The sequence below is a fragment of the Ictidomys tridecemlineatus genome, chromosome 5 (assembly GCF_052094955.1).
Source record: "Ictidomys tridecemlineatus isolate mIctTri1 chromosome 5, mIctTri1.hap1, whole genome shotgun sequence".
NCBI classification, from domain to species: Eukaryota; Metazoa; Chordata; class Mammalia; order Rodentia; family Sciuridae; genus Ictidomys; species Ictidomys tridecemlineatus.
This window is the reverse complement of record NC_135481.1, coordinates 136,840,039-136,982,840: the sequence shown is the minus strand read 5'-3', so window position 1 is coordinate 136,982,840 and position 142,802 is coordinate 136,840,039. Positions and strand designations below refer to the sequence as shown.

General features: G+C 47.0%; 3 protein-coding genes and 1 pseudogene across 9 annotated transcripts; 1 reads left to right on the top strand and 3 right to left on the bottom strand.

The window, feature by feature from the left end:
- Positions 1-7,948: 7,948 nt before the first annotated feature.
- Positions 7,949-8,057, bottom strand: LOC120887091 (small nucleolar RNA U13; annotated as a pseudogene).
- A 22,646-nt stretch (positions 8,058-30,703) lies between these two features.
- Acan (aggrecan) lies at positions 30,704-97,033 on the top strand. 3 transcript variants are annotated; one of them, XM_005320124.4, is made up of 18 exons: positions 30,704-31,093; positions 61,471-61,547; positions 63,733-64,116; positions 65,155-65,329; positions 66,557-66,684; positions 68,243-68,536; positions 70,050-70,454; positions 71,414-71,588; positions 72,283-72,410; positions 73,694-73,987; positions 76,291-76,506; positions 78,840-82,328; positions 90,638-90,751; positions 93,675-93,833; positions 94,338-94,420; positions 95,013-95,157; positions 95,963-96,145; positions 96,589-97,033. In XM_005320124.4, exons 2-18 carry the CDS (start codon positions 61,478-61,480, stop codon positions 96,663-96,665), a joined length of 6,519 nt encoding a protein of 2,172 aa, XP_005320181.1. In that variant the 5' UTR covers positions 30,704-31,093; positions 61,471-61,477; the 3' UTR covers positions 96,666-97,033. The 3 variants fall into 3 exon arrangements, with proteins under 3 accessions (XP_005320181.1, XP_040131793.1, XP_040131794.1); XM_040275859.2 differs by lacking the exon at positions 90,638-90,751 and adding an exon at positions 83,174-83,287; XM_040275860.2 differs by lacking the exon at positions 90,638-90,751.
- A 2,507-nt stretch (positions 97,034-99,540) lies between these two features.
- On the bottom strand, positions 99,541-118,292 carry Hapln3 (hyaluronan and proteoglycan link protein 3). Of its 2 annotated transcripts, XM_078051187.1 has the most exons (6): positions 115,302-118,292; positions 109,394-109,489; positions 107,488-107,673; positions 106,029-106,397; positions 102,323-102,625; positions 99,541-101,662 (listed from the first exon to the last, which is right to left on the bottom strand). In XM_078051187.1, exons 2-6 carry the CDS (start codon positions 109,464-109,466, stop codon positions 101,376-101,378), a joined length of 1,218 nt encoding a protein of 405 aa, XP_077907313.1. In that variant the 5' UTR covers positions 109,467-109,489; positions 115,302-118,292; the 3' UTR covers positions 99,541-101,375. The 2 variants fall into 2 exon arrangements, with proteins under 2 accessions (XP_077907313.1, XP_005320283.1); XM_005320226.4 differs by lacking the exon at positions 109,394-109,489.
- Positions 118,293-118,437: 145 nt separating this feature from the next.
- On the bottom strand, positions 118,438-130,808 carry Mfge8 (milk fat globule EGF and factor V/VIII domain containing). 4 transcript variants are annotated; one of them, XM_005320125.5, is made up of 9 exons: positions 130,633-130,806; positions 127,625-127,750; positions 127,173-127,304; positions 124,610-124,791; positions 124,031-124,186; positions 122,998-123,142; positions 120,306-120,490; positions 119,367-119,522; positions 118,438-119,270 (listed from the first exon to the last, which is right to left on the bottom strand). In XM_005320125.5, exons 1-9 carry the CDS (start codon positions 130,703-130,705, stop codon positions 119,100-119,102), a joined length of 1,326 nt encoding a protein of 441 aa, XP_005320182.2. In that variant the 5' UTR covers positions 130,706-130,806; the 3' UTR covers positions 118,438-119,099. The 4 variants fall into 4 exon arrangements, with proteins under 4 accessions (XP_005320182.2, XP_077907312.1, XP_040130453.2 ...); XM_078051186.1 differs by lacking the exon at positions 130,633-130,806 and adding an exon at positions 130,475-130,582; XM_040274519.2 differs by lacking the exon at positions 130,633-130,806 and adding an exon at positions 129,881-129,947.
- Positions 130,809-142,802: the final 11,994 nt, after the last annotated feature.

Below are 142,802 nucleotides of genomic sequence, written 5' to 3'. Positions count from 1 at the left end.
TGCTTCTCTGCCTGTTCCTTCAATCTCTCCTGTGGTGGGGCCTCTCTCTCTGCTTCCCTCATCTCCTTTACCTGCTCCCTCACCTCTTCCCTCTTTAAGGCTGTCCTCCTCAGGCAGCTGGACAGACAGGAAAGGGGAGGGAAGGAGAGGCAGGAGTGGGTAACACCCCCCACCCCCCGACACACCACAAGCACGCACCAGGTACACCACACGTACACACACGGTGCACACAGACACCTCACACACACGCTGCCACCTCCAGGGTTGACCTCCACCCCTCACAGCTGGGTCTGCCTCCGGGAAAGCTGCTTCCCCACCTTGAACGCTGCCTGTTGTCCCATCCTCCCAAGCAGCTCGCTCCTCCTCCTCCTCCCCTGGCCCTGGCTGGAAGAGGAACACAGCCCTCCCTTGTCCCTCCTCCTGATATTTCCAGTAAAAGCACCTCGAACACAATCTCGCTGCCACAGCCCTAATTATGTGTGAAATCATTTTTTTTTTTTTAAAGCTTGAAACCAAAGCAAACAAGGGCACACAGAGAAGCCCATTCTCCACAGCCCAGGAGGAGCAGGCCTGACTGCTGCTGGGTTACCTCAGGCCTGCACAGGGGCCCGCCTGGGTTTCGCAAGCTGCCTGCCCACCCAGCCAAGGTGCCTCCCAGGCCTGACCAGGAAAGCTGTCCACCCCTCAGAGGAAAGAGTGGGTGTCAGTTGGTCCCGCATCTTCTGCCCAGGATTACAGGAGCTTCACCCATGCCTGGCATACTGTGTGGCTGCAGGAAGTTGCCACCTTGAAAAAAACGAGGGTTCTCAGGAATAACCATGACCAGGAGCTTTCCCTAGGAGACAAAGGACATTCTCCGTCAGATCATTTTCCACCTCTGGGTTATTTTTTTTTTAAAATTAATCATAATGTATTATTTTATTGTATTTTAGAGTTTCGAGTACAGGGAAGTTGACTCCCATCAAGTTTCATCAAGTTTCCTGCTCTCTCATTTCCATCTCTTCCCCTTCCCACATCTTCACTCCCTCTCCACTGACACTGCTTTGGAATATGTTTAACAGGCATTCTTTATAGCTCTGTGCCTTTGAAGAGATAGTGTTCTGGGGGGTACAAGTGATTTTTTTTTCATTGCTAGAGAGTCACTCTATTTACGACTTTTCATCTTGGCACTGTTTGGAAGATGCATCAGTTGTATCTGTGTTCTATATAGACTACCTCATAATAGTCTAGCAAGTTCCACCAATGCATTGATCTATTTGCATAGTGATGAGTACCTGAGTTGTCTCCAATTCCTTGCTACCACGAGTACTATAATAACAAAAACATCTATGTGTGTGTCCTTTGATGAATCTTTGCTTGAAAGTCTTGGGCTTATATGCCCCGATTTGGTTTGCTGACTAGTCAGATGCTCACTTGGCCTCACAGGTGGATTGGTTTCCAGAATGCCTGAAACCCTCGTGGTTCATGAGGGTCTTACGCACTCTATATTATCCAACTTTCTAATGATTGCCAATCTTTGAAGTATAAAATGGTGGCTTTTGTTGTTCATTTAAATGTTTTCTTTTATGTATTGAGATAAAGTGTCTCTTCAAACAGTTCCTATTCATTCAGGTTTCACTTTCTGTAAATTTCCCCATTATACTGGCTCTTGGTTTTTCCAAGTTTAAACGCACACCTGCTGGAATTGTGATGGGGAATTGCGTTAGCTATAGAGTAAAGGACAACTGACATCATTAAAGTAAATCATTCATCCAGAATCATAATTTTGTACTGAAACACAGTGCAAGCCACATATGATTTTAAAAAATTCTCAATAGACACATTTGGCTACTTGCTATGGATAGATAGTACAGGTCTATTTTTTCATTTATTCTCATACTCACTTAAGAACTTAATTTTATTTATGGAAATCTCAATAAATCATTTTGGTTAAAATTTTTGTTACTTGCAAATAAATGCTTTCTTATTTTCTGGTTAGTTTTCCTGTACTGTAGAAATGTTATTGATTTTTTCAAGTTAAATCTGGCAAATTAGCTAAACTCTCTCATTAGTACCAGTTTTGTAGGTACTCTTGAGTTTTTACCTAATTGCTCTTTTTATCTATAAGTAATAACAATTTATTTCTTCCCTTATTCAATTATTTATTTTTCTTGTCTTATTGCATTGGTGACACTCCAAATGTTGTGTTACATAAAAGGTATCTTTGACTTATTTCTAACTTTAGAAGAAATGCTGCTAAAGTTTCTCTTTCACTGTAATATTTTTGGTAGATAACTTTTATCAAGACAGTTCTCATATATTCTTAATTTCCTAAGAATTAAAAATATCATGGAGCTGGGGCTGTAGCTCAGCGGTAGAGCACTTGTCTCTCATGTGTGAGGTACAGGGTTCGATCCTCAGCACCATATAAAATAAATAAGTAATATTGTGTCCACCTACAACTACAAAGATGTTTTTTAAAATAAAATAAAATATCATAAATAAATGTTCACTTTATCTAAAACCACTTCTATATTTATTGAGTGGATTAGAATTGCCTCTACCTTTGGTGTGCTTTTTCTCTTTTTGTCTATTGATATGGTTAATTGCATAGACCTTTTTTTTTCTTTTTCTGATATTAAACTTTTCTTGTATTCCTTGGATAAACCTGACTTGATCATCATGTTTTATTTTTTTTAAATAAACATTTCAATTAGTTCAAGTGCTCTCTTATTTTGGATTTTCACATTTATATTCATATATATTTTTAAAAGACTATAATTTCCTTTCCATGTGGTATCCTTTATCAATTTTGGACTCAAGGTTATGCTGATCTCAAAATCATTCTATTTATTTCATTCCTACTTCTTGAAAAAATTGTATAATATGATTATCTTTCTTTTAAAACTGTGATATAATCATCTTGTCCTAGGGACTTTTGAGGGAAGAAAGTCTTTGATTACTATTTTAATTTTTTATGTTTATTGATCTATGCAAGCTTTCTATATAGTTTTTCAGTAGCAATGTATCCAGGAAACTTCCACTTGTGTCTCATGGATCAGAACCATGGGTCCTACAGTCACTCCCCTTGTAATGGAGATTAAGAAAGTAACAATGTACTATTTCAATCTCTATAGAGAAAAGCAACAAGGAAGAAAGAAGTGAAAATAATATTGGCATCTACCACAGTCTCTAGACAACATATTATTTGATCTTGTTCTGTCTTTGTTTTGTTTATAATCCGATCAATGAGTTTAACTCATTTACATTTATTTAATTTCTAGTATATTAGGACAATTTCAACCATCTTATTTTGTGTTGACTGTATTTATGATATACATTTTTCTCTCTCTTTTCTACTTTCCACGCATGAATCAGATTGTCTTCTATCGGATTGAAAGTGTATGTTCTCTTTTTATTCTTCTATTCTTCTACCATTGCTTCCCCTAACTTTTTGAGAACCATACTTAACTTTCATGATTAATGTCTTTCCATTAGCACTCACTCCCTTCTTGCTGGTCTCTACATCTCCTCCACATCACCCGCTCCCTGTCATGCTGGTATCACTTAGAATTGACTCATGATGGTTATAAGCCTTTTTTTTAGAATTTAGTATTTCTCTTAGAGGATAATAAATCTTTCTAACTTATTTACAAATCATTTCTCATTCCTCTTTGCTTCTTCTTATTGAGCAACCTGATGTCAATGTAATCCTTGTATTTGTACATGATCTGCTTTTTCTTTCTGTAAACTTTCAGAATTTCCCCCTGTGTTGAGTGTTCTGAGAACTCTATGTTATGTGTCCTGCTTGAGTGTTTGTTTTGAGTCCATCTGTCCCATCTTGTATTCTGTCAACTTTTCAAATCCAAGTTCTTTCCTCTCTTTCTTAATTCTATGAAATTCTCAGTAACTGTTTCTTCTTGTTCATATGCTTTTTTTCTATCTGGCATTCTTATTTATAAATAAGCTCTACTAAGAGTCAAGCATTTTTCCAGGGGACAGGATTACAGCATGAAGCAAAACAAAACCATCATGGAAAACTAACACCAATACTCCTCAAATTATTCCATGAAATAGAAAAGGTGAGAACCTTTCCAAACTCATTCTATGAGGCCAATATCACCCTAAACATTGGATATGAAATGGGAAAGGAAGACAGGAGTTAATGAAAATTCAAGGTCATGAGGTGGCTACAACCATTTCAGGCATTGTTATAATCTCTTATATTTCTCTCTTAAGGGGTATTAAAGTTTCCCAGAAACTACCCAGCAGGGTCCTCTTCCTGTTCCACTGGCCAGAATTGTGCCACATGACTGCCTACATCAATCAATCACTGGCAACAGGACTAACTGATCTTAGACCAGTAGTTTTCAAAGAATAACCCAGAGACTCCTGTTAGCAGGTGTGAGATAAAAATTAATTTAATAACAGCAAGACATTATTTGCCTTTTTCATGCTCATTTTCTCACGAGTTGACAATGGAGTTTTCCAGAGGCTGCATGATATTGATTATGTCATTGCTTGGACAGCACATCATAGACTTGTGTATTGTTGTACTTTCTGTAATTCTGTAAGGAAAGTAAGTTTAGAGATTAACTCAGTTTGTTCTCAGTACTTCTACTGTGCTCTTAATAGCTAAAGTTAGACTTATATATGGATAGCAAGTTAGATGTTAGACTAACTTCTAACTTAGAAGCTAGACTCTGTGTGTGTGTGTGTGTGTGTGTGTGTGTGTGTGTGTGCTTGCGCGCGCGCGCTGAGAATTGAACCCAGGGGTGTTTTACCACTGAGTTACATCCCCAATCCTTTTTATTTTTTATTTTGAGACTCACTTGCTAAGTTGCCCAGGCTGGCCTCAAACTATCCAACTGTCTCAGCCTCGCAAGTAGCTGGGATTTCAGGTGTGTAACACCATGCCCAGCTTAGACTCGTTAACAATTTATAACCTCATTATCATTCAATAAATCCCAGATTGTTCCTTGCACTTATAGAAACACAAGAAGCACAACTTGTAATCTTGTTTTGAAATATTATTTATTTTTTAGAAAATTTTTATTTTTTAGTTGTAGTTGAACACAATATCTTTATTTTATTTATTTATTTTTATGTGGTGCTGAGGATCAAACCCAGGGCCTCTCATATGGTAAGTGAGCACTCTACCACCGAGCCACAACCCCAGCACCCGAAATATTATTTCTTAAATGTTTAAAAGCTTTTCTGGATTTTTAAATTATATCTATACCCCCAAATTTTAATATTTTATTCTGAAATTTTATATTTAACATATATTTATTTATTCATTTACTTATTTATTATAAATTGTTAACTTAAAAACAATGATTAGAAGACATTTTCTCGATCTATCACCAAACCACCTAAATCCAAAGATACTGGAAAAGTGAAAACGATATATCACAGAGTTTTCTGACTTATGGAAAAGATGAAGCTACTCTGAATAAATTGGGACAAACTGAAAAAAAGTAAAAATATAATGCAAGCAATCCACCCTCAACTTAATAAGTATCACCTTGTTTTGTCTTATGCATTAGAATATTTCTGAAGAGCACCATGGTGCCAAGGGCCCAGCCTAGGGAGGCAGCTACAGCAGTAGGGCACAAAATTTAATGGGAAATCATTCTAAGCTTTGTGTAAATGCATGGTCAGCAGAGTGAGTGCTTCCTTAAATCTTGTACCCTAAGCACCTTACTTTATGCACCACACCTAATGGGCCATTTAAGTTAGAGGATCATTTTCAGACCGATTTAAAGAAAAAGGAATTAAATGTTTTAACCATAAATGTTATAAGCTTTTAAAAAGTCAAAAATAGTTTCTTTTTAATTTTTATTTCTTTTCAAGCTAGAAATAAAAAGTCACAGAGCATTTTACAGAGTAAGTAATCAAACTGCAGTAGCAGAGAGACTAATAAAATCTTATATTGTTGATACTGCTGAATGCCAGCTGAACCAAAACTCAGTAAAAAAATAATAATAATAATAACAGCACTGTCACTTCACAATGTTAAATTTGTCAAATTAAAGCAATTTGTCAAATTAAAGATTGAGCTGCAGGAGCTGGGGTTGTGGTTCAGCGGTACAGCGCTCGCCTCACACGTGTATAGCCCTGGGTTCGAACCTCAGCACCACATAAAAATAAATAAATAAAATGAAAGTATTCAATGAAGGTCCAACTACAACTAAAAAAATAAATATTTTTTTTTTAAAGATTGAGCTGCAAACATGAAGACTGAGATAATCTCTCACTGGAAGAATAGTACTTTTCCTTATAAATGGATGGATGTCTCTGGATCAGCTGCTTTGCTTGTACTTGTCCCTATGTTAGCCAACTTTCTGTTACATTAACAAAATACCTGAAATAAATACTTTCTAAAGAGCAATGGTTTATTTTGGCTTACAGTTCTGGAGCTCCCAGTCCAAGATCTGGTGGATCCACTGCTTTCCTGGGAGTTGGGGCAAGCACATCATGGCAAGACATGTGATTGAGCAAAGCTGCTCATATCATGGCCAGGAAATGAAAGAGAGAAGAGTAAGGGTGTGGGTCCCCCTATTCCCTTCAATGATGTGTTTCCAGTTCCCTGCAGACCTCCCACTAGGTTCCACCTCTTACAGGTTCCACCATCTCCTAACAGTCGCACATACTGGGGACCAAGCCTTTGGCACATGGACCTTTGGGGAAACATCCTAGATACAAACTAGAGCAGTCCCATATCAGCACTAACTAATCATCAAAAAAGCTCTTCTTTTCTGTGAGCACTTAACTATAAACACAAGTGATGCTGAATTATGTAAAGTGTTGAAGACTTTTTGGAATCTTATGGTTTATCTGGAATAATGATGTTTGATGGTGCAAAAGCAATCAATGGAGGTTAAACTGCTTAGGGCTTAGCATTCAGACAATGGCAGATTGCACTCCTTATTGTGTGTGACATTGCCACACATAAGCAAAAGCTAAAGAAGATGATCCTGTGTGAGGAAATGAAAAGCATGCATAAAGCTTGAGATCACAAAGTGCATCTGCTGCATAAAGTTTAATGGTTAGCTAAAAACAAAGCACTTCTACAGTTTGAATTGCAAGCTAAACTAGCTGCTTTTACCAGAGAGCATCATTTTACACACACACACACACACACACACACACACAATTGACCAAAAGTTGTTATCCACATTTGGATATTTAATAGAAATTTTCTTAAACAATAAACAAAGTGAACCTATCATTTCAAGGGAAAAAACTGACAGTGTTTGTGGCCAATAAGAAAATTAAAGCTTTTGAACAAAAATTTGAATTTTGGAAAACTTACATGTGATAGCTTCTTGTACCTTCACAGCTTCCCAATAAAGGTTTTTGGTGGTGACATTAATAAACATGATCCTTTGTGTGTTGTATAATAAAATGGATCAGCATTTGAAAGATGTGCATGCTTATCGAATCAATATTTTTCAAATGATCACAATGGATAGTAAATCCATTCAAAGTGCAATAGAAAATCCATCCACATCAACGGATTTTAATGTCTCAGGTTATAGAAAAGATATCATTTCAGACATCAAATTGCAACTAACTTTGAAGAAACTCCAGGGCTGGGAATGTAGCTTAGTGATCGAGCACTTGTACAGCATGCATAAGCCTTCCATGACCAGCACTGCCAAAAAAGAAAAAGGAAAAAAAGAAGCTACCACTGGTTGAGTTTTATCATATCGACAATTTTCTGAAGAGGTTGTTAAAAGGGCTATCCTCTCCTTTACAACTGGATATTCTCACAAGATTTTTTGTGTTAGAAAATCTCTTATAAAAATAAGTTCTTTAATTTAGCATATAATGGGGCTGGTCTTATTTTTCAATTAACTAATAAATTTTTTAATACTTAGATTTAATTTCTGATATAGTAATATTGGTTAATGTGATACAAAACAAGCAAAGGCCTTTTGGGGAGAGTTCAATTTTTTCTTCACATCAGGTGGATAATATGCCCACATTGTAACAAGGTTTGAGAGAGGCACATCTCACAGGATGGTGTAAAAAAAAAAAAACATGATCATATTTATGAACCACAAAAGGATCAAGGGGACTTCAATATTTGTTTGTATGTTTGTTTGTTTTGCAGTACTTGGAATGGCACCCAGAACCTTGCTCATGCTAGGCAAGCACTCTACCACTTCCCCAACCTGGGACTTTGGTTTTTAAGAGTGTCCTGAGAACAAAGGATTTGAGAACCACTGGTTTATGTCCAGGCAGGATTCGCCCTCTGAGACCAGAGATGGGTCAACTTTCCCATGAAGCCCATGGCTGCCTCAATGTAAAGGAGGCTTGAAAAATCTCCAGATTCTCCAAGGAATGAGTATGGGTAAGTAGTGAGCACTCTATTACACAGCACAGTGAATTCTGGCCTGGACCAGGGACTCTTGGGACACTTCTAATCAGCAGCCAGCACATTAAGCCCAGTCAGTACACATTGTGGTAGATGGTTAGAGTAGGGCACAAGGGACCTTTCTCTTGAAGAATAGGGAGACTTTGTGAGGCATGAGCCATCTGCTCTGCAGTGCTTCATGGCCTTTTCTGCAAATGGGCAGCCCACTGGCTGTGCAGACCTTCTGGATGAAGTGAACCATTCTGACTCTCCTTAAAACCCACCCCTAGCTCATTTTTCTACCATATTTACAAAATAAAAAGTGACAACTGACAATTTAATTCCCCAGCCTAAACATACTAACATCCCCTATCTGTTCAAAACACTGAAAATTCCAGTTCATACAGAATAGATGTCTACATTATGGCCCCAACTTGTCTTCCCAGACTTCCTGAATAAGTTAACTGAGTCATTAAGAGAATGCACTCTGGAGCCAGGCTGTCCAGCTTCAAGACCCAGTTCTACCAACCACCTATCAACTGAATGACCAGAACAGTGGTTTGCTGGTGAATGTTTAACACCTGGCTCTCTGGGTGGGTTTTCAGTCCTTATTCATAGCATTTGCCAATTTCCACAGTGTAAATATTTCCACTATGGCCAGTTTTGAGCCACCAGTGTGATATCTCTAAATTCAGAGTTGACAATTGGCTCTCAAGGACCAATGCAACCTGTCTCCAGTACCCATTGGACTTTGAGCAAGTTACCTATTCACCTGGCATGGCCTCCTCATCCCTAAAGTGGGGATAATGAGTGTCTTGCTATGACATAGTTATAAGGATCTAGTTGCATGAGGTAGTGGTTCTCAAGCTTGTGTGTGCATCAGATTCATCCGGAGGGCTTGTTAAAACACTGCATGGTGGGCCCCTCTCCCAGAGATTTTGATGGATTGAATCTGGGTGGGAACCAAAGATTTGTATTTTTAACAAGTTCCCAAACAATGATATATTGAGAATCACTAGTGGAGCAGCTATAAAAGGCTTAGCTCTGTGCCTAGCACAGAGATGCCCAATATATGTTGGCCCTTATTTATATGATGCTTCTAGACCCATCCCCCATGGGCTGTGCTGAGCCTCTTGATATTCCCTAACCTGCACTGTACCTCTCTATCTCCACACATTTGCTCCACTCTTCTCTCTGCACCTCCAATCCTCCTACTGAATTTTCTACTGAAATTCTAAATCAGCTTAAATTCCGTCTTCTCCCTGGGGAATGAAATAGAGCAGATTATACTAGATGTATAAATGAATATACCATAATGTCTTCCAATTGTATATGTAACTGTAATGCATCAATTAAAATTAAATAGAAGACCATTAGAGTAAAGAAAGTGAATGGGGGAGGGAGGAGGGAAGGGAAAGGAATAGTTCTGGGAATTGAAATGGAAAAAAAGTGTTACATGCATTTAAATATATGTCAGAATGAATCCCACTATCATATATAATGCACTAAAAACTAAATTTAAAAATGACAAAATAATGGGGCTGGGGATGTGGCTCAAGCGGTGGCGCGATCGCCTGGCATGCGTGCGGCCCGGGTTCGATCCTCAGCACCACATACCAACAAAGATGTTGTATCTGCCAAATACTAAAAAAAAAAAAATAAATATTAAAAATTCTTTCTCTCTCTCCCTCTCTCTCACTGTCTCTCACTCTCTCTTTAAAAAAAAAATGACAAAATAAAACCCGTCTCCTTCTAAAAGAACCTTCTTGAATCTTATAATTACAGTGAATTATTCCTAATCTGTTCTTTCTTAAATTTGCAGTCACTCTAATTATCATCAAAGTTTACTGCACATCGGAATGATTGCCTCCATGTCTGCCGCGTTAATGTAAGTTCTTGGTATACACAATAATGTCACATCCATCCCTGTCACCCTAGCCTAGCACCTTCTGTGTAGAAGGAGCTTCATTAGCAATGATTATTTTCAGTCATCTCGCAGGGATATATGGGGCAAGAATATATGACCCATTCCCAAACTGCAGGCCTCCTCATGTCTTGTTGGACCAAGGGAGCTCAGCAGTCATCCTCTGGGGCTAAATTTATGACACATGCATAGAAAACAAATTAAGTTGATGGTAAACAAAACTTTCAGCAAGAAAATGAAATATTGTCCCAGCTATGGAGCACATTCACATAGTCATAGTGGGGCTGGATGTTGACTCATTCAGACACAACTCTATGGGGAAGAGGAAAGGAATAGAAAGTGTGAGCACATTGGGAGGCTTTGGGGAATGAGAACTAAGTCTTCATTCTAGCACAGTGAGACGTCAGAGACAAAGCCTAAAACATCAAAACCAAGATGTATCACTATGTGCAAGTCATTTAAGGTTATGGAGATAAATTCCAAGCAAAAAAGAGAAGAGTTGAAGAGGTTGCTTTTGGAGGGCAACAAATGAAGAAGGACAGGGTCTTATTTTAAAGGAAAGATATTAAATCTTATAGAATAACTGATTCTTAAAATTCCATCCACATACACATACCTGTGAAAAAAAGACAAAATTTAAATGTTTTTGAAAAAAATGAAGAGGAGGTATTTATTACAAAACTATAGTAATGAGAACAGCATGGTACTGGCATAAAGATAGATAGACATATAGACCAATGGAATAAAATAGAAATCCCAGGAAATAAACCCTCAAATATATGGTAAATTATTTTTCAACAAGGGTGCCAAGGTCAATCAGTGGGGAAAGAACAGTCTCTTAACAGATGGTGCTGGGAAAAATCTACAGACAATAGAATGAAGTTAGACCTCACAAAATAGACAATGGACCTAAATCTAACACCCAAAACTACAAAACTCTTAGAAGATAAAATAGAGAGAACCTTTCAAGATACTGGATTGAACAAGGATTTCCTGAATATGACACCAAAAGTATTGGCATCAAAAGTATAAAAACAGACAAATTAGAATACATCAAAAGTTAGCACTTCTGGCATCAAAGGATACAATCAACAGAGTGAAAAGGCGACCTAGAGAATGGGATAAAATATTTGCAAATCATATATCTGATAAGGGACTATTATCCAGAGTATATAAAGAACTTCCACAACTCAACAACAAAAAGAACCCATTTTTTTTTAATGGGCAAAAGACTGGAATAGATATTTCTTAAAAAAATTATACACAAACAACAAACCCCATCACTATGTATATCTATAATGCACCAATAAAACAGTAAGGCAAAAAGTGGCCAACAGGCTTATGAGACAACAGATGCTCAAATCACTAATCACTAGGGAAGTGCAAATCAAAACAATGAGGTATTACCTCACACTCATTAGGGTGGTTACTATTGAAAGAAGGAGGAGGAGGGAGAAAAAGAAGTAGAAGAAGGAGAAGCAGCAGGACGAGGAGGAGACAAACAGTATTAACCAGGTGTGGTAGTGCACACCTGTAATCTCAACTACTCTAAAGGCTGAGGCAGGAGGATTGCAAATTCAAGGGTAGTCTAGGCGATTTAGTGATTCCCTGCCTCAAAATAAAAAAAATCTAAAAAGGGATAAGTGGTAGAGTGCTTTCCTGGCATGTATGAGCCCTGGTTTCAATCCCTGGCACTGGAAAAAAAGTATAAACAAGGAAAAAGGAAATAGTTAAGTGTTGGCAAAGATGTATAGAAATTGGAAGCCTGGTGCAAGGTTGGTGAGAATGTAAAATGTTGCAACTGCTATAAAAAACAATGTAACGGGGGCTGAAGTTGCGGCTCAATGGTAAAGCCTGGCATGTGTGAGACCCTGGGTTTGATCCTCAGCACCACATAAAAATAAATAAATAAAATAAAAGATCCATTTACAACTAAAAAAATATTTTTTAAAAATAAAATAAAAATATAATTACCATATGGTTCATCAGCTCCATTTCTAGTCATGTATCCAAATGAATCAAAAGCAGAATCTCAAAGACATGGTCATGTCCACAACAGCACTATTCATATTAGTCAAGGCATGGAAGCAACTCAAGCGTCTATTGACAGAACAATAGATGAACACAATGTGGTACATACATATGATGAAATATTATTCAGTCTTAAAAGGGAAGGAAATTCTGACACAGGTTACAACATGGATCAACCTTGAGGACATTGTGCTAAGTGAAATAAGCCAGTCATAGAAAGACAAATGTGTCTGTTTCTACTTAGATGAGGTACCTAAAAGAGGTCAAATCATAGAGACAGACAGTAGAGTGATGAGGGCCTGGGGGAGAGAGAATGGGGAGATGGTGCTTATGGGTACAGAATTTCGTTTGTGCAAGATGTTCTGGAGATGGATGATGGAGATTGTTACACAATGATGTGAATGTGCTTAATGCTACTAACCTATACATTCAGAAATGGTTAAGATGACACAAATGTTACGTTAGTGTTTCTCACCGCATTTTAAAAAAAGAAAAGGACAAAGAGGCAGTCAGATATCTATACTTAAGCTCAAAAGAAAATTCTAGACTAGAGATGAACTATGTGTAATACCTAGGACTCAGTAGTCATTTTTAGGACCCCAGATGTAAATACTTTTGAACGGAAAGATAAAGGCACCTACAACTCAACTTGGGGAATGTTTCTATTCAATGGCTTGTGAGTGGCAAGTGAGTCTACAAAGAGCCTAAGGAAGGCAGGTAGAGAGGAGGAAACCAAAAGGGAGTCAAGGGAGGGGAGCATTTGAGCAAGAGCATGGCCAGCTGTGCCCCCTTGCAGTTGAGAGGTCAAGAGGCAAACAAAATCCATCAGATTTCACAATTCAGAAAGTTACAGGTAACATCCACCAAAGCTGTTCCAATGGATTGAAGGATGTGAAAGCCAGTAGTGGCTGAATATACAGAAGAAAATCATCCATCCCTGTGAGGTTCTGAGAGGATGTGGAGGGAAGGCACCCTCATCCTGTGAGGTGGAGGAGCAGCCTCGGGGTGGGGGCAAGAGGAGGGGGCTGCATTGTGGTGGCAGGGAGGTCAAGGAGAGAATGAGCAAGGATGAGGGTGGATTTGGATGTTGCAGAATTTTATTCCATAGCTTCAATTTTCTCTATGAATATGGAAGAAATGTAGGAGTCTAGGGGGCAGGATAAGAGAGAAAGAGAGGGCTGAAGGCTAGAAAAGACCAGTTTCCAATAGGGAATAGAAGGATAAGGGCCAAAGTGGGCAAGGAAGAGGGACCATGGGCAGAAAACAGGATGTTGAAGTCGGGGACTTGTGGGGTGGTACCAACTCAGAGGAATGACCAGCCCAAGGCTAGAATCAGGCCATGAGGAGAGCACAGGTGAGGCCCCCAGAGTGGTATCACCAGAGGAATAGCTCTCCTGAGACATAGATCAATGTTCCTCCCTACTGTGTCAGGTGTCACCAATGCCAAAATATCTTGATAGTGTGCAGATAAAACAGAGCCAAACAAACTTATTACTCTTTGTATCCTGTTCTCCAGCCTGAAAAAGTGTATTTTGCACCCAAAGATGATGCTAGGGTCTAAAGCTGGACTAACATCAGCCAGGGCTAGAATACAAATTTAAAGAAAGAAGAAAAGGCAATGATATTCCTATAATTTTAATCAGAGAGGGAAAGAGAAGGAAGGGAAGGAGGTGGGGCCTGGAGGGGAGGATGGGGGAGGAGCTGGGCCCAGGAAGGCAAATCTACTAAGATTGATTTCAGACCCTCCCACTCTGCCTCAACCTCTCATTGGTGTTGGTCTCTTTAGAACAGTTTTTCTCCAGCTTAGTCATGTGTAGGAATCATCTAGAGAACTTTGAATAAACTGTGGCCTGGGTCCTGCCTCTTGAGATTCTGATTGAATTGGTCTGGGATGCAGCCTGGGCATCAAGAGCTTCAGAAGCTCTCCAGGTGAAACCAATAAGCAGAGAGGGCTGAAAACCACTACTTCGGGGGCAATTTCAGAGCTGGAGCAGCTGCCCCTCCCACATCCAGGCTACATCCATGTCCTAGGGCAACTACCTGTTGCAGGTGTCCTTGGGCCATTCTGGAGAACAGTCGACAGGTTCTCCTCTCCTTATAAAATTGCAAACCTCTAGCCAAGACCAGGAAAATGCCATAGGAAGCTGAGCTTGGTTAACACCCCTCGGCCTGGGTGCCTTGGCTCTTTAGCTGGATTTGTATATTTTGAGTAATGGGGTTGGACAATGTTTCCAGAAGCATGGATCAAGTAGAAGAAGGATGAGAAGAAAGGCCAAATGGTTTCAGGTGTGGTGTGTAACTGGGCAGGTGGGGCAGTTGATTCAATGAGGAGAAGCAACCCAGACAGTAAACAAACAAGGCAGAGTGGACAGGGACCAAGTTTTGTGGGTAGCTCAGCAGTCATGGAACTCCAGCAGAGCCAACAGCTCCTCTCTCCCCACCTCCAGAAACCAAAACTTTCCACTAGAGATGGAGCATTTAGAGACAGCATGGCATGACCATCCCAAGACAAAGCCAGAAAGTTCATGACTGTAGGAGTTTGACGTACAGTCTTAACCTTAGGATGTGGCCTTGTGCCTGGAGCTTAACCAGCATGGGAGGGTAGCCAGGCTTCGTGGGGACTCTTGCAGGACAAACAGAGGCCACTCCAGATGCCCAAACTGCAGCAACCACAACAGCACCCAGGACCACAAAATTCACCCATTCTGACAAAAGCTCTACCAACCCCCATGTACACCCCCCACACGGGCAGCAATACCTGTTTGTGTCTCTGTATGCCTCTTCAATCCCTCTTCCCTGTGTGCCTCAGAGTACAGCAGAAGTCTTATGAACACGTGAATGAAAAGGAGGATGTGTCCACTGCTCTCAAGCAACAAATCAACAGCTTTTAGTTGGGGAAGATTTCCCCCCAAAAATAACAAGTCTGGGGGCTTCATCCAGATTAAGGATAAAGCTCTGGCACTGGGTGATTGTTATTCATATCTTGATTAAGAATCATTGTTGAGAGAGGAAATGTTGGGGATTGAAAATAAGCAATCTATGTTACATGAATTGGTTATTATTTCAAAATGAATCCCACTATTATATGTAACTATAATGCACTAATACAAACATAAAAAAGAATCACTGACTTGCAATTAAATATTCTCATGCTTCAGCAGGTAGAAGAATCAACAGAGGTACTTGATTTTTTAAAAATTCAGATCTGAGCAATAAATCATTTGGAAAAATAAATCTAAAAAGTAATGCATCTGAGGGCTGGGGATGTGGCTCAAGCGGTAGCGTGCTGGCCTGGCATGCGTGCGGCCCGAGTTTGATCCTCAGCACCACATACAAAACAAAGATGTTGTGTCTGCCGATAACTTAAAAAAAAAAAAAAAGTAATGCATCTGAAAAGATCAAAAAATATGATCCATTGAAAGATGAGTGAATAAAAGAACTTAGTAATATATACAATAGAGTATTATTCAGCCTTTAAAAAGAGAGGAGATTCTGACATATGCTATAATGTGGATGCACCTTAAGGACATTTTGCAAATTTATTCAGTCACTAAAGACAAATACTATTTGATCCCAGTTACATGAGACACTTAGAGTAATCAAATTCATAATTATAGAAAGGATGGTTGCCAAGGCCTGGATGAATGAAATTATATATATATATATATATAATTAATATTAATTAGTTAATATTATTAATATCATTAACATTAATATTATAATAATTAACATTATAACTATATATTTTTCTATATATTACATATGTTTATATATAATTATTTATTATATTATATATTATATGTATGGTATAGTTTCAATTTTGCAAGATTAAAAGAGTTCTAGAGGTGGATGGTGGTGATAGTTGCACAACAACGTGAAGGTACTGTCACTGAGCTATGCAATTAAAAATAGTTAAAATGGTGAATTTTATATTGTTTTACCACAACTTTAAAAAAATAATATTATTTAGAGATGTATTTAACAAAATATTGTCAAGGCCTGTTCTTCTCACCAGCTCCTATTCACCCTGTTGGTGAGGGAAGGATTCTCACTCCCCCCATGCTCTCCTGAAGAGTATGAGATGGTCAAATACCCAACACTTGGCAGATGAGAAGACAGCAGCCTATTTGTCACATGATCTCACAACCTAGGGAGAGAAGGATGCCAAATGCCATAGGGCCACACAGGTGCTGCAATTAGGAACACAGAGAACATAATGATTGTGGAGGCAGGCTTTGTAGTGCCTATAGGGTGAAATATCCCTTGGTTCCCACAGGAGATGTGGTTTTCTTGAATAATTCCATATCTGGTTGGGAACTGAAACGGGTTAGGTCAAGGACCTGGTGGAGTGTAGCTGATCTGGCTAATGAGGGAACCTCCCAGATGGGAGTCTTTCTTGCTTGGTGGGGAGTGTATCTAGAGAGAGCAGGAGAACTCATGTTAGGACTCTGAGGTCCTGAGAGATGCAAAGATGTCAGGGCATAATTTGAAATTTCAACTCTTGCAATAAATGTCTACTATATAAACTGAAAAACACTGCTAGGAAAAAAATTTTAAACCTAAATAAATTGAAGATATACCATATTCATGGATGGGAATACATAACATTGTCAAAATGTCAATTCATTCCAAATATATCCAACTCAATCCCCATCAAAATTCCAGAAGGTATTTTATTGAGACTATTAAATTGACATTCAAATTTATATGGAAAGGCAAATGATCTTAAGTAAACCAAACTATTTTTGAAAAATATATGTTTACATTATTTCAAGTCAAGCTATAGAATTACAATAATCAAGAGAGTGTGGTATTGGTATGAGGATAGACATTAATAGAATAGAAAAGAAAGTACAAAAATAGGCCTATGTGCTGATTTTCAACAAAGGTGCTAAGGCAATTCAATGGGAGAGAAATTAATCTTTTCAACAAATAGTGCTGGAAAACTGAATATCTATAAGGAAAAAAAATTAATTCTTACCTCACATCACACACAAGAAGTAACTCAAAATGAATCATAAACATAAACATAAAAGGTAAAAACTATAAAACTTCTCAAAGAAAATCTTTGTGACCATAATCTTTCTCTCTCTCTCTCTCTCTCTCTCTCTCTCTCTCTCTCTCTCTCTCTCTCTCTCTTTCTCCCCCTCTCTCTCCCTCTCCCTCTCTCTCTTTGTCTCTCTCTCATACACACACCCTTTGTGACCCTGATTTTCTAGGTAGAACAAAGAAAAAAGTACTAACTATAAAGGAAAAGAATTGAAAATCTGGGCTTCATCAAAATTAAAGACTTCTGCTCTTATAATTTACTGGAAACAAAAGGGAAAGTTCACAGTCTGGCAGAAAATATTGGCAACACTTATATTGAACAAAAAGCTTGAATCCAAAGTACATAAAGAACCTAGAAGGTCAATAAGAAAATGATCAACCTCCACAGCCACACACAAACACAACGAGTAAAAGATTTGCAAAGACATTTCAAAAAAATGTCCAATTATCAGACTAGACAATGTTCAACATCATGAGTCATCAGAAAAATGTAAATTAAAACCACAAGTTTTAGCCAGGCACAGTGACACATGCCTGTAATCCCAGAAATTTGGAAGGCTGAGACAGGAGGATTGTGAGTTCAAAGTCAGCTTCAGCAATAGTGAGGTACTAAGCAACTCAGTGAGACCCTGTCTCTAAATAAAATACAAAATATGGCTGGGGATGTGGCTCAGCGATCAAGTGCCCTTGAATTCAACCCCTGATACAAAAAAATAAAATTAAATTTAAAAACCCACAAAAACACAAATTGCTTTTGTTTAAACAACTAAACTTTAAAAGATTGATGAGGTCCTGGGAGATGCAAAGATGTCAGGGTATAATTAGAAATTATGTGCCCACATGTTGGCAAGAGCGTGAAGGAACTGGAGTGCTCACACGTTGCTTATGGGAATACAAAATGGTACAATTGCTTTGGAAAACTATTTCATAGTTTCTTATTAAATTAAAGTGTCATATAACCCAACCATAACACTCCTTGATATTTATCCAAAAAAATAATAATTAATGTATGCACATACAAACCTGTTGATAACAACTTTACTCATAATAGCCTGAATCTAAACATAACTCCAAACATCTACCAATAGGTGAAATTAAAAAACAAATTGTGATTTATTTGTATAATGAAATGGAAGAATATGAAAATCAAGCTGAGCAAAAGAAGTTAGGACACATAAAAATGCATACCACATGCATTAGTTTCCTAGGGCTGCTGTTAAAGCATTACTTACCACAAATCTGCTGGCTTAAAACAACAGAATTTTATTCTCTCATGGATCTGGAAGTCCAAAATGAAGGTGTCAGCAGGGCCACACTCCCTCTGGAATCTCTGAGAGAGAGTCCATTCTTCATCTCTCCTGACTTCTGGTGGCTCCTGGAATTTCTTGGCATTCTTTCATTCCAATCTCTACCACCATCTTTACATAGCCTTGTCGTGTGTGTGTGTGTGTGTGTGTGTGTGTGTGTGTGTGTGTGTGTGTGTGTGAGAGAGAGAGAGAGAGAGAGAGAGAGAGAGAGAGAGAGAGAGAGAGAGACTTTACCTCTACCTCCCTTCTAAAGTACACCTATTATGGTGTTCAGAGAACCAACTAGAGAATCCAGAATCATCTCATCTCAAAAATCCTTAATTCCATCTACAAAGATACTTTCCCTTCATTCTTTACCTGATATTTAGGTTCCAGAACCACCTGCCTCCCAGAAACCTGGGTTGTTTGCTTAAATCATACACCAGACTTGCTGAATCAGATTTTCCAAGATTTGTTCCTTTCCCAAATCTACACTTTTCTTTTTTAAAAAAAAAATTTACTTATGTATAACATGTGCCCAATTGTAAGAGTACACTTTAGTGAATTACGATAAGTTGACATAGTCACGTAGTCATTACCACTATCACAACATACAGCATTTCTTTTCCACCAGAAAGTTCTCCCTTGCCCCTTTGTGTCAGTCATGTCCTCTTCCTTGCCCCAATAACCATTGCTTTTGGTCAATGTATATTAGTTTTATTCGTTCCAGAATTTCATGTAAATGGAACCATATGATATAATGAGTTGAAAGTGAACCCCAAAGATTTCATGTTCCTTATTCTGGGAACCTGTAAATGTTACTTTATTTGGGGACGGTATCTTTGTACCCTTGTCATAGGTGCTTTGTGCTGGAGTGAGTTCCAGGTGTGTTCCCTAAAAGCCTGACCTGACTGTGGTCAGGCTTTTAGCACAAGGACTGACAAGCATAGAATCTAAGATGAAGGTAAATTTTGGCCCCAGAGATTGGAAAAAGCTCTCAGGATGGCTTAGCATCCTGGGCCTGATGATGTGATGGAGCAGAATTTTGACACCAGTTGCCTCCTGTTCATGTCCCTTGGTGTTCTCTAGGCCCTCTGTACCTCCCTATCCATCAAAGTCGAGTCCCCTCAGGATGAGCTTTCCAGGTATTCTTTCCTGCCTCTTGTCCTCCTGTCTTTTGCCCAAGCGTGCGTGCCAGGTCAATCCCTCCCTTAGATCTTCATCAATAAAGTCCTAAAAGTGAGACTTGGCTTTCAATAAGGCATTCTGGGGACATTCTCCACTCTGTAGAGAACCAACCTGACTGTCCCCTTCTCTTGAGTACTCCAAACTCAAGCCCCAATCCACAGCTCTCATCAGAACTTCATGTTCTGAAGGCTTAACCCTCCCTGTGTCTATTCTTACTCTGGTTTTTCATGAAACTTCTACCTGCTTTCAAGTAGCCCTTGACAAGTCTCAAGATGGGAAGTCTGCAGCAGGTGGTAGAGCCACAACCAAGTCTTATTGATGCTTCCATATTTTGGAGAGCTGAAAGCAAGTAGGCCTGCCCTTCACAGAAGATGCATGCCACAGATGGTTAGGTCTTCTCCTATGACCTGGCTCCTGGTCCCCATCTCTGGCTCTTCTTAGGTTTCCATTACTCAGCTCCTAAGCTTGCAGGGATGGATCCAGGCTAAGAACCCCAATGACTCTCTGGAGCAAGACCAGAGCAATTTGAAGTTTCTCAGATCCTGGTCTCAGCACAACTTCCTGGATTTGATCCTATGTACTTTGCATTAGGGAGACATCTTAGAATCTCTTAGACTTGATCCTTCTACCTCCTACTGAACCAGTAAGCTCCTCCCTATAACTCCTCCTTTGCTGAGTAAGGAAGGGCAGGCCTCCTGGATCCAGTTTTAAGCCATCCAGGAAAGCCAAACCTGGCATGCACCAGGTATGCCTCCTGGCTTTTTGCTTTCACCACATAAGATGCTCCATCCTTTGCCTGTATCCATCCTATGGAATGAGCAGAGCTCCCCATTGGTTAGCTGAGCGGTTAAGCCCTTGACAAGTCCCAAGATGGGAAGTCTGCAGCAGCTGGTAGAGCCGCAACCAACTCTTATTGATTCTTCCACATTTTGGAGAGCTCAGTGGCCAGGAAGACTGGTCCCAGGAGACAAGGAATAAAGCCACAGGGAAGGAACAGGGGAGCCAGAGGAGCTAACAATCTTAGGGCTAAGATTAGGCCTGCCTAGTACCCTGGCCTATCACATTGTCTCAAAGATTCAGACTCAGGAGATGTCTTAAGTGGGGCCTCTGGGTGGGTCCTAAGGACATCTGTGGCTGTAGAAGATCAGTCACGAGGACAAGGTTGCTTTCGTGCCTTTGTGCCTTTTTCAAGAGTGGCCTAGAATGTGGGCAAACTGGACACTAAATGAGTCTCCACCAAATTTCCAAGCGCCCTATCAGGGCAATTCTGGCACAGATACGCAGTGATGGGGTCAGAGAGGTCCCCAGGGCATCCGTATAATGCTTACCTGCACTGGGTGATTCCAGCAGAGGGTCAAGGTGACAGTGAGATGGCTACAAATGGCAAAGCCAAGCCAGCAACCAAATCCCAGAGCTGAGCTGTGACCTATCAACTGACACCTGATGCCAGAATCCAAAGCTCCAAAGCTTCTTGCCTGATATGACTAAAAACAAATTGAGCTTGCTGCTTTTTTTTTTTTTGAGGTGGGGGGGTGCCAGGTATTGAACTCAGAGGCACTCGACCACTGAGCCACATCCCCAGCCCTATTTTGTATTTTGTTCAGAGACAACAACTGAGTTGCTTAGGGCCTCACCATTGCTGAGACTGGCTTTGAACTTGTGATCCTCTGGCCTCAGCCTCCCCAGCTGCTGGGATTACAGGCGTGCACCACAGCACTTGGCTAAGCTTGCCTCTTTGGGGCTTCTCTTTGGCCACAGAGAACTCTACCTGAGAGACCTGAGCTAAAACTTCAACCAGGCCCCATCTTCAGCCTCACATCCCCATGAATCTAGCGTGACTCAGTTCTCCGTCAGCACTCTAACTTGTTATCTCATGGGCATCATGGAGCTTCTGGAATTCTTCCTTGGTTCCCAACTCTGCTCAGCTCAAGCCCCTGGCCATGACCTTTACCTGTTAAGCCAACCTTCCCTCCCATCATTTAAACAGTTCCTACCACCGCCATCCCTGGTGTGAATCTCAGCTCTGCCGTTCATTCGTTGTGCAATCTTGAGCAAGGGTCTTGCTGTTTGGGGGCCTTTGTCTCCTGTTTCTGGTAAAACAGGAGTAATGTATGATGGATATGTACAAATCGTCAGGTCACTATGGTTACCGAATGAGTTACTAAACATAAAGTGCAGAGAACAACCCCTAGCACATAGTGCTCAATGCATGTGAGTAATGATGATTCATTTTCAGAGCATCAAAATGTGCCAGACACGGGGGATACAAAATAGACCTATTCATTCACTTTACAAATATTTATCAAGGGACTTCATGTGTCACCACTGATGGGAGTTGGGAACATGTGCCCTGCCCTCGTGAAGCTCACAATCCGATGGGGGGGGGGATACTAAATGAAGAACTGGCAACGTGAGGCCTGAGCTGGGAAGAAAAGGAACAAGGAGCTGTAACAGAGGTTGACGGAAAAGGAGAAGTGGAAGTAGTGGGGGGCAGAGTGATCAGGGGAGGTCTCCCTGATATTTATAACACTAAGATGTGGTAGTCAACTCCATAAGAGCAAGCACTCAGGTGACCTGCGGCGGGGCTGGGGGATGAAGGAGATGCGGTGAGGGAGGTGGATAAGACCAGAACATTATGCAAAGGCACCCTCAAGTTCAACCTAAAGCCTCTGGGTGATTATAGCAGAGAAGCAACAGGATCCCTTCTTCAATGGTATGTTGCAATTCCCCTTTTACTGAGGAAGAAATTGAGGCCTTACGTCAAATCCCTGCAAAGTGGGATAGTTAGCACCAGAACAGCTCTCCCGAGCCCTAGCCCACCAAACTTGCAGTTGCCTGTTTCTCACTCCCCTCTGCCCCTTACAGCAGAAGCTAACTGCCCAAGTAGCACCTGGTTACCCCCCCCCCCTGAAAGCCCTCACCTGCTCTCAGGGTCATGACGCCCATCTTGACTTAAACTCACACCACACCCAAGACTCCGTCATGGGTAACTAGGTGCCAAGCAAAGATTCCCCTGCCGATAGTTTATGCAAACATGGCTCTGGCCCTCCTTCTCACCACTGTCTCCATCCCCACAGCTACCAGGATTCACACCCAAGCCAGTAACCACAGGTAAACGTGTCTCTCCCTGGGACACAAAGTTAAACACACAATCACAGAGATGTGTCTTTGGTCCAGAATGGAAGGTGCCGAGGTGCCCTGGGATGACAAATCCTCCAAGAATCCACCTTGAAGCTCCTCCCTAGAGACACCCCTCCCCAAAATAGGCAAAGAGGGTCAGAAACACCCGTACAAACAGCTGATCCACAAAACGCCCACTGTGCCCAGGCTCCCTCCACCTCAGCCCTTTCTATTTTTATCAAGAGAGTGAGAAGGGTGGCCAGGCAGGGCCAGGCTGCTGTTTATGTCTGAAATTTGAAAAGATGCACAGTGTACTTGGGAGAAGGCGTTGCAGTTAAAGGAATTTCAGAGGAGAATTTCAAACCTGGCAGGGTGAATAGGTGCCTTGTGTTCTGGCTTTTGACTCTGGAAAAGCCGAGTTTCCAACCAAGGCATGAGGAGGGGCTAGAAATGGGGACAAAATGCATGTATGTGAGATTTGAACAGGGAGTGAGACCCAGCTCACCTGGTGCAGGGAAGCACTGATTTTTCAGACAGGGTCCTTTGGAAGGAAGTGTTTTCTGCTGCTCCAGGGTAGTTTCTATCTACTTCTCTCCCAATTAATTCACAGAATTTTCTCAATTTTTCTGATTGCCCCACAGAGTTCTGACCATTCTCTACTCCACATCAGTCATCTCTCTCCTTTTGATCAGTGAGTTTTGCTAGACACTGATTTTCTCATATATACGTATTGGCTTGTTAAGGTTTGAAGTCACTCTGTTGATTTTCTTGTGCCTGCTAATTACATCGTAAGTGTTCCTTTGATAGCTGGATGTCTACCATTTCTTCAACGCACACAAAACTTAGGGCCTGACTGAGGGTTTCACTCTGTAGGCATTACATTGGGACTAACTGATGTTCTTCTTTCAATTGTGGAAAATAAGAGGTAAGAAAGAGAAGCAGAGCCAGGCTTGGTTGTACGTGTCTATAATCCCAGAGGCTGAGGAGGCTGAGGCAGGAGGATTTTAAGTTCAAAGCCAGCCTCAGCAACCCAGTGAGGCCCTAAGCAACTCAGTGAGACCCTGTCTCTAAATGAAACGTTAAAAGGGCTGGGAATGGGCTGGAGTTGTAGCTCAGTGGTAGAGTGTTCACAGGTGAAGCATTGGGTTCAATTATCAGTACCACATAAAAATAAAACAAAGGTATTGCACCCATCTATGACTAAAAATCTTTTTAAAAAATCAAAATTATCAAAAAGAAAGGGCTGGGGTTGTGACTTAGTAGTTAAGTGCCCTGGGTTCAATCACTGGTACCAATAAATAAATAAACTAACCAACAAAAGAGCAGCAATATTGTGACCTCCTACCAGCCAAATGCATGCCATGGCTCTTTCTTTTTCTATGCTCTCTCTTAATGACAGTGTGGTTAATGTGGTTCTGACACCAATCTGTAGACCAGAAATCCAGATCCCTTATTAAGCCAGGGATGGTCAGGAAGTCCGAGGTGACTTGTGAGATTTAAGGTACACATGATCCCTAAGATCATGGCTGTATTTAATCTCATTTCTTTGGGCCTGGGGATAAATGCTAAGAAGCTCTACCTTCATCAATATCTCTAGCTGAAAAAAAATGCAACAGTTCAAAAATATTCCTGAGCCACAAAATCCTAATAGCCACAAGTGGCTGTTGTCATGCAATTAGCAACTCTCACTATACGTCCAGTGAAGATTCATAAGCAAAAATAACTAAAATGTAAGATAACTAAGTTTTGTGAGGAAAAGCTGCTTCTAGGTCTTAGCAAATTATTTTTAAGCTATGAAGGTGCTTCCTGTACCTCTTCCATTCCATTTCTAGCCAGTATGTGTGTGTGTGGTGGGGGGGAGGTGGTTGTACTGGTTTTGCCCATCTTATAAGCATGCATTCTATATCTACATTATGGTGTGTGAAACTCTGGGACAAATTTGTCAAAATAGTCCAATGTTATTTCTGAAAGAAAAGAAATGTATCAAACGTAGCTGATCAGCCTTCCCAAAAGACTCTGGTGGCTGGAATAAAGGAAAGACCAGAGAATAGCCAGCTCAGGTCTGGGGTGTGGGAAGCAATCCCTTGGGATCCAGGGAGGGAGACAGAAGGTGAAAAGGCTCCCAGGAACCTGGGGAGGTACACAATTCCAGGACTGCAAAACCTAAATGCTCCTATCCCAGATCTGCTTGGAAAATGTTGTTGCTGATGATGGTGATGGTGATGATGATGGTAATGATCTTATAACCCAACAGAGGAACACCACACTCAGCTCACTCACTAACTGGTAAATACCGTAGTAAACGATGAGTAAAATGCTTGCCATAATTTCCTCCTTTATAAATGGCAGGGTTTTACTGAAAATAGGAATCTGCTACAAATTCAGGAACTCAATGTTTTTGAACTGAAGCTTCAAGAAATGAGAATTTCCTTAAATGTGCCTTCAATGTGAATGTATTAGGTGACACAGCACTTTCCTGTCACTGTACATCATGATTCCACACAGACCTGTGGGGCTTGCAAGTGTTTCATTAACTTATCTCGTGTTTTTTATTATTAGAACATTTCTCTCTTAGTTTGTCACTTGTACAGCGTTACAGTAATAAAATGGCACTTTTCAAACAGTTCACTGGTTCTCAGTGGGCTCGCTCCCTGGCTCAGTTCTGCCATAGGAAGGCTGCTCTACATTGTATTTCTACAGCCCTCTGCTTCCAGAAAGGATTGCAATGTTCTGTACAAACATAACATATAGTATTTATCATTGCCACACTCCTATGAGGTGGGTATTTTTAGCTGCTTTTACAAATCCAGAAAGTAGCACACAGAAGAGAATATGCTAACTCAGGGACACCAGAATTCAAGGGGTAGAGGAAAGAAGAAAATTCCTCATCCTTGCACCTCAAGCCAGACCGTTTGCTAGGCGCATTCCATGTCTTGTTTTAATTCTCACAATTCCATGAGATAGCTCCATTTATAAGTATAAAAGTCAAGATCCCGAATAGTTAAGAAACTTGCCTGAGGTTCCTGTGCCAGAACTGGGATTCACATCCAAGACTATCACACACCATTCCTTAACTATTTTATAGCTAGAGTCAGATAGGCAACCCTTTCACGGTGGCCAGCATAAAAACAGTCTGATGCTTTTAATTGTCCACAAGTTTCAATAGGATATGACATAGCTCTGAAAAGCAACCATCTTTGCCACACCAGTCGGAGATGAATGTCCAAGGAAAGTGAATGTTGAATGTCCATGATGAGAAGGAAGAGTTGTCCTGGCCCGGCTCCCCGCCCCAAGCCACAACTGGGCTTGCTGGGGAATGCAGGGCTGGAAAGCGCATTTTGAATGGACTTCCATGACCAAGCATTTCCAGAGATCAAGAAATTCAGAAGAAGATTTCCTTGGGAAACATTTGAAGAGCCTGGGGCCTCCTGCTCTAAAGGGAGTCACGGAAAATCCCACTCATTGTATCAGGATAACCCTGTGGACTAACTGGAGGCTGTCTGACCTGTAGACATTGAGACAGATAATGTGGCTTGGGAGAGCAGAACCAAGCCACTCACTCATACAGGAGTATGAGACGGATGCTTTGAAGAAATTCTGCAAATACCTTATACTCAAACTTTGCAAGGTACTTATATGATGTCCCCCTATAAGGGACAGAAACAAGTACTCCGTGGTGGTACAGTTAGGTGGGCTGGAAGATTGCCCATCCTCTAAGAGTCAGTTTAGACAGCCACCGGTATGCCCCTGTAATTCTCATCCCCCACTATTTACATCCCCATCCACACTAACCCAGGGCTATGTGACCACTGGAATTCAGGATTGGTGTATGACCTTCAGATCTAGACAGAGAAGCACTGCAGCTTCTTCCCTGCCTCCATGTCACTCAGTGTGGTGGAAGCCAGCCACCCTGTCATGGGAACACTTAAGTAGCTTCACTGGGAGGCCCCCATGGAGAATTACGGAAGCCACTGGCTTTCATTGGCACGACCTGCCAATCACATGGGTATGCCACCTTAGACATGGTCCTTGAGCCCTCTACAAGCCTTCAGCTGACAGCAGCTACACTGACATCTGACTCTAAGCCATAACTGCCTGGCTGAGCATCTCTCAAATTCCTGACCCACAGAAACCATGGGAGATATTAAATGACTATGCTTGTTTCAAGTCATTAAGTTGTGGGGTGGTTTGTTACGCAGCCATAGTAACTGGAATACAGAGCCATGCCATCCTTGGAGGGCTGCCTCTGGTCCTGCCCTAGAGTTCATCCCTAGGTTCAGTCCAGTGCAAACCTGAACACAGACAGAATGATAGAATCATAACCCCAAGATGACCTGGAGTGGTGAACTGAATTTATTAGGGTAATTTTAAATAGAGAAAAGATGAAGTCCCAGTCTTCGATTAGGAAAATCCCACTCATTGTATCAGGATAAGCCAGAGGAGACATCATAGTAGAAGTGAAAAGAAGGTCTGAGTTGGTTGCAGGCTCAGAATGATCTTGATGAGGCTGTTAGAAAACCACGTGAATGTAGGCTGCAATCACAGAAGCATAGGACTCAAACGAAGGAGGCAAGTTCTCCCCTGGGCTGAGCACACTAATGGGAGTACTGTGCCAGTTCTGAGTTACTCTTTGCATGGGACACAGGTGATTTAGGCCTGCTTAAAGAAGATTAATAGAGGTGGGTCTATTGATGGAGACAGATGAGAAAGAGTAGAAAGGAGTGAAGATGCCTCATCCAAAAGGAGAAGATGGTGAGGGTGAGGGCAAAAGAATCACTAACTTTAAATACTGGAATATCAGTCCCATGGCAGGAGGCCAAAGACCTGGGGACAGCGGGTAGAAATGGGCCTGATTTGTTCATTGCTGAATCCACAGTGTGGGGAAGGAGTAGGAGCTTCCACAGCAACTGAGACCTGCCTAAATACTAGAACCATGTGAAAATAGGGCATGCCCTCGGAAGATCCAACCCCTGGGTATGTCCATGCAAAAGTGAACCTGGGGGAAAGCACTGGCATACCCTAGAAGGGCCATCTTCCAAATTCTCTAAGAGCCCTTCCCAGCTCTCCATTTCTCTTCTGTGCTTTGAAGATTGCCTGGGTAGAATCTGCTAAATAACATCATCACAGTACCTCTATTGCTTCAGCAGATACAAAATGCAGATTCTGAGTTAGCAGGTCTGGGTTGGCCTGACATTCTGCATTTCCAGCAAGCTCCCAGCCCACACACTGGTCTGTAGAAGACACTTTGTAGCCAGAGGTTAGAAAGCACAGCAACAGCACATGGGATCAGGCAGCCTGGCAAGACACTAGGAAATGGGAAGTGTTCTAACGGAGAAGGGACTGCCAGCAACATCAGACATATACGACACCAGGACCAGGACTCCTGAATTGGACAGGAGAAGCATCATCATGCCACCAAGAGCTTTCTGACACTAATGTCCTTTAAGTGCTCTGTAATGTAGAGACCTGACCCAGATACTCAGGTGAAAAGGGGGGAATCAAGAACAGCCAACTAATGGAGCACCTTAGCCACAGCTCCAAGAGACAGGTGGGTGGAGTGTGCACAGCTGTCTGCCCAGGAACCTCACAAAACACAGTCTTTAAAGTATCAAAATCCTTTACCATCACCCTGGGCTGATCCTTCAGGGATAGGCAGTTTGGAGTCATGACAACCTACACTTGAATGCCCTTCATACTTTGGTGGCCTTGGAGTCTTATTTCCCAGTGTTTAAGTGGGAATCATACCCACTAGTGAGGCTGCTATACCACACAGCACCTGGCATGGAATAAGTGCCTAATATTATTTCTTAGCCTCATTACAAAACTAGATGATCAATAAACATTTGGTCCCTTCATTACAAAGATGAATTACCTAATTAATATTTGTCCCCGACTTAAATTGTCCTTCACCCCCCCCAGAAGGATTAGGATGTGTGACATTTTACAGACAAGAATAGTCTTTTCCCACCTGAAGCATTAGGCAAACACTGGCATGAGAATTCATGCCCCTTCTAGTTGGAACTTTAAGGATTGGTTTTTCTTGAAGGGTCATTTCATCAAGGCCAGTAATTTGTAAGATTTCCTACCATTTGTCTGAGAGGGACGACAGCTATGTGCTGTGCCTTTTCTTTTGTCCTTCTTTCCCCCTCCCCCTTTCCCTCCATATGGGGATTGAACCTAAGCAGGTTCTACTGCTGAGCTACATCACCAACACCACCCCACCTTTTTTTTTTTTTTTTGAGACAGGGTCACTAAATTGCCCAGGCTGGCCTCAAACTTGCCATCCTCCTACCTCTACCTCATGAATCATTGAAATTACAGGTAGGCACCACCACACTCAGCTCCACTGTGCTTTAAGTGCTCTGTAATGTAGAGACCTGACCCAGATAACTGAGGTGAAAAGGGGGGAATCAAGAACAGCCAACTAATGGAGCACCTTAGCCACAGCTCCAAGAGACAGGTGGGTGGAGTGTGCACAGCTGTCTGCCCAGGAACCTCACTTCTCTGAACAGAGGAGAGAAAAGGGGGTTTACAGAGAACACTATGGGCCAGACAGTCCCAGCTCAAGCAGAGGTGGCCAGAAGGATACCCACACAATTCTGGGGAAAACTGAGGCACTATGTTCCTGGCAATCAAAGAAGAGCTTGATTTATCTCTTCTGTAATGTGCAGTCCACAAAGAATCCACTTTGCGCTTCAGTCCTTGCCCAATGAGGGGCATGAGGCTTTTGCCATGTTAACTGAGTCCATCAAATCTTAGTGGGAAGCACACCAGTTCCTCCATAAGGACCCTTAAGGCCACCAGCCAGTTTAGATCCCCCAAAAAAGTTGCTGCAGCTTTAACCAGCAGCTCTTGTAGCACAGAGAGTTTGACCTTGGGTTTGAATTCAGACCCCCACCTTGAGTAGGTAACTCCACCACTTCCTAAACCTCAGTTTCACATCATCTGGGGGAGAGGGCTTGAGAATTTTAATGTTTACTGGTCTCTTTAGAGAAATTAAATAACATTAATGTAGGTGGATTCATAGAAGACACTCAAAACTGTTAGTCTTTTTATTCATTTTCCCAGGAAAAAAAAAATGCTTTAGAGGTTCTGGAGTTAACAGCGATACAGATGAATTCTGCTTTTCATTTGAGATGTCCTTGGTTTCTCCTGGATTTAAAAGACTCATTCAGCGTTCTGCCCTGGTACACCTCCGTGCTGCTTCCTTAACGCCTGTCTCTGCCCCCACTGCCATCCCTGTGTACCTCAACCCCAAAACTTTCAGCCAGCTCCTCTGTGGAGGGTCTTTTAAATTGCAGCCCGAAAGCAGGGGGCCGCTCCCTCCCTGCCCATGTTTGCTGGGGAAACCCAGCCGGCAGCTCTAGCCATCACACCCGGGCGCTTGGGGCTGCTCTGCGGGTGCAGCCTTTCGGGGCCCCTCCGACTGCGGAGCTGCCGACCGCAATGCAGACTCGGCCCTTCAGCCCTTCGAGCGCTGTCTCCCTTCCGCGGGCCTCAGAGATGCCGGGTCCACGCCGCCGCGGGCAGCGCTCCTCTCGCGCCCTGCGCGCCGAGCGGCTTCCCCAGTGGCGCGCCGGTCTGGAGCCGGGGTCCAGCGCGCTCCAGACGTCTCTGCTTTCGCCTCCCCTGGTGGCCGCCCCTCGGTACCCCGGGGGGTGGGGCTTCCCTTTGCGCTCTCCCCCTCCCGCCCCTCACCCCTGGAGTGCCCTCCCCTCCCCCGCCCGCCCCTATGTATGTGTCACCGCGCGCCATGCCCGCCTGCCCGCCCGCCCACCTACCTCCCCGCGGTTCTAGAGGGGGCTCACAGAGCTGAGGACGCGCACGGCACCGCTCAAGGTCTCTCTCTCTCTCTCTCCGTACCCTCGCCTGCCGGCATCTGACGCGGGCACCAAGGGGCTCCGGGCACCTTTCTGAGTATACCTTCTCTGGTTCAGTCGGGACTCTGCAACCCAGCCGCTGCCGCTGCGGCCACCGCCCGAGGGGACCTGCGGACAGCACGCCAGCAGGAGGAGGGGTGCGCAAGCGCCCGCGCCGAGTGTCTCCTCCGCTGCGCAGCGAGACCCAGGCCTCCTGGCCTCAGGAGTCCCCGGCTGCCTCTCCAGGTGTACTGGACTGAAGTTCTTTGAGGAGGGAGTCCAACTCTTCAAGGTAACTGTCTCCTTCCCTCCAGAGAAAGGTTCTCTCTGGGCGTCCCAAATCAATTCTGAGGTTGTGCGCCTTTGCCTTGGGGATGTGCTGCCTCGGTCTCCCCTGTGTGTGTGTGTGTGTGTGTGTGTGTGTGTGTGTGTGTGTGTGTACCCGAGGCTCCCGGCATCACCAACTGCATCCTCAGTAGAGTTGAGCAAACTTTCTCACTCTTGCCCACTCAGAGTGAATGGGGCTAAGGAACATGTGAGAAGGGGCTCCTGTCTCCAAGTGTCCAGAATTAAGTAAAGGAACAAGGGAGAGTGTGCTGCCAATTCCCTGTTCGTTTTCAAGTCCTAGAATCTGAGAGGATATATTGATGTGTAGTTGACAGAGTAGCAGCTTTAAAATCAAGAAGACATGGGTTCAAATCCCTGCTGTGCCTCTTTGGAGCTGTTAGAGGGGTGCATCTTCTGAGCCTTGGCCTGCGCTCTGTCAGCTGGGGAAGAGGAGGCCTCCTTGGTCCCATAGCCAGGGAATCCACCAAATGATGTGGGCAGCTTGTCAGGTATGCAGAGGTGCCAGAGCAGAGGCTGAGAGAACTCATCAGCTTCATTTCCTTAACCACTTAGCTTACTGCAGGGACCACAAGGCATCTGAGAAGTGAAGAAAAGGCTGGGAAGAGATTGGCAGAATCTGAAACAGGGCTACTGAGCTGCCCATAAGGGAGAGGAGAGCGGTGCTCTGAACATGCATTTGTCCACCAAGAAGGGACATTTTTCAATGCAGAAAGAGGAGGAGACCAGGGACAGCTTTTTCATCCTGGGATACTCTGCAAATAAAGTCAACAATAGTGGAGCAGGAGCCCTTTCCAATACTAGGGTTGGGTAGGAGGCTGTCAATTATGTTAATTGAACCCACATTCTAGGCCAGTACACGCTGGAGAGGTGGAGGGTTATCTCCGGGTGGGAGATAGGATTCAACCCCAACTTTTCCATCATTATCTCTGCAATCAGGAGCTGGCTTCTGACAGGAGGGATTCCACTAGGGTTTCACCATCAAGCAGCTCAGGTCCCTGTATTTTGATTGATGTGTAAATTCCAGTTCTGTGGGGGTGGCTGCCAGGAGGAAAAGAGGGAAACACAAAGCTGAATTGGGTTAATGTGCTGTTTCTGGTCCTGAGTGTCGCAGTGGGAAGGTGTCTGACAGTTTGGGAGAACTCTTGGCCTTGGAAACACACCCACCTTATCTCATGATAAGGGAAAGGGAACCCAGAAAGGTGCAATGACTTTCCAAAGGTCACACTGTGTCATAGGGGAAGAGACAGGACCACAGTCTAAGTTTTCTGAGGCCATAGCCAGTCACTCCTTCTGATTTAAGGGTCTAAAAGTCTGAATGCTAATCCTTATTTCTCTTTCTTGCCTTCTGAGTGCCCATGAACAAGGAGCAGTTAGGTTGCCCCATGTGCCCTAGGCAAGGCAGTTCAGCTGGCACTGTGAAGATGAAGATAGATGCAGAGTGTTGACCTGTCAATCACTGAACCCAGGAAGTTACAACCCAGAATCTGCAGGGCAATGGGGAAGAAGCAATGGCCAAGGCTTGATAGGGACAGAAGCAAAGGGTGGGGCAGGGGGTATTTCTAACCTATAAGAAAAAAAATATAGAACACAAGATCTCCCTAGTTTAAAAAGTTTTAGATGAAGGAATGGCCCAAAGGAAGAAGATATCTTTCACAGATGCTGGAATTCCTCACATTATGTTTAATTTAGGAAGGTTTGTGTGTGGTTTCTAGTGCCAGGATGTTATGTTCATTCATTCCCTAACATCTTATGAGTGCCACCCAGAAGCCAGACTCTGTGCTCAGTGCTGGCTCACAGTAGATACTGAATAAATAGTAGCTGAGATGACTCAAGCAAAGGGCTTAGCAAAGTGCCCACCACAAGACAAGCACTCAGTAGCCACTCAATGTTATTATTAATTTTAATATTAAGTAATTTGTCTTTCCCTAAATTTTTCCATGGAAAATCTTAATTAATTATACTTGCATTAGGATTCTTACTGTTTGGAAGCCCCACTTACCCTCGGGCACACATCCTGTCCGTGCACACGTTCCCAACCCAGGCAATCCCCACCCCTGCATGCCGCGGTGGTGTGTTCTCCATCCTCATGTGCCCATTCCCCAGCTAAAGGGAAGCTTCAAGATAGAGCTCCCCTTCTAAGATGGTGGGGAAGAGCCATGTGTGTGGCATGCAAGACAGACCTGGGTTCGAATCCCAGCACAGCCACTTACCCGCTACATGACTTTGGTGAGGTTCCCGAGTCTCCCTGAGGCTCAGTTTCCTTTTCTCTCAAAAGGGGGAAAATACCTCCAGAAGTGGATATTTGTGAAGATTAAAAGACATACTGTGGGTGCCTTGTCCATGCCTCAGTAGGTACCATACCCCCAATTCCTCCTCTCTGCCAGCTCCTTGGCCCCCTTGAGGTTACAAGCCGTAAAGTCAGGATGGTACCAAGTTCTGCCTATTCTGTCTGAGTCAGAGAATGCATGTCCCAACTTTTAGTGTGGGTTCATTTTAAATGATGGCCTTCTAGAAAAAGATCCCCCAAGACCCTTCTGTTCAGGCACTAGGGGACCTCAGCTGAGCCAGGGGAGACCCACAGGAGTCTGCTTAGAGTCTCACTTTTAGTGTGTCTGTAGGAACAGCTAGCACAGGATTAGTCCAACCGCAGACTGTGACACCAATTTAGTGGGGGCTTTAATGAAATAAGAAAGAAAAATTTTAGAGTGCTTCCTATGTAGTTAAGGGTAAGTATTGTTTCCAAAAAGTTTTATTTCTGTTAAATATTCTTCAGTTCTCTATGAGGGTACAAATATTCACCATGTATGCGTATGTGTGCAAATATATACAAATGTGATGTTTGCGTAATGTGTTTATTACTCCGAGTTGTGGTGGAAAAAGTTTGAAAGACATCAGTGGCAATGATGTTTCTGTCTCTGAGAAATCCCTGCCTTGTGCTCCTGGTAGCAGGCGCTGGGGTGTCCCTGCTGCAGCTATACCAGTGCCCAGCCTGACACCTAGGTGTCCAGGAATGAAGGCAGCTAGAGGTGGAGGCAGGTTGAGGGTGTTAGACAAGCTCAAGAAAGAAGACCCAGAGTCAGAAAGGAAGCAAGGTATGGGGGACAGCTCTGCTTACCAATGGAACAGGGGAGGGGACAGAGCAATGGCTGTCCTGAGGGTGTCACCTGAAAGAGGAAGCAATTGTTGGAGACAGTAGTGTTCCTCTCCTGCTGTCCCAAACCCATGCTCTAGGTCCAGAAGGAAGCCAGATTGCTGCCTCCTTCCACAAGAAAGCCCTGTTCCTTGGGGCACAGGGAGCTGTCTCAATGGCATCTCCTTTGGGGGTGGCTGCTCCCTTCCCCCAGATCCCAACAAGATACCCCATCCTTGTGAAGGGGTATGGACCCCTGGACAGGTTAAAAAGATGTCTGCAGAGGAGGGATTCTGGAGGAGGCAGCGTAGGGCTGGAGTATAGGCAGGAGGAGGACCAGAGACAGGGGAATTTGTAGGGGAACCGGTAAAACGGTTCCTTTTTTTCAAAAGTTGAATCCAGGGCAAGAACGGAAATGGTTGAGTTTACTTTTAAAAACTCAGAGCCTCCTTGTAAGCAGCTGTGTGTGTGTGTGTGTGTGTGTGTGTGTGTGTGTGTGTGTGGGCGGGCCCTGTGGGCTGGCTGGGGTGTGTGAGAGGCAACTTCACTCCCTCTCAATAGCCTTACAGTGTATCCTAAAGAAGCTTTTTGTTAAACTCATGAATAGGTGGATTCGGGTGTGTGATGCTGGGCATCACGATTTGGATATTTGGTTACCTTTGAGGTTACATGTTTTTCCTTTTAAGACATTCACCCAAAAAAAGGGGCCATGTCTCCTGAATAGGGTCAATATTGCAGGTAGGGGTTTGCCTGTCTCTATAATGGATTTGGCTTGAGGGGGTGAGCATAAGAAAGAGAAAGACAGAAGTAGGCAGTTTTGCACTGTCTGGACGGGGGGGGGGGCAGTCCCTCTTCAGCCCCCTGGTCTCTGGTTGTCCCCAGACCATGGCCAGGGCCTTTGGGGCCTGTGATGATTCTCACTAAAGAGATCACAAAAGGAACCTGAGCTCCAGAGAGGGAAAGGACTATACCCCATGCCAAAGCAAATTGGTGAGGATCTGTACAGGACGAACCCAGACCTTCAGTCCCAGAATGTGCCAAATCCACAGAAACCAATCATCCATCCATCCATCCATCCATCCATCCATCCATCCACTCATTCATTCATTCTCCTCTCAGCAGTACTTGCTGTGTACCCAGCACTAGGTATGAATAACACAGCTGTGAATAAATCAATCCTCTCTTCTTGCCCCCTGCCTCCTGGAAGTCTAACGGGGGGAGAGGCTGTTATCAATTTGACCTTGATCCCTTATTTCTATAAAGCAGTGGTTTTTAATTGAGGGCACTTTTGCTCCCTGAGAACATTAGGCCATGGTCTGGAGACATTTTTTTTAATCACCAAAGAAAAAGAGGATGCTACTACTTGCTATGGAGAAAAGCCAGGGATGCTGCTAAGCATCTTACAATGTTTTGTAACACAAAATGTAAAGCTACATGTGCATGTGTATATATATATATATATCACACATACACACACAGCAGAGAACGATTCAGGCCAAAATGTTAGCAGTGTCAAGACTGAGAAACTACTCCAGAACTCCCTTCTGTCATTAGGCCAGGCCACGCCCTACTGTGTGCCTAAAGACTTGGGGTTAGAGAGCAAAAGGGCTGATTTGACAGGGAGACAGACAACAGGCGGAAAGTGGGGAAAGAAGACAGGGCCATAGAGATAAAGTAGAAAAAAATTTGGCAGTCCAGATGTAGGCTGAAATCCTGGCTGTGTGCCCTTGGGTAATGCACTTATCTTCTCTGAACCTGTTTCTGCATCTGTGAAATGGACTTGTAGGGAAATCATGGGGGTTCAAGATAAAGTGAATAGTGAACCTGGCACAAAGTAGACAGACAGTTTTTAAAAAGCAGCTGTTATTATTACCTTTGAGGCTTTTCAAGGTCCTGCTATGGAAAATTACAGCATCAGCAATTGGGGACATGTGATCTCGAAGCCAAAGAAGGTTGCTGTTTGGGGCAGGGTTGCCATAGTGATGCCTTCTGCTGTGGGAGTGGGGGAAGGGAGTGGGTGCTGTCAGCACCTCCCCTACACACAGCTCCCAGCAAGGAGTGAAGAGCTGGATGTGTTCAATGTGTGCACTGGAGTTGGAGTCATGGGAACTGGTCACAGGGTATCTGCATGCTAGTCAGGAAATGGCTTTGCCTCTCTGAGCTTCTTGTTCAGTATCTGCAAAATGGAGACACTGAGGACCACTCTTCCAGATCAAGATCCATTGGAAACTCACTGTCCATGATGGTTCCTGGTGGGGATGCATGGAAACCAAGGCAAGGACCTTTTGTATCTGCTGTGTGCTGTAGCTAACCCAATGCCAGGCACACAAAATAGAATAGTTGAATGAGTGAATGAACGAACTAACAGACCATTGCACTCCAAATTCCTTTCAGTTCTTGACAAGGAGAAAACTGACAATACCCCTCAGGCAATCAATCCTTAGCCAGGCCACTACTCCATTCCATACAGACCCAAAGAAACACGAACAGTGGTTTCCATCAAGTGCTGGGTCTTCCTACAGCTCTGAGCAGCGGCGCCCTCTAGAGGACACTGAAGATATAGCAAATTGTGTGACAGTCCCAAAGCTTGGTCCTCATGGGAAGTGGGAGGTGGAAGGAAGCGGGAATATAAAGCCCTAGAAAGTCCAGTTACTACTAAAAAGAGGATTAAACGTATCAGGAGCCAAAAGACCATCTCACTTCAGGCACATCACTGAGTACCTCCATTTTCCCATCTGTGAAATGGAGTTACAATAAGCTAAGCCCTAACTAAAAGCCACTAGCCATAGGGGTGGAGTTTGGTAGGTCACAAAGATCCCCGAGCCTCTGTCTGTGTTTTTGTAGGTCACCAAGCTTCCCTGGGCTTCCATCTTACATTATCATAAAACATTAGAGCAGAAAGGGACTCTGGGTCACCACATTGCCTTCTCCATTATTCACCCAGGGAGAGGGCACCCCAGAGAGGGAAAGGGCTTGGACCAGGGGCACAGACCGCTCTTGCCAGAGCTGTGGCTTCAACTCAAGTTTCTGGGGCCATTTCCTTCTCATGGCAGGTCACATGCAGGCCAGTGAAGGAAGTGGCAGATCACAGAAACACAGTACCATCCCATCTGAACCCAACCATGCACAGATTCAGTCCTGAGGCCACCCATTGCCACCCTTGGGCCACCTTCTGGCTCTGCCCTTTAGGTCCACACCAGTTCCAGGGCCACTTTTGAGAAGAAAGCCTTTCATAAGAGAAGTGTCCAAGCAAGTGGAAACCCAGCCTCTCTCTCCCTTAGAGAACCCAACCTCCTTGTCCCAGCTGCCACCCTGGGCCTGGGGGGGGGGATTTTTCCCAGTAAAGTCTGGCCCCTTAACCTGACTTCCCCCACTCAACCTCTACCCCATCAACCTCTCACTTCTACCTGCACATCCAGATGGCTCCAGGGAACAGCTGGATTTTAGGATGACTCAGGGACCAAGGGGATGTTATAAGAAATGAAAGCCTGGTAACCATCACAGGAGGTAGGTTTCATCCTAGAATTAGGAGTGTCTGAGGTGTCTGAGGCTGCTAGGTGCCTGAATCCCAAAGTCCTCTTGAGAGCATCTGTGTCAGTGGGATTGGGATTGGGGATGATTGTGGGGAATCTGTGTTTTTCAAAATCACCCCCAGGTGATTCCAGGACGATCTGATTTGTGGACAACCCCCCCCCCAGTTTAAAGTCCAAAACAGTTCCTTCTGGGTTCTAAGCCATTCCTTCCAGCCCTGTGTCTTAGGGTCCCTTGCCCTTTCCTCCCTACTGGCAGGACTACAGCCTTTGACTCCAGTTAGGGGAGTGAGAAAGTCAAGATTTGCTTTCCTGTCTTCTCTCTCATGCCTGAGATAGGGGCCCTGCTTCCATAACACAGCTGTTTTTGACCTTAGATTAAAATGCATTTGTCCTAAGAGTTAGGCCAGGGTTCCCCAAAGTGACTTCTACAGAACACACCTTCCAAAGGACAACAAATAGGCATTGCACATATAAAAGGGTCTCAACCCCCAAGGAAATGCAGAGTTAGACAAAAATCAAATGAGTCCCTTCCATATGCTGATTGGCTGGAAATCTCCATCAAGTTTCCCAAACAGAATGTGACCAGGGAGCTCTTTTTTTCTATAGCAGATTGAGGGACTCAGTCTAGAGAGATGCTGATCTAGGCAATCAGCCAGGTCTGATCCTGCGGCAGGAATGAGGCAGCTGCACCAGAGCCCAAGGGGCAACCCCAGAGAAGGGGGAGACCCACCAGGGGGGCTTAAAATCCTCCATCTCAAATGCAGCGACCCAGCGAGTCCTCTCTACCTCTTTTCACACCAGCAGCCTTCTATTTAAAGGCTGGCTGTGTTGGATGCTCATTTTAGTTCCTTTCTCCACCCCCATTGGATTTAAACGATGGAGCATCCAGTGTAGTATTCTGGGATGGGGACTGTTCCCCTTAGCAGAGTCCTGCCACAGGACAGTTTCCATCCAAGCCTGGCCACCCCTTTCCCTGCATGTGAGCCGAGGGCTCAACCAGGCTTGCTCTACTTGGGTGACTCTAGGGGTCACCAGTCTCCAGAAAGTCTCTGGGAACAGCACTCCAAGGGTGAGTGGTGGCCCCTGGAGTTGAGCAGGTGCCCTGTCTATTACTGGTCTCTGTCTCCTGTCCTAACACCCCATCCATGGGCTTCGTTCCCATCCCCAGGCCTCTAGGACCCAGCAGGGTCTTTGCCCCTTCCTCAGGCCTTCTGCCAATCCCTTAGCAATGTTCTCAGCTTCCCTTTTGCAGTTAAATGACTCCAACAACCCTGGAACAGCCTGGTTCTGGGATTCCCACTAGTTTCTTAACTACCCCACACAGGCTTCCACTGGGACTTGTTTTGTTGATAATTTAGCAGAGGGTCCTCCAAACACAGAGGGCCTGATTACTTGGAGAGTCGCATACCTGTTCCTGAGGACAGGCTGGGGTGGGGATGGGGTGGGTTAGAGCTTTGGCTTTCCAGAACCCTCCAGGCCTCACATCTGCCCTCCTCTTGGGAGCTCCACCTGCCATCCCAGGAGCTTAGGGTCTCCAGGTTCAGCAGGACTCTTTCTTATATCCACCAGATAAGCCTCTGGCAATGTTTAATGGTTGGAATGGTACAAGTACTGTGTGGAAAAACTCACCCTTAGATGCAGGCAGCGATCAATCAAGGTTATTTGCATATCCCTCTTCAGCACCGGGGAGATTGCAGAAACCCTCAGAGGTCCTCAGAGATGACCCTGGCATGTTTACAATCCAGCCAATCCCCTCCTCGCCCCACAGGATCTGGTGTGCTTACCAGCCCCATCGGCTCCTGTGACTCCGTCTCCGGGCCTTCCACTCCCCTCCTGCTTCCTTCCAACCTCAGGATCTTTGCCCCCTCCCCTGTCTGGATGTTCGTCCTGATTGGCTTTGCATGACTCATTCTGGTCATTCAAGTTCAAATATCCCTTGCTTCACGAAGCCTTTTTCTGACCACCCCATTTAAAGAAGGCAAACCCCCCTCTGAGCACCTATTATTGAATTTTTCACAGCTCATCACTACCTGGAAGTTTCTAGTTGGTTTCTTTGGTAGCTGTAAGCCCCCATCCCAGCCCTAGTCATTTGTGGATTAAACAAATAACTTCCACCCATTGCTTTTCAAACTGTGCCCCACAGAGTCCAGAGTAGGGGAAGGGGGCCACAGAGGTGGGTGGAAAGAGTCAGAGCCAGTGATTCTGGGGGTCCCTGTACCAGATTCTATCAGAACAACCCAGTTTTCTGTTTCTTAAAAACCAGTGACATGGTACATGCTGTCCTTGTCATAGATGAGAAAACTGAGACCCAGAGAAGAATAGGTCCCACCCCAGCCTCGGCTCAGGGAATACGCAGTCAGAATGGCCACCCCCTGGGCCATTTCATGTTCTGCCCTCAGTGGGAAGCGCAGGGATCCAGCTGAGAAGGACAGTCATCTCCACATGCCAATCCCTTAGCCGTGTTCCCAGCTTCCCTTTGCAGTTAAATGACTCCAACATCACGGGAGCAGCTGCTTTCAGAACCAGTTATTATTTTTAGGTTGTTACCCCTAACAAATTCTACCACTGGGTTACCCAGCATGCACCATCTCTCGTCTCATGGCCTTCCCATCTTCTGGGCCGCAAGGTCCTCTGTGCTGTGGTAGGAGGCAGGCTAGGAATAGGATGGAGAGTGACATGGTTTCCCCGGCTGCATGTAGCTCAGAGTCTCCATGACGACATGGACCTCAAAAGGCAGCACTTCTCACTGTCCATATGGAGTGACATTGCACCCCTAATCTCATCGGCGTCCTTCCTTAGGGTCCACCTCCCAGGGGGTCCTCCCAGAACCTCAGGTTCATCTTGTATTTTTTTCAACTGTGATGGAGACTCTTCATTTTCATTCCCAGCTACCTCCCCTGAGAGAAGTTCACAAAAGAATTCATGAGGCCATTGTCTTCCAGGAGTAGGTTCTGAGCCCAGTTTGGCCGCTTGTCCAGGAGTGTGGCTGAGCTGATGAGTACTGCTCTACTTCAGTTTCGGGCTCTGTGCATTAAGTATAATGACACTCACTCCACAAGTTTTTTGGCAGGGTGAACGAGATAATGTAGCTAAGCCACAGTACTTCACATGGGGCATCTGTTCCCAAAACAGCAGTGCTATTAATCACAAATAGCCCCAGTCTGATTCCTGGTATTGCAGAACCTAACATTTTGTCGAATGATCATATCGTAACTGTGACTTCCTCCTTTGGTCCAAACCAAAACTCCTCAGCTGCTTCTGGCCTATTTATGCTCTTATTATAGCCTTACCATCTTAAGAAGGCAGGGACCTCCAGACTGATAAGCCTAGAAACTGCAGCAGGACTTGTTTACCCAGGGCCTCCATATTACATAACTCCAGGGGCTTCTGTTCCATCACAGTCATGTGAATAGTGACCCCTGAAATTATTCAGCGCACAACCTTTGCAACTTTACCAGTCCACCCTGATTTTACCTCACTCCTTGGTAAAATTCTCTTGGGACTGCACTACAGATGTTGCACTACAAAGGATGAGTTGGCAAGAATTTTTCACTGCTAGCTGTGTGGTTGCACTATCAGGAGTCACACGGGAGTGAGGAGCTGATGCAGAATTGGGATCTGCCTCTAGTTCTACCCATCTTCCCCTCTGCCCACCATCCTCCTCTCTGGGGAATGGAGAATTCTAAACGTCCCAGAGGAAACTTTAATGATTCTGAACCGGTTACAGACCAAAAGAGACACCGAGCCCCAAAGGTCTATCTTAAGGAAACTGTCACTTCTGAGGTTTTCCTTAATAAAAGGCAGAATCCAATTAGGATCTGCGATATGTTCCTCTCGTCCTCTGGTTGGGCATTAGGGAACAGCAGGGAAGCCAAGGTCCCATGATAGCCTGAAGGTCAAGGAGTCAGACCAAGGAAGTCCCAAAGAGGTGTCTTCCAGTAGAAGAGCACATGAGAAAGGTGTAGAAAGATCATCAAGAATGATCTCAGGGCATGAAAGGTCTGTCTCTACTGAGAAAAGACAGGCAGCAGAGACATTTAGGTTAAACATTATTATGTAACGTATTAGTAACTTGGGCTGGGGTATAGCTCAGTGGTAGAGCACTTGCCTAGCACATGTGAAGCCCTGGGTTTGATCTCCAACACTGGAGAAAAGGAAGGGAGGGAGGGACGGAGGGAGGAAGGAAGGGGCTTCCCAGAGAATTTTAAGTGATCCTGAGGTTGACTATCAAGTGAGATTGGGGCATCTCTTTTTTTAATATGTTAACTTCCTAGTGAGCCTAGGTGGCTTAAAACATCAGAAATTGATTGTCCTGCTGTTCTGGGAGCTGGAAGATCAAAATCAAGGTGTCAGCTGGACCATGTTCCCTCTGAACCTACAAAGAGAATCCTTCCTGTCCCCTTCCTAGCTTGCTGTTGGTGACCATTCATCCTTGGTGCTTCTTGGCTCCCAGCTACATCACTCCAGTCTTTATCTCTCTGTCACTTGGGGTTCATCCCTCTGTTTTCCTGTGGCCATCTTCCCCTCTTAAATGGACATCAGAGCTGGGTGTTGCACACTTATAATCCCAGTGAGTTAGGGAGGCTGAGGCAGAAGGATCGCAAGTTTGAGGCCAGCCCTGGCAATTTAGCAAGGCCTTGTCTCAAAAAGGGGGGGGGGCTGGGGATGTAGCTCATTGGTAAAGCACTCCTGGATTCAATCCTCAGCACCCAAAATTAAAAAATATAAAAGGACATTGAACATATTGGGTTAAGGATCTATCCTAAGGACCTCTTGATTACATTTGCCTAGACCCTATTTCCAAATAGGTCTCCATTCATAGTGCCAGATGGATAGGACCTCCATGTATCTTTTTTGGAGAAGACACAATTCAACATATGTTTACTGAGTTGCTACTGGGTTTTAGACCTGGGCTTCATCCAAGAGACTGAAAGAAAGTTCATCCAGAGAGACAGATTAAACCATTGATGTACTCCCCATCCAACAGTGCATTAATGCTAATGGGAGACTGAACAAAGAAGGAAGGAAACGCCCCTGTATGGTCAGAGCTGAGCTCCCGTGTGCACACACTTCTCACTGAGGTTTGGAGAGTTCTAGAAGTAGATCTAACTATTCCCAGTTGATGATGAAGCTGAAGCATAGCTGATAAATGGTGTAGTCAGGACATGAACTGGTGACCGACTGATTCCCAGGTTCATGGTTCCTGTGTATTCCAAGCACTACACTCAGAGACAGGTGAATTTTCCCATCTTATGTAAAAGAAAAAGAAAAATAAGCAAAGAGGTCTTTTTCCCTCTCTGGTCCACTGCTCAGGTGTGTGCAGAAAGCCCTGTTTATTCTTACATACAGAGTGCAAGAACTTCAGGTACATTCTTTAGCTCAGGGTCAAGGTCATCTTCAGGAGACATAGCCATGAACTGGAAAGATCTTGGGCCCAGAATCAGTTGAACATTGTGACAAGAAATTTCTTTTCCCAGCAGATTCCCAATAGTTTCAACACATAGTGAATTTGCTCCCTCCCACACTGAGGCCCTCTTTCTCCCTCTATGCCACACTCCCTGTGGCTGCCACCTTAGTCACTGGGGAGTCCAATGGCTTTGACACACCAACCCCAGTTCTCCAGATAACCTGCCAGGGCTAGAATATATTTTCTCCTGTGACTGTCTTGAATGTAGATTTTTTTTAAAAAGAATATAAAATCTTTATTTTTAGAAACATTTTTCCTTTAAAAAATAATAAAGGACATGGTAGAAAGTTCAGGAACTAAAAAACACTCAGATGGAAAAGTTAAAATTGACTCTAAATACAGTTAAATTTCTATTTTTGTTTTCCATGAATAGATATATACAAAAATAAAATGGAATTGCATTCTACATCTTATTTTGCAACTTGCTTTTGGTGCTTAGTGACATAGCATGAACATGTTTTGGAGTCAGTACACAGCTTTCCATGCTTGAATATCTATGCGTCAGGCTCTTTTTAGGATGGAATGAAGAATACAAAAGGAAGAATAAGTTTTTTCTCTGCAGTGAAAACACCTCATCGGTGTGGTACAGAGAGCCCTAGCTCTTTGCCCCAGTCCTGCTGCTGATAATGCAGCTCTGACTGAATTTTTCCATCAAGGAAAATCAGCACAGCTGCTACCGCCAAGTTCAAATGTGTCTGAGGCTCAGCTACTATGCAGTGTGGTGTTATGGAGACAGAACATTTTAGTGAGAAACTTGCAGGTGCTCCTCCTGTTGGGCACATGTCCCCTGTAAGCCAGAGACAAGAATCCCAAATCTGCTATTCAGAGGCAGCCCCAGTTTCCTCCTTCTTTTCACAGTGTGAGAAGCACCAAGCCACGCCTGTATTTGATGCCATGTATTTCTTAGACAATGTATGGCCCTCAAAACCACCCAGATAATTCATCTGCTGCTTAGATAAAGAAATAATAGTCCAGCGCAGCAATGGAAGGGGATGGCTGTGTTGGATTCATTGGGAGATAGCATGGGGGCCTCCAACATGGAATCTTCCTAGAGGTTTTCAAGGGGAATTTCTATCATACTTGGTTTCTGCCTTGTGTGGGCTTTCAAACCAAACCCCAAGAAGACATAGCTTCTCTGTGGAGCATGCAAAACATCCTCTGTGGAGGCGGATGCTAACAGCAACATGGCCTCTAGGAGAACTGCATGTCTGGGAGGGCTTCCTTGAATATATAAAGCACTCCAGAGGGAAGAAAATCTGGAAGCTGTCCAGTTGGAATCTCACATAAATATATCTAGCTACTGTGTCAGAGAATGCTATTGATTTCCCTCCTCAGAGGAAATGTTAGTCAGATTCATGGAGACAGAAAGCAGAAGGGTGGTTATCAGGAGCTGGGAAGAGTGAGTTGGGATGATTGTTTAAGGGATATAGACTTCCAGCTTTGCAAGACGAAGAGTTCTGGAGATGGATAGTGGTGACGGTGGCTCAACCGTGTACTATTTAAGGCCATTAAACTGTACACTCAAAAATGATTAAGATGGTAAATTTTATGTTATGTGTATTTAACCACCACTTCAGCGAGGGGGATGATCAATCTTTTTTAAAAGTCAGGGAAGGTAGCTCTTATGTGATGTCAGTGTGGTTGAAGATCCCTGACTGGGAGGAAGTGGGAGGCAGTACCAGCCTGAGTCCCTTGAAGGCATCTTCTGAAGGCAGCAGCTTGGGTGACCTGTTGGGAGGCTATTGGGCACTGTAATCCTGACAGCCTTGTAGGAGACAGTCACACAGCCAGAAAAGGCTGGCAAAGACACTGGGGACATTCTGGAGATCACTGGAAATGGAGGAAACAGGAAGGGGCAACTTGTCAGGGTCTGCTGCTAACTATTCCAGGACAAGTGTGTGTGTGGGGGGGGTCTATAAGGGGCTCAAAGAGTAATTCTCTGCCTTTCTTGGGGTTTTAGGCCTTATTCTGCAGCCTGAGGTATTTTGACCCTTTGCATCAAATTTTGAAGCTGAACCCAATTCAAGAAACCTTCAGTATCAGGCACTCATCAAAAATATCTGTTAATCCATGATTTTGAGGGGATGCTTGGAACCAAATCCAGGATTGTAGGCAAGCACTCTACCACTGAGCGACATGCCCAGCCCTTTAATCCATGACTTAAATAAAGCTGGGGTGACAGATTGTCAAGAGCTTTTTCATGACTGGAACAAATGTCCAAAGGATGCCATCTTCAGCACCTAATGCCATTCCTTGTACATACGTGGGAAACAGGGAACTGGTTAGTGTAGTAGAGTAGCTTTTGACATCATTTTGGGTTTGCATTCTGGCTCTGCCACTCTCTGGCTATGAGATTTGGTCCTCTGTCCTCTCAGTTCAGAAATAGAGCCAGTGAGAATGTGTTCTCCCAAGACTGTATGAGCACTGAACAGGATGCCGCATATGTTTAAAATGCTTGGTGCATGCCTGCAATCCCAGCAACTCTGGAGAATGAGGCAGGAGGATCACAAGTTCAAGGCCAACCTGGGCAACTCAGAGAGATCCTCAGCAATTTGGCAAGACCCTACCACAAAATAAAAAATAAAAATATCTATGCATTTATTTCAGTAGTAAAGAAGTGTCCCCTGGGTTCACTCTCCAGTACCAGAAAAAAAAAGAATCCTGGTGTACTCCTGTAATCCCAGCAATTTGGGAGGCTGAGGCAGGAGGATCACAAACTTGAGGCCAGCCTTGGTAACTTACTGAGATCCTATATGTAAATAAATAAAGGGGACTAGAGATGTGGCTCAGTGGTAAAGTGCCCCTGAGTACAATCCCCAGTACCAATTAAATAAAATATTGCTAGCACCATGCCTTACATGGACTTAAGCCTCAATATATGGCAATCTATTTTTTTACATAATATATATTTCTTCTTTCCCACATTTTCTAATGATGCATTATAGTCATGCATAATGGCAGGATTTGTTGTTACGTATTTGTACATGTACACAATATAATTATAATTTGGTTAATATCATTCTCCAGTATTTCCCCTTTCCCTTCCCCCTCCCTTCCCCTGATCCCTTTCCTGTATTCTATTGATCTCCCTTTGCTTTTCATGAGACCCTCCCAACACCTTTCCCTCTCTAGCTTCCAAATATGAGAGAAAACATAACAACCCTTGACCTGAGTTTGCTTATTTCACTTAACATAATATTCTCAAGTTCTATCCATTTTCCTGATATAATTTCATTTTTCTTTATGGCTGAATAAAACTCTATTGTGTATATAAATCACACTTTTTCCATCCATTCATCCATAGATAGACACATAGGCTGCTTCCATAGTTTGGCTATTGTGAATTGTGCTGCTATAAACAGGAGTATGTATGTGTCGCTATAGTAAGATGACTTTAATTCTTTAGGATGAATGCTGAGGAATGATATAACAGGTCACATGGTGATTCCATTTCTAGTGTTTTGAGGAACCTCCGTACTGATTTCCAAAGTGGTTGTACTAATTTATAAACCCACCAACAGTGTAAAAGTGTTCCTTTTCCTCCACTTCCTTGCCAGCATTTATTATTGTTTGTATTCTTGATGACTAACACAAGGTAATCCTTACAGGGAGTAATTGGGATAGGTCCTGAGGAGCAGGGATGACTAAGGATGAGTAAGATCCAATGCACATTCCCCCATGAGCACAGACTCCCTGCAGAGGCACACAAAGGCTCAGGGCAGCATGTGCTGTGATCCAGGAGGATGAACTCAATCATGATGGGGGGCTTTAGTCATTCTCTAAAGCCTTAAGTGCCTCCCCATTAATTAGAAAATGAAGCCAAACTCATCAGTCCAATCATGGAGGCCCTTCAGGATCTGGCTCAACTGCATTTCTAACTTTATTTGATCTTACTATGTAGACCTACTCCTTTGTCCACACCTTTGTGTACGCAATTCTTCTTTCTTGGAAGGCACTTTCCCATCTCTACATGTCCATACTGCACCTGTCTGTCAAGGCTCAGATCAAATGCCATCTCTTCTTCGGATCTCTGAATCATGCACTCCCTCAACTCCTGGAGCCAAATCTCAGCTTCTCGCTGAGAGGTTCTCTTGGTATTGTAGGATTTATCCTCACAGCTCCACCCTTGCCTGGGCTAGATCCACAGCTGATCCAGCTGTAGAGCCCCTTGGGCACTCATCACAGAGGCTTCTGCATGGTGGGCATTCTGCAGAGGAAAGTGGGAGAGAGGGCAACCAAGAAGTGCTGGGACTTTTCTAGATACATGATAATTGTTCCTGCCTCATAAAAGCCAGAAAGAACGCTCTACTGAAAAGGCATCACTGGAGGGTGGCCGTAGGATGCAGAGGTCTTGTCTACTCAGTTAGTACTGACCCATTCTGGGCAGCACATGCTAACAGACAGGGATTTGGGGAGGACCCCAAGTCCACCTCTGGCTCACTGGTTTGCTGGAGGGACTCACAGAACTCAGCAAAGCTGATATACTGACAGTTTCAGTTGATCACAGCAAAAAGATAATGACATCATTCAGCAAAAAGAACAAAAAGAATAGGCATATAGAGCAGGCCTCCAAATGGATATGGAGCCCAGGCAGGAACTTCCAGGTGTCCTCTCCCAGTGGAGTCCTGGGAAAGCACTTACTTCTCCAGCAACAACGTGTGGGACACAGTTTCACTAACCCAGGAAGCTCATGGAGCTTTCAGTTCGGGGTTTTTATTTCAGGTTGCTTGTGTAGACATGGTTGACCATCACATAGCTGATCTTAGTCTGCAGTCCCTCCAGAAGTCAGATTGATACCTTATGGCCCAAGATCCCCACCATGTATCACACTGTTAGTCTAGACTGTCTGGTATGGCCCAAGGCCCCCAGGTAAGTATTTGGATCAGGCAGATTATTCCAGGTGTTTAGAGTTCACCTCCTGGGAGCTTATGGCCAGGGCTCAGTCTCGCTGGACAAGGTTAATCCTTGACTGCACAGAAGGGCAGTTCCATGAATACTCTGAAATGATACACAGAATCCTGTGGGTGCAGGTAACATTTCCTAAGAATTATGTTCAGGGCTCTTGTTGGGTGTCAAAGAAAAGTTTGACCCAAAAGGAACTAAGAGGATGTTTCCTGTAAGGTCCTTCTCAGTCCCTGGACCTGGGGGATACAAATTAGGTTCGAAAGATTGAGGTTTGATTCCAAATAACCCATCCCTTCATGGAATCTTAGGACTAATCAAGAACCTGAGTATCTGTCCCCAAAGTTAAGGAGTCGGGATAATTGCCCCCTCTTTTCTTTCTGCTGATACCCAGACACCTGGCCTCTGCTTCCCCAGGAGTTCAGTTATAGCCCACACACCTATGGCCATTTCTTGCAAGGTGGTATTACCACCAGGACCCTCCGTTTCCAAAATCCTTCGTGGAAAAAAAATTTTTTTCATACTGAGAACTGAACCCAGAGGCATTTCATTACTAAGAAACATCTCAGCCCTTTTTATTTTTAATACAAGGACTCACTAAGTTGCTCAGGGCCTCGCTAAGTTCCTGAGGCTGGCTTTGAACTTGCCATCCTTCTACCTCAGCCTCCCAACTGCTGGGATTACAGGCATGTATCATTAAGCCCAGCTAGAAGATCTTTCTTTCTTTTTTAAACTTTTTTGTAGTTGTAGATGGACAGAATGCCTTTATTTTATTTGTATATTTTTATGTGGTGCTGTGGATAGAACCCAGTGCCTCACACATGCTAGGCAAGTGCTCTACCACTGAGTTACAGCCCCAGCCCCACAAAGATCACTTTTTAAACCTGGGCTCAATTCCCTGTCAGGAAGGCCACCAAGGAGTCACACTGGGTCTCCTAGCCCATCCCCAAGCTCCTACAGGAGGGACCTCCCTGTCCCGCCAGGTTGGCAGTCAGCACAGCATAGAGGGAGCTCAGCTCTTGGCCCATGATCCCTGACCCAGGAAAGGTGCCTGTGCCCAGTGGAAAGTTTGGACTGAGAGATACCCTTTTCCAAAGACCTAGGTCTAATATTTACACAAAGTCTGAAATTTATGCAGAACAAAACTTCCAAGTTCCCTGGGCTGAAGTTGAAGGCTGAGCACAGGAAAAGGCAGGTCCTGACTATGAGGGTGTTTTCCACCGGGAAGACACAGCAGAGATGAATGTCCCTGGGTGAGGAACTCAAGAGCCATTAATCATGGCATACTTCTTCATTTGAAACTGGAATTCCTGGGAATTTGCAACTCAGAGTGAGGAGGGTGGGAAGAATGGGGGAAGCAGGAGAGGACTGAGTATGGATATTCCCAGGGGCCACAGGTATGCCTCAGTCTATCCCTGGCAGCCCCACCCAGAGTTAGCCTCCCTCCTGGGGCTTCAGATGCTCTCCAGGACTGAGAGGGTAGGACTGTTTTGAGATCAGGTGACACTGGACTGTTATGATCAGTCTTTAGCTTACCACTCCTCCCGTTCCCAAACTGATCTAGAAGAGCCATCCACTCATTCACTCAACAAATACTCATTGAGTACCTACTATGGGCCAAGCACTGTTCTAAGCACTGGGAATATGTCAGTGAGCAAAACAGACAAAAGTCCCCCCCCCCCACCTTGTGGAACATGTTTTCTACACAGAAACAAACAAAAGGCAAACAGGCAGGAAAGGACGGTCATTTCAAATAATAGTAATGCCATAAATGAGCTGTAAGAGTACGTGATGTAGGCCAGGTAAGTAATGTAGGCAGTAATGCGTGCCTGTAATCCAAGCCACTCAGGAAGCTGAGGCAGGAGGATGACAAATTCAAGGCCAGTCTGGGCAACTTAGCAAGACCCTGTCTCAAAAAATAAAAATAAAAAGGGCTGGGGATGGAGCTCAGTAGTGAAGCACCTCTGGGTTTAATCCCCAGAACCTCTCCCACCCCCCCAAAAAAAGTGTACATGACAGGAGGGAAGGATGTGGGAGATGAGAGGAGGGAACAGGGTGGTCAGGGAACGTCTGAACTGAGGCTGGGATGATGAGAAGTGCCCAGCGAGGGGCTGATGGGAAAGTGTGCCCTGGGAAGAAGGAAGAGAAGGTACTAAAGGACATGTTCAAGGCACAGCTAGGATGCGCCTGGAGTTAGGATATGAGGAGTGGAGTATGATGTGTGGTCCAGGCCGGGGGTTGGGAGGGGGCATCAGGTGGGCTGTGGGAAGGAGCCAGACTCCAGGAACACTTGCCCTCTTCCAGGAAGTTCTGGGCCAAGCTTCCCATGCTCCTGCCACCCTTCTGACCTGGCTCACTCAAGACCCTTCCTCCCAACCCCACCTGCCATCCACCCAACAGGATCAGACTACCCAGGGCCACAGGAACCCCTTGAATGATTTGGAGGGAACAAGAAGAAGCTCAGGACAAGCTGCCATGGGGAGTCATCAGTTCCTGTTGCTCATCCTAATTGGAAATTAGCAATTTCCAGCGTCTTCACCCAATGACATTACGGCCAGAGAAGACAAGAAATTTTCCCAGGGTCACCCAAATAGCAAATTTTGAATTCAGGTTGTGTTCTTAAGGTACCCACCTTCTACCACACTATGTTGTCTCCTAGGGAACTTGATAAGAGGCCATTTCAGAAAATGGCACCAATCCTGGGTTCATAGTGGACCCCAGAGAGCAGATGAAGAACAGTGTATACCTCTTGTCACAACAGATCCAAGTCAAAGAGATATTACCAGCAGGGACATATGGCCATAGGGTGAGCAGCATTGAAGCAGAGAGACTAGAAGAGGGAGAAATAGACATCATCTTCTAAAATATTTCCTGTGTTACACATCCGGAACCAGGGTCTGCTCCTTCCTGTTCCCCCCCATAGTATCCACCGCCTCCACCTACAAGCCCACATATACCTTTAGCAAACCAAGCCCAGCTCTGGTTTTGTTGGTGGACACACATCCTCCTGGCCCCTGGCCAGGACAGTGAGGTTGGCCACAGGCTGGCGCTGGCTGGAACAGCTCCTAGGGCAGATTTCTGGAAGCTGAAGTTCAGAAGTGGCTTTGTTCCCTTGGCTCCCTTCTCCTGCCTTCTGTGATCAACAGCTCAGAAAGTGGCAGGAGCTGCCCAAGGCCAGTGCTCTTACATGGCAGGGTGGGACACTAGGAAGAGCCAGAAGCCCCTGAAAGAGTTCTGTTGACTCTTCCGGGGAGCTGGTACCAGAAGTCCAGATGCTCCCGAGCACAACATGTTCGTACCTTGGCAGGTACCACTGAGACCTGGGCCATTTTTCCAGGAGTGTCTTGATTAGAGTTCTGTCTAAACCCACCCTGAAACTCCCTGGGAGGACATTAGCAAGGCCTGTCTGCAGCCCTGCCAGGCAGCCGTAGGTCTGTGGAGTGGCCTCCTTTTGCAGAGATCCTGAGCAACTTGCCAGATGGATGCTGGGGAGAGCTCCAGTGGACCTCTGGGGGAGCAGGGAAAACCAAGACTCTGAGCCTGGCAGGGCCCCTCCCTGGTGACAGAAGTTCCAAGAGAAAGTGAGGATTCCAGACTGGGAGCCACCTCCCCAGAAGGAGCCCTGCACTCAGCAGCAGCAAGATGCCCCCAACTCTGCCGAGATGACAGGCAGACTTGGAACAAGGATTGATTTTCTCTCTCCTGTAAACTAATTAGGGATATATTTACCCCTAAATCTCTCCAAATCTGAAATATGAACATCCTCATCTCCTCCTTCATTGAAATGTTTGTTGACTAAATAGTGGAATAAATGAGTAAAACTAATGAACGTAGAGGGACTGGAAATGTTGAGGGAAACCATGGAATTTGTAATCATGAGTTCCGGACTCCAGATGAAACTCAGTCACTTACTATTTGTGTGACTCTGAGCAAATTACTTAACCCTCTGGGCAGCTATCTTATTGTCTATAAAGAGAGAAGAGCAATACCTATTTTTGCAAGCTTGGTTTCAGGATGAGAAATGGATTTCAGACAGCTCAGAACACAGTTCCTGACACAGAAGGCCCTCCATAAAGTGATCCGTAAGATTGTTCATGAGCCACTATTGAAGCTGATTTTGGCTATAATATACTCACTGGTCACCTAAGGGTAGAGAGGGGACAATTGTCCTCAGTAACCACAGAGAAGCTCTGGGACAAACCTGTGTCTCTGGACATGGTGATGACAGCATTAGGCTCTTACAATTTTACTTTATTTTTTTTTTAAATCAAGCCAAAGTAGTAGTATCATTTATTGAGAGTTCACAAAAATACAAAGCATGCAGAGGGACAAGTTGGGATATGACCAGAACATTCTCCATTTATTCAGATGCAATACTTTGCCATTTAAAATTTTTTAAAAAAAATTTCTACATGAGAAATATTGATAAATTAATTTGTAGATGGTTTATATTTTATTATATAATGGCTTATTGTTTTCTATTATGTTTTCTATGTGGCTACTCAGGATGGAGAGGAACATTAATATTTGTGAGATGATTAATTTTGCAATTTTATTTGACTCCACATTCTATACCCAACCTTGGGGGTGGATGCAGGAAGTGGTCCTAGGCCAGCCAAGTTGGAGAGGCATTCTCATTGTTTGATATCATTGCAGATCAATTGACCAATCATTTAAGTTAAACCATTTAAGTTAAAGAGAGGCACAAACTGTATGTGGGTGTGTCTTATCAAGTTAGCCCACATTGTCTGAGTGCCTACTATGTGCAGAGGCTCTGGGCTCCATGCCCACAGTAGGTGAGCTGTATTATACTAGATTAAGCACAATGATGGGTTTACATGATGCAGGTGTTTTCTCCTTAATGAGGAAGGAGCAAGTGGAAAAGATTTGAGGAAAAAGACAGCATTTCCTGAAGGCCGTAGAGCATCTCTCAGTTAATCCTGTGCTATGCGATCGATCCTGTCTTATCAGCACTTTAGAGGTAAGGAAATTAAGCCTCTTGGAGGTTAAATAATTGGGCCAAGGTTACAGCTCACATGTATGTATCAAAGCTGTGATTGAACAAGACCTGTCTGACTGCAAAACCAATCTCTTTCCACCACACAGCCCTGTCCCCAGCATGGCTGTCCCCACTCGCCCACTCTCCCCCTCCCCCGAGAATGTTAGCCTTATAGTTTCAGAAACCCTGAGCTAGGATGTGTTTGTTAGTAAATTGGTTCTAAGAGCAAGAAATGACAAAAGCCATGGCAGAAAGGTGATATTTCAGGTCATCTAAGAGCCCAGGAGGCAGCATTTGTGCTGAGTCTCAAAGAAGGGTCAGAATAGGTCAGGTGTGGCGCTATGGAAAGCATGTTCTGGAAGTAATGAAGTGTACAAGCAAAGGGGCCAGGGAGCCGGGAGGAGAGCAGGCTTTGAATGGGGCATGGCTGGAGGTGAGACCAACTCCACATTAGCCGAGGGCCGGCAGCCAGTTGAAAGTATGGCCTGCATGTAGGCCAGCCCAGCCTGGTGTCACCCTTACATGTCTTATTTCCTTTTCTCCCAGCTCCACCACCTGAGCCTCGCCCTCCCAGCAGGGCCTCCCCACACCCCTTAGATTCAGACATGACCCTATGGCTTCCTCTCTGTACCCTTTGCCCCCAGCATATGGAGGGGACAGGGTCATCTTTTCAAGTTGGTATAGCCCTGGCTGTTGGAGTAGAACAAGCAAAAATGAGACAGTCCCTAGCCACAAAGGAAGTTGTGAGGGATGAGACAAGACTCATCCTGTCCCCTGATGTCAAAAAGGTCAAATTTGCCAGGCACTGTGGCACATGCCTGTAATCCCAGTGGCTGGGGAGGCTGAGACAGGAGGATTGCAAGTTCAAAGCCAACTTCAGCAAAAAGCAAGGCACTAAGCAACTCAGTGAGACCCTGTCTCTAAATAAAATACAAAATAGGGCTGGGGATGTGGCTCAGTGGGCAAGTGTCCCTGAGTTCAATCCCCAGTACCAAAAAAAAAAAAAAAAGTCAAATTCTCACCACCTCTACTACGCAGAGTGGCATTGAGAATCTTAGAGAACTCTAGGACCAATTCTTCCAACCCTCCCCCATTTCCAAGATGGAAAATATGAGGCTTAGGGTCATATAGCCAGTTTAATCAGGGTCAAGGTTAGGACTCAGGGCCCACTCACTCATGCAGGTGTGCTATCCCTGGGTGCAGATTTGCCTCCATCCCCAAGGCTATAAGCAGCTCCCAGGGAAACATTCCTCCCCTCACATTGGGCCCCTCTGCCTTTGCACAGAGCTTTCTGGGACCAATCCTAGGCAAAACTGTGGACTGGAAAGGTTTATCTGTAACATCCCCCACACCACTGTCAATGACATTTTCAGAAAACCTACTTAATTACCTAGAAAGCAGGGAAATATTTGTGAAATTTGATTTAAGATGGCTCAGTGAAGAACATTAGAAATAAGGAAATTAAGATATGGACAAAGAGGGAGAAAGAGACAGAAACAGAAGGAAGGAAGGAGAGAGAGAGAGTGAGAAAGTAGGGAGAGGAAAAAGAGGAACTGTAAAGAGTATTAGCATCCACAAAAAGTACCTTCATGATTCTCCTGGATGTGAAGCTTGCGTGATGCTTCCAATTTGCAGATGAGTTCCAAAGTGAGTTAGGACGGAACCGGAAGCAGCTTCCCCATACCCCCTTTCCTTGCTAATCACTGTGTCATTTAAAATGTGCATAAAATGAGCAACTGCAATTGAGACCACTCTAGCCAGCTCTGCCTTGGTGGTGGGGGGGTCCCTGTCCTTTCTGGGTGCTGCATTTGAAACCTCAATCTCAAGAGAAAACTTCAATCTCAACATGTCACCATTTGTATGCACAGGTGTCAGGGTGGGTCTTGTCCATGAGTGACAAGACAAAGGTTGTTGGGAGATTCACTTACAAATAAGTAATGAGGTAGAGGCTGGTGCCTGGCTGGGCAGGGGAAGGGGTGGGTGGGACTTTGGTCCTTGGTCCTTTCAGTTCTTTCCTACAGGACTTGATTCAGGGACACAGATCCATTCCATCACTGGCAAATCTTACTGATCTACTAAATTCCACTGTCCACTAGCTTAGCCAACAAGGAGGTATCACGTACCATTTTGTAGTTCCTGGCACTTACTGAATTTAACATATAGAGTTTTGTTTTGTTTTAATTTAAATCCTGACTTTCACCCTCAAGTGGGACCTAATCTATGTGGTGAGGCAAAACTGGCACATAAAAAACAAAAAGAGAACATCAAAGTCTAAAGGAAGTAGAGCTGGGAGACAGAATACAGGGCCAGAGACCAATCCAGGAGGCTCCCATGGTGGAGAATGGGGCTCCAGGGTCTGGGAAGCCAGAGGGTATACATGCAACCCCCCGTCCAGAAATGCTTACCAAGTCCGCACTGAGGTAGCAGGCTCAGGATAGGCACATGACATGGAAACAAATGGCCAGCTCTACCTTAGGGCTGGCAAACTATCCTTGGTTTCAGAGTTAGCTTCAGTGGCCCCAGGGACCCATGCAGGGCCACGCTATCAGTGAAGAAAGAAGCTTCAATAGGTTGAAAAAAGAAAAATACCCATTACCCTTCCCCAGCCTTTTTCTATATTTACTATGAGTTACTTTCAGTAAGTGTCTAACACACTCTCAAAAAGGAAAAGAAAAACCAATTCTGACCCCATTTTAGTGTCTGCTGATTACCATGGTGTAAATGCTCCCACCATGACCAATTCCAAGTGACTAGAGTGATATCACTGAATGTGGAGTTGGCAAGAGATGCTTCAGGTTGGTCCTGGTGAGCTGGTGCAAGTTGGCTGTAGCACAGCACAGGTTCTCCCAGGAAACCTGGAAAGGGAAGACCCTGAATTTTTCTCCTCTGTGCTGCACATAGATCATGACCTTCCCCAAATCACATGCCTGGTTTGGGGAATCAATACAGCCATGCACATGACAAGCAAGCAGTGTCTCCCTAGCCGAGATTTACTGAGTACAAAGTAGGAGTCTACCTCACACACAACACATAGGTACTCAACATATGAGTCCCACCTCTCCCCACCCAAGGCACAAGGCTAAAGGAGATGATGTCTGTAAGTTGCCTGGGCCCCCACTTGTTTACGCATTAGTTCAGCAGGTATTTCCTGTTTGCCTTTCTTTGCCATGCTGGGTGCAAAGGAGGCCCAGGGGAAAAAGACAAACATAGTCACTATCTTCTGGAACTAGCTGGAAATTATGAGGAACAGGTCCCTAGAACTGGGGTCTGGTTCTGGCTCTACCTCGAACCTAATATGTGTCTTTAAGCAAAGCATAGTGACCTCCATGGGCCCTAGTTTCCATCAGTAAAATGAAAGAATTAGAGCTGGTGTTCACTAAGGTGTAACGCATCTTGACTTTCTGTGGCTCCAAGGAGGAAAGAAAGATCTGGAAGCCACAGAAGGAAGGGCTGGTTGGACACACCAGGAATGTCTCCATGGGAGAACAGCAGATAGAAGTGCAGATTGGAACCCTGGAGATCTGTCATGAGTCTGTGAAAGAGAAGGAGTTGTGTTTTGTGTGGCCTCTGATGGTGGAACCCACAGGCAGAAGTTATGATGGGGGTGGGCCACTTTCACCCCGTCTTGGAAGATCCGGAGCAGAATTAGAGCTTCCCAGTGACTAAATGGGCCACCTTGTGAAGGAAAGAGCACCTGCCAATCAGAAAGAGGCTGAAGACCACCTGCCCAGGCCACCTGGGCAGGATTCCCAGCAGGGAAGTTGTGATTGTAAAGCCCTGTAATCATACATTCTGACGGAACCAAAAAAAAAAAGCCATTGGGTCCGCTGTGTTCTATGGGAAAGGCAAATAGGAGGCCAAATATGACGTTACAAAGAACAAATAGCCCAGTAAATGCCTAAGGAAAAAGACCAGAAGAAAAACTATGAAAATACCAGCAAGGATTGGATTAGGATGGAGGATTATAGCTATTCTTTTTTTGTGCCTTCCTCTGTTTTCCAAATGTTTGGGAAGATGGTGATGTTGTTTTTGAAACTAAAGCAGTTTTATTCTTTATGGAAAGTTATCTGGTCCAACCCTCATCCCGGGACAGGAAACCTCTCTACAACCACTAAGCGCTCTTCCAATCCCCAGGCTCTGAGAGGCTCAGTTAGGCCCGACAGAGCAGGAGTCGGGAGGAGAGCGACAACAACGTGGAGGTGCCTGCTGAGTGCCAGGTCCTGTGTGGGAACAGCACCAAAGGCACCATGGCTGTCCTGAACTGAAAAACAGAATGGCACATTGTCTCACTGCATCTGTGAAACAGGCAGGGGGCGGATCCTGTAGTTGTTCAACAATAGGTGGGTGGCCTGCCAGGCCTGAGAGGCAGGACAGAGGGTCTCCACTGTACACATTGCTGGAAGAGGAATTCAAGGTGAGCCAATGAACTGCCTGTGCCGTCCTATAATCTGATGGTATCAAGGCCAAAGCTGTGGCCAGATAGACGATAATCAAGACATGGAGTTTACTTTGACATGGAGGGCTGGGTTTCCCTGTCTCCAACTATGGTACACACACACATACACACACACACACACACACACACACACTCACACACACACACACACTCAGCCTCAGCTCAGGTGAAAAGCACGAGCAAGCTTGCTCCCCTGCTAAGCCTCCTAGTAATTCTCCCTGAGGAAGCCAGCTCCTTCATGATCAGCCAGGCGGACACACAGCATCCACTCCTTGCACCCTGTGCTCCCCCTTATTCTCTGTCTTAGCCCCTCCCTTTCTTCCTCCTCCAGGGGCCACATAACCCCCTCACCACCTACAGCCCTGAACACCTAGAGCCTTAATACCTACACCCCTCACACCTACAGCCCCTAACACCTGTACCCCTCACCATATACAACCCCTCACCACCAACAGCCCCTCACTAGCTGTAGCTCTCACCACTGCCTTCCTTCGCTTCCCATGGAGAAGGGCCTCCCTGGCCGCAGTGCTTGCGCTGGCAAAGTCAGTCTCCTCACATAAAAGACTTCAGTGAGTCCCGGAGACACTTGGAACCCAGACAGAATGGAATTTCTCCCTATTTTCTTTACAGCTGAGAAAACACAAACACAAGAGCATATTTATTACCATATTTCTATCCCAAAGTTTGTCTAAAAAAAAAAAAAAAGAAGAAATAAAATTAGTTTCTCTTGCCCACTCCACCGCTCCCCCCATCCCTCCCCCCACTCCCCTTTTCATTCCTTCCCATTTCCTGGTCTAGGCCAGGGAGCCAAACAGAGCGGACCCAAGCCCCACAGAGAACTACTGCATCCCCAGACAATGTCCGGCTTGTTCAGAGAGCGAGGGAAGAAACACAACTCCGAAAACATACACAGAACTTCCCAGTGAGCTGTGTTCTGAGGAAAGAACAGGCGGGCCTGTGTCTGAACGCAAATCCCTGAGGCTCTGAGAAGAGGGGAGCCCAGAGTCTAGACTCCCTCCCCAGCCTGGAGAGGACACCTTGCTCTCTGACCCTCCTCAGCCCTCCAAACAACCGTTTCCTAGCAAAGGCTGGTCACACCAGGCTTGAAGAGAGCCCCATAACCCAGCAGCCCCTTCAGAGCCAGGCCTGGAGCCCCAGAGATGGATTTTAAAGGCAGCATCTAAGTAGAAAAATCCTTAAGAAGAAACAAGGGACTACTTCTCAGAGTTTGGGAATTTTCCAGACTTCCTGTGGTATGAGGGCCATGTGCCTCACGTGTGCATCTCTTTGCCCCCAGCAGCACCTACACAGAGAGCTCTCATTTCTCAGGAGACCAGCGTAGGTAGCATGAGTGGAGGACAAATGGTAGAAGGATGTCACGCACCAAAAAGGCAGGAAAGGGTCACCCAGAGTCCTGGGTCCTCAAGGTCCCTCCTGCAGGTGTTTCTAGGCAGGACAACTGCAACCCCCCAGTGCCCCACAGGATGCTGCCCTCATCTCCAAATCCATCTTGCCACAGCCTGTGGGGACCGAACCAAGAGCGACATCTACTGGGCCAACAAAGCCGAGATTGGGCACACCTCAGCTTAGCATGGCTCTCCGCCTCTGCAAACTCCCTTCTTTACCTGAGTTGCAAGTCCCCCACCCACTCCAAGGTTTCCTTTCCCTATGGTGCAAGTGCTCTTAAAAGAAAATGCTCATGGCCAGGAGCAGAGGGCAGGGTAGGTGCCAGCGCCAGTCTTTCCGACAGGACAACCTGGTGACCATTCTCAGGCACAGGTCATGGAGGGCAGGTCACAGGTGTGCATAGTGATTCCCATGTGTAGCCACTTTGAGAGACTCTGCCCTGGCTAGCGGCTTGTAAATTTAGTTGGGTCTTTTCAGGGTCTACCTGCGCTGGTAGACTAGAATCCCAGTCCCAATTGTGCAGGGGATGCCCTTGACATGACAGCTGTCACTGATCTGTGTACATGTCATGTCAGTTGTCCAGCACATGACAACGAGGAAGGCTTGTCTTTCTAATTCACATGAAGTTGTGTTTGGGCCAGCAGGAGGGCTTCAGGAATTCTAGATTCCCATTTCTTTCCTAAATTATGAATCTGTTTTCCCACAGCCCACTCAAAATCTCTCTTGCCTTGATATGAACCAGCCAAGTCTTGCCTGAAACCTTGGAGCACAGTCTATTCTAAAATATATAGGATGCCTGGATTTTTGTTGTTGTTTTGTACTGGGGGGTTGAACTCAGGGGTACTATACCACAGAGCCACGTCCCCAGTTCTTTTTATTTTTCGAGACAAGGTCTTATTAAGTTGCTGAGACTGGCCTTGAACTTGCAAATCCTCTTGCTTCAGCCCCCCAAATTGCTGGGATTACAGGCATGCACCACCTCGCCTGGATGGATCCCTGGATTTGAAGTTGGTGGCAGACTCCGTTTCTATTAGGGACATTAGGTGACTTGTTACTTCTCTGGGCCTAGGGGATTACATTAGAGTTCTCCAGAGAAATAAATCAGAGTACGAGAGGGAGAGGTGTCTCTTAACAAGAACTCTCTTGTTGGGTGATTTTGTCATTGTGCAAACATCATACAGTGACCTTACACAAACCCACATGGTCAATACTCCACTTGGCCTCTTGATACAATGAAGGGACACAGTGAAAACCAGATGTATGAGGCTGTGCTGATGTACCACAGCATATTGTTTTGCAGTAAACATATTTTCATATGTAGAAGTACATGCTAAAATAAAATACAATTGAAAGTATTATCCAGGAAATAAAAACCAGTAATAGTTATTTATTAGCCTTTTTAAGTATTATCTACCATGCATAGCGGTATTGCCATACTTTTATACAACTGGCATCATGATAGATTTGTTGACACTAGCATCGTCACCAACAGGTGAGTGACATGCTGTGCTATGATTTTTCACTGGCTACAATGTCACTAGGCACTATGAATTTTTCATCTCCGTTGTAATTTTATGGGACTGTCATTGTATATATGGTTCATTACTAACTGAAATGTTATTATATGGCAGAGGATTCTTTGTGTATGTGTGGAGAGAGAGAGAGAGAGAGAGAGAGAGAGAGGAGATTGATTGATTGATCGATGAATTATTAGGAACTAGCTGCATGATTATGGAGGGTGGCAGGCCCCAAGATCTACAGGGATTTGGTAAGGTGGAAACAGAAGAGCCAATAGGGTATTTTAAGTTTGAAACCCTTTTGGCTCAAGACCTGGGAAGAGCCAATGTTTCAGTTCAAGTCTCTAGGGAAGGAAAAAAACAAAAAACAAGAAAAAACAGTGTCTAAGCTCACTGGTCACAGGAAAGAAGAATTCCCCTCTTATTCAGGAGAGGGTCAGTCTCGGGCTGTATTCAAGCCTTCACTGATTGCGTGAGGCCCATCCCTCTGGGGAAGGCCATTACTTTACTCGTTTTATAGATTAAAATGCTCATCTCACCCAGAAACACCCTCACAGACCAGACATATCCTGAACAATGTTTGGCAAAATGCCCAGGCACCCTGTGGCCCTGTCAAGTTGATGCATAACATTAACCACCAAAGGAATTCACTGGAATGAGTCTTTGCTGACTAGAGCATGGGAGGTTAGCCTTGTCAGTCCAATGCCTCTAACTAAACAGAAATCTGTAAAGGTTTCATGAAGAAAAGGTTCTTGCAGAAGGCCTCACACACCACCTCCAGCCTCCTACCTGACTGTGATTTCAGATCCTGAGATGTGAGGTTTAGCACCTTGCATGGTAGATCACGTGACTCTCCTCCACCTCATATATATTAACTGTCCAAATAATGCCTCTGCCTGCCCTCTTCCAGGTGAACTATGACCACTTTTCTCTTGCTTTTTGTGACTCTGAGGGTCATCACTGCAGCCGTCTCAGAAGAGGTTTCAGGTGAGGACATTCCCACACTTGTCTCCTTTCCTCAGTAGGTGCTGAGTACTGAGTTCTGAGCACTGGTTACTGAACATGGTTCTGCTAGTCCCAGGGACACAATTCCCCCTTTCCTGGCCTTTTCCTGGTCCTTCCCTTCCCTACCCACACAGTCTAATCACAGCCGGAGAGCACTCCTGTGTGTGTGTACAGACAGGAGCTTCTCTCCCATCACCCAGCTCCTGGATGCCTTCTAGCAAGGACAGCAGCTGGGGAGAGCTCCCAGCAGGGCCTCTTTCCCAGCATCCTTCTCTCTGAATCTCACCTAGAACTACACACTGAACCTGGGGCAAGAGAAAGGGAAAGCTGCCAGGGGAGGAGCCTCGGGAGCTCTGAAAGAGAGGAAATGCTTGAGAAGCAGAGAGGAGTCCCCAGGGAATGGGAAAGGTCTTTGCCTTTCTTGGCAAAGCCCCCCAGCTCGATCTCAGGGGTGCAACAGGTGCTTGAGAATCTTTCTGATAATCAAGGTCTTTTACCAAGTGAACAAAACAACCTCACTAACCCTGGAATGAGCTTGACCCCAAAGTAGAATGACTCTCCCTTAGACCCAGATAAGAGGCCCTGCCCTGGACCACACACTGTAGAGCCCTCCTCTTGAGGAAGGGGGTGTGTAGAGCCAGTGAGAGTCACCAGACTCTGGAGAGAAAGGATGCTCACAACTCTCTGCCCAAGAGGCACAAGCCACTCCCAGGGCCCATATGTGTGCATCCTCCTTTGGGGAGACACAACCTGAGCACCCCCTGGACCCAATGGAAGAGTCAAGCAGTGGCTGTTTGCTTGGGGTGTTGACAGATAAACTCAGCCTGTGCATGAGATTCCCCCACAGTGCAGAGTCCATGGGCCAAATTAAAAGGGTACCCAGCTCCTCTTCCATCACCCAGCCACTACATCCAACGCAAAACTCTTAAGGAATTTGAATCTGGAAGCTTAGGTCATTTTGAAAGTTACCATGGTCAAATAGGAAGACACAACGTATTTTATTTAGTAATCTGTTAGTCTGCATATGGAGACATATGGCATATGAGCCTCCATTTTTACTGTTGCTTTGAGACCCACAAATACCTAGCTCCTGGTCACCACCTGGGGTTGGTATGTCCACACTGGCTAAGTGGCCCACTAGCATTGGTTGAGAACTGTAACAACTGTGGAGCTGGACTCTGCAGTGGCCTTCAGCTGTCCCCTGAGGACTACCACTGTGAAAACCAAGCTGGTGCCAGAGCCAGACTTTAAGATAGAGGTGTTTGTGGAAGGGGCTGGTGGTGACTGTGCAGACTTCAAAAAGCCGGAGCCAGACTCCAAACATTCCTGGATCCCCTGTTCTTGCCCTGCTATGTATCTACCACCCACAAATATCTGAAACATTTTTATTTTAACCTGTAGGCTCTACTGAAAGGGCTCCATAAATTTAGGACTCACCATGAAAAGTGTTATTTTTTGAAAAGCTATGTCTCTCCCATTCCCGACCAGATCTTTTCCTTCGAGCAGGATTTGGTAAACACACTGTAACTTTCCTATCAATAATCTCCCTGATTTTTGTGGAGTCTAGTTCTATCCCATCCCCAAACCCTCCATCTGACTCTTTGCATACTAAATTGTCTGATCTCTTATGCTTCTCCACTCAGCCCAACACCTGAGACAAGAAGCAATTTGTTCCCCTTTGAGGTCAAGTAGAGTCCAAAGTGGACCTCCCAAAATGGGACATAGCATTGAAGTTTCGCATCTTAGCTATAAAAGCTCTGTAGAATTCTTTTATACCCCATAATAACTTTTTGTACAGCAATACAAATTTTTCCAAAATCTTTGAGTCAAACAGTCACTCCAAGAAGATGGGTCCTGTTTTATCCTGTGGTTTGGTGACCCAGGAGTACCTCAGCTTGAGAAATAAGGAGGTGATTTCTGGCTGTGCCATGTCCCTGCTGTCCTCTGGAACCCTTTTCTGGCTCTACAGATTTTGTCCTGAAGTGCAGAAACCAGGGGTCTTGAGAAACATTGCTCTAGAAAGGGTATTGCAAAGGTTTCTGGGAGTTTCCATATGACAGGTCATCCCATCATAGACTCAAACACACTGACTGAATTGTGGTCTCAAAAGAGTGCGTTTCCAGAAGGTAACAGGTCTGTCTTCTATCTCCCTGCCTCTCCCACACAGAGCATGACAACTCCCTGAGTGTGAGCATCCCCCAACCGTCCCCAGTGAAGGTCCTCCTGGGGACCTCCCTGACCATCCCCTGCTATTTCATTGACCCCATGCATCCTGTGACCACCGCCCCCTCCACTGCCCCCCTCGCTCCGAGAATCAAGTGGAGCCGTGTTTCCAAGGAGAAGGAGGTGGTACTGCTGGTGGCCACTGAAGGGCACGTGCGGGTCAACAGTGCCTATCAAGACAAGATCTCGCTGCCCAATTACCCGGCCATCCCCAGCGACGCCACCTTGGAGATCCAGAACCTGCGCTCCAATGACTCCGGGATCTATCGTTGCGAGGTGATACACGGCATCGAGGACAGTGAGGCTACCCTGGAAGTTGTGGTGAAAGGTGAGGACCTTCACGGGGATGTCACTTCACCTGCAGAAAGGACCACAGTGGTGACCTCACCGGTGTGGAATCAGGCAGGCTGCTTTCAAACCCAGCTCCTCCACACAACTGTTTGCCTTAGACAGGTCACAAAAACACCTCAGTTTCTTCCTCTATAACATGGATCTAGTGAAACCATTCTCTGTGGACTTTGGGGCAGGGTGGATTAAGTACTTCCTGGCCACAGTCACAGGTAAATGACCCTTGTGCTTTATAGCAGCCTAGGATCCAGTAAGCCTTGTTGACTGCCCTTTTTGCAGGTAAGCAAACTGAGGCTAACTGACTTCCCTTAATTACCCTGGAAATGAGTCAGAGCAGTCTCCTGACACTTCACCCAAGTATCTTTTCCCTTCTCCTCCTCCCACTCCTTTATTCTCGGTTCCAGAAGCAAAAAAAAAAAAAAAAAAAAAAGACTGAAGAGTCTTGGCCCCCTTTCTTTCACAGGGCTCCCACTAGGATACCTCCCAGGGTGAAGGTGCAGGGGGCTCTGAGTGTCTCTTTCCCCAAAATAATATAGGATCCTGGGGTGACAAGAAAAAAATATATGGAGGCAGGTTTTAGTTTAGTTCAAAGAACATTCTGATTATCAGAATCATCATAAGTATTCAAAAGGGAATGCCAGGCACAGTGGCACAAGCCTGTAACCCCAGCCACTCCAGAGGATCGCAAGTTCAAGGCCATCCTTAGCAACTTAGACCCTGTCTCAAATTAAAAAAAAAAGGGGGGGGGATGTGGGGCTGGGGATGAAGTTCAGTGGCAAAGTAGGTTCACTCCTCCATGCAAAAAAAAAAAAAAGTGGGGTACCTTATGAGGTAGTGATTCCCTGTTACTGTGAGTGTTCCAGCAAGATCAGAACCACACAAAATTGTGAGAGAGGGGATCCGTGCCTCGACCCGGACCAGATAGTTCCTAAGGTCCCTTTGATTGTTTCCATAATCCTGGGAGGGCCTCAGTGATCAGAAGCTGCTCCTGACAGCTCTCCCTCCACGTCTGTGGCAGGCATCGTGTTCCACTACAGAGCCATCTCCACGCGCTACACCCTGGACTTTGATAGGGCGCAGCGGGCCTGCCTGCAGAACAGCGCCATCATTGCCACACCTGAGCAGCTGCAGGCTGCCTATGAGGACGGCTTCCACCAGTGTGACGCAGGCTGGCTGGCCGACCAGACTGTGAGGTGAGCTCACAGCCCCCAACAGAGCCGGCGTCTGGGCTGGGGGCCAGGGGTCAGAGGACATAGCACAGCGAGGCAGGTGCCTGGTAGACACTGAGCTCATGCCAACGTGACATTGTAGCCAGCCTTGGTTAGGGGCCACGGTCCCACCTTGGCTGACATGAGCACCCAATGTCCCCTCCCAAATCCTTGCCATTCTATCCCAGTGGAGTGGTGGCTAGCTGGCTTGCCCTGGGTTGTCATTATCCCTGCCCAGTTTCCCTTTAATCAAGGTTTCTGCACATTTTGCTTTTTTATTTTAACTTTGGTGTTTTATATATTTTTATAAGCCACCTTATATCCTTTTTGTTTTTAATAAGGTTAGACATGCATAAATGAGGCTTCTTTACATCTTTGGAATGCAGCCTGAGGCAGTGGATGGCAGTGCATGCAGATAGCTCCCTGCCCTTGGGGGATTTCAGAGCCGCCAGAGGCCTGAGGAGACAAGAAGTTCTATTCCACTCCAGGTGGATCATAGCTTAAGTTCCTAAAGCCAGAAACGCGAAGTATCAGGAAGGAAGCATGGGAAGCAGTTTTGCAATCTTGGGTGGGCAAAGAGATCTTGGGATACAAAAACTACTAATAATCAAAATAAATAAACATTCAGAGACTACAGTCTAGCATAGAGAAAAGCCCATACCTTGCTACACTCAAATTCAAAACTAGACTCAAATTCTAGCACTGGCACCTGAGATCAATGTAACCTTGAACCGTCTCTGTATAGCACCTGCCTCATTAGGTTGACGTGAGACTCAAATGATATAGAGCAGGAACCAACTATGGCCCACCAGCCAAATCTAACTCACCCCTTTCTTCTGTAAATAAAGTTTTTATTGGGGCCCAGCCACACTCATTGGGTTCCTTATTGATTATGTCTGTTTGTGCTACTATGGTAGTTAAGTAAGCATCACAGAGACCCTAAGGCCTGCAAACCTAAGATATTTACTCTCTGACCTTTTACAGAAAGTTTGTGGGCACCAAAGAGTGTATGTTTGCATCAATAAATATTCAATAAAGGAGACTTCCCTTAATCTCTAATAACAGTAAAAAACCGTTCACAGATTCAGAGTAGACACAGTCAAATGTAATATTACGTTGCTGTTTCATCCTATAAGGAAGGAAGCTACAAGAACCCAAGCCTTGGGCTCCCCGCTGTCCCAAGTGACACTCCTCACTTTGGGTTCCTGGCAGGTACCCCATTCACACCCCCCGGGAAGGCTGCTATGGAGACAAGGATGAGTTTCCAGGTGTAAGAACCTACGGCATCCGAGACACCAATGAGACCTATGATGTGTACTGTTTCGCCGAGGAGATGGAGGGTAAGTGTGTCCCCCCACCAGGAGGAAGCTTGCCATCCCTGTCACCAAACTGACCAACACTCGCCCCCCCACCCCCAAGGGCCACACAGACCTGCTATGGGCCAGGGCATTAGCTCAGGGCCTGACTCAATCCTTCTCTGCCATGAAGGATTAGGGGGGCCTAAGTAGGAGGGGCCTACTGGTCTGGACCCCTCCATGTCCACTTTAGAGAAGGTCTCAGTGGCCCTAAGCTTCTATAAACTGTCCAGAGTCACCACTGGGCACCAAAACCCTTGCTACAGGAACACTCACCTGGGACTCCCCCTCCTAGCCAGGACCCAGTTGCTCTGGCCAGCACATCCCCATCCTAAGGACTGCTATATCTTCAAAGCCCAACCCAGGGCTGGGTTGTAGCTCAGTAGTAGATTGCCTAATTAGCATGTGGCCCTGATTCGGTTGCCAAAACCCTTAAAAAAATAGCTCAGCCTTATCACCCTCATAAGAGAGCCTCCTGGCCAATCCAGGGTAAGCCCAATGGACTCCTAGTTTTCAGGAGAGCTGGTCCCTCAGCCACCTTCTTTCTGTTTCCCTATTGCCAGTCTCTGACCCTATTCCAAACTTTCCTGTTGGGTTAATTGTGGGGAGGAACTTGGATTCTTTGTTTTGTAAAGGGCATTAATTTTGGTCACAAGGGTCACACCAGCATGTGGATGACACTCCTTCCCCCATCTGCACCCATTTACCCCTCTGGACATTCCAGACTCTGTCACCTCTGCACAGGCACTTACATACATACCACAGCCCCCGCTCCTTCAGGCTGGAGAGAAGAGCAGACAGGGCCCCTTCCTCCATCTCACCCCAATAGCCAAACCCATCTATTAGGTAATGAGTACTTGTACTCTCACCTTTGTCTAACCAAAGACAAATAGAACTGCCAATCAGAACTGTCACTGTGGAAAAGCACCCAGAATGGTCCCAGTGAGTGGGTGTCCACAGCCCTACCCTAAATCTCCAATATACCCTTGTTAAGTTTGGGGAAATATTTTTTAAGCTTACAGGCCCCAAATTGTGCCATGATGGCCTCTTCACAACCTAGAGACCCCAGTTTGGGAAGCACTATTCTAAGAAATCAAAATCTGGTGCCTGTTTTTCCCATCAGAATTAGATTTTTTTTTTTTTTTAAGGATTTACTGAGTGGGTAATACCTGAGCTCATAGGACAGCTCCCCCAGTGGTGAAAAATCGTACAGCAAATGGTGGGGCAAAGATGCTTCTGACCAGAAAAGATTTTCCTCCTGGATTTCCCGTTACCCCACCCTTGGATCCACCCCTTGTGTTTTGGTGGATTTCTTTCTACAGCTCCTGTTTAAGAAATTAACATCATCCTGCCCAAAAGCCCAGAAAAATATGGGAAATGAAGGGCAAGATCTAAGATACGGACGTGTGGGTATGGGTCCAGGGTTTTGGACCAAACCGTGTCAGAGGACTCATCTCCAGGAAAGACCCGAATCTCTCTCAGAGGACATGGGACAGGGGAAGCAGGAGGAAGATCTTTACTCAGCTTGCTGTGTCCTTCACAGGCGAGGTCTTTTATGCAACCGCTCCAGAGAAGTTCACCTTCCAGGAGGCAGCCAACGAGTGCAAGAGGCTGGGCGCCCGGCTAGCCACCACCGGCCAGCTCTACCTGGCCTGGCAGGGTGGCATGGACATGTGCAGCGCCGGCTGGCTGGCCGACCGCAGCGTGCGCTACCCCATCTCCAAGGCCCGGCCCAACTGCGGGGGCAACCTCCTGGGTGTGAGGACCGTCTACCTACATGCCAATCAGACGGGCTACCCCGACCCCTCATCCCGCTACGACGCCATCTGCTATACAGGTGGGGCTGGGACTGGGAGCGGGAAGGGGAGTTGCGCCACCAAAGAGAAGATCTTGGAAAGTGAGGGCTGGGTTTTACTCCTTGAAAATGCCCCTGGGTACTTGAACTCCAAGCTTTTGCCACCCTTATGCCCCCTTTCACTAGTTTTGAAGGTGGAGACACTGAAGGCTGCAGTGTCTCCAGTCCTTTCTCATCAGATCTGCGCGGAACAGAGATAAAAACAAGTGCGTTAGACTCTGCGTTTTCTCGGGTTTGAATCACAGCTCTACCAACTACTATTGCACAACCCTGCGAGAGACAAGGCCCTGACTCTCCCTCTGAGCCTCAATCTCACCTTTCTAATGGGGAGATGGTGATACCCCGTCAAAGATGATGGGGGCCTGTTATGAGGCCATGATCCCACAGGAGGGCGCTGTTATCTGCCCTTTTAAACTGCACTTAAAAGGAAAAGTGTTAATGAAAGTAGGAAAACATTGGACAAGGAGACGTCATTTTTAAAAAATAGATTAAAATAAGTTTTTATTTTATTGAACACGCGTTAGGTTGTAATTATAATTAACTGCTAATTGTTGGAGAAAAGAAATGAATAATATGGGTGAGGAGCTGTATCAATTTTACAACAGAATTAAATGACAACTCAGTTCATATTTCACTTCCATAGCCTGATCTAACACAAAGAGGGTAGTTTTGCAAAAATAATTCATATTACACCCCCCCCAAGCAAAGCTTTTCTTATCTTTTTGATAGTCTATTCACTCTCTGGAAGTATTGTGAATTTTCTCTTTATTAACTAACTGGCTTCTTTCTGAAAACCCCTTATTTGTCTGTGCCAAGGCAGGCAATTCCCCAGCACCACCTTCATCAATTTCCTGATCTCACCTTCTGCAAGATTTTTATATTTTTCCTTCACAACTGACATATAATGTCCCAGTGGACACTCAGTGGGTAGTCACAGATGGACAATATGGCAACTGCTGATGAATAGGAAGGGATGTCCTGGTGGGAGCTGATTTTATGAAAAGTAAGCTGGCAGGTCATTATCTTGCAAGTATCCATGGGTATCCGCACATTGAAAAAAACCTCAGATTGAAAAAAAAAATGGGACAGGTATATTGCATCTGTTCTGAACATGTGCTGACATTTTTCTTGTCTTTATTCCCTAAATAATACAGTAAAACCATCATTTACATAGCCTTTACACTGTATTAAGGATTATAAATAAGCTAGATTTAAAGTGTACAGAGGATGTGTATAGGTTATATACAAACAGTATGCATTTTATATAAAGGACTTGAGCATCTGCAGGTTTCGGTACATATGGGAAGTTCTGAAAGAAATTCCCATGGATACCAAGGGATGGACTGTAGTCAGAGAGCTGATGCCCCTGCCATGTGCTGCACAAGGTGCCTGGCATCCTGCAGGTACTCTCCTTCCCAGGAGGGAAGCGAAGCTCATCTCTCATCCCTCTCAAGCCAGGCTGAGCAGTTAAAGCTCATCTTTGCCTCCATCCCAGGTGAAGACTTTGTGGACATCCCAGAAAATTTCTTCGGGGTAGGTGGTGAGGAAGACATCACCATCCGGACAGTGACCTGGCCCGATGTGGAGCTGCCCCTGCCCCAAAACATCACGGAGGGGGAAGCCCGAGGCAACGTGATCCTCACTGTAAAGCCCATCCTGAACGTATCCCCCACTGTCCTGGAGCCTGAGGAGCCCTTCACATTTGTCCCTGATGTGGGAGCCACCGCCTTCCCCGAGACAGAGAATGGGACTGGAGAGGCCACCAGGCCCTGGGACTTTCCTGAGGAGGCCACATCTGGGCTGGGCTCTGTCACGGCCTTCACCAGCGAGGATTTGGTGGTGCAGGTGACTGTTGCCCCTGGTGAAGCCGAGGTCCCTGGGCAGCCCCGTTTGCCAGGGGGTAAGTACCCACCTGTTCCGGGGGAGGCTCAAGGGCAAGCAGAAGGAACTTGGCCTGGAAGCCCACCCCAATACCCTTTCAACTTAACCTGGGACCTGGGACATCCTCTGTCCTCTCAAGCTTTTCTCTCTTGGTCTCAAAGAGGTTAGAGCAGATCAGTCAAGTCCACTCTTTGCCACAAATCACTTGCTTCAAAGGAAGTCATATGTGTAAAACAGGGTTATATGTCAAACAGATAAAAGTGCCACATGGCCCTAATGAAAGTGGAGTGGAGCACTGGGGCCCCTGCCCATCAAGTACTCCACAGCAGAGGCCCCCTTAGAAATCCTGCACTTGGTGACCCTGAGGCCCCTCCTGGTCTTGTCCTCTCTGCCATGACAATGATCCGCAAACTGGTCAATGGGCCAAATCCTGCTGCTCTTATAAGCCCCATGAACTAAGAATAACATTTACTCCCTAAATAGTTGAGGTGGAGGGAGTCAAAAGAAGAATATTTTGTGATGATTGAAAATTATATCAAATTCAAATTTCAACATTCAGAAGTGAAGTTTGATTGGAACTAAGCCATAGCCATTTGTCAATGTGCTGTTGATGGCTAACTAGGACAATCACAGCTGAACTGAGTAACAGAAACCATATGGCCCACAATGCCTGAAGTATTGACTACCTGGCCCTTTCCAGAACATGCTTCCAGTCCTGTGCCAGACTGATGGTGCTCCACGTGCTTAGTGAATGTTTGAGGAATTGGGATGTCATAAAGCAGAGAGCCCAGCTGCTCCCCAAACTCTAGTCCCTAAAGGAAGGCCCTTCTGGTGATGTCCCTACCCAGGGGACTGGCAAATGGACCCTGCCATCCGCCATCACATCCACAGTGCCAATCCAACATATCAGAATGGAGGAGCTGGGCTTGGAATGGGCCTAGGGCATCTGACCCTCTCCTCTCCTTCTTCACCACCCAGGAGTCGTGTTCCACTACCGCCCAGGATCCACCCGATACTCTCTGACCTTTGAGGAGGCGCAGCAGGCCTGTCTACGCACCGGGGCGGTCATAGCTTCACCCGAGCAGCTCCAGGCCGCCTATGAGGCGGGCTACGAGCAATGTGATGCTGGCTGGCTGCAGGACCAGACCGTCAGGTGCAGGGCGAGGCTGGGCGGGGCGAGGAGAGGCGGGGCGAGGCGGGGCGGGGCGGGGCGGGGCGAGGATGGGCAGGGCGGAGCCAACCGAGACAGGACCACCTCTCTCCCAGTCTAGCAGCCTCAAGAGGTCTGGCCTAAGGAGCCACATCCGGCAGGACACTCAGCACAGTGGGCACCCTCCAGAACCTCCAATGCTAATTACTTAGCCACTCCCTAGGCATATTTTCTCCCCTAGGCATATTCTGGAAGGATGGTGATAAGTTCCTGTTCATGGAATCAGGTCCATGAACAGAAAGGACACTCTGGTGGTGCCCACACCTGTGAGAGAGACAGAAAGACACTGCAGCCACCACCAGATCCTTAATCCCATCAAGTGGGATTTCAGCCTGAATTGCCAGGCAGGGGACATTCACCCCAAGAGACAGAGAGAGCCCCTGTTCTTGAGGATCCCCTTCTCAAGCATCCCCCTCCCCAGTTCCCTCCAGTTTGACCCAGTGTCCTTCTATGTAGCAGCTTCTCTTCTGATGTCAGAGATTCCCGTACCCTTCCCCCAGCTGCTCAGCAAACCTGCTACATGAGAGGTGGCTCCTGGTTTCAGCCCATGAGACACCCCAAGACACGTCCTGCCTACATCAGAGTGACCCTGAACCCCAGCTCCCAAAACAGGCTCTCATCCTCCCTTCATTTGCAGATACCCCATTGTGAGCCCACGGACCCCATGTGTGGGCGACAAGGACAGCAGCCCTGGGGTCAGGAGCTACGGTGTGCGCCCATCATCAGAAACCTATGATGTCTACTGCTACGTGGACAAGCTCGAGGGTACAGGCTACATTCTCACATTCGGGGCCCTAGATGGGCAGGGGACTGAGAGACAGACACAAAGGGGAGGGGGAATTGCTACCCACTCACCCCATTCCCACTCAGCCTTCCAGGTGGAAAGGATTCTGTTCAAGATGGCACACCCCTCTCAGTGCAAGTCCCTCTTTCCCTCCTCAATGGTGCATGTGGTTTCCCCAGCATTCACTCCTTTAAAACACAATGAGTTCTATGAATACATAAATTAACTTGTTATAAATAAATGCCATGAAGGTCATAGTATCCCCAGCCACTTGGGAGGCTAAAGAAGAAGGATTACAAATTTGAGGCCAGCCTGGGGAACTTAGCCAGACCCTGTCTCAAGATAAAACAAAAGGGGTTGGGGATGTAGCTCAGAGGCAGAGCACCCCTGGGTGCTCACAGATAATAATATTAGATAAATAAGTGTTACATATTTATATTAGATAAATACATTTATATTATATATTTATATTGGATTATATATTTATATTAGATAAATAAGTATTATATTGGCCTCTTATAGAGTCCCAATGCCCATGAATGAAACAAAGGCTCTGAGAACTCCCACAGTGGAAAACCTCCTTAACCCTGTCTAACCCAGCATTGCCAAGCTTATTCAACCACAGACCTTTATTTTGCTTTATTTCATTTTATTTAATCTCAATGAACATCACCAAATTACTATTCCACTGGAACCAATTGTAGAAATGCTGATGTTCTGGAAAATTTTCAGCATTAGTACTCACTTGATCCAGGACCCTGGACACTCCTTGTCTATAATGAGGTTGGTTTTTTACCCACATAAGACGCTTTTTTGAGTATTGAATAAAACATATATGAAAAATTGATTGCCCAGGTAGGTGCTGGGTAAATCCTCCAGAACTATATAGGCAGCTAGGTGTGGCTGGGGTGGGCGGGTCCACAGGAATCAGTATCCAGTAAGCCGCTCCCCTTAGCTAGGGCAGGGGGTCCCTGGTGTGACTGGAGAAGCCAGAAAGGAGGGAGAGTAGAAGCCCCTTCCCTGTGGAATGACCTGCTCCACCCAGCTCTGCTGTGACATTGCCTTCCCATAGAAATCTCATAAAGTCCCAGGAAATCCCAGTCCCCTCGGTCACAAACCAGAGCAGTTGGTCACTCTAGTTCCGGTGTCTTATGAGATCTAAGGGGTGTGATCCGTGGCGGGTGTCCATCCTCACAAGCAGGATTGGGATGGCAGGGAGCGGCCGTGGGCCTGGAGGGTCACACTCCACCTGCTTCCCCGGCAGGGGAGGTATTCTTCGCCACACGCCTGGAGCAGTTCACCTTCCAGGAGGCCCTGGAGTTCTGCCAGTCGCAAAACGCCACACTAGCCTCCACCGGCCAGCTCTATGCCGCCTGGAGCCGAGGCCTGGACAAGTGCTATGCCGGCTGGCTGGCGGACGGCAGCCTCCGCTACCCCATCGTCACCCCTCGGCCAGCCTGCGGCGGGGACAAGCCAGGAGTGAGAACTGTCTACCTCTATCCCAACCAGACGGGCCTTCCAGACCCACTGTCCCGGCACCACGCTTTCTGCTTCCAAGGTATGAGCCCTTACCTCTCGTCCAGCGTCCCATTCTGCCTCCTGGTGACTCCCCGAGGCTGGCGCTCCTGACCCCTCTCCATCAATCTCCCATCAGAGCAAGGAGGAAAACATCCTGTTGGGACAGGGACAACTCTAAAGTTAGCTGACTTTAGGCTTTGACCCCAAGACAAGGCCATTTTTCTAAGTTTCCCCAGAGGCAAAGCAAAGTAGATAAGGAACTTTGACTGTAAAATACAGCAAACCTGAATTTCAATTATGGCTCTGCCATTTAATAGCTGTGTGACCATGGGTAAGTGACTTAACCTCTCCTTTTCTCTGCTTCACCTAAAAATGGTGATAAAATAATTTCTGCTTCAAAGAGCATTGCATATGAATATTAGCTGGGATAGTGCATGCAATGCACTTAAAAATATACATGAATTTTTTTTAATTTGTACACTCTTGTCAAATTCTCTCCTTCTTGTAATTATTTTTGTGATGAGGTTAATCAAATAATTCCATTATTCTTTATTAAGCACCAGTAATTCACATTTCTAATTAACCCATGCTGTGGACACACTGCCATATCCATCATTAACAATTAGATTTCTAAAAAGGGTATCAAGGAACAGTTGATGGCCAGGGTGTGGCCAAGCACATTGCTGGGCTCTGATTGGATGAGCTCTCACAGTGTTAATGTAGGGTCTAGGTGCACTGACCAGATGTAGATTATAGAAGAGCTTGGGTCATATTTTCCATAATATGCAAATTGAGGGTCTTTGCAACTTCCTGTGGCTCTATAAATTTTATTCCCAAATAAAATTAAGGGGAAAAAAAAGAGGCCCCAAGTTTTAAAATCCTATTCAAATTTCAGCCTCTTTTGTAGTGTGGATGTCTCCCAAAGAACCATGTATTGGAGGCTTAGTCTCCAGGTGGTGGTCCTATTGAGAGGTAGTGGAAATTTTAGATAGTGGGGCCCAGTTGGAGGAAGTCGATCACTGGAGATGTGACTTTGAAGAGTATATTGGGAACCCAGGCCCCTCCCCACTGCCCACCTCCTGACTGCTGTGAGGTAAGCAGCTTTGCTCTGCCACACCCTCCCTGCCATGTCATTTCCACCTCACCACAAGCCACAGCAGTGGGGCCAAGCAACAGAGGCCTAAGAACCACTGGAATTTTCTGTGTTAGTCAGCTTTCCTTTGCTGTGACAAAGTATCTGAGAAAACCAACTTGAAGGAGGAAAGATTTATTTTGGCTCATAGTTTCAGACCCTGGTCAGCTGGCTCCACTGTTCTGGGCCTGTGGTGAGGCAGAACATCATGGCAGAAGGGCTCACCTCATGGAAACCGAGAAACAGAAAGCAGGAAAGGGGCCAGGGACAACAATGCCTTTCCAAGGCGTGCCCCCCAGTGGCCTCCGTCCTCCAACCAGACCCCACCTCCTACAGTTTCCACACCTCCCAGTAGTCCAGTGTTGAACTGATCAGTGGGGTGATCCATTGATGAGGTCAGAGCCCTTGTGATCCAATCACTTGGATCTGAATGTTGCTGCAGTGGGAACCACACCTTCAACACATGAGCCTGAGGGGGACATTTCATACCCAAACCATAAGAGCCCCCATGGGGTCAGGTTCAAGAACACCAGTCCTCTCCCCGGAGCTCATGAGGCTCTTGGCCCAGGACCTGTCTCTACTGGGTAACAGAAGCCAAGCCAGTTGGTTTTCCAGTAAATTCCCAGCCATAAACCCTTCCCCCCTGACCCCTGACCCTCAGTGGACTTGGCCTTTTATATTCTCCTGCAGAGAAGTTGAATTTCCTTCCTACACTTCCCCAATCTGCTGGTTTCCCCCAAACCATAAGAGTTTCCCTCACAGTTGATGAATATTTTCTTCCCTCCTCCAAATACTAGGTTGGCTGCATGAAATTTAAACGTCTCCTTCCTGTTCTTGGTCCTGAAACACTTGGGACATAATGTCTCTCCCCATTAGAAGCAGCATGGTCTAATACCAGATGCTTGGATTCTATCTGCCACTTCTAAGTCACTGACCCTAGGCAAGAAATATAACTCTGAGTTTCGTTTGTAAAAAGGGGAGTAGAATCTGTTCCACTCTGATCTAGACCACCGATGGGTGTGTGCGATTATACATGGTACACCTGGCTCTTACTAGCTGAGACGGCAGGAGCCATCTTGCAGAACTGAAGGCTGGGTGGCCAGTAAGGCTCTCACGCCAGCTGATCCACCTCAATTTCCCCTAACTCCTCTCAAGGGTTTGGGATGGGTCACTGGCCAGCAGGGGACCCTCATCACCCACGTTCTCTTCAGGTGCATCAATGGTGACCTCTCCAGGAGAAGAGGAGGTCAGAACTCCCACAGCACCCACTGACGTGGAGGACTGGATCATTACCCAAGTGGGACCTGGTGTGGCTGCTGTCCCCATAGGAGAGGAGACAACTGCAGTCCCAGACTTCACCACAGAGCCAGAAAATCAGACAGAATGGGAACCAGCCTACACCCCAGTGGGCACATCCCCACTGCCAGGTCCGTGTGGGTGTGCTCAGGGCACATCCTGCAGTTGCACATCCCTATCTGCCTGGGTTGTGCCTGGGGGCAGGGGGGCGGTTACTTCCCCCTGGGACCTGGGTTCCTAGGACATGCCCCGGAGTGACAACAAGGCCTGTGTATAAAACACCCCACACACATGTCCACTGTACTCTTTCCTTTATTTCTCCTGCAGACATCCCCAGTGCCCAGCTCTGGGCCCATCAGAAGACTCTCAGTCATTCTGTTCATTCTGTCCTCTTGCATGGACACTCCTACCCTAACCTTTTCCATCTTTAGATCCTTTAGAAGGATTTCCAATAGGGGAGAAAGAACAAAGGAGAGGGTAACTACTGCAGGTCTGACTGTGACCTCTCTACTCGACTTTCTCCTCCTTCCATGTCCCTCCTCTGGATCAGGCCTCCCCAGCCAAGACTTCCTAAACTCTGAAATCAGATGGGACTTAGTAGGATGAAAGTAACAATCCCAAAACCTTGTCAGAAGTGTTTTGTGGTCACCAAGGTTTGGGAAGTCCTGGCTTACTGAAAGACTAACAGCTTTCCTCGCTGCCAACCCTCTCAAGTCTTTGATAAGCTAAGGTGCACTGTCATTCTCAGAGAAGAGGTGATGTATGCAGGGTGTCACAAGTAAACCTGATCACAGAGACTTTATTTATTTTCATGGAAGCTTGTTAACATCTAGTGGCTCACAGCACTGGAACACGAATTGAAGTGGTCTACACCATGTGTGTGCCTAGTGCAGTCGGCTCCACAGGGACTGGTGCATCTGAAGAAAAGACCTTCAGAGCTTCCCAATAGTTCATTCAGCCACTCATTCTCCTCATGGGTCCTCAGCAGTTTGGCAGAGCTGGGCGCTTCTCTGGAGGCTGAAAATGCAAAATTGGTTCCCTCCATGCCAAAAGATGAGGATTCAACTCTAGGTGGGATTCTGGCCTCAAGACTTTACCCAACAGCCACACCTGCCTATGGCCCTTTCCTTGCCCCTCACCAGGAAAAGAATAGCTGGGTCCTCTTGGGCCGGAGGGTGTGGCTTGGCCCAGGACTCTGGCCACTATTCATGGGAAGTTATCCATGGGAAAGTGCTCCAGCAGTCTTGTAGATAAGTTTAACTTCAGTTCCTGACCACCTTGCTGATTTCAGCCATATCTGGGACTGTCTGTACTATTGTTCATGCCACGACTTTTTCTTTCAATTGACTTGCTTTTTAAAATGACACCTAAATGTATTTAAAAGAGAAATGTTATATTATGACTGCAAATGGTCATGCCAGTGGTTTCTGAGATATGTATATTGTGTGTGTGTGTGTGTGTGTGTGTGTAAATCAAAATAGAACTTTTTCTGGGTCCTACCTGTAATCATCCAGTATGCTACTGTACTTCACTACCCACGCCCTCCAAAGTTCTCTTCTGAGAAAGAGGGGACTGTGAGCCTACCCAGAGGACCAGATGCATCTTTCCCCAGAAGCATGTATAAGGTTCAAACCTAGCTATGTTGTTTTTATTTTTATTTTTTTAGTTGTTGATAGACCTTTTTTTTTTTTAATTTATATGTGGTGCTGAGAATTGAACCCAATGCCTCATACGTGCTAGGCAAGTGCGCTACTGCAGAGCCCCAGCCCCAGCCCTACTATTTTGTTTTTAAATGGCAAAGAATATAAGACTGAAAGAAAAGAATGTAACCATGATTATTTAGGATGGTGAGGGTTTTTTCTTTTCTGTTTTTCAAATCCTTTGTAATGGAGATCTCAGAATTGAAAAGGGAATGTGTTTTTACAAATAGCACTACACCAGCTCTGCAGCTTCAGAGGGAAGCATTGAGATCAGGGTTCCTCATTCTGTAGTCCTCATGTCCCATCTTGTGGACATGATGAGCTGGGCCCACCCCAGAGCCTCTGTCAGCCAGGCTGGGCTAGGGTCTGGGAATTTGCTTCTCTATCAGGTCCCCAGAGGATGCTGGTGCTGCTGGTCCAGGGATCAAAATTACATGAGATGATAAAGTGGAAGTACTTGAAGGGTGACCTTGGCCATCTTCAGTGATGGCCCACATATCCAACGGTTTGTGTGGGTGGCAACCTCTACAGTCTCACAAAACACAGGATATGAAGGCCTGGGTCCCTGAGGGTAGTGTGGGAGCTTCCTTGTGCCCCTGCTTCTCCCTGCTTCCTTCCCTCTCTTGTCTTTCCTTCCTACTCCCCTTTCCAAGACCCTTAAGGATTTCTGAAATCTGGGGAGGAAGGTTTTACTGTGGAAGGACTAGAGTTCAGTTTCAGAGTTACTAAGCCCACACCTCACCTTGTTTCCTCCTCTCCTCCAGAAATCCCTCCCACATGGCCTCCCACTAGTGCAGCAACAGAGGAAAGCACAGAAGGCCCTTCTGCAACTGCAGTGCCCTCTGCCCCGGAAGAGCCTTTCACCTCGGAGGAGACCTACACACCTGCCCATGTCATGCCAAGTGGGATGGAACTGCCAGGCTCTGGGGAAGTATCTGGAGCCCCTGACACCAGCGGTGACTTCACAGGCAGTGGAGAAGCTTCAGGACGCCTTGACACCAGTGGGCAGCCCTCAGGGGTCAGTGCAAGTGGACTGCCCTCTGGAGACCTTGATTCCAGTAGTATCACCTCCACAGTGGGCTCAGGCCTGCCTGTGGAAAGTGGACTGTCCTCAGGAGATGAAGGTAAAATTGAGTGGCCTACCACTCCTAAGGTTAGTGGGCTACCCTCTGAAGGTGAGGGCTTAGAGGGCTCTGCCTCTGGAATAGGGGACCTCAGCAGGCTTCCTTCTGGGGAGGAAGTTCTAGAGACTTCTGCCTCTGGAGTAGGGGATCTCAGTGGACTTCCTTCAGGAAGAGAAGGTCTAGAGACTTCTGCCTCTGGAGTCGAGGACCTCAGTGGGCTTCCTACTGAAAAACAAAGTCAAGAGACTTCTGCCTCAGGAGTAGAAGATATCAGTGGGCTTCCTTCAGGAGGAGAAGGTCTAGAGACTTCTGCCTCTGGAGTAGAGGAGGGCAGTGGGCTTCCTACTGAAAGTGAAGGCCTAGAGACTTCTACCTCTGGAGTAGAGGACCTCAGTGGGCTTCATACTGGAAGTGAAGGTCTAGAGACTTCTGCCTCTGGAGTAGAGGACCTCAGTGGGCTTCCTTCTGGAGGAGAAGTTCTAGAGACTTCTGCCTCTGGAGTAGAGGAGGTCAGTGTGCTTCCTACTGAAAGAGAAGGTCTAGAAACTTCTGCCTCTGGAGTAGAGGAGGTCAGTGGGCTTCCTACTGAAGGTGAAGGCCTAGAGACTTCTACCTCTCGAGTAGAGGACGTCAGTGGGATTCCTACAGAAAAAGAAGGTCTAGAGACCTCTGCCTCTGGAGTGGAGGACATCAGTGGGCTTCCTTCTGGAATAGGAGGTCTAGAGACTTCTACCTCTGGAGTAGAGGACATCAGTGGGCTTTCTTCTGGAGGAGAAGTTCTAGAGACTTCTGCCTCTGGAGTAGGGGATGTCAGCAGGCTTCCTACTGGAAGAGAAGGTCTAGACATTTCTGCCTCTGGCACAGATGATGAACTTAGTGGTGGACTTCCTTCTGGAAGAGAAGGTATAGAGATTTCTGGTTCTGGAGTAGGAGAAGATCTCAGTGGACTTCCTTCTGGAAGGGAAGGTCTAGAGACCTCAACTTCGGGAACTGAAGAAACCTCAGAAGGATTACCTTCTGGAACAGAAGATTTGGTAGGGTCTGCTTCTGGAACCTTGGTCTTTGAAAAGCTGCCTTCTGGAACTGTAGGAAGTGGACAAGTTCCAGAAGAAAGTGGCCTTCCCTCTGGATTTAGTGGTGAGTATTCTGGAGTGGACTTTGGAAGTGGCCCATCCTCTGGCCTGCCTGACTTTAGTGGACTTCCATCTGGATTTCCAACTGTTTCTCTAGTGGATACTACATTGGTAGAAGTGGTCACAGCCTCCACTGCAAGTGAACTGGAAGGGAGGGGAACCATTGGCATCAGTGGTGCAGGAGAAATATCTGGGCTGCCCTTCAGTGAACTGGACATTAGCGGGGGAGAAAGTGGACTCCCTTCAGGAATTGAACTCAGTGGTCAAACATCTGGATCTCCTGACATCAGTGGAGAAACATCTGGATTATTTGATGTTAGTGGACAGCCATCTGGGTTTCCTGACATCAGTGGGGGAACATCTGGCATTTCCGAGGTCAGTGGGCAGCCATCAGGGTTTCCTTACACAAGTGGGGAAACATCTGGAGTGACTGAGCTTAGCGGACTATCTTCTGGACAACCAGATGTCAGTGGAGAAGCATCTGGAGTTCTTTTTGGCAGCATCCCACCATTCGGTATAACTGACCAGAGTGGAGAAACATCTGGGGTTCCTGATCTCAGTGGGCAGCCATCAGGGATAACACCCAGAATCCCGGACCTGGTTTCTGGCACCATGAGTGGCAGTGGGGAATCTTCTGGAATTACATTTGTGGACACGAGTTTGGTTGAAGTGACCCCTACTACATTTAAAGAAGAAGAAGGCTTAGGGTCAGTGGAACTCAGTGGTCTCCCTTCTGGGGAGACAGATCTGTCAGGCACATCTGGGGTAGTGGATGTCAGTGGACAATCTTCTGGAATAATCGATTCCAGTGGGTTTACATCCCCAGTTCCAGAATTCAGTGGCCTACCAAGTGGAGTGACTGAGGTCAGTGGAGAAACTTCTGGAGCTGAGATGGGGAGCAACCTGTCTTCAGGAGGATATGACAGCAGTGGACTTCCATCAGGTTTCCCAACTGTCTCTCTCATAGACAGAACTTTGGTGGAATCTGTAACCCAGACTCCAACAGCCCAAGAAGCTGGAGAAGGACCTTCAGGCATTTTGGAACTCAGTGGTACCCATTCTGGAACACCAGACATGTCTGGAGACCATTCTGGATCTTTGGACCTAAGTGGACTGCAATCTGGGATGGTGGAACCCAGCGGAGAGCCATCAAGCACTCCATATTTCAGTGGGGACTTTTCAAGCACCACTGAAATAAGCGGAGAATCCTCTGCAGCCACAAGCACGAGTGGAGAGGCCTCGGGTCTTCCAGAAGTTACTTTAATCACTTCTGAGTTCGTGGAGGGTGTAACCAAACCAACTGTTGTTTCCCAGGAACTTGGCCAAAGATCCCCTGTGACATATACACCCCAGCTTTTTGAGGCCAGTGGGGAAGCCTCTGCCTCTGGGGACATGAGTGGGGCTACACCAACGTTCCCCAGTTCTGGAGTAGAAGCATCATCAGACCCAGAAGCCAGCAGTGAATTGTCTGCCTATCCTGAGGCTGAAGTGGGAACATCTGCTGCCCCAGAGGCCAACGGAGAGGTGTCTGGGGCCTCTACTCTGCAGGAAACCACCTCTGCCTTGCACGAAGCTGACCTCAAGAACGCCTCGGGCCTGGGGGTGAGCAGCAGCCCTTGGGCTTTTCAGGAAGGTTCCGTGGAGGGGTCTGCTGCTCCCGAAGTGACCAGAGAGTCAACCATCACCTATGATGTGGGCACAGAGGTATCCGGCATGCCTTCAGCCACTCCTGTGACCTCTGGGGACAGGACTGAAATCAGTGGAGACCTGTCTGGTCAGACCTCAGGGATGGATATTGTCATCAGCACCAGCCTCCCAGAATCTGAATGGAACCAGCAGACCCAGCGCCCTGCAGAGGCACATCTAGAAATCGAGTCCTCAAGTCCCTTGTTCTCAAGAGAAGAGACCCAAACGGCTGGAACAGCCACCTCCCCAACAGATGCTTCCATCCCAGCTTCCCCAGAGGGATCGGGAGAATCAGAGTCCACCGTTTCAGGTATTGTTGTTTTTCGTCCTTTAAATGTGTCTGGACAGCTGTACTGTAGAAAGACACTGTGGAGCTTTAAGTTTCCAAGCACAGTTCCACCACAGATTAGCTGTGCAGCCTCAGGCAAGAGTTTTAACTTCTCTGAGCTTTCCTTCTATAAAATGAGAATAGTACCAAGAAAACTAAACAGAATATAAATATAGATAAAGCAAGCATTATATTTTGCACACAATACACCCTCACAAAGATTAGTGACTATTACCCTAACAGTGGAGTTACATCACATGAGCATTTATGTGTGAATTCAGCTGTGTGTACTTGGCACAGAGGAAAAAAAGGGCGATTTAGAAAGTCCTGGAAATTCTGTTCATGCATCATGCCCCAGGGTGAGTGTGAGAGAAGAGAGTGAATCTGCTGATGACATTTTTATGTCTCATTATGTGTTTTGTGTAAGACTAAAACCTGCCTAATTTAGGGAACTATGAAGTGCTACTTTGGCCATGTCCCAACTTTAGACTCTGAGTCCTCACCCACCCCAGGAAGGGACTCTCTAGATGACTGTGATTGCCTCACCTCCACACAGTCCTAGGAACCGGGCACCTGGCAAGTAGCTGCTCTCTCTTTGCTTTTTGTTTGGGGATTCCTTGCCCCTCCCACGGGGCTAAGAGAGTGTTCACAGTCAGCAAAAGAGTCCCCACCCCCAGACGCTGGGGCCAAGTGCCCAGAAACAAGCTGACCCAAAAGCCACCCTCCTGGAGTTCAGGGATCTCATGACCCAACTGCACAGTCTTGGAGACTGCATTGGCCCCAGGTGGCTGTGTTCTTGATACTCAGCCTCTTCCCTGGGGTTGAAGCCCCTGCTAGGTCCTGTGCAGAGGAGCCCTGTGGCGTTGGAACCTGCCAGGAGACAGAGGGACGTGTCATATGTTTTTGCCCCCCTGGCCACACTGGCGAGCACTGTGACATAGGTAAGAGCCTTGTGGGGTATGGGGGTGTGGGTAGGGACACTGGATAGACTGACTCCTTCGTCCCCAGAAGGGGCCACAGGCAAGAGGAGATGAGCAGGATCAACTGTGGCTCAGGCTTTGCAGACTAGGAAGGAGAGGTCTGCAGCAGCAGAGTGTCAGGGGTCACAGCCTCACAAACACAGCGTCCCAGAGCATCTAGTGGAAAAGACGGTTTAGGAGAAAAAAAATCAAGCTAAATAATTAGGCAAGCAAGTAGTTTGTTTCCTATCGGGCCAAAGGCTACTCTATGAGTGCTTGAAATTTGAAGATAAAAAAGAGCCCTCCAAGAAATGTTGAACTTGGGGTGAGTATTGGTACCCCCGGACGCGTCCCTCTGTCTTTCAAGGGGGCTGTTTTGTATCATGCAGGGTGAGCTCCTGGATTAAGCCTCTGTGGCTCCCTAGTGTTTGGGTCTGGATGGCATCTGGGTCCCCTTCCTGTCCTGAAGGAAATAATACAGTGCTTGTCACCCCAGCAGTGTGTTTCCCACGGGCACCTACTGCCCTGGAAGCTCTGATGGTTCATTGCCATGGTCAAGCAGCCTGTGGGACGGGTAAGGAACCTGGGGCTCCTCTGATTGGAGGTGGTTAGAATCCACCTGTCATTCTGTGGACACATCCAAGGCCCGAGGCCACGATGACATCTTATCTCTTCAACATTAAAGAGGTACCCAGTTACCGCCAAGCTCCTGTGCTTGGGTTAGCTCTTTCCACGACCCAGTGCCCTTGTTCCTAGCTTCTCTCTGTAGTCAGGGTCTTTCACAAAAGGGCTTTATTCCTAGGACATGCACAAAATTGGAGAAGGGAATTCCAGGGGCAAAAAACAACCACTTCCAGGTTTGTCAGGCAAATCCTGCCAGGCACCTAGCACCCAACAGCCTTTACATCATCCCCAAAGGCTCTGAGTCTGGATATGTGACTATATGTGAAAATTAACATATCACTGTATATTAGATACTCGTATGTACTGTGTGGCTGGCACTTCTACAGTAAATATGTACAAGCATTAGGGCAGATAACATCTGTTCTTTCCCCCTCTGGGGTCAGTCTCTGCCCACAAGTCAGGTCTAGAAACTAAGGACACTCTGGGCCTCCAAGACCAGAGCGGGTGAGCTCTCCTTACTGCCCAAGGGATAATTTTTTCATGGGCTATAGTGACCCCAGGAACTGTAGCCAAATGTCTCAAACTGGGGATGACTCTATTCTTGTGGTCAGGGGGCAGTTACTGGGGACAGAACTCAGCTACTTTCCACCATTGAGCTACATCCCCAACCCTTTTTTTTTTCCAGGGGGAAGCTCTTAATTTTGTACTTTGAGACAAGAGCTCGCTAAGTTGCTGAGGATGGCTGGCCTTAAACTTACAATCCTCCTGTCTCAGCCTCCTGAATAGCTAGGATTACAGGCATGCACCAACGTGCCTAGCCATTCCTTCCCAAACCTGATACTTGAGGCAAAAATGTGACACTAGTATCAGAAGTCAAGCAAGGCTCCTGTCCTCAGCAGCCCTGAAGTTAGTAAAATCAGATGACAGTAGAACTTAACTACTCTATTGTAAGGGCAGCCTTTCTCTGATCTTGCATATTTCCTCAGGGCTCTCCCAAGATTTCTTCCCCAACAGCTCTATGAGCAGGTTGGTAATTATTCCTATTTGAAACTGGAAAGAAGAGAGGTTAATTCATTTGCCTGAATCCACTATATGAGTTGAATCAAGGATCAAGGTCTGAGTTCACTTTTTTAGCACACTGGGCTAAATTAGAAACCGCCTCTTATAAAAATAATAACAAGTTGCTGGGCATAATGGCACATGCTTGTAATCCCAGAACTCGGGAGGCTGAAGCAGGAGAATCTCAAGGCCAGCCTCAGCAATTTAGCAAGGTCCCAAGCAACTTAGGGAGACTCTGTCTCAAAACAAAAATTTTTTAAAGTGGAGCTGGGGATGTAGCTCAGTGGTAAAGTACCCAGGGTTCAATCCCCACTACCAAATAAATAAATAATAACAACAAGTTGCTGGTCACAAAAATCTCAAGGCAGATATCTGGGGAGCCAGAATGGAAAAGGGCTGTGGAATCAGAGTCAGTCTGATCAACACACACAGCCAAGCTCCTGCTTTCCTCATCTGACAACAGGAATCAATGATAGTGGTTCTCAGACCAGACCCATGGATTCTGATTGAAATGGTCCTGTGGCCTTTGGCATTGGGGCTTTTAAATTCCCAGGTAACTTCAATGTGCAGCCAGGGCTGAGAACACTGCAGTACGGGTCACCTGAATATAACATCAGCCAAGAGGCATTCAATAAAAATCGGTTCCCCTTCACTATCTCTCATGCCACTAGTTAGGGAAACCTTAGCATCCCTACAGAGCAGGTGATGAGGATCAGTGCAGCACAAGCCTGGGCTGTCACTCCCCAGGCCTGTGCCCTGGGGTCCCCAGTCACTCCTGTTCAATGTAGCTCAAGGTTCAAGTTCTTCCAGGACTGTAGATGGTGTCTGGTCTCCATGGATGAACCACCTACCATCTTGCTCTAGAATCAGGAGCCAAAGGTTGTTAAAGAAACCATGATTTCTAACAGGAACCAAATACAATGTTTTGTGGAATGTATGGTAATATTTAATATTCAGGGGAGATGTTTGCCCAGCAATGGAATTAGAGGCTGTATTTTTTCCTAAAAGAAACATTTGAACCAGGTATTGTGGCACACGCCTGTAATCCCAGCAACTCAGGAGGCTGAGGCAAGAGGATCACAAGTTCCAGGCTAGATTCAACAACTTAACAAGACTGTCTCAAAATAAAAAGGGCTGGGGATGTAACTCAGTGGTTAAGTGCTCCTGGCTTCAATCTCCAATATAAAAAAGAAAAAGAAAAAAAATGTTTGGGAATCACTGTCATCTTATTTAGTCAGTATTCCATAAACAAATTCTTGATAAATTATTAATTAGTACTTTCTACTTCAAAATAAATATCTGATTAATGAATGCTCAGATTCTTTAGCAATCAAAAGTAGGACTATTCTATTCTTACCCACTTAAAAATCATCATCTTCCTCACCTGCATTACTGATAACATCTATGGGGAGTGACTTAGGTTTCCCAGCTGCTGTTTAAAATCAAGGGAGTGCTTTTAAAAAGCATCATACTTGGGCTTCTCCCTAAGATATTCTGATTCAGTTGGTCTGGAGAGGACTTCCTGCACTAGCATTTAAAAAATTAAAAATTAAAAATTAAAAAAAAATTTGTTTTAACTATCCCATTAATTTATAGTGTGCAACAAATGTTGAAAAAGCACTGTTCTAATCAGATCTCACATCTGATTTTCAGTCATTGCTGAGCTTCTCCTAATTTCTTGCTTAGAAAGATACAAAATTAAAGTTTAATCAGTCTTTTTTCTATTTTACTGAAATTGTTCACTTTTTGGTTGGGAATTCTAATTTATGATCAGACACTGTCTCTTCTTCTAGGGAATACATTTAACTTTCAGTGAAACCTTTATGTCTGGGAAAGAAGTACTTTCACCAAAACTGAAAAATATAGGGCTATAAAATCTAAAAATTCAAAGTAGACCTTCTTGACTTGACTCAAACAAAAAGTCCATGGGCAGGTCTTAACAAGCAACTTAATTGAATTTAAGCAGGATATTAAAATTGCACTCAAAATCAACCTTTAGAATATAAAAGACTTTAAATAGTATAATAGTAGTATATTTTTTAATTTAATGGTTTTTATTTTAAAAGCAAATTGGGACTGACAAAAATACCCTCATAATTCCTCCCTTAGTAGTATAAAAGACCCAATAAGAAAGTCAGTATCTATACTCAAGTCTGCCCATCCTTATTGGTCTTAGGTTTTTGCATGGTGCCCAGCAGCTACTGAGTTAAGCAATTTTCTCTATGCTTCTTGAGGGGATCCCCACCCCCAATCCTTATCCTGGAAAATTATGTCCTGGGGGGAAAAAAAAAGTTCACTCTTGTCTTAGAAAGATAAGCATCCAGCTGCACAGATTGTATACCGAATAAAGAGTACCATTCATATTGTAGTCTTTATGAGTGGCAAACCATTTAGTCAAGTATCACTTGGGTAAAATCACTTGTCCCTCTTTGTTCAGCATCTTCATGTGTCAAATAAACTCCAGCTCACCTGGAGGTCCTGGGCTCTGATCCAGGTGGACAAGACCTACACAAAGTGGAGGCCTGATATCTCCAATTCAGACACCAAGAATTCTTTCCAAGTATCTCCATTACTTTGGCCTTCACAAGGGAGCTCCCAATTCTTTCCTCTCCTAAGTTAGAGGTACCACTGGAAGGCCCTGCTGAGGTCTGAACCATCCCTTTTAGTTTTAGTAGTGGTAACAGAAGTTAGAGAGTCCTGACAGTACTCAGACTCCCTGCTCCGTGATGATGAGTGAACATTGGGTGGCTGTAGAGGAAATGGTAACAAGGTCCCAAGATCCCAGGACCCCAGTGTCTCTCTCTCTCCATCATCCAGTCTCATTTTCTTACTCTCTCTCCCATCTCTTCTCATCTGTCACCCCTATTTGCCTGCATAAGCAAGTGCCTTCACTTGTTTCCCTATCTATAAATAGCATCATGTCTATACCCACTGGGCATTTGGAAAATAACATGTGTGTGTCAGAGAATCTGGCTCAGACAAGGTTGTTAGCAGATCTTGGTACTCTCCTCCTTTTCTCTCTTCCTTTAAGATGTCTTCCACTGCCCAAAGCCCTTTCCTCCCTCTATACCCCTCTATCACATTGTCTGGGACACCCCCAATCTGGGCTCACAACTGGACCCAGTCCTACTCCTCTCTTGGTTCCAGAAGCTGAGAGATGCTTTAACTGCCCTTCACAGAAAGAGGTGGACAGTCAGGTCCAGAGTGGCTCTTGCAGACAGATAAAGAGGAGATGAGGTGCCCAGGACTGAGGGATTAATAAGAAAGCTACACACAGGATATCAGCCCTCTCCCTACAGCTGAAGATGCAGACTCAGCCTCTCTAAACTGCCCCAGTGGTACCCACAGGCTCTTTGCTCTTCAGAATTGTGGCCCTTCTGACCCTCCTACAATAATAATAATAATAATAATAATAATAATAATAATAAGCTTCTGATTCCAGAAATTGGTTCCATCTGTCCTTGCAAACTTCTCAGATTTGGTGCCCTGGCCAAACACAGGGAAAACAACACTGCCCTGAAGCTCACACAGCCTAGGGATGGGCAGTACAAGGTACAATCTCCAAGCCTCTGAGCAGCTGGAAGCTGTCTGGCCTGACCTACTTCTGGGCCTCCCATCTTTGCCACCCTTTCTTCAGTGATTTTGACCAGGAGCCAGTGATGTCTGGCTTTTCTCCAAGAAGCCATCCCTGTCCCCTGCTCTGTACAACTGCTTTAGCGCCTACATTTGCTTCATTCCCCTTGCCCAGTGCTGCCCACTTCCCATAATGATGCTAATGGACAAAAGAGAACACAGCTTTCCTGAAGCAGGAGAGCCGCCCCAGCTTCACCCTGCTGACTGACCTGACCTATTGCTGCTACTGCTGCTGCTGGGAATCCTGGTGCATGCTGGGAATCCAAGTGCATGCTGGGATTTCAATCAGTTCCTCCATGCATTTTGAGTTTGCTCAGAACAGTTCCAAACTTGGAACTGTTGGTTTCTAATCTATGGTGTGTACTCCTTGAAGTGAAGTTAAGGACTCTGTGGGACAAGAGAGATGCTCAAGAAACAGAGATTAGGAGCTTCACGGGATGAGCAAGACACCTGGGAACCAGAGATTTTCAGGCCACCCATTGCGCAAACCCAACTTTGGCCAAGAAGATGCCTATTATGCACAAACTTGAAGATCCAGAGGAAGATACTTTTCTCTCATGTCAGAGGATTGACTTTAAGATCTTGTTTGCTCTTAATGGAGGCAAGAAGTCTTGGAACATATTGAGGATTCAGAGGTCCTATTCCCAGCCCAGGGCTTAGCTACTCACATGGATACCACACATAAACATGCCATTGGATCCTGGAGGTTGCATGAACCCAGCTGCACATACCAAGGCTTAGCATCTCCCAACTACATGGTGCCCCAGAAGCCACTGGAGACCACTTGTTGCAGAATTTTATTGATGTGTTGGCAAGAGGATTTGCATAATACCTTCATCTTGTCCCCGGTCAGGGAAACCCAGGGAGAAAAATAAAAAATAGCAGGAGCTTTGGACTACAAAGACAGAAGAAGAATTCCTTCGTGTCTTCTGTTTTCTCAGAAAGGTTCGGAAAGACCATATTAAGAGATTCAATTCTCATCATGGCTAATTGAGGAAAGGTTGAGGCAAAGGCCAATGACTTACCAGCACAAGTTCTACAAAGAAGTTTGACCAGAAAAACATCTTTGGACAAAAACAGAAGGAAGAAGAGCTGACCTGAGAAGAAGAGGCTGATGGACACCTGCTTGTATTTCAGAATTGAATGGCTGATAGGCAGCCACTCACTGAGTACCTGGTCAGCTTCAAAATGCTTGCCTCCCATTCACAGGATGGAGCCTTTCCAGACCATACCAAAACCATTTGCCACAGGAGAGAAGAGTCCTGAAGAGTCTTTACTAACTGGAGATATTCACCTTCTGTGGCCTTAAACTGGAAGATTAAATAGGGAAACATTGGGCAGGATTTTAGTCCCTATCCCAAGGAAAAAGATACCAGCTTCATTTTTACAAGAGATTTTTTTTTTTTTTTTTTTTTTTTAGTGAAAGCAAAGAAGGCGTCTGCAACCCAAGAAGTCTAGTGAGTTTCATGTGGATATCCCAAGTGGCCATTTTCTCATGGATCTATACTCTGCAGACCCCATTTCTAGTTTGTTCATTCTGGTACTGCATCACCTTGTCCTTTTTCCTGAGCTCAGAGCTACAGAGGAAAATAGGAAAAGAAAGAGTCCTAAACAAGCTTCAAGAACCCAACTTCCAGTGTCCTTGCTCACCACTGTGTTCATAGTTCAGACTCCATGGCTTCCTGAAACATTCACCAAAAAAAAGAAGACACTTTGGAGGATCTTTTGACTTCAAAAGTACCATATCTCTTCAACCCATTGAGAAACCTGGCTTCAGGGCTCCAAGCTTGTCAATCAAGAATCACACACATCCAAGAAAAACCCTGTCAGAATCTTTGGTTCAGCATTCCAAGATGGCGGCAGCAGCAGCAGCAGCAACAGTTCTCAGGAAAACCAGCCACTCCCCTCCCCAGGCTCTGGACAGCAGCAGGGCTGGCTACCCATAAGGAGGCCACAGTGCTTGTGAGGCTGGAATTGCGGGCAGGAGTCCTAATGGTGGCCCTTGATTTCTTGCAGACATTGATGAGTGCCTCTCAAGCCCTTGTCTGAATGGAGCCACCTGCGTGGATGCCATCGACTCTTTCACATGCTTATGCCTTCCCAGCTACGGAGGGGACCTGTGTGAGATCGGTACGGCCGTCTCTGCTTCAGCTAATGTTACTAACATTTGCACCTCCTCCTCTTTCCTCACCCTTCCCTTCTAATCCCAGACTTTAGGCCCTGACCAGGGCCCCATATCCATCTGGACAACCACCAAGAAGTCTGCTTTTCCCACTGATTCTCACTCTTTTTCTTGCTCTTCCTCTTCTGGAGCACTGCCTGATCTGACCACAGGAGAGACTGCAGGCTAGACAGCCTGCACTTTGGAAGGTGGGGCTCTAGGAAACGTTATACCACTAACTTTCTCCAGGACTTGCAGACTTGCTGATGCCACCACTGAGCTTCGTGCATGCATCAGAGTAAGAGGATAGAGCAGATTCTGTGCACTTGTCTTGAAGGAAGCTATGGGTGGGAACAATTGTGTCTCACTCCAGTGACAGCCTCAGATCTTCCCAGTATGGTCATGGGCAGCATCTGCCTGCTTTATCATCTGTGGGCCTTTTGTGGCTCTTCCATGGTCGAAGGAGCCATGGGCCATGCTAGCCAAGCTACCTTCTCTTCCCCGGGTGAAAGCTGTGGTTGGTCTGCCTGAGAGCTCCTGTGTCACCAGCATGCTCAAGTCATGCATGAAAAGGGACTGCTGCATGTCACCTTCTCTCCTTCACATCATGACAGCTGCTACATTGGTCATGCTTTCCTTCTTCCTTCCTCGTTCAAGACCAAGAACTGGCCAGAAAGAACAGTCTCACTGCAAGGGGCAGGGGTTGAATTGCCTCTCTTGGGTCTTGCCAACCCCTTTATTTCTCACCTATATTCCAGGAACCTTCCCAGGGCCAGACTGAGCCCCAGCTCTCTCCCTATGGACCTTCCTACTCTCCCCGCAGCTCCCCTAGATTGCATGGGCTTTCTGACTCAGAGGGGAGATGAGGCTTCAGGTGTTGGTAGCAATGATGCACACCTGGAAGTGTGCAAGACCTCAAAGCTCTTTTTCAAAGAACTCTCAAGGTGGATACCAGAAACTTCCAGAAAGCAGCTGAAATTCCTGGGCATAAGCAGTATGGGTGGTAGTCGAGATTTGCATGTCCCTCCAAGACAATGACAGTGTTACAGGTTAGTGGAGGAATTTAAGGCTTCTAGAAGAAAAGGCCTGAATACAGCTGGGTGGGAGTGGAAAGCTACAGGATTTTCTCCCCAGGATACCAAAACCATTTGCAGAAGGAGAGAAGAGTCTGGAACATCCACACAGACAACAGCTCTGGGGTTCCAGCATGGAAAGGGGAGGTTCTACAGGAATGGAGGCAGGGCTCTCATGGGGCTCTGAACTCTGATGGAACAGAGTTTGTTTCAGAGCCTCTCAGAGAGGCCCTGGGCCTGGGTACCCGGTGAAACCAGGCTGCATCTCTTCTCCCACTCCAGCCCTCTGCCCTCACCACCCCATAGTGCCTCATTCTTCATCTCTGGCCTCACAGCCTTTCCCAGTCTCCCTGGAATTCTGTCTGTGTTCCACAAAGCCCCCATCGTGCATGGCCCCACATAAGCACCCCCCCAACTGCTTCACCCTCCAGCTTTGCCTGCCCAGGTCAGCCCACAGGCACTGAGATGACCCAAGAACTGACCCCACAAGTCAGCACTGGGGTGGAATCTCTGTCTTCCTCGTGGTGCTGAGCTGCCTTCGAGACCTCCCCAGTGCTTTCCAGACCTTTGCTTCATCCCCTGGGAGAGCGTTGGTAGCAGGCGACAAGGCCTCCCCTCAGTTCCTCCTGCTACTCCACCTCTTTCTTCCCAGACTATTGGCCTCTACTCTACTGTTTTCAGTCTTCCCAAGCCACATCCTCCTCCCTTGGCAAGCATCCACCGTGCATGCTAACACACCTTCCCCAGCCTGCCAGTCCTTCCTTCCTGGCATGGCCAGATTGGTGGCATCCAGTGGGAGGCTGCCTACATCCTGAAGCATTCATGGCCCCAGGGCCCTCCACCTGGGTGGGCAGTCCTCCACCTAGGAGGACCCCTCCACGTGGGAGGCCCCAGGCAATGAAGGGCGAGAAGGACTTGAATTCCCTCTGTCCAGTGCTGCGCTGGCAGACATTTGACAACTGGATTTCACAGAGGAAAGAGGAGCCCTGATGGTGGCATCTGTCAGCTCCTGAGGGGCAAATACTCTCACCAGGGCCAATTTAAAATTGCCAGTACCATGTCATGCAGGCGGAGTTAGGAAGTGACGCTTATAGTCACTGATCCTGAGTGACAGGCTCCCGCATATCCCTCCAGAACAGCTCCTTCTCCAGAGCAGAGAGCTCATTACACATTTAGAAGTACTCCCCTTTCCCATCTGCCACCAAAATATAAACAAAAATGAAAGCCAGGGCCCCTGGATCAGGGGTGGACCCCTGGCTGGCTGTGTCTCTCTCTAAGACATAGACAGAACTCAGCCAGAGGCCTCGCTGATAAATGGCCTGAGCGCTGTCAGTCTTTGCACCCAAAGCAGACTGATTTCTGCTCCTGTCCTCACTCACATTTCTGTGGGAAGGAGGCTGCCAGCCCCTTTTTCTGCCCAGGCCTGCCCCTCCTAAATCCTCCATCTGCTTCCCACAAAGCCTCTTGGAACCATGTTTTGCCTTAAATCTCAAAACCTGCCACATTTTTTACCTTTGGTCCACTGAGCTCTGTCGGCCCTCCAGGGCAGGCACCTGCAGGTGGAAAGTTGGGGCAGGGAGTGGCACTGCATCAGAGAAAGAAAGGTCCCTGGCACTAACATTTCCCAGAGATGAGACATAGAGGCCACTAGAGGAGCCAGGGCTTACTGGCTTCCCACAGGAGCATGTCCCGAGCTGGGCCTGCTCCTTCCCTTGAGAGCACAGGAAAGAGCGAATCTAAACCCATGTCATAAGGCTGGCAGCGACCACATCCCCAGCTGGCCTGGAACTCCACTTCAAGCCCCTGACCTGTATTGCAGACCAGGAGGTATGCGAGGAGGGCTGGACCAAGTTCCAGGGACACTGCTACCGCCACTTCCCTGACCGTGAGACCTGGGTGGATGCTGAGAGACGGTGTCGAGAGCATCAAGCGCACCTGAGCAGCATCGTCACCCCTGAGGAGCAGGAGTTTGTCAACAGTGAGTGTGGTGGCGGCTGAGGAAAATGGTCATGTAGGCAAAGGGTCTCACTTGTCAGAACTAGCAGAGTGGGGGCTGGGGGCGTGGCTTATTGGTACAGTACTTGCCCAGCATGCACTAGGCCCTGGGTTCCATCCCTACACCACAAACAAAAGAAAGAAAGAAAAAAAGAAATTAGCAGTTTGGACCCAGTGAGGCTGTTAGGGTCGGGGAGCTAGGAGGGAGGGAAGGCTTTATTGTAGCTTTAGTTCCCCGAGAGCGCACAGAGGACCCAGGACAGCACTTCACCAGGACCAGCCTCAGACTCACCCTGTGGCTGCCATCTATCCATGCTAGCTTGGGGAGGTAGTCCAAAGTGTACCCCAGACATTCATGTGCTGAGAAGCAGGTGGCACGCTCCCAAGAAGCCCACCTGCCTCCTTGCACACTGCATCCCCTGAGCTCCAATTTTCAGACATCCCCAGGGTGTCCAATGCCAGATCCAAACCCAACTTCCCTCTCCAGAAAACGCTCAAGACTACCAGTGGGTCGGCTTGAATGACAGGACCATCGAAGGGGACTTCCGCTGGTCAGATGGACACCCCTTGGTGAGTTCTGCTGGGTGCACCAGCCACAGCTCATGGCCTGGAGGGGAGGGGTAGGATAAAGACCCCCAGAGACGCATTCAAATCAGGTACAAACACTCACTGAGCAGTTGCAGGAGCCTTGGAGGACAGGGATTGTGCCTCGTTTGCCTCTGCCTTGGGGGATCAGCCCAGAAATGATGAACTGATTGAGTGAAAGAAGGCACGAAGCCAGGGAGGGAGCCAGAGAGAAGGGAATGAATGTCAGCAAACCACCATGAGAGGCCATGTGAACACTTCAGAGAGGTTCCTGGTCCATAGAGATGGGAAGCCAGAAGATGCCAAGTGAACACTATGGCAGAGGCGGGGGTCAGTGCTGCAGGTGTGACAGGCTGAATCCTCTCAGGGCTCCATTCGTGGGAGTTCTGAACTCCTGAGAAGCTTCCCAACTGTGTGCCCAGTTCCCCAGAGGACCCATGGGTTCCATGGCACCTCCAACAACCCTTCCCCAATGCCAGACAAGCCAGAAGTTGGGCTGAAAGAAAGGAAAGTGGGGGACAGGTCAAGCCATGAGGCTCCAGCCCTCTCCTCACCCCTTCCCCACCTCTGCCTGCAGCAATTTGAGAAATGGCGCCCCAACCAGCCTGACAACTTCTTTGCCACTGGAGAGGACTGCGTGGTGATGATTTGGCATGAGAAGGGCGAGTGGAATGATGTTCCCTGCAATTACCACCTGCCCTTCACGTGTAAAAAGGGCACAGGTGAGCATGGCCTGGGAGGGGATCCAGAGCAGAGAGAATCAGGACTTTCTGCACTAAGGGAGGCTCTTGCTGTGTGACCTGGGGGGCATCCCCTGTCTTCCAGCTGCTGGTGTCTTGTGGGGACATTCTCTAAAAGCAGATGGAACCTGACTTGGGGGCTCCTTTTCAGCACCGGCATTCAGAGCCAATGGCAAAGGCAAGCTGGCTCCTAGGCACTGACCACAGGGACATGAGAATATGAAGGTTTCAGGCTAGAGGACAGGACTCTCCTTTAGATATCAGTGGCAGAAAGTCACCCGTTATGGTACCTGGGTTGGGAATCTCCCTCTCTTTGGGGTTCCCAAGTCTATCAGTCACAGAATCAGGGTTGTCAGGCCCTAATCCCTCAGCTTTAGATCTGTGGACATCCAGGTGCTCCTTCTCGTGGCCTTGTGTCCACAGCTATCCTTTGGGTCCCTCTTTCCCTGGCATTGGATGTTTTCATAAAGAAGCCACAAGTGTCTGCCTGGCTCTCCCCCTCTTTCCCCATCTTTCTCCCTCTCTTCCTTTTTCATGGTCTTATAGTTCCCTTTGTACTCTGCTCCTGTCACTCTGTACCACCAAAGAACCCAGGTGTTAGAACCAGAGGTCTCCCGATTCTTGACACTGGATAAAAATGCCCCTTTGCCAGCAACCAGGGCTCTCTGCCAGGTGTGGAGTTCAACGTCCTTCTCACAGAGCCTTGGGCTCTGAGCTTGTCACAGACCACAGGGTCATCACAGAAGACCCCACGAGACTCCTTTCTAAAGGGTGTTTGCCCCCTCAGTGGCCTGCGGAGACCCCCCTGTGGTGGAACATGCCAGGACCTTTGGACAGAAGAAGGACCGATATGAAATCAATTCCCTGGTTCGGTACCAGTGCACTGAGGGCTTTGTCCAGCGCCATGTGCCCACTATCCGGTGCCAACCCAGCGGGCACTGGGAGGAGCCTCGGATCACCTGCACGGACCGTGAGCATCACCCTCTGAGCACTAACAGGGGTTGGGGCTGGTTTTGGCCAGCACGGCCTTCTTCCTATCCCTGGGAGGGGACAGCTGGGACTCACTGTCTCCTGGGGATGCTGCACCATCCTTCAGACTAAGCCAGGGTGGCAAAGTCAGTGAACTGTGACTGAGATCTGTGATCTGTGACTTAGGGAAGGCCAGATGCCTGACCCAGGAGAGGGCTCATATTCAGAGAGGGGAGGTAGCAGAAAACTGGTGGCCTGCTTTCCTTTTCAACAACAGCCTGCATGCCCATAGCCCAAAGAGGCTCTGTACAGCTAAAGGCTGGCTTCCTGAGCCTCCGTTTTGCAGTGAGGGGTGCCAGCAGAGAGGGGCAGAGTGAGGAACACCTCAGCTCGGCCTCACTTCTTCCTGGCTCACCGATATTTCCCATCTTCCTTTCACCCCAGCCACCACCTACAAGCGCAGACTACAGAAACGGAGTTCACGGCCCCCAAGGAAGAGCCACCCCAGCACGGCCCACTGAGAAGAGTTTCCAGAACGCACCCAGGATGCTGAGCCCGGGAGCCTGGCAGGCAGACAGTGCATCCCATCCAGTTGGTGTCCTCTTGTCACTTTTTGTCATATAAGGAATCCCATTAAAGGAAAAAAAAATGAATCCCACATTGTGTATGCACCCACCCCCACCCCATCCCCAAGTCACCAAAACCTCATCTAATTTGTCCCCCAAATGCCAAAGCAAAGCAAACTTACTGTAACCCATGGACTGAGTTTAGAGACATTTCTTCAATCTCCCGTTGTGCCTTTCCAGGGACCAGAGCAGGGACAGGGGGAGAGGGAAGGGGTTAAGTTAAATAAAGAAGATTATTTTTTGTTTCCTGACTTTATCCAAGAGCAGTAGAGTCGTTGGTTATTTCACCTCCAGGGAGAGCTAGGGAGGAGGGAGGAGGGGTTGGAAAGAGGTGGAAGGGGCAGAGGCCTGAAGGACTCAGACTGGACCGCAGCTGAATGTATTGGACAAAAGGAGCCAGGAGGGCTGCACCATCTGCGTGGGGTAGAAGCCTGGGGGTGAGGGTCCAGCTGACCCGGGGTCAGCGGGCAGGAGAGAGCCAGCAGAGGGATCTTCACAGCGTGGGGGTCGCCTTCCCTCCAGGGGGTCCCTCTCCCCGTGTCCTCTCACCTGGGTCTGCCACCCTAGCAGGTGTCAATCTCTCGGCAGGGCTGGGTGGGGGCACTTCCTTCCAGAGGGAGTGCCACCCACCCCCTCACCCCACCCCACCCCCGGGACCGTGCAGGCACCAGGGTTCCGTGCACCTATTTATATTTTTGAAAACTAAAGATTATGATAATTATAATAATAAAGACATTGGAAGAGATCTATTTCTTTTCTTTTCCCTTTTTTCAATTTAAGGAGAAGGCAACCGCAATCTAAGGCCTGTTGAAGGCTCTCAGGAATGGTGACAGTGGGGACATGTTTTGATCAAGTGACCCCACATTGTGTGACTCCTGTCTGTTCAGAGCCTGGGACAGTCATGTCTGGTGTGCTTTATATTTTTTACTAGAGTGAAGCTGTGTTGGATGGATTCTGCACATGTGTGGATAGGAATGTGGAATGTGTGCCTGGGGGTGCCTGTCACATGCATGATGTGTCAGTAGGTGGCACTGTGGGTGGACGAGCAAGTGGGCACTGTAAAAGAACAAGAGAAACATCTGGTCATCTTGCATAGTTTGGTTCTTTGCCATCACACTGTGTTGGTAAACTAAATCTAAAAACTGGGAAACTCAGGATTTAACAAAAGGGAAGGAAAAAAAAACAAATGGCAGACAATCTAGGAACAATAAATCTTGCTTATACATTTTTGGGGCAAATGGGTCAGCTGACTGCTAGCAAAAAGATCTGGACATTGTGCATTTAAGTAAGATAACAATGAAACCTCAGGAGTTATGGTGCACACCTGTAATCCCAGCCACACAAGGGACTGAAGTAGGAGGATCACAAGTTCGAGGCCAGCAACTTTGTAAGACTCTGTCTTGAAATACAATTAAAAGGGGCTTGGGATAGAGCTTAATGGTAGAGCACGTGCCTAGCATGCATAAGACCCTGGATTCCACCCCCAGCATTACAAAAAAAAAATCAAATTAAAAGGGCTGGGATATAGCTTGGTGGTAGAGCACCTTTGGGTTCATTTCCCAGAACTGGGTAAAAAAAGACACCAACAAGAGCAATATTTACTGTTTATTGTACCCCAAGAATTGAGCTGGAATGTGCAGGCCAAACACTGAGTGACCTTCCAGTGCCCCCTCGGGACCTCTCCCTCATCAATATGCCTTCAAGGCTTTGTCTCAAACGTGTTTGTGTTGGAAGTGAATGCCAGTGTGAGTTTGTGTGCCATATATTTTCAGGTGTAGGTATGGGCATGGTTGAGCCTTTGCAGGTGATATATACATGTGTCCAGGTTACTTATAGCTCTGGAAAGAATGGGTGAGCAAAGAAGCACATAGACCCTAGTCAAATAGTAGGGACTCAATAATTATGTAACTGATGGATAAATTAACTGACTATGGATACTTCTTATGAGGTTATATACCTATAAACCCCATCATAAATTGAAAATATCCGAAATCGAAAATATATTTAGAGTCAGGAGCACACCTGGGCTCGGAGGCTGAGGCAGGAGGATAGCAAGTTCAAAGCCAGCCTCAGCAAAAGCAAGGCACTAAGCAACTCAGTGAGACCCTGTCTCAAAATATGGCTAGGGATGTGGCTCAGTGGTTGAGTGCCTCTGAGTTCAATACCTGGTACTAAAAATATAATATATATTTTTATGATATATATATATATATATATATATATAGAGAGAGAGAGAGAGAGAGAGAGAGAGAGAGAGAGAAAGAGAGAGAGAGGCTGGAGGTATAGCTCTTACTTAGCTTGCACGAGGCCCTGAGTTTGATCCCTAGCCCAATTTAAAAAAAGATAAATTAAATGCATTTTAATATATATATTCTACCAAACATCAGAGCTTAGCAACATAGTACACAGTAGAGGATCTATTGTGTCTCTTTTTGATTGAGTGACTGGGAGCCCTGCTTGTTGCCACTGTCCAGCATTGTAAGAGAGAATTGCACCACATTTTGCTAGCCTAGGGAAAGATCAAAGTTAAAAATTCAAAGTAGCAGCCAGGCACAGTAGTGGACAGCTGTAATCCCAGTGACTTGGGAAGCTGAAGCAGGATGATCACAAGTTCAAGGTGTGACTCAGAAATTTTGCAAGACCCTCAGAAATTTTGTGAGACTCTGTCTCAAAATAAAAAATAAAAAAGGGCTGGGATGTAGCTCAATGATAAAGCACCCCTGGGTTCAATTCCCAATACCATACACATACAAAAAAAAAAAACTCAAAGTAAAGTTTCTGCTGAACATTTATTGCTTTCATGCCATCTACTACAGTTTGGATATTGAACATTCTCCAAAGCACCATGTGTTGAGAAATGGGTCCCCAGGGTGGTGTTATTGAGAGGTGCTGGTAGACCTTTAGGAGGTGAGCCCTTCTGGGAGGTCCATCAGTCACTGGGAACAGGTCCCTGAATGGCTATTTTGGGACACTACCCTCTTGGTCTTTTATCTTTGCTTCCTTGCTGATAAGGTGAGCCTGTTTCTCTGCCATCCACACCTATCCTGATATACTGCCTTATGCAAAGTCCAGAAGAACAAGAGCCACTCAATCTTGGACTGGAACCTCCAAAACTATGAGCCAAAATAGACCTTTTCTCTTCACAAGTTACTTATGACTGATATTTTATTATAGGAAAGTGACATTGACTAATACAAGGTTGTAAGGTCAAAAGATCATAAGTCAGCTGGACGCAGTGACACATGCCTAAAAATCCCAGCAACTTGGGAGGCTGAGACAGAAGGACAAGTTCAAGGCTATCCTGGGCAACTTAGAGAGACCTTGTCTCAAAATAAAAAAATAGAAGGGTTGGGGATGTAGCTCAGATTTAAAGCTCCCTTGGGTTCAATGCCAAGTGCAAAAAAAAAAAATCGTAAGTCAAATTATCATACATCAGAGACTATCTGTAATTGGTAAAACAACCATCTATGCTAGTGGCTTTCAGAATCCCCTGGAGGATTTGTGATAACAAGGGGCCTAATCTCAACCCCAGAGTTTCTAACTCTGTAGATAAGGCCCAGGAATTTGCATTTCTAATGCATTCTAAATGCTGCTGCTGCTGCTGCTGCCGCTGCTACTGGCCAGACTTTGAGTAGCACTGGGCTGGTGAAAAACTGATTGCATTACTGAGAGGTAAGTGGCAGGGCATGCCTGTGAGAAGCAACCAAAGTGCCTTCCTTCAGGGTGAGGCCCAGAGGATCAGGCCCAAGAGCCTGGCTTCTAAGGCCCTCTAGAGGGCACCTTCCTCTCTCTTGCTGGGCCTCACACAGACACACTATCAGGGGCTGGGGGATGCAAGCCAGGGAGCCAGCTGCTGGACCAGTACCAGAGGCAGGGCACAGCCTGGGGCAGCACACGGAGTTCTCTGCCCACCCCAGGTGCGCTGACCCCGCCACCTGTGAAGCATGGCACAGAACCGAACCTACCACATCCACCAGGCTGGGAGCTGAGCCCTGAGACTGGACGAGACAGAGAGCCAGGCACAGAAGCAGGTTGGGGACAAAGGAAGGAGTCATAGCACCATTTATCATTGAAAGAAGGTGCACACACCTGAAGGCAGCTCTCCACACAGGGAAAATGAGAAGAAACAGAGTGGAGATGAGAAAGGGAGAGGGCTTCTCTCCCTCCCCTCAGATCTCAAGGAGAAGCCTAGGAAGCCACTCCAGAAATAAAAAGGATGCCCCCCCCCATCACCAACTCCTCTTCCTTCCCAGACTGAGACAGAGGGAGAGCAGCAGCCACCATGCCTTGACCCCTGGTGGCCAGGTCACTGCCCATTCGGGTATCAGCCTCCTCTGAGGAAGGACACAGGCTGGACTCAGAGATAGCAGGGAGCCCTCTAAAAGGCTCACAAACATCAAATATTTGTGATGGGGAGCGCCTCAGGGTGTCCAGGGAAGCTGGTACTTGGATGCTGCTGGATTTACAAAAAATAATGATACTTTTAAAAAATATTTAAGTTGAGAAGTATAAAAACAATACTAAAATTGCCCCCACCCATTAGGAGAATCGAACCACTCAATAAATACACAGCCCCTGGGGGATGCAAAGCGGGTCGCCCAGATCCTAGCGGGGGCGGTAGCAGTAGACGCCATCCAGGCGGCTCTGAGGGTCTGGGAAGCCGAAGCTCCGGATTCCAGGCTCTGGGGGCCCGCAGTTGGGACGGGGATGAGCCACAGGGTAGCGGGCGCTGCCATCTGCCAGCCAGCCGGCATCACAGCGGTCCAGGCCATGGAACTTCCAGGCAGCAAAGAGCTGGCCCACCTTGGCAATCTGGGCACCATCTTCCTGGCAGGCCTCCCGGGCCTCCTTCAGCGTCAGCTTCTCGGGTTGCTCCAGGTAGTACACCCGCCCTGGGGGAAGATGGGGCATTAGTGCTGGGCAGCTGAGACAGTGACCAGCAGAGCCCGTCCCAAGAACCTGACAACTGTCCAAGCCCAGGGGACCACAATGCTGTGGGCATGTGTGGTGGACATTTTGGGAAGTGTAACTTCCCACACCTCGGCACCTGAGAGTCCCACTCTACTTGCCGTAGGGCTGGGTCCCTCTGGTTATGTCTGTACTCCCCTGCCACCCTTCCCTGATTGTACCCCCAAGTGGGCACTCCACCTGGGCTGGACCAGAGTCTCTCACCCAGTCATTTACTGAGCACCTGCTATGTGCAAGACATTTCTCTAAGTGCCTAGGATACAACACTGAACCAATTCCTGTTTTCACTTATCTTCTGATGAAACAGGCCATTTTACGAGGACAGATGTGTTTCCTTTGTCTATGATGCTCCTGAGCCTCGTCTAGGCCCCAGCACTAGAAAATGCTCGATGAGAATAAACCAATGTTTGCAAGAAGCAAAAGCAGCAAAACACTCAAAATCCCACCAGTATTGCTTCCAGATCTGCTGGGGCTCTAGACCTCTAGGTGGAAGTGTCAGCAGGATGGGCAGAAGGGTCCAGAAGTTCCCCGAAGGTCCCAGGTGCCCATCAACCCACAGGCCTGTGCTCGGCCACTCCACTCACCCTTGAGGGCAGCAGCAAAGCAGAAAACATCGTAGCGATGCAGGCGGTGGTGGCGTGAGCCATAGCTGCGCACACCAGGTGCCAGGCCCAGGCCACCACAGGGCTCTCGGGGCAGCGTGATGGGGTACTGCACCGTGGCGTCCTGCAGCCAGCCTGCGTTGCACCAGTCCAGGCCTTCCTCCCAGGCCCGGAAGAGCTGCTCAAAGGAGGCCACTACTGCATCCTGCTCCTCACAGGCCTGCTGGGCCTCATGGAAGTTGAGCTGGTAGCGCCCCTGAGGGGGCTGGTAGGGAAAGACCACGCCTGGAGAGGGAGGAAAGGAGCTTGGAGGGGTGGGCTGCACAGTCAGCTCTTCCTCCTCCACTGGGACACATGACCCTCCCACACACACTCACACAGTCACTCAGGAAGCTCAGCAAACCTCCATCTCCTACCCACTGCCCACATCCAGGCAGAGCCTATGAGCTTTACCTCCTGGAGCTGAGCAGACAACAGCGGCATTCAGGAAACATGCCTTGGCTTGTGAAGGTGATTAACCAGCCCAGTGTCTCCAAATTTAAAACGGGAATATTGCCTTACTTATGGGGCTATTGAGAGAACCTCAGTGAGGAGATGCTATCATGTACAAGATGGACACTGGCTTTGGACTCCAGAAGCTGGATTTGGCTCCCAACGTCCCTCCCAATAGCTAAGACCTAATCACACAGGCTTTCCTCAGTGTCCAAAGGGATCGGTTCCAGGGACCCCCCTCAAATACCCAAATCCAAGGATGTTCAAATCCCCTATATGAAATTATATAGTATTGCCAGGTATGGTGGTGCATGCCAATAATCCAGATACTCCAGAGGCTGAGGCAGGAGGATCACAAGTTCAAGGCCAGCTGGGCAATTTAGCAAGACCCTGGCTCAAAAATAAAAATAATTAAAAGGGCAGGGGCTGAGACTCAGTAGTAGATGCCCCTGGGTTCAATCCCCAGCACTGAAAAAGGGGGGAAAAAGCATAGTATTTGCATAGAACCTACATATATCTTCCTGTATACTTTAAATCATCTCTAGATTGTTTATGATGCCTTAATACAAAGCCTACACAGCACTTCATTCTTATGGGTTTAGCATAGTACTTGGCATGCAGCAAACTTTAGTTTTGCTTTTTTTGGAACTTCTTGGAATTCTTTTTTCCAAATAATGTTTGAGCTATGAGTTGGTTGAATTTACAGATGAAGGGCCCACAGTTACAGAGGACTGACTGTATATGTCATTATGAATATGGAAGTTTCTTAGGAAAATATAAGAAATTTTCCACATATGACAGATGTTTTTTAGGGGAAGGAGAGGCCCTAGAAGCTATGGGAAGAGGGTAGTGAAGGGCCCTTAAATAAAGGAGGCTTGAAGTCAGGAAAGGCTTGGGGCATGGGCCCTCTCTCTTAGTAGTCAGGGTACAATGGGGGCCACAAAGTCCCCTCAAAATTTGTCATGCATGTTTGAAATTTTACTATAATAGGTTTTTTAAGCATTGGAAATTCAGTTCCTAGCAAGTTGGATGAAATCTTAAGAAGTAGGAGTGACTCTAAGGGTTCAGAAGGGGACCCTGCTGGGCTTACATTATTTATGAGCAGGGTCCTGAGTAGGAACTCCTCCCTGTAGCCAAGGATATGGAATATGTCAAGCACCAAACCCAGTCTTGCTGGGGTACCGGTACCTTGGCAAAGCCAGTCTAAGAGGGCACAGGAGCCCAAGGGAGCTGGTCGTGGTGGTACACACTTGTAATTCCAGCAAATCGGGAGGCTGAAGCAGGAGGATGGCAGGTTTGAGGGCAGTCTTGACAATTTAGTAAAACCCTGTCTTGATAAAATTTTTAAAAAGGGAAGTTGAGGGAAGAAATTGGGGGTGGGTTGTAGCTCAGTGACAGAGTACTGGTGGATACAATTCCTAGTACCCTCCCCCCCAAAAAAAGAGAGAGAGAGAGAGAGAGACAGAAGACCAAGGGCCCGACAATCACATCCTCAACCTTCCTGTATGCTCACAGGGAGATTATTGTGCGCCTGGTATCATCTCAAATTCCTAGCCCTGGGTGAGGATTCCCTGCTTCTGTAGGCTGCTTCTGCCAATCCAGACAAATGAATCCTGCAGGCTCTCTCCCTTCCCTCCACCATATCCAAATCCAAAATGAGCAATGTGGCCTCTCTCAGGCACCATCTAAGCCACAGGGACTTCAAAGTTGGAGTGCTGCAAAGATGAAGCCAAGTTTCCAGGATGTGCATTTATTCTCCTGGCCTCTGAGGCAGGTAATGGAGGAACTACTGTTGTCCCCATTCACACCTCTCAGAACAGCCCAGAGCTCTGAGAGGCTGAGGCATTCCCAGGGGTCACAGCAGAGATGGGCCAGATGGAGTCCAAGAATCTTCCTCCCTCCCAGCTGCCTCCCTAACAGGGCAGATCGACATCAGGACTCCCAGCCTTATCCCAGAGACAGAGGAGGTGAAAGGAACTTAGATCTTAAACTGGGGCCCACAAACAAAATCTGGCTTGCGGGGTCTTGACTAGTTTTGACAGTCCTGGGTCTTTTCCAGAAAATAGGAGACTTTTGTGGGGCACGGTGGCACACACCTATGATCCCGGTGACTTGGGAGCCTAAGACAGGAGGATCACAAGTTCAAGGACAACCTGGGCAATTTAGCAAGAATCTGTCTCAAGGGCTGGGGATGTGGCTCAGCGGTAGCGCGCTCGCCTGGCATGCGTGCGGCCCGGGTTCGATCCTCAGCACCACATACCAACAAAGATGTTGTGTCCGCTGAGAACTAAGAAGTAAAAATTAAAAATTCTCTAAAAAAAAAAAAAAAAAAAGAATCTGTCTCAAAAAACAAAAAGGGCTGGGAATGTGGTTCAGTGGTCGAGCAACCTTGGGTTCAATCTGTAGTTCTACAAAAAAGTAAAAAGTTTAATCAATTAAAATTAAAATAGGAGCCGAGTACAATGGCATACACCTGTAATCCCAGCTGCTCAGGAGAGGCTTGAAAGTTCAAAGGCAGCCTCAGCCATTTAGCGAGGCCATAAGCAACATAAGAATAAAAAATATAAAAAGGGTTGGAAATGTGGCTCAGTGTTTAAGTGTCCCTAGGTTCAAACCCCATATATATTTTTTAACATATATATTTAAAAAGGAGATTGTTACATAAACAGACAGTCATTTCACATAAAAAGATAAGCTCTCATCAAATTAGAAAATCTGATTGCACCGGGCCTGCATTCTGCCATGGCATCATCGGCTGGGCCTGAGCAGAGTGGCCCCTCTGGATGGGACAGGGCTCACCCCTGCCACTCCCTCTCATTGCATGCTGGGCCTGCCACATTCCTTCATTGCCTGCTAACCCTGCTCAAATCTCAGCCCTGGCTCTAATGAGCTATAATACTGGCTCCCACTGTCCTCTCTCTGAACGGGACATGAGTGAAAGAGAACAGAAGGCAGTAGATGCTGGAGGCTGCTGCCGGGGTCCAAGTGCCAGCTTTGCCATTTATGAGCTGGGTAACCTCGGGTAAGTTACTTGGCCTCTTTGGGTTTCCTCATCTGTAAAATGAGGGTGGTAATAATAGTAGCTTCCTTATGAGGACATAATTTTCTACATAAAGCACAAACATCCGGATGCTCTCTCAGGGGCCTCTCCCCTCCCTTAGGTCCCAGCATCACCCAGTCCCAGTCAGGGCCTCACCCCGCAGCTCCAGCTCCACCAGGCCGCTCTCATCCTCTAGCCCATCAATGACCTCACAGCGGTAGCGCCCATAGTCTTCCAGCCGCAGGTCCCAGAGCTCCAGTGAGACTTCACGCTCCTTGTCCTGCCGCAGGTGCGCGCGGCCCTGGTAGTCCCCAAAGGAGCGGTGCCTCTTCCCTATGGCCACCAGCACATCCTGCTCTGGGGCCCCGTTCTCTGACAGCTTCCACCACTTGATGCGCACGGGCCTTGGGGAGGCCAGCGCTGGCTCATAGTGGTAGTGGCAGGGCAGGGTCACGGTAGCCCCCCGGTGGGTGAACAGCGTCTCCTCGGGCGTCTCTACGACCAACTTCACCCCATTGAAAAGGCCTATGGGGAGAGGTAGGGGACAGAGAGGGACAGCTGCAGCACATCTCTACCTCCCTTCAGGGTCAATTGTTATGAGTGAAAAAATGGCCTCCCTGCTCAACCCATCTCTATCCACCCCCCTTGCCGTGTGCCTGTGTATCTCCTGCCATCAAGAGGTAATATCTATTCCCCTGTCCCTGGTATGTGTACTGGCCTTGCCACTGGATTTAACCAAATGGACATGGCTGGTATAACTGTCCCATAGTGCCTGCTCTGAGCCTCAGTTCCAGGAGATCTGGCTTCTTCCGGTTTCTCACGGGTCCTCACCAGCCCCCATGAGCATCAAGCCGAGGCTTGCCTACTGAGCATGAAAGACCACCTGGAGCAGAAGCAAGCCTCCCCAGCTAGGGCCACCCTAAATCAACCAGCCCCCAGCCTGTCAGCACCCTGCGGGTGCATCTGCAAGTCTCAAGTGCAAGGCCAGAAGAAAGGGAGCCCCCTGTCAAATGCTGACCCACAGGTAGCTGAATAAATGGCTCTTGTCTTAAGCCACTAAGTTTTGGGGTAGTTTGTTACACATCAAAAGTTAACTGATGAGCCAGATGCACACCTGGAATCCCAGTTATTTGGGAGGCTAAGACAGGAAGATCACAAGTTTAAGACCAGCTTGAGCAACTTAGTGACACCCTGTCTCAAAATAAAATAAAAAGGGCTGGGGGCTGGGGATGTAGCTCAGTGAAGAAGTCTTCTGCCCAAGGCCAGCCAGTAAGAAGCAGAATTAAGATTCAAACTCACATCTATATGACCCCAAGCCCTCTTTTTACTGGGGAGCCCAGAAGAGATCTCATTTCAGCCAGATCTTGAAGAACTGGCAGGACTTTGGGGAAAGTGTAAAATAAGCAAAGTGATCATCCCTAAGTGAATATGGCCTCATGTCCAAGGAGACAGCAAACAGTAACTAAACCATCTCTTCCTCTTGTCTAAGAAGCAAGGCTGGTCCACCCCAAAAGCCAAGATGGGGAAGAAACTACTGTCATACCCTGTCCCCCATCCCAGCCTGGAACCTGCATAGCACAGCAGGAACCAGGATCCGGCCCAGGAGGCCACCCACCTTCGCCATAGCCATTGCCTGGATTCCTGCCATTGGGGCTGTTGGAATAGTAGAAGCCGTTATAGAAGGGTAGTCCAGAAACGCAGGGCAGCAGGAACAGCAAGACCAGGACCCATGGTGCTGCAGCGCAGCACCCACAGCAGCAGCTCCGGTGCATCCTGGGCCAGGCTGGGGCCCTGGGGCAAACTGGGAGGAAGAGGGGGGAAAAGCCAATTAGAGATCCCCACTGCAGTGCCCTGGGATCCCTCTGTTCGACCTGCACTCAATCACCTCTCTATAGTTCATTATGAAGCATCTTCCAGCACCAGGCTCGGTGCTCGGAAAAGCTAGAGGAATCTCTGCTCTCCGCAGGCAGGAGGGACAATAGCAAACAAATAAACCCTCAGAGGAATTAGTAGGCAACAAAAAGAGCATGGAAAAAATTAAGCCAGATGATGTGACACTATCAATATTTCTCAAATCATAGGTTTGAATTTGAGAGGTCATGAGCAATTATTTTATTTTGCTTTATTTATTTATTTTATATTTTATTTTATTTTATTTGACATTGGGAATTGAACCCAGGGGCACTTTTCCACTGAGCTACATTCTCAGTCTATTTTATATTTTAGTTTGAGATGGGGTCTTACTAAATTGCCAAGGCTGGCCTTGAACTTGTGATCCTCCTGTCTCAGCCTCCTGAGCAGCATATTTTAATGAAACCAAACTGACTAGACTAGAATAAAAAATAGCAAAATGCATTTCATGCTTAGTGAAAATAAATCCTGCAACAAGAAACTTTTGTTTCAGTCCAATGTCTGGGGGTCTGGAGTTGTAGGGGTCACAATGTGAAATTTATTTCTTACCCTAAGTCAAGGTTAAAAAGAAGTTTTTTAAACATCACACTAGAGCATTATTCCTGTTTAGGTGGATATTCAAATAAAATAGGCAGCTGGCCCATGAGCTGTAGTTTGTTGATTTGATTTTTTTTAAATATCGCATTAAGCTGGGCTCAGTGACACATGCCTATAATCCCAGCAGCTTGGGAAGCTGAGGCAGGAGGATCCAAAGTTCAAAGCCAGCCTCAACAAAAGCAAGGCAATAAGCAACTCAGTGAGACCCTGTCTCTACATAAGAATACATAATAGGGCTGGGGATGCAGCTCAGGGGTTGAGTACCTCTGAGTTCAATCCCAGGTACCCCCCCCCAAAAAAAATTGCTCTAAAATATCCTGCCTTGATTGCAAAATTTTTGGCAAACACACACACTTCCCTACTTCAAGTTTGCACCCAAGACTAGTGCTTCCTCAGCTCACCCTTGCCTTTAATGAGTGTTCTCAACAATTAAAAGACTGAAAGAGCTCAGTCCAGGGAGCATTGAAACGAGATTAAAGACAGGCATTTTCAAGGTGGAAAAAGACAGACTGATTTTTCTTGCAGAGACACAGCCAATGCAAAGGTGCAGAGGCTAGGGACAATACCTGGGGAATAGGGGTGTGCTAGGGGATCTCCATTTGTGTCCTCCCCCCACGCACTCCCAGGTCCACTCTCTGCCCTTCTGTGCCATGCATTGACCCCTGTGGATCATTCCACCAGGACCCACTGGCCTCTGGCCTCCAGCTGGATTCAGTCAATGGGAAACACAGGAGATGGGTAGAGGGAAGAGAGAGAAGCAGCATTTCTTCCCTGCTCCCTCCCCGTTCCAGTGGCTCCGCCATAGTGTCTACTGCTGCTTGTCCTCATTTGATCCCTACCTTCATTAAAGTCTCTTTGTCAGAACCATCTGGAACAAATTCCATTTTCTGCCAAGACTCTAACTGGTATAGAGGTTAAGATGCAAGAAGGTCAACAGGGTCTGTGCCTAGATGCCCTAATGTCCTGGGGTGCCAAGATGGCTTTAAGCAGAGGAGCAAAAGGATCAGACTTACATTGTAGAAACATCCCCTGGAGGCAAGTCGAAGGTGGACTGTGGGACAGCAAGACCAGAGTGACAGCAGGCATTTGTAAATATAACTATGATTATCCTGTAGCAACACAGAAGAATGCTGAGGGTGTCATTTAAAACAGAAAAAGCAGAACATACAATTGCCATCTGGGTATGATTGCAAGTGTGTGGTCTTATGAATGCCTGTGCACAGGAACCAGAAGGGGAAGAAACCCTAAAAAGAAAATGAGAGAGAAGGGAGGGAAGGAGGGAGGAAGGGGAGAAGAAAGGAAAGGAAAAACAAAGCAAAGCATTGGTCTATGAAGCTGACCAGACTTGGAGGAAACACTCTTGTTTTCAGAAGAGTCAGGAGCAGTTGCTGAAGAGGCTTGGACGTGGAAGAAGATGAGCGATATATCATGCCATTTTCTTAGATAGCTTGGCAGAAATGAGGCCCAGATTTTCCATCTGTGCTGTGCCCTGTAGCAGGAACACTGTCCCCTCTGAGGATTCAACTCTTGTTCAAGAGGAATTGCCCTAGCCAGGTGCAGTGGTGCACGCCTGTGATCCCAGCAGCTCGGGAGGCTGAGGCAGGAGAGTCATGAGCTCAAAGCCAGCCTCAGCAACTTAGCAAAGCCCCAAGTAACTCAGGGAGACCCTGTCTCTACATAAAATATTTAAAAGGAGTGGGGATGTGGCTCAGTGGTTAAGCGCCTCTGTATTCAATTCCAATAGAGAGAGAGAGAGAGAGAGAGAGAGAGAGAGAGAGAGAGAGAGAGAGGAATTGCCCTGCTGAATTCCAGTAAGTCCCTGCACAGCATAACCAAAATCAGGCAACCTGGGATGGAGTTTGTGAACTAGAAGATTGAGGGTCAAAATCCACCTCCACTTCAGTAGTCCCTCAGTAATGGTGGGGGATTGGTGTTGGACCCCTGAAGATACCAAAAACCACAGATACTGAAGTCCTTTACTTAATCTGCCACAGTATTTGCATAGAACCTACACACATCCCTGTACTTCAAATTATCTCTAGATAATTTATAATACCTACTACAATGTAAATGCTATGGAAATAGTTGTTTACTGAATAGCAACAAAAAAAGTTTGTATATATTCAATGCAGATAAAAAAATTTCCTAATAATTTCCGTTAGTCATTGGTTGAATGTGTACAGAGTTGACTGTACTTAGTATTAGCTATGTGATTCTAAACAGGTTTCCCCAGTTGTGACATGGAGGTCATAAACCTGCCCCCTGGCACATTTCTCATTAGTATGTTCTGGTTTTCTGTTATGGTAATGGAATTCTAGAGAGATGCATGATCACTCAGCTAAAGGCTGTATTTCTGGTCTTCCTTGAAGCTAAGAGGGCTGGGTTAATTCGTTTTGCATCACTATGACCAAAATGCCTGACAAGAACAACTTAGAAAAGGGAAAGTTTATTTGAGCTAATCGTTTCAGAGGTTTCATTCATGGTCCGCTGAGTACGTTGCACCAGCAGCACGCTGAGGCAGAATGTTGTGCAGAAAAGCAAAGGAACATTCTAGGTGGCTAGGAAGCAGAGATAGAGGGAGAGGCAAAGAGGCTGCAGCAAGATGCACTCTCCCAGGGCAGCCCCCAGGAACCCAGCTCCTCCAGCCACACCCCACCTGCCCACAGTTACCACCCAGTCAGTGCATGCAAAGTATGGTAGACTGATTAGGTTACATCTCTCGCCATCTAATCATTTCACCTCTGAATATTCCTGCACTCACACAGGAGCTTTGGGGGAGACACCTCATATCCAAATCATACCAAAAGCCAGTAACTCATTTCTGGCCAATGGCAGCCAGCAGAAATAACATGCTCCAGGTCCAGGTCACATAGTTAAGCCTACTGAGGACACCTTTTGCAGGTATTCTTTCCCCTAATCTGCTGGCCACCACAGTAGAAAAATTTAGACTCAGAGACGGGAACCACAGATTGACTGGCAGGGCTGTCATCAGCCTAGACCACGTCCACCTCATTGTCCCCTGAGCAAATCCTGTTGTATTAAACCAACACATTTTGCAGCTACTGAGGAACACAGTTTAGCCTCTCTTGGTGAAACAAATCCACTTCACAGCATTCTTAGCATCAGCATTAAGCATGAATAGCCAGGCTAGGAATGTAGCTCTTGCCTAGCATTAGTGAGGCCCTGAGTTTGATCCCCAATACTGCAAAAAAGAAAAAAAAGTAAAAACAGCCAACTTTAATGAGCATTTAGTATATCACTGGATCCCCATCCCAACCCCCTAAAGCTGGGGCCTATTTGTATCCCCACATTGCAGATGGGAAAACCAAGATGTAGAGAAATTAAGTCTGGTGAGTGAGATTAAGCCAAAGGTCAACCATCTAGAAAATGGTAGAGCTAGAATTTTAATCTACACAGGCTCCAAAGTCTACAACCATCAGGCCAAATTCAGGGAGGTAATTGTGTGGAGTACACAGCCCGGACCTAGCACAGAGTAGACCCTCCTTAAAGTCAATTTCCTTTCCCTCCTTGAGCCTTCACTTGGGGAACTGAGAGGGAAGCACAGCAATGACTGAGAGGATTGTGGGAGTTGAGCTGGACGTCCCAGGGTCCACCCAGTCCCTGGGCACCTAGAGCCTTCCAAACAGAAGGGCTCCCTGCTTCTGCCTGCAACACTTCCAGCCTGTTAGAACAGCTCAGCCAGCACCAATGCTGCCCAGCAAGAAGGGCCTTCCTGAGCATGAACAAGTGAGGTGTTTCTGCCACAGAGTGACATTTGTATACCTGAAAAAAATGCATTTTTGCAAAATCATGCCTCAAAAAATGTTAGACAAAAAAACAAAGTCAGTGCAGACTACTCAGAACTCTGTCATCAGAGTATCAGAGTGCTAACCAAGACAAGAGCAACCCAGGGGAAAAAAAAAAACAGCACCTTCAATTCTCTACTGATATATGCCTACAGGTGTTGCTCTGCCACCCTTAGCAGCCTTCACCCCTGAAGTGAGTGCTGTCTTCTTCAAGATGTAGATCCTGGAGGCATTTGATTCCAGTGGGAACCAGATTTGCCAGTATTAAAAGTCGTACCCAGGGCTGGAGGCGTAGCCCAGTGACAGAGTACTTGCCCAGCATGTGCCAGTAGCTGAGCTCCCCTGCTAGACCCCCAGCACTGCAAAAATATTAAGACAAAGTGTGACCCAGAATGAAATCATCTTCAATCTGTTTTGTCTTTTAACTTAGGGATATATTTAGGCAATTTCTTCATTGGATTTTTAATTTTATTTAAAAAAAGAAGAAATATGGTGTTAAGTTCTGTTAAGCAGCTAAACCACAGGTATTCCTTCCTCACCAAATTTATGTCCCCCCACCTCTAATTTTCTGCAGTACTGGAGATCAAACCCAGGACCTCACTCAACTAGATAAGTGCTCTACCATTGAGTCACACCCCCAGCCCTTATTGCATCCTTGAGTTGGGATGGCAACAGTTTGGGATATTGAGATTTTTGAGAATTCATGTTGGAAGAGATGCCACATCATCGAGATCTATTTGGTTCCTGAATCTTGGAGAGTGATTAGCAAATTTGGATGGCAAGGGAAATCTGTATGTATACTAAAGAAAGGCACTTTCTGGATGGAAGGCAATGTGGCTGATACCTCTGTCATCCCAGTGATCACCAGGGTTGATTCAACTGATCTGGCTGGCTAGGTGGATGTTCCCTTCCCCCCTCACTACTCCATGTGTGTTCCTCCTGAAGCTTCCAGTTTAGTCAAAGGACAACCTTCCCTGATAAAGAAGAATCATTCTTCAAGTGTACATAAGTAGCTGAGCTCCCCTGCTAGAACCTCCAAACAAAGGCACTTCCTAGCTGGGGGCAATGGTGCACACCTGTAATCCCAGCAACTCAGGAGGTTGAGGCAGGAAGATCACAAGTTCAGTGCCAGCCTCAGCTACTTAGGGAGACCCTAAGCAACTCAGAGAGATGCTGTCTCAAAATAAAAAGGGATGAGGATGTGGCTCAGTGGTTAAGCACCCCTGGATTCAATACCTGGTGGGTACAAATAAAGAAAGAAAGAAAGAAAGGTAGGCACTTTCTGCAGAACTGTGAGCTTTTATTATAAAGAATCCATACATTGAATTGCTCTTTAAAGGTCAGAAATCTCCAAACATTCATGTGTTGGTAAAAGTCTCTCCTGAACCAATGCAATTCTATGTTATATGCATATTGTTCCCTCATCATTCTTACAATCAAGGAGGAGGTAAACCATAGTTCAGAAACATGCACTAAAGCAGAACAGACAGAACCCCTGGGTTCTCTGCAAGATCTGCCCTCTGGAGCTGCAAAGTGTGAGTCCCCAAGGCACTCTTCCCATCCCCAGAGACCCAAGTACCTGGGATTAGAGGCACACACAGCAATGCCCAACACACACACACACACACAAAAAAAAAAAAAAATTTCTGGTTGGTATTGTCATGACCCCTATTATGCCAATGAAGAAGAGGTACTCTGGAGGCTGAGGCAGAAAGATCTCAAGTTTGAGGCCAACCTCAGGAACTAGCAGAGATCTTGTCTCAAATTTTTAAAAAGGGGAAGTGGAATACTGAGGATTTAGTTCAATAGTGGAGCACTTGCCTAGCTAGCATGCGTGAAGTCCTGGGTTCAATCCCCAGTACTGCAAAATAATAATAAAGTTGAAGGAAGACAGTGTCTACAGAGCATAGAATACTACCGGTTTGGGGCAAGCACTCAACAATATTAGCTAGTATTACTGTTGTTATCATAAGTGTACAAAATCAAAACTCACATTATCTCAGTGAGCTAAAAGAAAAGCCATCGCCATTGCCTTCTCTTTTCATCTGGGGAAACTGAGGCCAAGTCCAAGCTTTATTTTTGGCAAATATCTTGGACTGGCTTTTCCCAGGCTCCACTTGCCTAAAGCTCCCACACGTTAAAGCAATAAACTGAGCCCTGTTGGGGGTAGGGGTTCACCTCCCCCACCAGATTCACACCCTCAGTGGGCCACCCATGAATACAAGTCCCCCAGATACCAGCAGAGGGCAGCATTGCCCCCAGTTCTCCACCGGCCCCACTGCCCGTGAGGAATTTGACTTCGAGGGTCCAGGGAAGACAAGGCTTTACAAGAGCCTTTGAACCCGCAGCCCAGAAAGTGTGAGCCCCGGGTATTTGTGCCAGCATTCCTGGCCCTCTCACCAGTTCACGGATGTGGGAGGAGCTGGGGAGCCTGATGTAGAAAGCAGAGGCACTCCCGAGAGTCGAGGGTCGGCAGGGTCACAGGCTGCCCACAACCACCCAGCGAGCTGGTGGCAGGCAAGGGTCAAAATGTCTCGCACTCCTTCCTTCCCAGTCTAAATTCCTCCCTGAGCGAAGCCATCTCCCACCTAGGGCTCTGCCTCCCACCCTCCCTGCCTCTTCTGGTGCTGCTTTCCAGGAACCCACGGATATCCATACACCCTTCCCCGAGGTGGCCAGAACGGGCGGCTGAGAGGGAGCGGCTCAAGTCCGCCCGTCCACCTCACAGGTTATCCCCAGCCCCTTCCAAGTTCCCATGGCCCCGCAGCATCCAGCGGATGCCCAAAGCAGAGCCTGGCGCGGTGCACTGTGCTGGACGCAGCAGGACCTGGACAGCACAAGACCGGAAGGGACCGGCACCGGGCTGGGGTCTCAGAGGCCACCCAGTTGGCTCCCGCTTTCCTCCTCCTGGTGCGCTCTCGCTGTCCGCACCCCACTTGCGCCCACGGCGGTTCCCGGGGGCGACTCCAATCCAGTTCAGCCCGGGCCCCGAAGTACCCAGCCTCCTTTTCCTGAGCCTGCCTGAGAAGCCTGGGGGTCCGCAGGAGCAAAGTGCAAGGAGTGGAACCTGCCCGCACTGGACCCCTAGGGACCTAGCAATCTCTGAGCCACGTACCGTCCCCAGCACGCTCTTCCAAGACCCAAGCGCTAAGGCCGCTGGCTGTGTGAGTCCCAAGCAACTGACGGATTTAGGGACCTTCAATGGCCCGAAAGGAAGCGGCAGCCGACAAACCTCCGCGCTCCTGCCGGGCCAGCCCCTTAAAGGAACACACCCTCCTTTCCCTCTAAGGCTGGGCCCCAAGGGAGGAGTTGTAGCAGATGCGGGCAGCCTCCAGACGTGCTGGGGACCACCCCCAAACAGGAGCTGTTGGCTGAGCTGTGGAGTGCAGGCTGTCTCATCTCGGGGAAGGAGATGAGAGGGAGATGGAAGAGGAGCTGCGGGAGGCGCAGAGCCCATTAGAACACCCTAGTTTACCCCAAAACAGTAGGACTAAACAGGGAAAGCCCCTCTCTAGCACTCTGTGGGTGGGCTATGGCTTCCTCCCACAGAGGGAAGAAAGAGAGAGGAATTACAGTTCTCTATGCCTACTCCCCATAGAAAGCAAGGGATACTGACATCCTCCTGCCCCTGAGTTTGACCATGGAGGCCAGCCAGGATGTCAAAGTCAGCACAAGGTAGTTGCTGCCCCTAGTAGGTGGGGCTTGAATGAGTGGCCCAGGGGAGCAGGGCTGGAGAGACAGGCTGGGGTGCCAGTAACATGAGCCACCAGGCTTCTGACTGGTCCTTAACATCTGTCTGCACAGCTATCAGGCAGCCCCTCTCAGGATGCCTCTGTTTGGACAGGTTGTTTTCTTTCCTGTCCTGTCTAATGGGGGCCCTGGCCTGGCAGGCCTTATTTCCTCAGCACAGAAACCCAAGGAGGTCCTTCAGCTTCAGCTGGGAGTATCACAGAGCCGGGACACTCTTCCTAAACACACCTCCAGACAGCCCACCCCTTTGCCACACACAGTCAGGAGCAAATGAGAGCATGAAGAACTGCAGTGGGCTAGGGGGGTAAACAGCACTGCAAGGGACACCACGTTTATCCAAGGAGCCCATGAAGAATCGTCTGCAGGGAAGAGTGACGGGTCTGATCACTGTGCAGGATGGATCAGAGGGAATATAAACAGGACCCAAGTATGAACTAGGAAACTCCCAAAAGCCTCTCTGATAATGGTGGCCAACATTTTCAGTCCTCTGATGGGCCAGACTTGGCACTGGTGCTTCTGAGCATTGGGTCTTTTAGTCCCCACAGGCCATGGAGCTGGTCTTAGTATTTCCATTTTACAGATGAACTGAGATCCAGAGAGGCTGAGCACATGACCCAAGGTGACCCAGAGCCAGGGTTTGAGCCCAGGTTGTCTGACTTAAGACTTTTATCTAAGTTCCACCACCACCACATTTAAACCAGGAACCCTAGACCCTTGGGAGAAATAGGGCAAACAGATCCCAGAACCAACAGCCACAGGTGTAGGGAGAGGTGTGGACAGCAAAAGGGTCAGTTTTGTTACAGGAAGGTGAGTTTAACATGCCAGCTAGAGGTGGGGTGGCCAGCAGGTGAAATGCAGCACTACAGTCAGGAAGAAAACAGTGGGTTCCCTCTCCCCCAGCCAGGGTCTCATGCACCCGAGGCAAGTGCTCTACCACTGAGCTGAAAAAGAAAATTTGTGGAGGCCATGGTAAAAGCCCTAAAAGTGGAGGAAACTGCTCAGAGAAAGGACCCCAAGTGACGAGACTTCAGTCTAGGGACTTTTAGAAAGCCTGCAGCCACACATCCAAGGCTACAAAGATGAGAAGAAGGAGCTAAGAAGTGGCTTAGGCAATTCCAGCCAGAGTCAGGTGGGCACCTGTGACCACTGTCCACCAACCACCCATGGAGAATGACCCTCAGAAAATCCTCAATCTGGCTACTGTGGGCCAGTTGATAGATGGAAGTGAAGCTCAGTGTCCCCACTGCGAAGACTCTGGATCTGGCAGGGTTCAAGCTACATTAGTTACTAGCAGGCAGAACCATCCCCAGCAGATGTTATTGGGAAAATGTTTCTCCTACCGTAGGTGGTCCTCAGAGGCCAGAACGGGGGATGGGGGCAGGAAATGCTCCCAGGAGCACTTCCAGAGGCCAGCGAACCCCAGAAAGACGACCCCAAGCCTAATCCACACAGGTCCACAGAAAACTGGAAACAGGAGGGAACCAGATACCTCTGGGGTGAGCATCCTGCATCCCCAGCTCCAGGGAGACTGCCACCAGACCCTTTTACTTAGCTCTCAGAAAGGAGCCACTTCCAGTCCAGTGTCCCTGATGTGGCTCCAGCCAAACCCTTTCTTTCTTTGGCAGCCACGTGGTCAGCCTGCTGCCAAAGAGGCCCAAACTTAGGTCAGGACAACTCACCTTGGAAACGAGGGTGAGCCGGGTGGAGATGTAGCTCTGACAGAGCTCTTGCCCAGCATGTATAAGACAAATTCGATCCCCAGCACCACCACTCCCCCAAAAAAGTAGGGGGCTTCACTGACCCTTCCCCAGCTGCTCAGCCCCACCTCCAGCTGCCATCCCCTTCCCAGATCACCAGGGCTCTGGCCTGAATTACTCCCCCTAGCCACTTTTTAATGGTCCCTGCATGGAGGAGGGCAGAGAGAGGACCCCTTTCTTCCCAGCCCTAGTGTGCACTTGCCAGTGGCCTCCCAGGAACCAGTGTGCTCTGCCGGGAGGCCCCGAGCCCAGTTGACAGAGCCCAGCCCTCTCCTCCCATTCCACACTGCCCGCACCAGAGGCTCCCTACAGCCCGAGAGCGGCCCAGGTTCATGGGTTTCTACAAGTTTCCCCAGCCCAGGGCTCTAATTACAGAAAAAATGAAACTCGCCAAAGGGGGAAATCAGCAGCCAGACCTGGCACATCTTCCTGGGGCGGGAAGGGAGCAGAGCGTTCGTGGAGACGCCTCTGGGCCAGGACTGCAGGCCCCTCACCAGGCAGTAACTGTGGGCCCCATCCTGGGGGGGGGGGGCAGTTGGGTGTAGAGGTGGGGAACAGGGAAGAGGTGAGTCAAGCTTCAAGGACTAGAAGCCTGACCTTCCCCCAGAAGCCCTGAGCAGTCTCTTTCCTCCTGCTGTTAAGCTATTTGTAGTTAGACAGGTGACGAAAGAATGCTGGGCAGTGGTGGGAGCCAAGGCCAGTCAAGTTCCATTTCGACAGGACAATGATGAAGCATGGCAAGAATTCCAGTGGAGAATACAAATATATTTTGGAAGCTGCCTGTGTGCTCGTGGGTGAAGAGCCGGCACAGAGGCCCCCACGCCCACCCAGACTGCCCACCTCCCTGCCCAGCTGGCTCCCCCATCTGTCCACAGAATGCCCCCCCCAACTTCTGTCTTCCTAGGGCTTCGGGACAAAGGTCCAGAGGGGTCTCCAGGGGAATAAAGGGGAAGTACTGCCAGGTGGGTGCAGCGGCAGGCCTGAGGCAGCAGCCTGTTACTTCCAAGCTGTGCCTCACGGCTTCCTCTGGGGACATGGGAGTGTGGTGTGCAGAAAGGTGTTCAAGGTGACCCTGGCAGAGTGGACCCAGAGCCTGGAGTGGGGGACTCTGGAGAGGTGTAGGGAACCCACAGTCCTGAGCCCGCCCCTCCCTGTCCATCCCAGACCTACTCAATTCCACAGTGCCTGAGAAAACGAGATGGCAGGAGTGCTGGGCGCCAGGGACAGTGGAAGATGGAGGGTGGCGGTGAGGACAGGGAGGGAGGGAGGGGACTGCCTGTTGGCATCTCCTGTGAAGCCCCACTGCCCTCCCTACCCCCAGCCCCACTACAATCAGAAAGGAGGTCCAAAGAGGCATGGCCCACAGGAGGCAGGAGGTTCTGGGAGGGGCAGGTGGCCCAGCAGCCTCAACGGCCCTTACTACTTTGGCTGGGCCTATCGCCACAGCCCAGCAGCTCCAGGCGCAGCGTGATGCGGTTGTGCCAGGCCACAGGCAGGATGCGCACATAGCGGGCAAAGATAGGTGTCTCAAACATATTCTTCTTGTGAGAGTTGTTATCCAAGTTTCCAGGGAAGACCTGGAGGCAGAGGGGGTGTCAGGAGTACCCCAGAGTCAGCCTCCCTCCCACGGTGCCCTGGGAATAGTGAGGGGAAGGCCCTGGACAGACACCCACCTTGCTGTCCGCGGCCCCTTGTTCCTTGTACTCGGTCCAGTTCACACCATCGTTACTGTAGGCCACCTTGTAAGCTGCCACGTACTGGATGTGGCCAAAGTCACGGGCCCCCTGGGTGATGATGCCTGTCACCTCTTTCTGGGAACCTAGGTCAACCTACAGGGAAAACCACGCACATTTTCTTGGCTTGCACCATCTCCAGGAAGGTGGAAAGAGGCAGGTGCACTGGGGCATGATTTGTTTGGGGAAAGCTACTTTCCTTGGCCAAGCTTCAGCTTCCTCATCTATAAAATGGGCACACATAATACCACCCATAGTACTGGGCACTGCACTTCAATAAAGCTAGGGCTTGGCTGACTCTACAGCAATCCCTGCCAAGGCAGGCAGCCCCTCCTGGAACCCGACTCCTGGCCAGCTCCTTGGATCCAGAGACAGACACCTGCCCCCATCTCTCACCACTGTGGGGAAACTGCCCCTGGACAGACGTCCCAAGATCAAGGTTGCAAAGGAAACTCCCTGCCACCCAGCACAAGCCCCAGCAGATCCTCATCCTGCCAGGACTCAGTTTCCCCATTTCTAACACAAGCTCTGGTTTTCCATCACTCAATATGTCTCAGTTACATAAGTCAGAGGACATCTGTCCTATGTGCATACGGAAAGGTCCCAGGACACGGGGGGTCCCTCCTCCATCCTGCCCTGCTGTTTGCCCACATGTGGCTCTACTCTACACACATGCACCCTCTCTCCACCAGGGGGTCTTCGTGGGAGCAGGAGCAAGAGAAAGGTGGGGCGTGTTGGGAGGAAGAAAAAGAAAAGTCAAAGACAAACAAGGCTTTGCAGAGAGTCTCTTGGGGAGCACAGGCCTGGGCTGGGCGGAGACCTGGCAGACCCACCTGATCCCACCAGACCAGCCTGTAGCCCAGGAGGGGCCGGACCCACCTGCAGCCACTCGGAGGCATCGTTGGTCTGGGCGGTCCAGGCATTGAACTTGCCCTGCCTGTCCAGCCGCCCGTAGAAGGGGTACCAGCCGAAGGCACGCAGGCCCCAGGTCTTAAAGCTGCTGGAGGCTGTGATCTGCTTGTCGGGGATGGTGTTGTCCTTCAGGCCCAGAGGTTCAGAGCATCCTGCCAGCAAGCAGACAGGGGGCTGTCACCCGGATCTGGGATCCGCAGCTCCCCAGGGCATGAGCACAAGGCAATGAAGGGGAAGAACCATGGGCCCCAATGTGTCCCTGGCAGTCTTTCTTTTATTTTCTTGCTTTTGTTTTTTTGGAGACAGGGTCTCACTATGTTGCCCAGGCTGGTCTTGAACCCCTGCCTCAGCCTCCTAAGCAGCCGGGACATGGGCATGCACCTCCACACCAGCCTTGGTATCCTGACAACAGAAAAAAGTTCCACCTGCCTTCAAGGGACAACTGCTGTACTTGTCATTGCCTGCTTAGCTCTCTTCTCATCTCAGCCGGTCTTAGCTCCACCCCAACATCACCCAAGACATCTCCGCAGCCACGGCTCTTCTCCTTTGGCAGCCCCAGCTCCACCTTCAGACCGGACTAGAAAGACACCTCCTCCAAGAAGCCTGCCCTGACCACCTCACTGACATCTCCCTCCTCCTTCCTCTGGCACTCCCCCTTCCTCTGCATGCCTGCTGGCCACACTACTGATTCTGGGACTATCATCCAAAACATTAACTACCACCATGCCATGTACCCAGTGCTTCCTTCAGTCCTTCACTTACTTCAGCCACAGAAAAACCTGAAGGAAGTAGATATTAGCAACCCCATTCTACAGATGAGAAAATCAAGGCTAAGAGACATTAAGCATCGTACCCAAGGCATACACCACACACAGACTCCTATCCACCATGCCCCCTGCCAGACACAACCAAGGCCTGCGTGGTGGCAGCTCCATAATGCGCAAGACAATAGTCCCGCCCTCCAACAGTTGGAAAGCAGAAAAGTCAGAGAATCTCCGGTGTTCAGGGATGTTCCTGTACCTTCTCCAGCAGCACTTCATCTAATTTCTACTATAGAGCCTTTGTACACTCAAATGTTTTGGGGATACTGTCACATGGGCCTGGGGGGACTGGCCTAAGAAGGTGGCCTTTGCTGCACCCCGACCCACCCCAAACACCCAGGAATGTGCTGGAATATTTTGCATTCACATCTGCACCTGTGCCTGGCCAGAACAATTGGGGATGGGCAAGAGATAAAACTCTCCAAAGAATGATGGGTGTGTCTCACACCTGGAGGGGTCCCTGCCCCACAACTGCCTGTCCCTTGGAGGGACACTCCTTTCTCAAGATACTTTACTATGGCAGCCTTAAGAACCAAATCTTCAGGTTAAGACTGTAAGGAGTGAGGGACTCCAAGGAGAGGAGCACAGACCTGGCTCCATCCTTTACCAGCTGCTCAAATTTCCTTTTAGCAGAAGGCAGTCTCTAACCCCACTTAAATGAGATGCTCAAAAATCTGTGACCCTGGGAGAGGGTCTTATCACTACAGTTTATCCTTAAAAAAAAAAAAAAAAAAGCAAGTGGTAGCCAGGTGCAGTGCAGCACACCTGCAATCCCGATGGCAAGGGAGGCTGAGGCAGGAAGACTGCAAGTTGAAGGCCAGCCTCAACAACTTAGAGACCTGTGTTCCAACATAAAAAATTAAAAAGGCTGGGAAAGTGGTAGAGCTTTCTTGCCTACCACGCACAAGGCCCAGGGTTCCACCCCCAGTACAGCACAACAAAGAGGAACCCAGAAAATCACAGAACTCAGTTCTGAGAAGTACTAGATGCTATCTAAAATGAGATAACAGGAAGAAGTGCCACAGAGAGGGGATGCAGGGCACAGGAGGGCAGGTCCTGGGTAAGGCAAAGAGACACCTCTCAGCTCTATGGCTCCGCCTAGTGAGCTCTACAGTTCCACTGGTGACCAGAAGGTGGCACTGTGGCTGCAAAAACCTCAAGAAAGCTGAACTGAGCTGGGCTGAGACAGCACCCATCAGCTCAAGCCAGGCACAGACCTCTCCAATGGGGAATTTCTCCTGGCTTATCAGAAATCTGTTCCTTTCTGGTCCCCATCTGGGAATCTGGAGAGGGCAACAGAAAGCATTCACGCCCTACCATCCTGGTAGCCCCCGTGTTTCCCTTGAATGCAGACTATAGGAAGTTGCAGTAAAAGCACTGGACAGGTGGGGTCAGAAGCCCAGGGCTCTATACCCAGCTTTATACCTCCCAGCTGTGTACTCTTGATAAATCATTTATCTAGGTCTCACTTCCCTCATTCATTCATTCACTCACTTATCAAACATTTATCAGGCACCAGAAATACATCAAGGAACAAAGCAGACATTCTCTGGAGGTGACATCTGCAAAACAGAACTAATGCTATATATTCTAGGAGCTCAAGGAAACAACCAGAGTGAATGAAACTACTCTGAAAACTGAAAGGACGCTTTTTTCTTCAGTACGTGGAATGCCACAGGCACAGGTTGGCGGACAGTTAAAACCTGGGCTGATGCCTCTGGCATGTATGTCCTATGTGAGCTCAGGTCCCTAGGACTTGCTGTTGCCACTACCCAGCTTAAGAAAAGAGGGGACAGGAAAGGCCACCTCCAGAACTCACCATGGTCCCCAGCACTCACCATTCAACTCACAGCCAAGGAGCTCAAAGCGGAGGGTGCAGCCCCGGCGGCAGGACACGGGAAACAGCCTCACGTACTGTGCCTCCAGGGGCGAACTGAACACGTTGATCTTCAGGCCGCTATTGTCCACATTTCCCACAAACACCTAGGAGGGAGGGGATCAGTGTGAGTAGCCCCCCTTCCTGGACTTCCACACCCTCCTCTTTAGGCCTGGTAGGTAGACAGAGGGCCGGGAGAGCAGGCAGGGGCTCAGAGACCAGCGCTTCCTTTGACCACCCCACAGCCCTCAGCAGATTCTTGTTCTTACACCTTCCTTCCTGGGTCACTATGGGGCCCAAGCATAAACCTCCATCTTTTATTCAGGGCTACCTGTAACTGATAGAGTGCCTCTGTGCACATTAGGAAAAGTCACTCCTTTCTCAAGATACTTTATTATGACAATTTTCTATAGACAAAAGTATACAAGCATTCAATATAAGTATTTTTAATAGTACCTGCTTAGTAATGACCTCCTTGAGCAGTCAGTATACAACCTGCACAGCTATACATGGTATCTCTGAAGATTCAGAATGAAACCCACCTCAACCAGCACTACCACAACAAGTCATTGCACTATTTTAAGCCTCTCTATTCTCATCTAAAAAGGGGGGCTATTACTTGTAATCACACAACATGGACACAATCTGTCTTTATCAGTTTTTTTAGGAGAGCAGGGATTGAACCCAGAGGCATTCAACCACTAAGCCATATCCCCAGCCCTGTTTTGTATTTTATTCAGAGACAGGGTTTCGCTGAGATGCTTAGGGCCTCACTAAGTTGCTGAGGCTAGCTTTGAACTCACAATCCTCCTGCCTCAGCCTCCCAAGCTGCTGAGATTATAGGCGTGTGCCATCGCGCCCCGCTCTGACTTTACCAGTTTCTAAAAACCAAGGCTCACCTCATGGCTAATCACCCAAGGTACTCTTGTCTCTCTGGGGCCCTCGACCTGGACTAGAAACCTACCAGGTGCTGACCTTAACCCCAGCAGGCCCACCTTGTCTCCAGACCGCTGTTCATCCTGGATGAACTGGAACTTGAGTCCATCAAGGCTGTAGGCCACCTTGAAGGTCTTTACGTACTCGGCATAACCTGCCCGGCTGGCACCCTGTGTCACCACACCTGTCACCCGCATCTTCCGAAGCAGGTTCACCTGCACCCAGGAAAGAAGGATAGTACCCTCATCTCCCAGGGTCTTTCTACCTGGGATTCGGGCTGGCCCAGCTCTTTATCACCCACCCAGTGGAGGACAACCCAAGCAGAACACAGGACGGGCAGCTGAGGAGTAGCTCTAGTGGGGGGTTTGCTCCTCGGGCCCTCTAGGCCAGGGCTGGGGAAAGCACAGGAGGCCCCCAGAGGCCTCATGTAGAACAAACAACCCCTCCATAACCAGGACCTGCTCCCTACTTATCCCAACCATCTACCCCAGGCCCCAAGGTTTCCCTACCATTACAGATAGTTCACCAATGGAAACCTGTCACCTTGTTGCCTGGACCCCAGGAATGAGCTCCCCAGATGCAAACCCTCCATCTCACCTTCTCTCTTCACCCTGCCCAGGTCAGCATCTTCTCCATACCTGGATCCAGGGCTTCCTGTCATAGTTGCTGGCTGTCCAGGCGTTGACGATGCCCGTGCGGTGCAGGCGGGCCAGCTCCGGGGCCCAGCGCTGCAAACCCATGAAGCCCAAGTGCACAGAAGAGGCGGAGACCTGGAAGTCGGCGATGGCACCCTCCTCCATGCCCAGAGGCTTGGCACAGCCTGCAGGAAGGGAAGGACAGTGAGGGGGGCCACCCCAGCAGGTCCCAGGGCCCAGCTGGGACCAAAGGACAAGAAAGTAAGACAGTGTGACCTCTGCTGCAGAGCCAGAGCCAGAGCCAACCTCAGACCCTCACTCAAGAGCAGAGACCACAAAGGGACAATGAGGGCAGAGTGCCAGGAACAGGTACAGAGGAAAGGTGCCTGGGAGGCGCAGCAAGGAAGAGAGGGGCCAGGCCAGGACCGCCATGACCCGCAGCTGCAGTCTCCCTCCAGGCTGAGGTGGGCCTTGTTCTTACAGAGAATCGGGCAGCAACTCTTCTGAAGTGCCACGAGGACTGGTGGGAGAAAATGCAGTGTGACCTCCTCTTTTTCAGCATGCCCCGCCCAGCCCCTGGCTTCCCCAACAGGGTGGCTTCAGGAGAAGGGGTACCTCGGACAGTAGTGAACAATACACACACCACACACAAAGCAATGAGCAAATCTGCCCAGAGTTTTCTAGAATCCCACTGGCAGGAGCTTTATGTGTGGGGCAAAAACGCCACCCTTTAGCATTTACACCTTCCGCCTGTGAGTCCTCAGCCATCTGTGAACACATCCCTGCCTACGGCCCCATCACCTACATTGTTACCCCAGCAACATAGTACCAGGGACCCAGGACAGCTACCAACCCTACACTCACACACACCCCCATCTCCCCACCAGTCTGGGACTCTCAACCCCAGAGATGTACAGTGCTTCCAGCTGCCAAGCAAAGGACCCAGGACAAATCTACTCTGTCCCCCCACCAACTCTAGGGATTGAACCCAGAGGTGCTCTACCACTGAGCTATACCCCCAACCCTTTTCATTCTTTATTTTGAGACAGGACCTTGCTAAATTACTGAGGCTGGCCTTGAACTTATGATCCTCCTGCCTCAGCCTCCTGAGTCACTGGGATTACAGCCACGCACCACCACACCCAGTCTGATACCTCTTAATCCAATACCCCAGGCTCATGCTCATGCTGAGCTTGGTACTATCACACTCACAAGGAAGGTGAAGTGCCAAGTGGGGCCAGATGCCTAAGATCCAAGCTATACAGTGGACCTTAGTGGCTATACAGAGATATGACCCCAGGTGGGCCTCCAGGGCAATCCTCACACCCCACAGTGTCCACACCAAGGGACCCAAATGTGGGGATCTCTATGTGGGCCCCCAGGAAAGAGACCACACAACAAACAAGGAGGGGCTTCAAAGTCCCTCTGGGGGGTCCCCTGCCTGTGTGGTCACCTCCTGCCTTCTACACCAGGTGCTGCCATACCCAGCCCCTGGCTGAGAAGCTGAAAGAAGGCTAGGTGGGTAATTCCCACTCAGGCACACCCATGGTTACCTCTGCTCCCAGGACGGTAATTAGTGGCCCACCTGGCCCCACCCAGGGCTCATCTTCCTTGGCGACCTCCACTACCCACACACACATCCTTCCACCCAGGACCTCAAATACGTCTGGCCTCAGTGCACAGCCCAAGGCACGGGCCCTCACCACGGCCTCCTCTGAAGTGAAGGGCATCCTGGCACTTTGCCTGCTTGTCGTCAGGGACCCAGCCCATTTCTTCTGGAGGTCAGCAAGCCCCAGAGCCTACCCCAACATCCACTTGAAGGAGGACCAGTCACTGTTCTGCCCTCAGCCCAAGATGTTTAGCAAATGACTTGCTAGAACGTGGGACCCCCCACTCTACCCAACCCTAAGCTCAAATGTGGACCCATCCACCCCACAGAGGGCAAGAAAGGGTCCTGGTGTGACTGGGGCCCAAGGAGGGAGGGACTCCCAGTAGGCATGGAAAACTGTTGCCAGCAATGCCAGCTGGGCACCCACCCAGGCCATTCTGTGGCCATGTGGATAACAGAGTAGGTCAAACTGGGTCAGCCCCTCTGCACACGCCAGGCCTCTGGCCATCACACCATGAGAGAATGACCCAGCCTCCCCCTCCGCCCCTCCATGAGGAAGCTTTAGATCAAACTTGGACCAAGCGTGATTTACTAAGCTCCTGGGCCCCTAAAGATTAAGAATGTGTTTGTTTTCCCTTAATGGCAGAAAATCCCCAAGATTTAATTCTAACACTGTGTGTCTGGTTTGTGGTGACTCGGGAAACAGCACTCCCATGACCTCTGGGGTCACCACAACCCCTGCCTCCCCTGCAGCGAGGTCAGGCCCGGCTGGCAGTCTAAGAGAACAGAAAGAAGCCTGGGGAGGAAAGCAGGGCCCTTTATCACCTTGGCCTAACTGAGATGCTCTCCCTCCCCTCAGTCTCCCCGAAGGCATCCTTGCCTCAGGAAATCAGGCCAGATTATAGCCTGTGGCACAGGACAGGGTCTGCCTCAGAAGCAGGCACTCAGAGAACTCACTGGTCTCACAGTGGACGCCCACGTAGCCCTGTGGGCACACGCAAAAGTACTGGGTGAAGACATCCCCTCGGTGCGCATCGCCAATCACCTGGCACTCAGCGTTGTGGTAACATGGGTTTGGGGAACAAGGACCTGGAATAGATAAGATGGGCAGGTGATCAGTGGGGAGGTGAGGACATACAGGAAGCAGCAAACAGTCCAAGCCCAAAAGGACACTCTGCCCAAATTCAGCCTACTACCACCTCCTTCTCTTTTCTCCCAATCTGCCTGACGGAGCCTCAGTTAGCTTGGAACCAAGGAGGATCCAAATAAGGTAAGCATCCAGCTTTCCTTATGACCTGGAAGTTCCCAGGGCAATGCTAGGAGTCATCAGGAAAGGCACTGGAGACCCCTGCCTACTTGGGGAAGAGCTATGGGCTGGGGTGGAAAAGCAGGCCCTTGCAGGCAGGTACCTTTCTCGGTCTCGTTGCAAATGAGGCCTGTGAAGCCCTCAGGGCAGAGGCAGTGGAAGAGGGCCTCGTCCTGGCCCATCAAGCAGGTCCCACCATTCAGGCACAGGCTGGAGTCGCAGAAGTCACCTACAATGGCAGTCCCTACTTAATCATTCCATTAATGTTTGGAGGGTCAACTACCATGAACATGTGAGGCCCCTGAAACAGGAAAGCCAGATGCAGCCCAGTCCTTGAGAAGCCAGTGGGGAAGAGGAAGGCCAGTCAACAGATGATAAACAAGTGCCACACACTAGCAGAAAAGTGCACAGGGGCCACCAGAGTCTGATTTCTTCCAGGGAGATGTAAGTTTTACAAATGAGGGGACATTTGAGCTGCATCTAAAAGACAAAATGAGAAGGTCTCAAGCTGGGAAAGGACAGAAGAACATTCTAGAAAAGCAGAAGCACTGAGGGCATGCTGTGTTAGAGAATAGTAAGATGTATCTGAAAGGGTAGTTTGGGCCAGACCAGGAAAGATCTTAAGAATGACAAGTTTAGGAGGACACGGTGGCACATGCCAATAATCCCAGCTACTCAGTAGATTAAGGCAGGAGGACAGAAAGTTCAAGGCCAGCCATAGCAACTTAACGGAGACCCTCTCACAAAAGCAAATAAAAAGGGCAAGGGAAGTAGTTCAGTAGTATATAAAATTGCCTAGCATGTGGTAGGCCCTGAGTTCCATGCCCAGTACCACCAAAAAAAGAAAAAGAAAAAAAAGATTGCAAGTTTAGATTTTGCAATTAGTAGCTTCTAACTTTCCTTCAGTCTCCACAGCATTGTCCAACAGGAACACACACTCTCTCAAATGTGAGGTAGGATGAGGGAAACCAGTTTTAATCCTTGGAAGAAGGTTGAAAATCCCACCTTCAGAGTCACTGACAGGCTCACCTGAGATGGGGAGGGTTTGGTGGCTGCAGACCGATCCCTCTGGATGAATGGTGAAGGAGGAAGTCAGATCAAAAGAGTGAGGGGCAAGGATGGATTTGAGAGACACTGTGGAGCAAGAGTTTTTAGAGGTAGGAGGAAGGCTGGAGAGGTCATTACGGCTTTTGGATGGGGCCCTGGGTGACATGTGCATTATCAGCTCAGATGAAGAACACAGGAGAAGGCAGGAAGGGGGAGGAAGAGGAGGAGAAGGAAGAGAAAGAGAAAGCGGCAGCGGCTATCTTGAGATAGGCACCTGGGTTTGTGGTCTGTAGGACTGTATGTAGGGCAGTGCTCATATCCTGCTCCTATTCCCACACCCAGAAAGGAGCCCATTGAAAGCAGGGTTCTTGGCCCACTCCCTTGGAAGCCCTCCTTACTCCAGCACATCCTCAGTCTCTTGGCTCTGATGTCAACCAGTGAACTGCAGCCCTCCTCCAGGGTTAGCTGGCCCTAACCAGGGTCCTCTAAGGACGGTAGAATCCCAGAGGGCCTTCTCAAGACCGCACAACCAAACCTGCTATTTGGCTAAAACAGGAGAACCCCCCCATAGTCACCCACCCCAGAATAAAGGGTCTTTCTGACATCTCAAAGCCCCAGGGAGCTCAGGCTTGCCCAGCTCCTCAGGCAACACCATTAATGAACACAGCCCTCAGAGCTCCACCTCACAGGGGCCTGGGGAGCTTAAGGCAGCTCCCAAAGAGCTATTAGTCATTGGCTTTAAATAGCAGGTTAATCCCCTCCTCTGACCTGGCAGGCCACAGGCAAGCCTCACACAGAGGCTCCAGAAGCTGGGAATGGCCAAGACCTGGGTTCCCCCAACCCAACAGGGACTTCTTTCCTCCTTCCCTAGGGCACCTTCCCCCTATACTACTGGGGGGAGGGTTTAAACAGTGGTATAGGGATGGGGGAGGGAGGGTGTCCTCTACCGGGCCAAGCATTAGACTGTCTGGGGCAGAATAACCCGCACAAAGTAGAGGAGGTGAGTCCCCTCCTCATGCGGGTGGGGTGGGGGGACAGATCACCCTCTACAAAGTCATTTGGGATTTCAGGATGCAGCTCTTCGGTAAATTTCCACAGGGTCATCTGCTTGGGGAACATTTAATTGGGGGCCCAGAGGGGAGGTGGAACCGGGCTTTGAAGACCCACTCATCTTGCCGGGTGGCTGGGAAGAACCAGTTCAGCTTCGGGGAAGGCGGGGGTCCCACTCATTATAGGACGGCAGGGCTGTAGTCTCATTTCTATGAGAAAATGATGGAGGAGCTATCTGAAGAGCCCTTACCCTCACCCTCACCTTCAGTGGGCACCACTTTCACAGCGGTCCCACTGCGAAGGAGATGAGGCATCCCCAGGAACCGCCGGAGGCCCAGCTGTCCACTGGGGGCCTCTAAGCGGAGGAGGAGGACCACGGAAGATACAGCACCCGGCCAAGGCCACCGGAGGGAGGGAGTCGGGAGACTCCCCACCAGGAGGCAGCCCTTTCAAAGTTCCTCCCCAGTCTCTTGGCCCCCTGCCGGATCCACCTGGAGCCCAGGCGACCGCACCGACTCCCTAGCCCTTCCCTTATCTGACCAGACCCGGACAAGCGGGGGCGCAAAAATCCAAAGAACTGTCCAGCCAGGTGGAAGTTGCCGGGGAAAGTTGGTCGAAGAAAACGCTTCGTTTCAAAAGCGGTGGAAGGATTCGAGAGTCAGCCACAGTTAAAGGTCCTCATTTTACAGAGGGGAAAAGAGAGGCCCGACGCAGCGGATTCCTTTGTTATGTGTATGCCGCATCCCTGAGGGCGCAGGGCTGTCACCCGGTGTCCCGCGTCCCCACCCAGCGCGCCACCCTCAATCACTGGCTAAAAGTTCCAGCACGGAGAGCAGCGAGGCCGAGCGCTCCCCACCTCTCCGGCCAGGGCGCAGTCGGAGAAGCCTCCCGGCGCGGGTCCCCCGCGCTTTGCCCAAGTTTGTCAACAGGGAGGCGGAGGGAGGGCGCCGCGGAGAACTTCCGAGAGACGCGGAGAGGAGGGGCGAGCGCGAGAGGGCGGCGCGGGCCACTCACCCGAAGCGGCGAAGAGGCCGGAGGCGCAGAGCAGCGTGCCGCACAGCGCGGCCAGCACGCGGGGGTCCTGCATAGTGAGGGGGCGCAGGCGACGTGCTGGACGCTCGGGACCCGCGAGTTTTCGCTCCGGCTTCTCTGGGACCGGAATAAATCGGGCAGCTCGGCACCGCCCACAGGCCCACGTGCTCCGCCCCGACCCGCCCGGGGCGGACTCGGGGCGGGGCTCCGTGGCCAGGGAGAGAGGGAGGAGGGTCCTAGGGGTCCCCGCCACCCGCCTCCCGCCGGGGCCACACCCAGCATCCCACTTGGTGGGAGCGGCCAAGTCCCCGGTCCTGAGTGCGCTGGACACTCAGGAGGAATTAAAATGAAAAATAAAAGATTTTTTTAGAATTAAGAAGAGATGCTAAAGCTTATTCATAATCAGAGAAATGAATTAAAACTACAATGAGTACCGTGTTTCACTGAACAGATTGGCAAGTATCACATTATTATTACCGTGGTGGCTGTGCACTGAGAGAGTAAAACTTGGTTCAACTTCTCTGTTTGGTAATACCTATCAAAATGACAAGTGCTGACACAAGACAAGCTAACAATTCCGCTTATAGGCATTCATCCTACAGAAATTCACAAGTGCAACTGATATATATATATATATATATATATATATACATATTAAAGTATCATGGCAGCATCATCTGAAATAGTAAAAAGACCAAAAAAGGAATCAGCAAACTTTTTTCTGTAAAGATTCCAAATAGAAAATATTTTGGGATTTGTGGGCCATAAGGTCTCCATAGCAACTACTCACCTCTGCCCTTGTCCCAGGAAAGCAGCCATAGACAACACTGAAGGAAATGAGCCTATGTGGCTGCCCAAGAGGCAAAACCAGACTGAAGGAAACTTGCCTGTCACATTGAATTTTTACTGATTCTTTTTTATCATATGTAAATACCCCTTGTTTGGAAAAAACAATATTTTAATAACAATTTATTCCAGACTAGCAAAATGGGGGTGGGGGATACACACATCTCCCCTACTGGTGTTTGAGACCTAGGTTGAGATGAGCCCACTGGCAGGAGGCTTTTCTTAAAACCATTCTGAAAGGGGGAAAATGTGTGATGAACTCAGTCACAGGAAAAATATTTGATAATATTCCACGACCTTCATGACAGAGCTCTCAACATGCAGAAATACAAGGGAACTTCCTCAGCCTGATTAAAAATATATATACCTCTGAAAAACAGTCAATATCATATGCAATGGTAAAAAATAATATTTCCTCTAAGATCAGGAGCAAGATGAGGATGTCTGCTCTCGTCACTTCTATTCAATGCTGAACAGGAGGTTTGAGTCAGGACAACTAGAAAAGAACCAGAAAATGCATCTTTTTTTTTTTTTTTTGTAGTGGGGATTGAATTCAGGGGTACTTGACCACTGAGCCACATCCCCAGCCCTATTTTTTTGTATTTTATTTAGAGATAGAGTCTCACTGGGTTGCTTAGTGCCTCACTATTTGGTAAGACTGACTTCTAACTCCCGATCCTCCTGCTTCAGCCTCCTGAGCCACTGGGATTACAGGTGTGCAACACTGTATCTAGCTAGTGGAAAGAAGGAAATAAAACTGTCTCTACCTCTATTCACAAATATCATGATATTATATATAGGAAATCCTAAAAAATTCACATGCAGCCCAGCTCGGTGGTGCACACTTGTAATCCCAACTACTGGAGAGGCTGAGACAGGAGGATCATTAGTACAAAGGATGAGGATGTAGCTCAGTGTTAGGCCACTTGCACAGCATGCACTGAGGCCCTGGGTTCAATCCCCAGCACTGGAAAGAAAAGAAAGAAATAGGAGGATCACTAGTTTAGGGCCAGTCTCAACAACTTAGTGAGATCCTGTTTTAAAATAAAATAAAATGGGCTGGGGATGTACCTCAGGGGCAGAGAGGCTTACCTAGCATGAGTTGAGGCCCTATATTCAATTTCTAGTACAGAGAGTGTGAGAGAGAAGCATCCCTTTGATAGCACTGGCCCAAGAGGCACTAAGAGGCATCATGAACATCGGACTGCAGGACAAAGTAATACAACAAGATCTACCAAAAAGGCAAAGAAATGCCAGCTTCATCCTAGAAAGTGGGTCCTAGTCAAATCTAGCTTCTGACTATACTCAGATCTCAAACAGGTTTAGGTCCTCCTACTTAACAATGCTGGAGCACATCAGCAATCAAGTAGACCAATATCATCTCAACTACTCAGTGGGCAGCTCCACACCATAGTTGCCAATGCTCCCATTGATGGTGGCAAAATAACCAATCAAAATAACCTTCCAAAACACCTAGGTTTTGGAAGACCACAAACATTATTTCCCTCCTAAGGCAATGATTGAAGAAGTTCTTCTCTAGGGTAAATCCTACCAAAATAGGTAGTGACGGGCTGGAGATGTGGCTCAAGTGGTAGCGCGCTCGCCTAGCATGCGTGCAGCCCGGGTTCGATCCTCAGCACCACATACAAAGATGTTGTGTCTGCTGAAAACTAAAAAAAAATTTAAAAAATAAATAAATAAAATAAGTAGTAACATCACTGCTGAGATTATTTCATCTAACTTTAAAGCAGTACAAAATAGTTTCTCCTAAGGGGGCCGTGGAATCCTGTGTTTGTAATCCCAGTGACTCAAGTGGCTGGGCAGGAGGATCGCAAGTTCAAGGCCAGCCTGGGCAACTTAGTGACACCCTGTCTCAAAATTTAAAACTCAAAAGGACAAGAGTTGTAGCTTAGTGGTAGAGCAGCCCTGGGTTCAATCCCAAGAACCAGGAAAAAAAAATGTTTCTCCCATGTATCAAGGACAAATATTATAATAACATTTTCAAAAGTCTATTACAGCAGTGTGTGTTTAAGATGCACAAGGCCCTGGGTTCAATCCCCAGTAGTTTTGATTTTTAAATCAAAAACTAATTTAAATACACACACACACACACACACACACACACACATACACACACACACAAAAGCTATTCATTTCTATGTTTAAGCCAAGATAAAAGGGCAGTGGGGCATAAGAAACTATCCAAAGTCCTTGGAACAGAAAGTTCTTGAAGTCAGTGTGAGCACATTCACATGATGGAATTTGAGATTATGACTGTGATAGTTGTTTCTTTCCTTCTACAACTGGAACATCTATCTTAGGTTGCATGAAGGTGCTGGATCTTCAGCCATTCATGGCCTGAGCATAGATGAACACCACTGGAGAGGGCTCTCTTGTTTGCTTAAATGGCAAAACCTCCTGAGTCAGACTTTTGGAGGGATTTTGCCAAAGAAGCTCCTGCTCCTTGGCATGGACTGGGCTCAAGCATGGGACTTTTCTTTTGTCCTCCCTCTACTCTGCAATTGCAGTTGGATGCTTCTGCTACTTGACTTAGTCCTTTGTCTCTTTGGCCCATAAGGCCTTTGTGGGTGTGTGGACAGTATCTCTCAGTGCTGGCTTGAAGCTCGAAAATCTCACCACTTTCCTGGATCTGTTTTGTGATCAGAGAGTTTATGATGACACGGGGAGCTTTAGCCTTCACCACTGTCCACACTGTCCATGGCCATTGACAGGGTCAAAGCAGGGGAGAATACATTGGTCCCTCCTTCCTCTGCCTTGCGGCAAGGTGCTAATCCTTGTGATCTGGAATCAACGGCTTCCAGGGGATGCTACCTATGTCCCCTGGAGGAAGAGTCCTCAAGCGCACCATCATAGGTGTATGAGGTACATCTGATAAGCAGGAACCTCCTGCCTAGAGGCCCACTAGGCTCAAGAACAGGTACTCCTGGTTGTCTTGAAGTCATTGAAAGTCTATGATCCAGGTGATTTTTCCATGTAGAATTTGGAGCTGAGTTCCTGCTACCATTGTAAAATGATGTGAAGACCATGCTGACAGCAGATGTTAACGAGGAACATTGTCATGCTGCTACAGATCGGCAAAGCTTCCCAGGAAGAATCCCCAAAGGTTCTGTTCTTATACTGTTGTAAAGCTGACAGGGGCCCAAACTCTGCACTGATGTGGTTCAGAGGATCCACAATTCCTTCGAAGTAGGGGTGCTATACAGACCCAGCGATACCAGTGACAATGAGGAAGGCATCCAGTACCAACCAGGGAGCACTGGCCTCAATTGTTTTGTGTTGCTGTTTGTTTTTTGTGGCCCTGAGGACCAAACCCAGGGCCTCACACTTGCTAGGCAAGCACTCTACCTCTGAACTATATCTCCAGCGCTTTTCATTTTATTCTGAGACAAGGTCTTTCCTTGAGTTTCCCAGGCTAGCCTTGAACTTGTGGTCCTCCTACCTCAGCCTGTAGCTGGGGTTATATGTGTGCACCACGGTGCCTGGCATTAATTACATTTCAGAATGTTTATTTCTTTTTTTATTCTAATTTGTTACATATGATAGCAGAATGTTTGTTTCTAGTATAAGAAATACAACTGGGAGCAGTAGCACATGCCTATAATCCCAGTGATTCAGGAAGCTAAGGCAGGAGGATCACAAGTTCAAGGCCAGCCTCAGCAACTTAGACCCTGTTTCAAAATGAAAAATGAAAAGGGCTGCAAATGAAGCTCAGAGGAAAAGCACCCCTGGTTTCAATCCCTAGTACCACACACAAACAAAAATTTTAGAGTAAACTTAGCCGGGCACAGTGGTGCACACCTGTACCAGAGACTTTGGAAGTTGAGGCAGAAGGATCACAAGTTCAAGATCACAAGTTCAGCAATTTAGTGAAACCTTGTCTCAAAATAAAAAATTAAAATTAAATAATGGCTGGGTCTGAGCATGGTAGCACATGCCTATAATCCCAGTGGCTCAGGATGTTGAAGCAGGAGTATTGCAAGTTCAAAGCCAGTCTCAGCAATTGAGTGAGGCCCTAAGCAATTTAGCAAGACCCATCTCAAATAAAAAATTTAAAAGGGGCTGAGGATGAGACTGGTTGAGTGCCTCTGGGTTTAACCCCTGGTAGAAGTAAGGAAGGAAAGAAGGAAGGAAGGAAGGAAGGAAGGGAAGGAGGGAGGGGAGAAGAGATGACTGGGGATGTAGCTTAGTGATTAATGCACCCCTGGGTTCAATCCCCAGTATCAAAAAAAGTTTTTACCAAAAGAAGTACAAGACTCATACTCTAATAACATCATTGAAAGAAATTAGAGGCCTAAATACTGGAAAGGCATCCCCTGTTCATGGATTAAAGGGCTTGTATTGTTAAGATGACAATGCCTGCCAAATGATGTCAGATTCTTTACAGTCCCTATCAAAATTCCACCTGCTTTGTCAGGCATGGAGGCACATGCTTGTAATCCCAGCGGCTCTGGAGGCTAAGGCAGGAGGATTGCAAGTTCAAAGCCAGCCTCAGCAGCTTAGCAAGGCCATCGGTTACTTAGCAAGACCCTATCCCAAAATAAGAAATAAAATGGGCTGGGGATATAGCTCAGTGTTAATCGCCCCTGGGTTCAATCAATCCTTGGTACAAACAAACAAAAAATTCCACCTGCCTTTTTGGTAGAAATAACAAGCTGATCCTAAAGTTCATTTGGAAATATAAAGAACTGAGAATAGCCCAAACAATCTTTAAAAACAAACAGAAGAGAAAGCCTAAAGAATGGGAGAAAAATCTAGCTACTCCTCTGACAGAGCATTAATATCTAGAACACATAAAGAGCTCAAAAATTTTTACACCAAAAAAATTAAATAACCCAATTAAATAAATAGGCAAATAAATTAAAACAGACACTTCTCAAAAGAAGAAATATAAATGATCAACAAATACATGAAAAAATGTTCAACTTTATTAGCAATTATGGAATTGAAAATCAAAAGTACTGAGATTTCATCTCATATCAGTCAGAAAGGCAATCATCAAGCATACAAATAGCAATAAATGCTGGAGAGGATGTGGAGAAAAAAAAAAACAACACTTTTTACACTGTTGGTGAGACTGTAAATTAGTAACAAACACTAAGAAAATCAGAATGGAGTTTCCTCCAAAGACTAGGCATAGTAAGATGACTAGGCATATGACCCAGCTGTACCACTTCTCAGTATTTATCCTGGAGAATTAAAGTCATCTTACTATGTGATACATGCATACCCATGTTTATAACAGCACAATTCACAATAGCCAAATTATGGAATCAGCCTAGGTGTCTATCAACAGATGAATGTATTTTTTAAAATATGGTATATATACATAATGGAATTTTATTTAGCCATAAAAAAAAAGCCAAATGATGTCATTTTCAGGAAATGGATGTAACTAGAGACCACCATGTTAAGAGAAATAAATCAAACTCAGAAGGTTAAGGGCATGTTTTCTCTCATATGAAGAAGCTATAGAGAAAAAAAAGGAGAAAACACTGGGAGCAGATCTTAGGAAAGGGACCAAGGGATGGGAGTCGAGGAGGAAGGGGGGGAGTGCAGAGGAGTGATATTGGACAAATTATATTATTATAATGTGTATTGTGTACATGTACAAATATGTAACAACAAACCTCATCAGTATGTACAACTATAATGCAGCAATAAAAATGTGGGGGAAAAAAAGACTATTTGGCACTGATATTAAAAAAAAAAAAGCTGGGCAAGGTGGCACATGCCTATAATCCTAATGGTTCAGGAGGCTGAGTCAGGAGAATCTTGAGTTCAAAGCCTCAGCAAAAGCAAGGCATTAAGCAAATCAGTGAGACCTTGTCTCTAAATAAAAGACAAAAGAGGGCTGGGGATGTGGCTCAGTGGTCAAGTGCCCCTCAAATCAATTCCTAGTACAAAAAAAATAAATAAATAAGGTCAATGAAATAGAATCAAGAGTCCAAAAATAAATTTACATACCTATAGTCAATGATTTTCAATAAGAGTTCTAAGACAATTCAGTGGGGAAAGACTTCTGGTTTTTTTGTTTGTTTGTTTGTTTGTTTGTTTTTTAAGAGAGAGAGTGAGAGAGAGAGAGAATTTTTTAATATTTATTTTCCATTTCTCGGCGGACACAACATCTTTGCTTGTATGTGGTGCTGAGGATGGAACCTGGGCCGAACGCATGCCAGGCGAGCGCGCTACCGCTTGAGCCACATCCCCAGCCCAAGACTTGTCTTTTCAAAAAATGGTGATGCTGGGGCTGGGAATGTGGTTCAAGTGGTAGCGTGCTCACCTAACATGAGTGAGGCACTGGGTTCAATTCTCAGCACCACATTAAAAAAAAAATGAAATAAAGATATTGTGTCCACCTAAAAAAATAAAAAATACTTTTAAAAAAATGGTGCTGGAGCTTGGATTGTAAATATGCAAAAAAGAGTGAAGCTAGACCCTTAACTCACAGTTTGTGTATGAATTAACTCAAAATGGATCAAAGACCTAAATGTGAGAGCTAAAACCATAGAACTCTTAGAACAAAACAAGCATTATTCTTGACTTTCTTGACCTAGAGTAGGCAATGGTTTCATAAATATGAAACTGTAAGCATAAGTAACCAAAAATTGAAATTCATCAAAATTAATAATTTTCAGAGGATTCTGGGGGTGTAGCTCAGTGACAGAGCACATGTTTAGTATTCACAAAGCCCTGGGTTCAATCAAAACAAACAAAACAAATCAACCTTTATACTTCAAAGAACACTATCAAAGAAGTGAAGAGATGCTGGGTGGGTGGTGTGCACCTATAAATTCAGCTACTTTGAAGGATGAAGCAAAAGGATGACAAGTTCAAGGCCAGCGTTGGTAACTCTGGGTAACTTTGTGAGACTCTGTCTCAAAATACAATTTTTAAAAATATTTTATCCAGCAATTTTTTTTATTCCTCCCCCTGACCCCCACAAAATTCAGGTTTTTAAAAAAAGGGTTCGGAGGTAGAGAGCTTGCTCTAGTATGTGTGAGGCCCTGGATTCAATCCTCAACACCACAAAAATTGAAGGAGTGAGGAGACCAACCATCAGAATGGAGAAAATATGTGCAAATCATACATTTGATATGAATCTAATATCTAGAAAATATAAAGAACTCATAGCAAAAAGAAATCTCAATTTAAAAAAAAATGAATGAAGGAGCCGGATGTGGTGGTACTTGCCTGTAATCCCAGTAGCTAGGAAAACTAAGGCAGGAAGATTGTCCATTTGAGGCCAGCCTGATCAACTTAGTCAGACCGTGTCTCAAAATAAAAAATAAAAACAACTAGGGGGGCTGGGGTTGTGGCTCAGTGGTAGAGCACTCGCCTTGCATGTGCGAGGTCCTGGGTTCAATCCTCAGCACCACATAAAAATTAAAAAAATAAACAACTGAGGATGTGGCTCAATAGTAGAGCACTTGCCTGGCATGCATGAGGCCCTGGGTTTAATCCCCAGCCCTGCAAGAAAAAAAACAACAGTCAACATCATTAGTCATCAAGATAATGGAAATCAAAACCACATGAGATACCACTTCACACACCCACTAGGATGACTGCAGTCAAAAGACATATAATAACAAGTGTAGTGAGGATGTGGAGAAATTAGAACCCTTATAGATTACCGATAGTAATGCAATTTGGGGCAGCCACTGGAGAAAACAGTTTGGCAGTTCCTCAAAAATTTAATAGATACCATATGACCCACAATTTCACTCCTATATATATATATAACCAAGAAAACTAAAAGCAAGTTCATACAAACACTTATACATGAAAGTTCATAACAGCATCACTCATAATAGTAAAAAGAAAAATAAATAAATAGTCAAAGGTGGAAGGAACCCAAATGTCTACCAACTGATGAATGGACAAAGTGATACAACCACATAATGGTATATTATTTAGCCCTAAATAGGAGTGAGGTACTGATACATACTACAAATTGTTGAACCTTGAGAATATTATACCAGTCCGGTGCAGTGGCACATGCCTGTAATCTCAGCATCTCAGAAAAACAAGGCAGGAGGATGTCAAGTTTGAGGCCAACCTCGGCAACTTACCAAAATTCTGTCTCAAAATAAAGAATTAAATGGACTGGGGAGCTTCGCAGTAGCGACTTGACCTTCTCTCTCCCATTCATACTACAATATTCTCTTCTATTTTCCTCTAATACAGTTGTTTTGCAATTTATTTGTCTAATAAAAACACAACATTTACTTGAAGAAAAAAAAAAAAGAACTAGGGGTATAGCTCAGTGGTGCAGCATTCCCGGGTTCAATCACCACTACCACAAAAAAAGTAAAAATGAATACACTTTACTGTGAAAAGTGCCAGACACAAAGGCTACATGGCATATTGTTCCACTTATACAAAATTACTAGAACAGACAGATCTGCACAGACGAAAGGTGAATGCACAGTTGCTAGGAGCCAGAGAAAGGGACGGTGAGGAACACTCTTCATGGATACAGGGGGTTTTGTGAGGGTGAAGATGTTCTGAATGATTTTTTTTTCTTTTTGCAGTATTGGGGATTGAACCCAGGGTCAATACCACTGAGATATGCCCCAGCCTTTTTTTTTTTTTTCCCGAAACAGGAACTCACTAAGTCGCCCAGGCCATCCTTAAACTTGTGATCCTCCTGCCTCAGCCTCCCAAGCTGCTGGGATTACAGATGTGTACCACTATAGCCAACTTGAAATTAGATAGTAGTAATGATTGTATAATACCATGAGTATACCAAAAACCGCTGAACGTTTCATTTTTCAAGGGTGAACTTTATGTTATGTGAATTACATTTCAATAAAAAAATAAATACAATTCTTCAAAGATCCATCTGGGATGACAGAGCTTTGAGCATGGCACCCTTGCCAGTTCATTCCATTTTGTGTGTGTGTGGGGGGGGTGCTGGGGATTGAACCCAGGACCTTATGCATATGAAGCAAGCACTCTACCAACTAAGCTATATCCCCAGCCCTCTTTTTTTAATATTTATTTTTTAGTTTTAGTTGGACAAAATATCTTTATTTTATTTATTCATTTTTATGTGGTGCTAACCCAGGGCCTCGCACCTGCTAGGCGAACGCTCTACCACCAAGCCACAACCCCAGCCCAATTCCACTTAATCTTGAAAGCAGATGTTCCTAATCACCCTCACCAGCTTTCTGCATGCACTTGGCACAACTGCACAGTTACCCCGTTATGTCAAATTCAATCACTGAATCACTCAACAAAGATTGAGTACCTCCTGTGGTGGGCACTGTGACTAGAAATAGCAACACTTGGAAAGAATTCACTCCTATTTAGGGCTAAATAATATACCCTTATATGGGTGTATCAATAGAGACGCACAGGCCTCACCCCCAGGGCAGTTACATAGAGTCCTGGGGTGGAGGCTGAGCATGTGTATCTTTCTGTTGTTGTTGCATTTTAAAATTTTTTATTAGTACATTATAATAATACCTAATAGTGGAATTTGTTGTTACACATTTGTACATTGGTATCTTCTTAAAATTCCCCAGAGAAGGCTATTGTGCAAAAAAGTATGAGAACTGGCTGGATAGATTCATTGAGGAGGGAAAAACCTAGGTATTAGGACTTTCATCTAACAGGGAATTTTAATTAAGAAAGAAGGGTTGTAGAGGGAGGGGATTTTTGTGTGTAAGACAGTCCAGTGGATGGCATTCCCTTGGTCTGAACACTTTCTTATCTGTACTAAAGTATCACAGCATCACAAGATTTGGTTAGATTTTCTAATAGCAGTACTACACCAACCAAGATCATATTAAACAGGTAGTCTGTTAAAACCCTTCGGATTTTTATTTATAGAAATTATAGGAAAACTAGCATGACAGGAAATGATAGGAAAACTTATTTTTGTTTGAATAGAACCCTAGAGCATAAGAGAATATATTCTGCTTTCCAGAAACCCAACAAAAATCATTACATTGATAAAATGCTAATCAACAGGGGATTGAGGAAAGCGAACACTTTAACACCTAATTGGTAAGGCACAGGCTGGTTTAATCTTCCTGATCACAATCTGATTATAACAAGACCTACAAAACCTGACCTGGTCTTTGCTTTGGGCAAATTCACCAAAAGCAAATTACCCAAATGAAAAGTCATATGTTAAGATATGCATAGCACCACTATTTATAGTTTTGAAAATTTGATAACTGTCCAAAACCCCCCAAGGTGGGGGGCTAAGCAAACTTGACAGACCATGCTGTAGTATAAAAAGTGCAAAGGATGTGGGAGTTTGCATGTGAGAGAATGTGAACTGGCCTCTCTGAAGCCTCCATATTCATCCACAGCACGCTTGTGCAGCAACACCTCTGTGTAGAATCAAAAAGCAAAAGAGAACTGGGTCACAAATGAACAAATACAGAGGCTGGGGAAGTGGCTCAGAGGTAAAGCCTAGCTGGTGGGAGGCCCTGGGTTCCATCCCCAGTGTCAGGGTGGAGGGGGATTACTACATAGTTCCATGATTTTGCTTAGACGAGGTATCTAATTCATAGAAGTCAAAAGTAGAATCATAATTTCCAGAGGCTTAGGAGAGGGGGAAAGAAGGAGTCAACAAATGGGCAGAGTTTCATTTCCGTGAGATGAAAACGATTTGGAGATCTATTTCTCAACACTGTAAATACACTTAACACTACCACACTGCATACTTAAAATGGCTCAGAAGGTAAATTCTATAAAACTGAATTTAAAAAAAGATAATGTTACTGTTATTTCATTCCAGCAGCATTCTTGGAACCAGTTACCATACCAAGCACTAAGGAGCATCCATCCACCGCTGACGAGGTCTTCTATATACCAGAAAAAAAGATCATCTCGGATTATAGTAAGTGCTACAAAAACAAGGTGACAGGATGAGACATTAGAACAAGAAGAAGGAAAGGGAGACAGGCCTAAATAGGGTGGCCAGGCACACCAGTAAGGCCAGCAACTCAGGAGGCTGAAGAAGGAAGATTGAAAGTTCAAGGACGATATGGGAAGCTTAGTGAGACCTTGTCTAAAATTTTTAAAAATAAAAAGGGCTGGCATGTAGCTCAGTCGAAAAGCACCCTTGAGTTTAAGCCCCAGAAGTGATAAAGGAGGTGGGGGACAGGCAAGGTGGCACATGCCTGTAATCTCAGCGGCTGGGGGCCGGGGGGCTAAGGCAGGAGGATCACGAGTTCAAAACCAACCTCAGCAATTTAGCAAGAGCCTAAACAACTCAGTGAGACCCTGTCTTTAAATAAAATACAAAACAGGGCTGGAGATATGATTCA

Coding starts and splice junctions, on each gene's coding strand:
- Acan (XM_005320124.4), top strand. CDS start 61,478: ATGACCACTTTTCTCTTGCTTTTTGTGACTCTGAGGGTCATCACTGCA. Junction 64,117..65,154: donor CCTGGAAGTTGTGGTGAAAG/GTGAGGACCTTC, acceptor CGTCTGTGGCAG/GCATCGTGTTCCACTACAGA. Junction 95,158..95,962: donor CACGTGTAAAAAGGGCACAG/GTGAGCATGGCC, acceptor TTGCCCCCTCAG/TGGCCTGCGGAGACCCCCCT.
- Hapln3 (XM_078051187.1), bottom strand. CDS start 109,466: ATGCCTGCTGTCACTCTGGTCTTGCTGTCCCACAGTCCACCTTCGACT. Junction 106,398..107,487: donor AGGCAATGGCTATGGCGAAG/GTGGGTGGCCTC, acceptor CTCTCCCCATAG/GCCTTTTCAATGGGGTGAAG. Junction 102,626..106,028: donor GGTGGAGCTGGAGCTGCGGG/GTGAGGCCCTGA, acceptor CTCCCTCTCCAG/GCGTGGTCTTTCCCTACCAG.
- Mfge8 (XM_005320125.5), bottom strand. CDS start 130,705: ATGCAGGACCCCCGCGTGCTGGCCGCGCTGTGCGGCACGCTGCTCTGC. Junction 127,751..130,632: donor CGGCCTCTTCGCCGCTTCGG/GTGAGTGGCCCG, acceptor CTGCCATTGTAG/GTGACTTCTGCGACTCCAGC. Junction 119,271..119,366: donor AAGGGGCCGCGGACAGCAAG/GTGGGTGTCTGT, acceptor CTCTGCCTCCAG/GTCTTCCCTGGAAACTTGGA.